At 50.6% G+C, this 143441-nt stretch overlaps 1 protein-coding gene across 1 annotated transcript; it reads right to left on the bottom strand.

Annotated features, from left to right (window-relative positions):
• Positions 1–47280: 47280 nt before the first annotated feature.
• Positions 47281–125270, bottom strand: LOC141978492 (vasoactive intestinal polypeptide receptor 1-like). The gene is made up of 13 exons (XM_074940640.1): positions 124929–125270; positions 110082–110205; positions 89365–89472; positions 87062–87162; positions 86120–86217; positions 69393–69525; positions 69108–69261; positions 67035–67095; positions 64890–64956; positions 64600–64691; positions 51025–51154; positions 50343–50384; positions 47281–49767 (listed from the first exon to the last, which is right to left on the bottom strand). Exons 1-13 carry the CDS (start codon positions 124998–125000, stop codon positions 49675–49677), a joined length of 1275 nt encoding a protein of 424 aa, XP_074796741.1. The 5' UTR covers positions 125001–125270; the 3' UTR covers positions 47281–49674.
• Between the last annotated feature and the right edge of the window lie 18171 nt (positions 125271–143441).

The following is a 143441-nucleotide window of genomic DNA, read 5'->3' as shown; positions in this document are numbered from 1 at the left end:
CCCTGCTTTTATCAATCCGACAGTGCTAGGGGGCTGCACTGGCAGAGCTGTCCCTGCAGCAGTACGTGCATCATGGAGATTAACCATCAGCAGGTCCAAGGCTGAAATTCACACACCTCCCAGGGGAGAACATGCCCTCCCCATGCACATGCTCAACATGTCCTGCACAGAGCAGATGGAGAGCACGCCCCCAATAAAGCGCTTGGTCAATGGATGAAGGAAAGCCAGGATAAGCCCCAGGGCAGGTGCAGAGGGGGGAAGGGTTGGCTTCTCCAGGCTGCTTTGCAGGTTCCTGCATCAGGAACGGTCCAAACAGCACCAGGGAATGAAACGGGACCCAAAGAGGCAGAGTCTCAGAATGCTAAATGCTCTTTGCTTGCCTGATGGATTCCTAAAGACTCAGTCACAGAACACACCTGCCTTGGACCCAGCTCGCACCCTGGCTGCTGAGGTGTGTGTGGCATATTTCCCCAGGGAAGCTCAGCCCAGAGAGAGCACCAGCTTTTCAGGGAGGCACACAGGGACTCACAGGCTGGCTCACACCAAGGACCATGGAGTCCAGCATCCCACCTCTGAGAGTAGGAGCCGTGTTAGTCTGTATTTGCAAAAAGAAAAGGAGTACTTGTGGCACCTTAGAGACTAACAAATTTATTTGCGCATAAGCTTTCGTGAGCTACAGCTCACTTCATCGGATGCATTCACTGAATGCATTCAGTGAATGCATCCGATGAAGTGAGCTGTAGCTCACGAAAGCTTATGCTCAAATAAATTTGTCCACCTCTGAGAGTGGCCAGCACCATATCCTGCAGAGGAAAGGTGGGATAACCTGCCCCCAGGAAAAGTAATTCTTAACCCCAGTAACTAAAGGTTGGCTCATGCCCATTTAGCTCCCTCACTCAGGTTCCTGCATCGTCTCCCTGACTGAGCGGCATGAGGGAACCGTGCAGTCTCATCGGGACTCAGAAGAGAGCCCAGACTCTCCGTGGCTACAGTAACCCCAAGGCTGCATGGCCTCCCCAGGAGAGAGGCCCTAGGAGCCAGTCAGAGGGATCATTTTCACTCTTCTTTTGCTTCATTATTGGCTGTGCCAGATTTCCTGGCAATCCTGATCCCCCTGGCAATCCTGATCCCCCAGCCCCAGAGTTCTGGCCTCCCGCCAGAAATGGGGAGTTCTGCTGGGGAGGAGGAAGCTGCTGTCCTTGAACAGATGCCTCAGTGACCAGGCATGGGCTTTGGCCATGACACAGACTTTGCCCTCAGGCTCAGAAATGGCCTCCATTTTGAGCAGCAACAGCAATTGCCCCCTCAGTGAAGGGCAGGTGCAGATGGTAGAGAACAGACCTCCAGCTACCTCTTGTGCCCGCTGAGCGGAGAGCCGGGCATTTAACAACGGTGCTAGTATCAGTGCCTGCAATGAGCGGCAGGGGCAGAAATTGCAGCTGCAAGAAGAGAGGCTGCTTGAGGCCTGGAGCCTGAAGCCTCTTCAAGTCGGCTGACATGCAGCTGGGGCATTTCCACAAGCTAAGCTAACCCGAGAGCGCCTCCCTCTGACAGCACCAGGCATTTCAGCACCGCATCTGCTCCCCAGGGGCAAGTCTGCAGCTGAGGCAGAACGGAGCTGCGCATCCCACACCCGGCTGCATCTCCCCCTTGCACTGCAGCCCACCGAGAACGGTGCCTGACAGGATGGCTCAGGCCAGGGTTCAAATCCGCTGGTCTAACTCCTCAGCAGTTCCAAGCAGCTCCTATCATTCTGTCCCAAGGACGGGCTGGACTTGGGGCCTTAGCTGAGGTCCGTTTGTCAGAAGGAGCACATGGCTGCCGGGTTAGGTTCCCTCCTGTGTCTCCAGCCCTGAGAGACAGCTTCTCCTCCTCCTCCCTTGGTACCTCTCTGAGCCCTTCCCTTACCAGCGTGCCTGCTCAGCGGGCGTCCAGGCCCTACCTTCTGCTGGGGGCAGGGTGGGGGAGAGAAATGGTTCCCCTGGCAATCACACAGCACAGAAAAGTTACCAACACATTCAATGGCTGGCCGAGGGAGCCACTCCCTGCCTTGCCCTGGCTTTCCTGCTGCTGGCCTGGCGGGCACGGAAGGGATATCCTGGAGACTAACCGCCTGCTGAGCTCCCTCTGAAATGTCTGCAGAGCCAGCAGCTCCCTGGCCTGCTACCCCACAGCCAGCCCCATGCCGCTCTGTCCTGCATGCTTGGGATGGCTCTGTTTCTTCCCCAAGAGCCTGCAGGTGGGAGCTGCCCCTGGGCACCGTGGTTGTGCCCCTGCCCCCAGGCAGAGCCTGGCTATGACTCCTGGGACGGGCTGTAATTTTAGAGAGGCGCTCTGATCCGCTTCCAGACAGAGTGCCCCCTGCCCCGCTGGAGATTGGCTGCTCCTCCAGCTGCTGCCAGGGATCACTGAAGGAGTCAGGTTTCGGCAGCGTGATGACTCGGCTCATTCCTTCCGAGGAAGGGACGAGAGCAAGAGGCATGAAGAGGAGACAGAACTCAGGGTGCCTCGCTACAGGGGGCTTCACCGTCCATACATACCACCGCCTCCTCCCTCCCCCTCCTACTGCTCCACGCAGGCAGAAATCGGCTCGCTTCCGCTCTCTAGGCAGAATCTATCGTGCCAGTTAATCTCTCGCCCCTTGGCTGGATTAGCTGCCAACAGATCGCTTCCCACTGACATCGGAAACCAGCCGGTGCTTTTCACACCCCGAGTCCCGGCGCCTCTCACTCAGATCTGTGCAGGCTCCAGATCCCATCGCTGCCGGCATGTGGGGGCTGGGCTCAGAGCCCCAGGAGCAGGGCAAAGAAAGAGAGGAACCTGCTAGTCAGCGCAGTAGCACTGCACCCCCTAAAAAGGGGGGTCCTCTGGTGGGCTGGGGGTGCCTGCTCTGCATGGTGGCCCAAGAAGGCAGCTGTGGGGGAGGGAGCGTTACCTCTGCAGCATGGGCCTGGTTCTGATCTCAGCTCCACTGGCGCGGATGGAATTACACCATTGGGCGTGAGAGCAGAATCAGGCCCAGAACCCAGATCTCTGCCCCACCCAGGAGCTTGCTGGCCTCCTGCGTGCCGCAGACCCCCAGAATCAGCAGGATTCCCAGATCGGATGGGAGCGGGTGGACACTTCTCTGCCTGGAGAGAAGGGCTGGTGAGCCTGCTGCCCACAGGGCTGGGGGCTTTGTGGCTGAATCCCTTCTCGCCTTGCCTGGCCAGGCATCCCGCTTGGCCCCAGGAGCAGCTCAGTGCCAAGCCCAGTGTCTCTGACAGCTCTGAGCAAAGTGCTCTCCAAGTGGAGGGGAGGAATTGCTGCCTCGGCATCACCACCCTCACCTCGCAGTGTAGCTGCTGCGGTGAGCCGGGACGTCACCGGCCTGTGGCTTGTCTCCCCCATGCTGTGCCATCTCCAAACAGGCTCTCCGCAAAACGTTACGTCGGGGGCTGCCAGCGAAGACGAACAAACAGCCTCTTGCCCCTAGTACAAGTTCAAAGCAGATGGCCCTCCACCTCTCCCCCTGGCAGATCCGAGCATGAAACCATCCCCTATAAATAACCCCCAGCACAAAGGGTTTGATCTGGGATAGGTGAGAGCAGTTAGGCTGTAGCAACAGGTGCAGCTGAAGTCACAAATGTGTCCTCTCCAGCTCTCCTCCGGTGCCACAGGGAAATCCGCAGCAGAGGAGCCCTGCCCTCCTCCGCATTCTGCCGCTGGCTGACCAGGCTCAGATCTCCCCTCGGGAGCCTGCTGGCTGTGCCACGGCTCCCTAGCCATGCTGTTCCCTCCTGGCCATCAGGCCCAGGGGCAGGGCCCCAGGAGCGATTCACGTGTTCTGGCACGGTGATGTTCTCTGCTGGGCAGGTACGTGGACTCCGGCCCAGCAGGGTCACTGGATTCAGAATTCCTTGTGGCCAGATTTCCACCCACAGTTGGAACCAGGAGCCCAAAGCACCCACCATGCAGAGCAGTGCTGTCATAAACATACAGTTAAGGGTAGCATAAAATCCCTCCTTTACTCGTAAAGGGTTAAAAAGCTCAAATAACCTGGTTGGCACCTGACCAAAAGGATCAATAAGGGAAGAAGATCCTTTCAAATCTGTGGTGGGAGGTTTTATTTGTGCTCTCTTTGTTGTGCTCTCTCGGGACAGAGAGAGGACCAGGCAGGAAAAAAACCTCTCCTAAACCCTACCTGAAATAAGCATCTAAGATTACAAAAATTGTAAGGAAAGCAAGGAAATGCATTAGATTATCTTTTGTTTTAGCTTGTACATTTTCCCTATGCTAAGAGGGAGGTTTATTCCTGTGTTTTGTAACTTTAAAGTTTTTCCAAGACGGGAATCCTCTGTGTTTTAAATCTTATTACCCTGTAAAATTACCTTCCATCCAGATTTTACAGAGGTAATTCTTTTACTTTTTTCTTTATAATAAAGTTCTGCTTTTAAGAACCTGATTGGATTTTAGGACACTAAAAACCCAAGGGTCTGTTCTGTGCTCACCTTGTTTAACTATTTGGTTGGTATATTATTCTCAAGCCTCCCCAGGAAAGGTGGTGAAGGGGTTTGGGGGGATATTTTGGGAAAACAGAAACTCCAAGTGGTCCTTTTCCTGAATCTTTGTCTAACTCACTTGGTGGTGGCAGCAGTACCATCCAAGGACAAGGAAGAATTTGTGCCTTGGGAAAGTTTTTAACCTAAGCAGGTAGAAATAAGCTTAGGGGGTCTTTCATGTGGGTCCCCACATCTGTACCCCAGAGTTCAGAGTGGGGAGGGAACCCTGACAAGCGCACTTGAGAAAAACTGGGCAACTGATTTGCTTGCCTAGGGTAACCGAGCTGATTTGAAAATGATGGGCTCCAGGTGTGCAGGACACCGGCCTAGTGTTTTTCTTCACAGGAGTATGGATCCACAGTTCACCCACCAACCTGCTAACTTAACCCTCAGGCAGTGTAATGAGTGCAGGTGGGCTCCAACTGAGCTGCTTGATCGGCCAACCTCCCCTCCCCTACTCCACACCCCATAGGCTGAGCGGGTCAGGAGTCCTGTGCTTTTAGACCAGCAGCAGGGGCTGGCTGGTCAGAGCATTTGCCTGTGGCTGTGATAGCGCCTGTGGGTGCTTGGCCCCGGTCCTGCCTCACTATATCTGACCCTTGGCTCTGATTCCTGAGTTTTGACCCTTGGCTCGGGCAGCTGGCCTGTGACGCTGCGTTTATACCACGATGAAAATCCCCACAGCAGAGTCTCAGGGCCCAGCTGATGGGGAGATCTAGGTTGAATATTAGGAAAAACTCTTTCCCTGTGAGGGTGGTGAAGCACTGGAATGGGTTACCTAAGGAAGTAGTGGAATCTCCCTCCTTATAGAGGTTTTTAAGCCCCAGCATAACCAAGCCCTGGCTGGGAGGATTTAGCTGGGGTTGGTCCTGCTTTGAGCAGGGGGTTGGACTAGATGACCTCTAGGGTGTCTTCCAACCCTAATCTTCTATGATTTCTATTTCCACAGTGCAGAGCTCTCCTTAGATTCTGGCCCCAAAGGATGGAAATCTGATGAGACTGGCTGGTCCCATGAAATCCTGCCATTGTAGGCCACATCCAGTTTTGGATTCTACTTGGACTCAAAAGTACAGGGGTCAATTTGGACGCAAGCCAGGGGAGCAAGGGCTGGATTTGAGTGTCCAGTTCAGCCCCTTTCTACTAAAAACATGGACCCTGAATGATGAAAAGCATGTCAGCCAGGAACTATGAACTCAAACTGCCCACACCTCAGGGGGCAGCATAGTAGGTCTGTATTTTTACAGACCTACCATGGGTTTTTATGGGGTTTTAATACAAGCAAGTCCTGTCTATACTACAACGTGTAACCACACTTGTAAGCAGCTAGTGCCTCAGTTGTCTCTAAATGTTACTGATTGTTTGAATTGTGGTAGCACTCGGGTTCCCCACTCATGACCCAGAAACCCTTGTGCTAGGCGCTGTACAAACAGAACAGAGACACAACCCCTGCCCCTAAGAGTTTACAATCTGCTCTATGGCAAATATTGGGTTGGTGATCATAGCAGCTAACAGTATCTTGCCCTCATCAGGACAGGTTTCAGAGTAACAGCCGTGTTCGTCTGTATTCGCAAAAAGAAAAGGAGTACCTGTGGCACCTTAGAGACTAACCTGGTGCCACAAGTACTCCTTTTCTTTTTGCCCTCACCAGGTGCTTAGGCTGGTACCTGATTGCCTGCCTGTAGAATCATAGAATCATAGAATATCAGGGTTGGAAGGGACCCCAGAAGGTCATCGAGTCCAACCCCCTGCTCGAAGCAGGACCAATTCCCAGTTAAATCATCCCAGCCAGGGCTTTGTCAAGCCTGACCTTAAAAACCTCTAAGGAAGGAGATTCTACCACCTCCCTAGGTAACGCATTCCAGTGTTTCACCACCCTCTTAGTGAAAAAGTTTTTCCTAATATCCAATCTAAACCTCCCCCATTGCAACTTGAGACCATTACTCCTCGTTCTGTCATCTGCTACCATTGAGAACAGTCTAGAGCCATCCTCTTTGGAACCCCCTTTCAGGTAGTTGAAAGCAGCTATCAAATCCCCCCGCATTCTTCTCTTCTGCAGACTAAACAATCCCAGCTCCCTCAGCCTCTCTTCATAAGTCATGTGCTCTAGACCCCTAATCATTTTTGTTGCCCTTCGCTGGACTCTCTCCAATTTATCCACATCCTTCTTGTAGTGTGGGGCCCAAAACTGGACACAGTACTCCAGATGAGGCCTCACCAGTGTCGAATAGAGGGGAACGATCACATCCCTCGATCTGCTCGCTATGCCCCTACTTATACATCCCAAAATGCCATTGGCCTTCTTGGCAACAAGGGCACACTGCTGACTCATATCCAGCTTCTCGTCCACTGTCACCCCTAGGTCCTTTTCCGCAGAACTGCTGCCTAGCCATTTGGTCCCTAGTCTGTAGCGGTGCATTGGATTCTTCCATCCTAAGTGCAGGACCCTGCACTTATCCTTATTGAACCTCATCAGATTTCTTTTGGCCCAATCCTCCAATTTGTCTAGGTCCTTCTGTATCCTATCCCTCCCCTCCAGCGTATCTACCACTCCTCCCAGTTTAGTATCATCCGCAAATTTGCTGAGAGTGCAATCCACACCATCCTCCAGATCATTTATGAAGATATTGAACAAACCGGCCCCAGGACCGACCCCTGGGGCACTCCACTTGACACCGGCTGCCAACTAGACATGGAGCCATTGATCACTACCCGTTGAGCCCGACAATCTAGCCAGCTTTCTACCCACCTTATAGTGCATTCATCCAGCCCATACTTCCTTAACTTGCTGACAAGAATACTGTGGGAGACCGTGTCAAAAGCTTTGCTAAAGTCAAGAAACAATACATCCACTGCTTTCCCTTCATCCACAGAACCAGTAATCTCATCATAAAAGGCGATTAGATTAGTCAGGCATGACCTTCCCTTGGTGAATCCATGCTGACTGTTCCTGATCACTTTCCTCTCATGTAAGTGCTTCAGGATTGATTCTTTGAGGACCTGCTCCATGATTTTTCCAGGGACTGAGGCGAGGCTGACTGGCCTGTAGTTCCCAGGATCCTCCTTCTTCCCTTTTTTAAAGATTGGCACTACATTAGCCTTTTTCCAGTCATCCGGGACTTCCCCCGTTCGCCACGAGTTTTCAAAGATAATGGCCAAGGGCTCTGCAATCACAGCCGCCAATTCCTTCAGCACTCTCGGATGTAACTCGTCCGGCCCCATGGACTTGTGCACGTCCAGCTTTTCTAAATAGTCCCTAACCACCTCTATCTCCACAGAGGGCTGGCCATCTCTTCCCCATTCTGTGATGCCCAGCGCAGCAGTCTGGGAGCTGACCTTGTTAGTGAAAACAGAGGCAAAAAAAGCATTGAGTACATTAGCTTTTTCCACATCCTCTGTCACTAGGTTGCCTCCCTCATTCAGTAAGGGGCCCACGCTTTCCTTGGCTTTCTTCTTGTTGCCAACATACCTGAAGAAACCCTTCTTGTTACTCTTGACATCTCTTGCTAGCTGCAGCTCCAGGTGCGATTTGGCCCTCCTGATATCTTTCCTACATGCCCGAGCAATATTTTTATACTCTTCCCTGGTCATATGTCCAACCTTCCACTTCTTGTAAGCTTCTTTTTTACGTTTAAGATCCGCTAGGATTTCACCATTAAGCCAAGCTGGTCGCCTGCCATATTTACTATTCTTTCGACTCATCGGAATGGTTTGTCCCTGTAACCTCAACAGGGATTCCTTGAAATACAGCCAGCTCTCCTGGACTCCCTTCCCCTTCATGTTAGTCCCCCAGGGGATCCTGGCCATCCGTTCCCTGAGGGAGTCGAAGTCTGCTTTCCTGAAGTCCAGGGTCCGTATCCTGCTGCTTACCTTTCTTCCCTGCGTCAGGATCCTGAACTCAACCAACTCATGGTCACTGCCTCCCAGATTCCCATCCACTTTTGCTTCCCCCACTAATTCTACCCGGTTTGTGAGCAGCAGGTCAAGAAAAGCGCCCCCCTTAGTTGGCTCCCCTAGCACTTGCGCCAGGAAATTGTCCCCTACGCTTTCCAAAAACTTCCTGGATTGTCTATGCACTGCTGTAGCTTGTCTCTAGGCCCACGTAACCATAGCGTATTGTATGATTATAACATGGCTTGGTCCATCTTCGCTCAGGCTAACCCAAACTGAGCTAACACGCTCAGAGCACTCTCATATTGTAATATAGACTCTGAGGCGTGCGGCCCATGCCCTGACAAGCATCAAGCCTTCTGCAGGGTTTTGTGCCACACAGTGTCACAGGGCGGGGGAACGTTCAGTGCCTGAGAAGCACAGCATTCCCGCGCCTGTGCTATGCGGAGAGTGGGCGCCAACCGCTGGCACACCACCACCATCATTAAAGTGCGGGTCCACTCACAAGTGGGACCTCACAGACAGCGACCGTCTCTCCAGGACTCCTGACCAAACCGGCGTGGAGGGGGCGCGGCTGTAACTATACCACATCACCCTAATGTATCCCACTGTGCTTTACCATCCTCAAGGCCAAACCCAGATTACCCCTGAGTCCAAGGTTCATCTGGAAACAGGGGCCTGACTGGGGGTGGGGGGAGAGAGAAGGAGGTGGGAGCTCTAACCCCTACCCACAAAATAAGCTCTACCCACATGCATTTGTCGAAACAAGACACGTTCATAGGCATTGAATGGATGTGATGGCGTGCACCGCTTGGCTGCATAGGGCTCCTTGCCCTGAACTCTCCTTCACTGTGGCTTGAACATGCCCATGGGCTCTGCCAGCCTCCTGGAGATTTACTTGTTTCCCTGGTCAGGAAGGAGCCAGTGGTGCTGTATACCAAATGCCACCCAGCTGTGGCACCAGAATGCGACATCACTGACAGTGCATGGTGCAGACCTGTGACCTGGCCCTCTCCCTTCTCACATGGGGGTGAAAGAATTAACAACATGTACCTCACCCTCACCTGAATGAACGGGGCCATTCACACCCCTCAGCTACTGTTCCAGGCTCTCTGGGCCTCCTCTCTGCATCACAGAACCACAGAAATGGAGGGGGCCTAAGGAGGTCAACTCGTGCATCCCCCCAATGCTGAGAACCATAGAGTTTCAGGCCAAAAGGGACCATCACATCATAAAGCCTGACCTCCTATCATTACAGGTCCTCAACACCACCCAGCATCTGAACACTACACCCCAAAATTAAACCAAAGTATCTCAGTCCCTAGGAGACTAGACTACTGTGTGCCACAGGCAGGTGATTGGAGGGACCGACGTGCGCCGGTGCCTGAGGCCTCCACAATGGCAGGGAATTGATTGAGATATACCCAGAGGCAGCATTAACTATACCTGTAACAGGGGCTTGGCTAACCTCTTCTTAAAAACCTCCAGTGATGGGGGTTCCACAACTTCCCTGGATAAGCTGATCCTGGGATTAACTATCTGTAGAGTTACAAGGTGAGGGAGGGAATATCTTTTATTGGACCAACTTCTGCTGGTGAGAGAACCAAGCTCAAGCCCCACTGAGCTCTCTTCAGGCCTGGGAAAAGTACTCCCAGCATCACAGCTAAATGCAAGGTGGAACAGATTGTTTAGCATAAGTAGTTAGCACATATTGTAAAAAGAAAAGGAGTACTTGTGGCACCTTAGAGACTAACCAATTTATTTGAGCATAAGCTTTCGTGAGGAAGCCGTTTTGGGGGGGGGGGGGGAGAGAAAACCTGGATTTGTGCTGGAAATGGCCCACCTTGATTATCATACACATTGTAAGGAGAGTGATCACTTTAGATAAGCTATTACTAGCAGGAGAGTAGGGTAGGGGGAGAGAAAACCTTTTGTAGTGATAAAAACCCATTTTTTCATGGTTTGTGTGTATAAAAACATCTTCTGTATTTTCCACAGTATGCATCCAACAAAGTGAGCTGTAGCTCACGAAAGCTCATGCTCAAATAAATGGGTTAGTCTCTAAGGTGCCACAAGTCCTCCTTTTCTTTTTGCGAATACAGACTAACACGGCTGTTACTCTGAAACCGGTCACATATGGTAAGGGATCATTCAAGGGAGAGTGGCCCATTAACACTGCTGCAGTCACAGGACAAAGAGGGGGTTAGCGGGTTGCGTTAGGGCTAGGGCAGTGCTTTAACGTGGCTTGTGTAGTTGCAGCAGAGTGCTGGGAGGGAGCTTTCCCAGTGCTCTAAACACACCACCTCCACAAGGGGCACGGCTCCCAGCGCTGGTGCACTGGCCACACTGGCGCTTTTCAGCGCTGAAACTTGCTGCGCTCGGGGGGTGTTTTTTCACACCCCTGAGTGAGACAGTTGCAGCGCTGTAAAGTGCCAGTGTAGACAAGCCCTTAGTGAGCTCTGTGTGGCTCAAAAGCTTGTCTCGCTCACCCTCAGAAGAGATATTACCTCACTCACCTCGTCTCTCCCATCTTGGGACCGTCATGGCTACAACTACACTGCACATTTATCCTTCGAGTTAAAAGTTTCTTAATATCACACCTAAAGCTCCCTTGCAGCAAACGAAACTTCTTCTACCTTCAGTGGACATGGAGAACAATCCTCTTTATAACAGCCCTGAACATACTGGAAGACTTATCAGGCCACCCCTCAGCCTTCTTTCCTCAAGACTACACATACCCAGGTTTTTGTCCCAAACTTTCCTCAGAGGTCAGGTTTTCTAAACCTCTGATCATTTCTGTTGCTCTCCTCTGGACTCTCTCCAGCTTATTCACATCTTTCTTCAAGTGCAGTGCCCAGAATTGGTGGGTTCTCACAGTTTTATGATTATGAATCCTGCTTGTGGCATTTTCCCTAATTAACGTCAGGTGACTTTCCTCCTCTCATTAAAAGTTTCATTTCTTTTCTACACTCCGACTCTGTGCTTGCGAGTGGGGGGAAGTATTGCCTCTTACAGGCACCCAGGGGTAGTGTGTAATTTTCCCAGGTTACTGTTGGGGCCTTGAGCCGGTTCTGTGTTGTACTGTTGAAAAGGAACCCCTAGATATTGAACCCAGGCCTCCCACAGTACCACCCTCCTTCCGTACCTCCTCCCCAACTGAGCTCTTCCAGATCTTTGCTGAAACCACCCAACTCCTTCCCAGGTGGGTCTGTTATTGACCAAAGCCAACTTCCCTTAAAGGGCCAGCCTGCCTATGCCACTCCCATTTTTTCCTGTGGGCCAGACTCCCTGATCAGACTATATATCCCATGATGCATCTGTAGCCATGTGACCCGCCCCCTTTGATCCTCCCCACCCACCCGCTCCTTGGGCAGAGGAGCATTGCATCATTCGTGGGAGATGCAGGGCAGACAAGCAACCCAGCCCACAAGGCAGGACACCATGAGAGGACAATGCAGCTTAATGCTGAATAGATGCCAAATGAAATACTTTGTTTTTCCTGACAGAAAACTGAAAAATTTTCAGCAGAAACTGCCTTATCTGTTAGAAAATTATTTCTATGGGAATTTCCTAGCCCTCTCTAGCTGTGAATGCTAATGAAATGGTGGCAAGTGACCGCTTTGCTGGTGTTGCTGTCATTTGAGTTACGCAATGACAGCAAGGGAGGGTTGCAGCAGGATCAGTTAAAGTGGCTTGAAAAGCTAATTGTAAAAATAGCACCTTTGTATGCCCCAGACCTGCCCTGGGGGATCCCTGAGTCTTCCCCACTCACCAAGAAACCTCTCCCCTGACAGAAGAGCTGGGTGGAATTTTTCAGTTGAAACTTTTTTTTTGCTGAAAAATGCAGACCTAGGTCAACCAAAACGCTTCATGAATTTGTGCTGAATTCACCAAGTTGGTTCAGTAGAAAGAAAAGCGCTTTAAAATTATTTTCTAAAAAAAAAAAAAAAATCAAAATTTTCATTTGGACACTTTTGAAATGTTTTGATTTTTCAGTTCAAAATGCCTTTTTATTTTGAAATTTACTTCAGTCTTATTTTAAAAAATATATTAACAAGGTTAAAAGACTTTGAAGATTGAACATATAGTTCAACTCCAAATGAATGTTTTTCTCAACTTTTGGTTAGCTGAAAAATGTTCATTTCAGGTCTACCCAAAATGAAACTGTTGTTCTCATTTTTTGGAATGGCCACCAAACCAGAACCACCCCCCTCCGTCCTTTGCACAGTTCTTCATACAAGACAAAAGAGGAACCTTTGCAGTGGCCTAGCACCTGCAGGCACAGACCAGACTGAGGGGAAATGATATACTAGAAAAGGAGTAAATCAGCAGAGCTTGACTGGAATTAATGTGGCGGGGCCAATGGATGCCAGATGGGACACAGCGAAGTATTTGAGCATAGGTGCAGCAGTGAATGCACAGTGAGCTCCCGTCAGTGGGAATGAATGCAGCCTCTGATCCTGCACACATACGCTGGTGTAAAGCGGAAATAACTCTATTGAAGTCAATGGAGTGACCCTGGTGTAAAGGAGCTCAGAATCTGGCCCATACGCTTCTTTCTACCCAAGTACTTTTGTACTGCCTGCACCATGATTCAATCTAAGCTAACTCAGCCCCACTAGTAACAGGGCTGCAGCTAACAGTGAGTGCCGGGTTAAAGCTCCTAAGGCTAATGTAGGTCCAGGCAGGGAGGCATGGTTCACATCATATCACGGTCTAGGCTGTTTCTTATTCTTCTATCAGCCACAGCCTGTAGCTGCGGTGTGAGCCCAGGCTGGATGGAGGAGACAGCAGCCCACAAACCAGCACAGCCAGGCCTGAAGTTGAATGTGTCACATTCCCTGCACATTGTATCGGCTGAGATACTGCTGGATTACTTACAGCTCCTCCGGGGTGAATTAGTGCCTCTCAGGGATATAATCAGAGGGCTAATTTGAAAGGCCAGGCACCCTAGAAACGGAGACATGGCAGCAGCTGGAGAAAAGGTCAGCAAAAGCCAATTGTGTGCAAAACAGAAACCCTGTTCTATCGTACACACATCCTACAGCCTGCCTGCACATCCTCCCAGATGCCCTGTGATGCACATACGCACGCTGCATCCTCTTTACATACCCACTACATGGCCCTACAACACCCACCGGGCTTCTCTATGATACACACAGTTACTGCACCTCCTCACGCACCTGCTGGGCTGCTCTGCACACTGCCTCTGCCCCAAGTGCCACCCCCGCAGCTCCCATTGGCTGGGAATCATGGCCAATGGGAGCTGCAGGGGCGGTGCCTGTGGACAGGGCAGTGCACAGAGCCACCTGGCCACACCTCCACGTAGGAGCTGGAAGGGGGACATGCCGCTGCTTCCGGGTAAGCACCACCCGGAGCCTTAGGCCCTGACCCCTTCCTGGGCCCTAACCCCCTGCCCCAGGCCTGATCCCCCCCACCCTCCAAACCCCTCAGTGCCAGCCCAGAGCATCCTGCTGCATCCCAAATCCCTCATCCCCAGACCCACACCACAGCCCACACCCTCAGCGAGAGTCCTCACCTCCCTGCACTCATCCCCTGCTTCAGCCCAGAGCCCCCTCCCATACTCCAAACCCCTCAGCTCCACCCCACAGCCCGGAGCTGCCTCCTGCACCCCAAACCCCTCATCCCTGGCCCCATCCCCAGTCAGAGCCCTCATCCCCTCTTGCATCCCAACCACCTCGCTCAGCCTAGAGCCCCCTCCCGCACTCTGAGCTCCTCATTTCTGGTCCCACCCCAACCCCGCACCCCTAGCCAGAGCCCTCACCTCCTCCCTCATCCCAGTCCCATGAGCCAGCCTGGTGAAAATGAGAGAGTGAGTGAGGATGGGGTAAGTGAGCAACAAGGGGAGGATGCAGTGAGTGGGGGTGCAGGGCATCAGAGAAGGGGTGGGGGAAGGATGTTCAATTTTGTGCAAGTACAATGTTGGTAACCCTAGAGCACACTCACCCCAGAATGGTACCATGCACTGCTCAATATAACGGCTAAACCCTGAGCCATGGGACAGAGATCAGCTCCTCCAACCAACAGCTAGAACAGGAACTAGCCCCAGTACCAAACTGGAAGCTGATGAGCTAAGCAAGGGCCAGGAATTATTCAGGACGTAGACTGTTATAGGCTCCAAGTAGGGTTACCATAGTTCAAGTTCCCAAATAGAAGACACGGTCAGGGGGTTGGGTGTGTGTGTGTGTTCTGGGAGGGGGTATGTGCGGGTACTGGAGGAGTGTGTTGGTACTGGGAGGGGGTACAGTTGTGGGGTGCAGGAGGAGGTACCTGTGGCCTCACAGTTGAGGTAGGGGACAGTGGCGCGCTCCTTGTCACGGTGGGTGGTGCAGTCCCAGGATGCACAGGCCCATCAGTTAATGCCTCCCAGGGAGCTCTCCACCCTCCAGGGTGGGGAGCTGAGGCCTGGCCCTGTCACCCCACCCTGCTGAGCTCTGAGACCCCACGGTGGGGCAGGTGTCCCAGCTGAGAGGTGCTTAGTGGCTCCGCTTACCTGGCGGGGTGGGCTGGATCTGGCATCTGCGGATGCAGGGGAGGGACCAGTCGGAGCTCGGAGACAGCTCTTTCCAATCTGCATCGTCTGCTCCACAAGGAAAAATCCCGGACATTTCGTTGTATTTGAAAAAATCCGCCCAGACAGAGATCAGCAGACCAAAAAAGAGGAAGTGTCTGGGAAACCCCAGATGTCTGGTACCCCTAGTTCCAACAGAGATCAGGGCCCCACTGTGCCAGGTGCAATAGCAAGAAAGAGCTGCTGCCCCAAAGAGCTAACTGTTAAATAGATAACACAAGCAAAGAGGAGGAGGGAAGACAACTTATAGAAGATCAGAGGCAGGATTAGAACCCGTGTCTCGTGTGCGGCAGTCTAGCACCCTGGTCGCTACACCCCACTACCGCTCCTGTGGAAGTAAAAGACAATCCTTTTAGAATTCTAATAGTGCCAAGCCAGCCAAGGTTGATGGGCGAGCAGGACCCTCATGTGGTCTCAGTGGTTCGTTTGCATTCTGTTTCCTACACCGACTGCCTTCTACCCATGTGTGAAATCTGTAGTGTTTCTGTCTGGCCAGGCCAGGTCCCCCGGGCTCTGTTTTTAGCCTTCACCATGCCTGTTGGGGCCCTGCAGATCACGCTTAGCATCTCTAACCTGATGCTGTGCAATATTGTGATACAATATCCTCTGCACAAACCCAGCACATGCAGCAATTTCAGCTCGACAACCGTGGTGTTTGGCCTCTTCCTAGGGCATTTTATCTCAAGCTGGTGTAAACACCCTGTTTCACGTTGGAGAGTGCCGTCAGATTTTGTTTCAGGAATGGTTAGTACTTGAACTGTGGTTTTGTCAAACTCCTCTTCCTGCTGGCCCGGCGCTTCGCTATTTATAGATACTCCTGACAGCTACCAGAAACTCCATGCTGGGCCTGCATTTCCCATTTAACAAGTACTTGTGCAATTTATAGATCATTCTCTGATGTCTGAGTGATGCTTTGCACAATGCTTCCTGTAACACAGCTTCCAATGGTTTATGGTCTGTCTCTGCCATATTGGCCAATATGCCCTGGGCATTACTAAAACATCACTGCGGTTGCTGCTGCTTGCACCAGGGCTAAAATTGGCCCCATAACTCTGGCCACATTCCAGCTGGCTAACAACACTAAATTCCCCCTACCATTTCAATTGGGTACAGTATTCTTCTTCACTTCCTGTCCTAAAATCTGTTCTAAGAACCTAAGATTCCTAGGATCACAAGAGGATGAGGAAGGAGATGACCTTATTGCTGGCCACTGGGAATTTTATCCTGGGAGATAAAAAAGGATCATATGTCTAGTGCTCATCCAGAACGCAGGGTAAAAGAGCACACAGGTGAAGGCAATCATTGCCCATGTCTCACACTTGTAGGACATAAAAAGAAAAGGAGGACTTGTGGCACCTTAGAGACTAACAAATTTATTTGAGCATAAGCTTTTGTGAGCTACAGCTCACTTCATCGGATGCATTCAGTGAATGCATTTCCACGACAAAGTGAGCTGTAGCTCACGAAAGCTTATGCTCTAATAAATTGGTTAGTCTCTAAGGTGCCACAAGTCCTCCTTTTCTTTTTATTGTAAGGAGAGTGATCACTTTAGATAAGCTATTACCAGCAGGAGAGTGGGGTGGGAGGAGGTATTTTTTCATGCTGTGTGTGTATATAATAAGATCTTCTACACTTTCCACAGTATGCATCCGATGAAGTGAGCTGTAGCTCACAAAAGCTTATGCTCAAATTTGTTAGTCTCTAAGGTGCCACAAGTCCTCCTTTTCTTTTTGCGGATACAGACTAACACGGCTGCTACTCTGAAACTTGTAGAACAAAAGCAGCACACAGTTCTGGGGACAGCAGGCTGGCAGAAGGAAACAGCACCAAAGCAACCATCTGCTGTTCTGGATTTCAGACTGTTACAGGCTGTGCTCACTCTGGCTCTGCCACTGTCCTGCTGCGTAACCTGGGGCAAGGCTCTGTGCCTCAGTTTCCCCACCTGCCCTTTGTCTGTGTCATCTGTTCAGACGGCAAGCTCTTTGAGGTCGGGGCTGCGGCCTGGGCTGCGGCCTGGGCTGCAATAGAAAATTAGGTCAGTTTAACTACATCACTGCAGGGTGTGAAAAATTCACATCGCTGAGCAACGCAGTTAAACTGACCTAATCCCCGGTGTAGACAAGTGCTAGGTCAAGGGAAGAATTCTTCTGTCATCCCAGCTACCACCTCTCAGGGAGGGGGATTACCTACAGCGACAGGAGAACCCCTGCCCTCAGCATAGGTAGTGTCTACACTGAAGCAATGCTGCGGCTGTGCCGCTGTAGTGTTTCGAGTGTAGACAAGTCCTGTGTTCCTTATTGTGTGTTCCTGCTGAGTCGAGTACAATGTGGCCCTGACCCCGGCTGAGGACTCCAGGAGCTATTGTTAACAGATAGGATGCTAATGATAAGAGTGCAGATCCTGACAACGTGTATCAGCATCCTGCAAACCCTTGTGGATGGTCAGGGAAAGAGGAGCAGATGCCATGCAGGCGGCCCTTCCTGCTACATCACATCTGAGACCTCTTCACCCTTCAAAGCAATGTCTCCTGATGCCCTCCCAACTGTCTGCATTGGCGTAACTCCAAACCCTTGGATTCATCACCAATGCATTCTGAAACTCCTACGCAAGCTAAAAGAGCCCCAAATGCTTTCAGTGTCTAGGTTGCAAATAGAAATAATTCTCATTTCAAAAGCCACAAAAGAAAGCTGATTAACATGGGACAAGATCAAAAATCACCATGAAACTAAAGTGACAGCAGCGTTGCCAACTCTCATGATTTTATAATTAGTCTTGTGATATTTGGGGTTTTACTTAAAGCCCCACCTCCTGGAGTCATGTGAATCTCAGCTTTCTCTTCTTTTTTTTTTTTTTTAAAAGTAAGTTTCTAGCTCTGGTGGCCATGTAGAAAAGCTTGAAATTGTGACCCCCGAATGACCTAGAGGCTCAGAGACCTGAAGTTAAAGGGAAAGAACTCAACATTTGTTATTATTTACCCTGCAATGACACTGAACGCAGAATTCAGATTCTGCCACCAGGATGATTTTTATCTTGTAGCTCCCATCGGAATATTTTGGTTCTTTGTGTGAAGGCTGGCTGAGACCAAGCTGCACAGTGAGGAACCTAGGGAGGTGGTGGAATCTCCTTCCTTAGAAGTTTTTAAGGTTAGGCTTGACAAAGCCCTGGCTGGGATGATTTAGTTGGGGATTGGTCCTGCTTTGAGCAGGGGGTTGGACTAGATGACCTCCTGAGGTCCCTTCCAACCCTGATATTCTATGGATGCAGGATGCTTCCAGGCAGCATCAGTCATGCTGTGGAGCTGAGTTAAACAATGTTGCATGCACTTTCCTGCTTCCCAGCAAAAGACCTAGTCTGCTTACTCTTGCCCTTGAGAGCCGTACTGGACAGAGCCTGTGCTTCTGAGCCAGCAAATACCTTTCCACGGCCAGAATAGATACAGACTCCGTTATGGGTTTACTCTCATCAGGTGTCATTATGGTATGGGGAAAAAATCCAGATTATATGGGGTCACTCTTATTAGGTGTCATCATGGCCAGGAGCATGACATTGTACATATTACAAGAGGCTTCATGTTCCCAAGGCAGGAAAACATTGACGTGCACACTTAACTTTACACATAAGTTAAGTGCTCGGTAGAATCTGAGCATCCCAGGTTACAGAAAACAGTGCAGTTCCTTTGCATTATGTTCTGGTGTGTTATTTGCCAAGAGGTCTGTCTCAGCATGCAGTGGTGTGTGATCATGTCAAGAAAGCCCTAATCGTGGTGTATACACATAAGGGGGCAGAGTTCTGGTTTTATGGGGCATGTAACTCTGAATTCCCTGACTGATGTTTGTAAAATCTTCAGCTCCTTTCTGTATTCGCTTAGCTCCTGCATTCCTTTTTAGAAAGGTAGCTTAAAGCCAGTTAAGCCAGCCCCTCTTCTCCTCTGAGGTCATTCATTGCCACCTTGATCTTCTGAGCAGATTCTAACTCTAAGCACCCAGTGCCTGCCAGCAAAGGGGACAGTTGTGATAGTGGACAGGTGACCCCAAATCCACCAAGATCTGTGTTGAGGCGTGGGTTAGCTTCTTAAAAAAGACTATTATTATTTATTTGTGTTGCCATAGCACCCAGGACCCCACTGTGCCACATAAACACAGACCAGAAAGATGGTCTCTGCCCCAATCCCCTTACAAACATAGAATTTAGCATGAGTTCTCATCAGAATTTCCCCTTCTCCTTTAAGTGGCCCAAAGCACCAATGTCACAGCCCCCAGGGGTCTTGACTGTAGCTAAAATAGCGGCTGGGTCCTACAGCAGGGCTGCAGGAGTCCCAGGGTGAGGTCCTTTAATCCGTGGTTCCCTATCACCCTACTTAGTCCAGAACGCCTTCCCAAGCAGCATAAGACAGTGTGTGCAGACAGGATTCCAGATGCAGCCAATTGTTGCCCACAACATGGCGCTGTTTGCTCCAGACTCAGTAACAGACAACTTGTATCTTGGACTCAGAAATGCACCAGCCCAAATCGGTCTGTTGATGGATAATCAACACAAGGCCTCCGTGGTTGGGCTGGGGGCTCCAGGAACAAGACCATTCGGCTTGTTTATTAGCTCAGACTTTGAAAAGAGCTCACTGCTGGGTGTGGGTCAGACCCTCTCTGTTAAAAGGACATTGCAGGCCTGATTTGAAGCTGTGCCCATTATCCACTGCGAGCAACTCCCTGGACTACTCTAAAGCATAGCAGCTGGCTACGGCCCCTATGTAGGGTTATCACCTTTGAAATGCAAAAAACCCAAGCAGCAGCCCCCCACCCCACAAGACAAGCCCGCTGCAACCCCAACCCCCAACAACAAGGCAATTCCGCAACCTCCCCCCAACAGTCACTTATAGTATCTAGAGATATAACACATATAGATAATATTGAGGACATCCCAGTCTCCTTACTCTTGTGTGACACAAACCCTGTCACACGCCCGCGCAGCGCGCTTGCATGTTGGTCGGCACACAGGTGCAGTATTTCAACAGTTTTGATCTGTTATCATGTAACCTGAGGAAGTGGGAACACTGAAGCATCTCTGGCTGGACACAGACACTTTGAACATTAGCTAGCCTAGTGCAGTGTGACAATAATTCAAATCTTTAGACCCACGTAAAAAAAAACCTGGCAGATTAAATTATTTGTCTGGCAACTACTCTTGAGTATCATAGAATTCTATGATACTCAAGATAGTTAAATCCAAAGCAGAATGCAAAAAGTTACAAAGGGATTTCACAAAACTGGGCAGCAAAATGGCACATGAAATTCAATGTTGATAAATGCAAAGTGATGCACATTGGAAAACAATCCTAACTATACATATACAATGATGGGTCTAAATTAGCTGTTACCACTCAAGAAAGAGACCTTGGCGTCATTGTGGAAAGTTCTCTGAAAACATCCACTCAATGCACAGTGGCCATCAAAAAAGCAACCAGAATGTTAAGAAAGGGAGAGATAAGAAGACAGAAAATATCATATTGCCACTATATAAATCCATGATACGCCCACACCTTGGATACTGTGTGCAGACGTGATCGCCCCATCTCCAAAAATTGGAATTGGAAAAGGTCCAGAAAAGGGCAACAAAAGTTATTAGGGGTATGGAACGGCTACCATAGGAGGAGAGATTAATAAAACTCATCTCTTTTCCAAGCTGAAGAGTCCCACTAAGGGGGGATATGATAGAAGTCTATAAAATCATGACTGGTGTGGAGAAAGTAAATAAGGAAGTGTTATTTACTCCTTCTCATAACAGAAGAACTAGGGGTCACCAAATGACATGTACAGGCAGCAGGTTTAAAACAAACAAAAGGAAGTATTTCTTCACATAATGCACAGTCAACCTGTGGAACTCCTTGCCAGAGGATGTTTTGAAGGCCAAGACTATAACAGGGTTGAAAAAAGAACTAGATAAGTTCATGGAGGATAGGTCCATCAATGGCTATTAGCCAGGATGGGAAGAGACCCTAGCCTGTGTTTGCCAGAAGCTGGGAATGGGTGACGGGATGGATCACTTGATGATTACCTGTTCTGTTCATTCTCTTTGGGGCACCTGGCATTGGCCACTGTCTGAAGACAGGATCCTGGGCTAGGTGGACCTTTGGTCTGACCCAGTATGGCCATTCTTATGTTCTTAACTGGCAAATCCATAAAAAACCTGGCCAGGCCGGTCAAATACAGCAAGGTGGTAACACTAACCCTATGGGACCATCTGCCAGCAGAGCCTACCTGGTGCACAGTAGTGCTCTGGCCATATCCTTTCTCCACCCCCAACATACCCCCTACACCAGCCAGACTCCTCAGGACAAAGGGAATGAGCTTTGGAGGGTGACTATATCTAGCTTGACTAAGGGGCTACTTGGATGGGGAGGAAAAGACCCCTGCTGGCACCCCCCTGTACTGGGCAGATGCTCGCCCCCAGGAGGTGAGGAATTACTTAGGATGCTGCAGGGGAAATATCTCAGACAAATGGGATGAGCCTGAAAAGGGAGGTGTCATGAAGTGACAACTTGCTGGTGTGGCGCCTCCTGCTGGTTGTCTCGGGAATTAGCTCTCCAGCATATGGAGCATCTCCTCCTGGCTGGTGTCTCGCCTGCCGCTGGCCCCCATGTCCCTCCTGGACTCTGGTGCCCCTTTACCTTGGGGTGCTTCCCACTCTGTGTCTCCCCTCCCAGGGGAACCCCCAACCCTCTATCCCCACCTTGCCTCACTGGGGCAGACTCCGGTCTGTAAATCACTCATCACTGCAAGGGAGGTTTGGACCTGCTGCCTTTGCCTATCTCCTGGCTGCACCTCTGTAGCCCCAGTACCTTTGTAGGCCTTCACCAAGGCCTGCAGCCTGGGGGTTTTCCAGGCTGGAGCTCCCTTTGCCCCAGCACTGCCCTACCCTTGGTACCTTGCTCCCAAGCAGCTGGCCCTTCCCACGCCAGGGCTAGAGTGAGACTCCTTCAGCTTCTGGCCCACAGCCCTCTTATCAGGGCCAGCTGGGCCCTAATTGAGCTGGCTCCAGTTGTGGCTGCTTCCCCAATCAGCCTAGGTTTCCTACTTTCACTCCCTTTCCCCAGCCACAGCCCTCTCAAAGGCTGATTTTATCCCGTTCTGCGGGCATGGGGCAGTTGCCCCACTACAGGAGGATTTAACCAGAAAAGCAGGAAAGGCTTCCTGGGAGCCAGCAGCCTGGTGTGGGGAGTGTCGTAGGAGTCCCAGGAGGTGAGGCGCTGAGTCTGACCAACCAATGCACTAGGAAACACGCTACAGAGGGATGGCCTACCAGGTGCTCGATGGTGATCAAGAGGCCTGACAGGTCTTTTCCTTCTTTCTTTTCCATGGGGCTCCCTCCAAGTCTGAGCTCTGAAGATTTGCCTTAGATAAAACCTCAATTTTTGTGCTGCAGCTCAAGCGCCTTCCTCACCAGTGCCAGACCCCTGCCCAGGTCACTGAATGGCAGGTCATAGGGACAGGATGAACTACCCTCCCGCACCCCAAAACTGCAGGGCTCCCCTTGGGCTGCTCCTCCATGTGCAGAGCCAGCTTCCCTCTGGGCAGCAATCGGGTGACTCCCCCTGCACCTCAGGGTCCCCTCTGGGCCGCTCAGTACTGCGGCCCCACATAAGAGGTGGGAAGCTGGGGGATGTAGGTGTGGAGTGCCCTCTGTTAAACTGCCTGCCTCCATGTCGGACCGACAGCAGAGAGATCTAGGGCTGACGGGGAGAGCAGCCTCGGGGGGGTTAGCCGGGCAGAGGACAGAGGTGGGGGCAGCCATTTTGCTGCTCTTCAGGGTTGGGTTACGCTCTCAGAGTTGCTGTTTGTTTGGTTTGGCAGGCCCATTTCTGAGTGCCGCTATTAGATACCGGCTCAGGATTATTTCTGGACTGCGCATTGAGCTGGGCTTTCAGACAGCTTTCAGTTTTCTTGCTTGTTTCTATAGAATCACAGAAGTGTCGGGCTGGAAGGGACCTCGGGAGGTCAGTGAGTCCAACCCCCTGCTCTGAGGCAGGGCCAAGTAAATCTAGACCATCCCTGACAGGTGTTTGTCCAACCTGTTCTTAAACGCCTCCAGGAGTGGGGATTGCACAGCCTCCCTTGGAAGTCTGTTCCCGAACTTAACTACCCTGAGAGTCACAAAGTTTCTCCTAATATCTAAATCTCCCTTGCCGCAGATTAGGCCCATTACTCCTTGTCCCACCTTCAGTGGCAATGCAGAACAATTGATCAATGTCATCTTTGTAACAACCCTTAACTGAGGACTGTTCTCAGGTCCCACTTTTGTTATCTTTTCTCAAGACTAAACATGCCCAGTTGTTTTAATATTTCCTCATAGGGCAGGTTTTCTAAACTGATGAAGTGGGTTCTAGCCCACCAAAGCTTATGCCCAAATAAATTTGTTAGTCTCTAAGGTGCCACAAGGACTCATTGTTTTTGCTGATACAGACTAACACGGTTACCCCTCTGACACCTTTAACATTTCTGTTGCTCTTCTCTGGACTCTCTCCAATTTGTCCACATCTTACCTAAAGTGTGGCACCCAGCACTGGATGCAGTATCCAGCTGAGGCCTCACCAGGGCTGAGTAAAGCAGAACAATTAGCTCCTGTGTCTTACATACAACATTCCTGTTAATACACCCCAGAATGATATTAGCCTTTTTTGCAACTGCATCACACTGTTGACTCATATTTACTCTGTGATCCACTATAACTCCCAGATCCTTTTCAATGGTACAACCACTTAGCCAGTTATTCCCCAGTTTGTAGTTGTGCATCTGATGTTTCCTTCCTAAGTGCAGTACTTTGCACTTCTCTTTATTGAATTTCATCTTCTTGATTTCAGACCAATTCTCCATTGTATCACAGTCGTCCTGAATTCTAATCCTGTCCTCCAAAGTGCTTGCAACCCTTTCCTTTTATAAGCATACTCTCCACTCCATTGTCCAAGTTATTAATGAAAATATTGAGCAGCACTGGACCCAGAACTGACCTCACTAGATACGCCCTCCCAGTTTGGCAGCAAACCACTGATAACTACTCTTTGAGTATGGTCTTTCAACCAGTTGTGCACCCACCTTATAGAAATTTCATCTAGATCACATCTCCCTGGTTTGCTTATGAGAATGTCATGTGGGATGGTGTCAAAAGTCTGACTAAAATCAAGGTATATCACGTCCAACACTTTATTCAGGTTTGATGGTTTCGTGCCCACCAGCAGATGAAGAGACACCCTCCACTCCATCCAAATGGGCACCAAGCTGCAATTGATCTAGGACAATTTTTGCCCCCCAGCTGTTGGGATGGAGAGAGCCAGCCCCGTTGTTCTTTGCAGGAGCTGGCACTTTTGGGGGAGGTTCCTGAAGGTTCTCTAACAATTTTGCCCCAAGCCAGGAAGCTCCAGAGATGAGATTCTGAGGGACCATGAAAGTATCCACCTCAAGGTGCACAGTAGAGCTCAGCATGTTGAGTCTCCCCCTGGGCACCAGAACGGCACCTACAGACCTCTGCACACCTTCCGTACCTCCTGAATCCTGGGTTACACTCAGGTACCTTTTCACTGTTCTGGCAATGGTGTAATTCCAGACCAAGCCTTGAGGGCATCTCAGCCTCCCTGACCTCATTAGCTCTTGTCACCAGCTCTCCAGATAGTGGCCACAGTTCTTTGTTTTTCAGCAGTAATGGTTCGTGTCTCTGGTTGGTTTTCATCCCAGTTGGGATCGGATTGGCTCAGACCGAGGTCATGTCTACACTACAAAATGAAGTCGACCTTATACTGGCATGCTGCTGCCGCAGTAATTACAACAGTTGTGCATGTCTACACTTTGCTTCTCGTGTCAGCAGTGTGGGTCCTCAGCAGGAGCCATTTTATCAATTGCACTGACAGCGTGGGCCATTGTGGGAAGGCTCATGGAAGCCAGTAACAGTCGACATAAGCAAGGCAGTGATTAAACTGACACTGTGTTGGCCTAACTACATCGACTGTGACTCTACACCACCCATGGAGGTGGAGTTATTAAGTTGGTGTTGCAGGGCAGTTATGTTGGTAGGATTGAAATCTAAATGCACACTTCCATAATTAGGATGACATAAGTGGCTGTGCATTGAAGGGGGAAGTCGTAATTCCATCAGCCTTTTGTTTCCCAGGCATCAGTTGCCTCTTTGCAGTGCTAATATTGCCCGGGGATCCAGCCCCTTCCATCCGCACGGTCCCCAAGTGCTTTGCAAACTTCATAGGCAGAAACCACTCCACCTGGAAATGCAGCCACCTTTGGGTGACCCAATGGCCTGGCAACGCTCTGAGAAAGCATCGAGTGCCACATCCAGCTGAAACTGCAGGAGGGAGGTGGAGGATGGTGTGCAATCACCAGCCGCACTGGGGTACGGCCCGCAGCCAGGGATGCTGTAACAGCAGAGACCAGGGGGCCTGGCCCATCCACTTTTTGCCACAGGATCCCGCTTCCTTCCCCTTCTCTTCCCCCCAAGATCCACCTTCCAGCCAGGCCAGCAGCTGGTGGAGCCCGGTCAGGGAGCCTGGGCAGTTGTGAGGAGCTGTGCGAACCCTTCAGCTGCCCAGGGTGCAGAGGGCCCGTGAGCAGCTCCCAGCCCATGTCCCAGCCTCCCCCACCCCCCAGGGCAGGTGGAGGGTCTGTGCCGGCTCCCCACAGCTGTCTGTGCGGCTCTTACCATGGCTGGGCTGCGGCTCCAAGGTGCTGCCCCCGGCTGGAGTCGCGTCAGGGTAAGAGCCGCACAGGCAGCTATGGGGAGCGTGGGTCCCTTCACCTGCCCTGGGTGGGAGATCCTGGGGACAGAGACACTGGCCGAGGGTGCTTTCAAACCCCCCCCCCCACTCCAGGTGGGGCGTGCAGGCTCCTCAGCTCTGCTCTGGCTTCTGGCTTCGCTGTGAGTGGGGCCTCTGGGGGAAGAGGAGGGGCCTCAGGGAAGGGGTGTGGTCTTGGGGAAAGGGGTGGGGCCTAGGGGAAAGAGGAGGGGTGGGGTGGGGCGCCAGCGGTGGGGGCCTGCCCTCCCACTTTTGGGAAGGCTCCGCCGCCCCTGCCTGCAGCGCCCTGCTTTTGCTAGCACACTCCCGGGATCTCCAGTGACCCGGGTTCAATGCTTATGTCAGGAAGTGCTCATCAGTTAATCTCCCATCACTTAAGGGGAGCCTGAGTCCCTCCACCTGGCCACTCTCTCCACCTAATTTTCAATGAGGCGCCACAGACCCACCCTGAAAAATGCTCTGCACACTGCCCTAGAGGCTGGGAAGCCACTGGCCAACTTGAGATGGGAGCCTATGCCCACAGCACCCTCCCCATCCACTGCACAGGGCATCGGTACCCCACACTGCCCCCATCTGTCTTCCAAATATTGCCCATGCAGCAGGCTGCCCCAGGCCCTGGCTAGACAACACATTGCTCCATGGCTGACCTGAGCTCAGCATCTGCCCAGCCCGCTAAACCCCCCACACTCTCACCAATGGGCTCGAGGTCCACTCTGTATTAGCTAGCTCAGAAGGGTGAGGGCAGGTAGGATCTTCCTACAACAAATCACCCGCTGTTCTGAGCTGCTCCTGCTGCAGTGCAACCCCTGGCATAAGGCAGAGCAGCCCCCTCAGCTGCTCTAACATACCGCAGCTGCCCCACATGGGCTGCAGGATAGCTTAGAACTGCCAAGGCATGGCATGCTCCAGCCTCTCTTCCTCGCACCCCCAATTCACACCTCGTATCCTCAGCCACATCCGCAGCACACCCCTTCCCCAGCACACCCCTTCCCCAGGGCTACCAGCCAGGGAGCAGTATAAAAGCTACTGCTCCTGCTCGGGGAATCCCCCCAGAGGCTGGTCCATGCCCTGCACAGTCCCAATGGGCCACCTGAGGCATCCAGTCCCAGATCCACACAAGTATTTAGACGCCTAACTCCTACTGGTTTCACTGCACCCTCTCCCCGGTCACAGTATACATCAGAGATGGAGAAGATCATAGAATCATAGAATATCAGGGTTGGAAGGGATCTCAGGAGGTCATCTAGTCCAACCCCCTGCTCAAAGCAGGACCAATCCCCAACTAAGATAATCCAGTTCATTCTCTGGGCATCAGTGCAGGGTTGTCCCCTCCAGGGATTTCTCCAGCCAGGTTTTAAACATCTTGTACACTGAGGGTCTGATCTATTCCTGAACTGACTCCATCTCCATCAGGGTCAGGCCAGGGCAAAGACAGGACTGCACTTCGTTCATGCATTTAGTGTATTTATTTGCAGACCTTTTTCTGGTCCTCAGCCCCACCGGGTGGGAGTTAAAACAACTGCCACTGGGGGAATTGACCGCAAGGCCACAACTGAAGTTAAAGGCTGGCTTCCAAAGGAGAGTGGAGAAAGGTCTTATGGAACAGGGCAACGGCATCCCAAAGGGATGCAGCAGGTTCCTGGCCCCTTGCATACACAGCAGGTACATGGCCCGTTGTGTATAAAGCCGGTGCATCACCACTTGCATATACAGCAGGTGCATGGCCTGTTGTGTATAAAGCCAGTGCATACCCCTTACATACACAGCAGGTGCATGGCCCCTTCTGCATAAAGCAGGTGCCCAGCCCTTTGCATGCACAACAGGCATTGGGCCTCTTATGTATACAACAGGTGCATCAAACCTTGCACCTGAGGCGGATTCATAGCCCCCTGCATATACAGTATGTGCATTACTGCTTGCGTAGTCGATAGCTGCATGGCCCCTTGTGTATGCAGCAGGCACATGAAAATTGTCATCAGGTGTGAGTGAGTCCTATGCAGAATCTACCCAATCTGTGGTTTGTTCCCGGTCCCCCTCCCCTCTGGGTTTCCCTCTTTCATCCCCTTCCATCTTGCCTTTCTCAGTCATCCTCTCTCTTTTTCCCCCTCCCCCTCCTCACTCCAGTTCTTCATTTCCCTTCTCCCCATCTCCTGCACCAGGACCACTATTCCCTCTAAGCTGTGCGCATGTGCGTGCGCACACAGATCCTAAACCCCACGCACACGGCAAAACACCACACGCACAAAAATTTGCACAGAAGCACAACAATTTGCACAGAAGAAATTTTTTGCACAGATGGCTTGTCAAAAATTAGAGGGAACATTGGCCAGGACCCATGGCCCAGGGAAGGATCAGCTGCCTGTGTACACACCACACAGTGCAGTCTCAGGGAATCTTTCGCTGGGAAATAGGAGAGGATTCGCAATGGCTTCAAATGGCGTCTTCTCCTTGCACGTCACCTTATGCCATTTCGTAACAGCGCAGAAATTGTTCCCTCCTCGCTACCTTCCCCGCAAGGGGCTCTTTGCACTTTTCCACGGGGCCCAACTTCAGCACAGAAGAGGGCCAAGGGATCTCTTCCACAAAAGGAGATGCAGCAAATGCTCTCTACCCAGGGCAGCCTGAAGACCTTTCATGCAACCTCCGGCTTGGACCGGCCAAAGTTTATATTTAGAACCTGAGGAGGAGAAGCCAGGAGCCAGGGGATTTCTGACTTTAAAGCTGTGTTTTGAGCTGTGTGCTTCAGCAGAAGGAAGATGGAATAGAAGTGTAATTTCTGCCCCCACCCGCAGTCTCCCCTGCCAGCAATACAGTTCCTTCATTGGAACAGCCAATTTGCAGCCACTAGGGTCTGTGTCCTACTGGGACAACTGGGATTGGTTAGTCCACGTAACTCTGTATTTACTTTCTGTTTATTGCCACTCTCCATGGGGACTTTCTCCCCTTTTCCTAACATGACTGACCAAGTCTGGAGTGAGAGTCACCTGACGTCAGGAAAAGCACAACCGAGCGGTCTTTCTTCAGACACTGTCGGCTCCTTACGAGACCCCGGGGACGTCGCAGTGCTAAGTTACCAAGAGCAGGGTAGCGAGAGCACTCAGGCTGCGCTGTCATTTAGGCAAAGCACAGGGAGAGTGGGGGCTTGTTAGTTTGTACCAAACACCGATCTGTGCTACTCTAGGGAGAAAAAGCTCCGAGACACTGACCGGCTGCCTGGCAGCAGCCCAGGTCTTAATCAGATACTTACTTTTTGATGGAAAAAGCAGTGTCCCAAGGAAAGAGCTTTTAGGGTCAGATTTTCACTCTCCTTCGACTCCGAGAGTGTGAGTGGCTTTGGCTCAGCTGGTGCTTGCTGGCAGGACAGCTGCTGCTGCTGTCAGATGGTCACGAGTGAAACCTGAGGACCTGAGGGGTTCTTCAGGTAACATCGGTCTCTCTCGGCTTCGGCATTCGTCCTCCGGGCAGCCAATCAAGTGGGAGGCAGTTCCTCTGGCTCTGCAGCCCCATCGCAGGGTGCTGGACAGCGGGGAGAGGCTCCCTGGGACACACACACACAATGGGGACCCCTTAGCCCAGCGGCTACCAAGTGATCCGTGGTGAGCAGAGTTGGGAAGCAGCTCACTAATTGTGTCCCAGCGAAAGGCTGATCCAGCCAGGCAGCTCCTGAGCTCAGGGCAGAACAAGGGGCAGGATCTGCTGGCCGGCGAGGGCGCTTCAGACTCGAGCTGGGCAGCAGCTGGTTTTTTGGTGCAGGAGCCGCCAAACCATAGAAAATAATCCGGTTCCAGCTGTGCCAAAATGACATTTTCTTTTCATTTTTCAGTTAAACGAAACAACAAAATTCACTTCAGCCCAAACCAAAAGGCTTGTTCTGAGTTTGAGTTTGATACCGTCTTCTTTTTAAAAATAAAATAAAATGGAAGTCAAATTTTGAAGCGAAGGGTAGTTTCAAATCAAAGACAAAAATGTTTCATTTTGATTGTTTCTTCTTTCTTTTTTGGGGGCAAAAAAATGAATGTGGCATAAACTATTACAGTTGACCTAAATATGTGCTTTTCAGGGGGAGAAAGTTTTTTTTCCCAAAAAGGGTGGCCTAGTTGCCCTCCTGACTGAGTCTGGCACATCAGGGATCCCACACATTGCTACCAAGCAGGAGTGGGGCAAACCAAGGCCATCACACGCCAGCTGTTCTAACCTGAAGAGAAATGACATGCAAACAGGCAGGGCAGTAAGACGAGACAACTGTTAGGCAGGGGGTGTTCTGAAACCACTGCCCTTTATGCCGACCAATACTGTCTCATTGCCTCCTTGTCCTGCCCCGTCTGTCCATGTGTGTCCGCCTGCCCTCTCTTGTTGTACACGCCAATTGTCAGCTCTTTGGGGCAGGAACCAACTTTTCGTTGTCTGTTTGGACAGCGCCTGGCACAATGTGGGGCTGGACCATGGGTTCCTAGCTGCTACCTGTATAGAAATAATACCTACTAGTGGCTGGAGGGTCAGGCTGTAGATTGAGAATGTACCAGCTCTGCTCGGATCCAGGTCTAGCACTGAATGGCTCCCAGGGGCCAATTCTCCTCTCATTGCTCCTGAAAGAAGCTGTCTGTTGTCAAGGACAATCATGCCGCAGCACCCAGCCCTCTGGGGAAACCAGGAAAGCACCAGCATCCTGGCCCAGAACAAACTCAGGTCCTATGTTGCAAGCCCCATAAATGGATGTGCCTCAGTAAGTGCTCCCGGAAGCAATGAAAACCCTACAGTGGAAGGGGAAGGCACCAAGAGCATTCTATAGAATAAAGAGGCTGCTCGTAATCCCGAGCTCTCATATAGAACTTGTCATGAGTTGATCTCAAAGCGCTTTACTGAGGAGGGGAGTCTCATTAGCTCCATTTTAGAGAAGGGAAAACTGAGGCACAGATCAGCAACATGACCTACCCCAGGCCACCCAGCAGGGGCAGACACAGAACCCAGATCTCCTGAGACCCAGTCCATTGCTATATTCACTAGGCCACACTGCTCTGAAGAGAAACTACAGTAGACACCTGCTTTATCCAGTCAGACTCCTGCTAAAACTGTTAAGATGGCAAAATCCAACCCGTCTGACTACACACTAGAGAAACCTGGACCCCAGTTCTGTGCGTCCCCCCAAACGGCCTCACCCCCTGCACTAGACTGCTGGAGAGCCGCACAAGCTGAACTCTGCCCAAAGCACAGACCTCCTCGCCTCCCAGCAGCCTCCAGCCACCCACAACCCCCCTGAACAAGAGCACAAGCAGCCCACCCCTCCCCCACCACAGGATGAAATCCTCTGAAGAACAAGTCACAAACCATGCCAGCCTGGATGGCTACAGGTCCCCAAGCAGAACTGTGGGCTGGGCAGTTACCCCTCCAGGGTTAAGTGTGCAAAGCAAGGGCAGAGCCTCGGAGTGCAAATGGAGAGGGATGGTCAGTGTATCCAATCCAGGGAGACAGAAACCCAGAGACGCTCTTGACTCTCCTGGCCAAGGGAGAAAGACACTGCCTCAGAATAGCAGAAATCATCAAAAGCCACAAATTAAAACTGGGTGTAAGCCCAGGGGAGGGACAGTGAAGACGGCAATGCCAGTCGAATGGCAAATGTGTGAGACAACCCCACACACTGGAAGGAAACCCCACCCCAGGCACCTGCTTGCAGATGTATCCACCTGGTATGGAGGCGCATAAAGCCAGAAGGGAGCACTGTGACCCCCTAGTCCGATCTCCTGTATAACACAGGTGGCTGAACACCCCCAAAGTGACTCCTGTTTGAATTGGAGCAGATCTTTTCAAAATTTGATTTAAAACTTGCCAGTGGGGCTCCAGCTTCCCACCCTTGATTTCCCTACAGAGACACCCATGTAGCTTGTTGGGGCAAAACAGATTTTGCCGCACACCAGAAAGAAAAAGAATACAAAGCTGAGCACCTCATCCACGTATCCCAGCTTTTCAAAGACACAAACCACCTTCTCTTATCTGTAGTTAGGGCAGGTGGCACCAGGCAGCACTGTTACACAGCTTTCTGCATATTCTTCTTCACATGTGAGCAAATATTAAGTCTTGGGAAGACATGCTGTGTTACCGTTAGCTTTGTTACATGAGGTTCGAGTATAGGGAGCTGTGGGAGCAGCCCTCTGCCTTGGTCTCTCACAAAGTCAATTCTTGATGCAGAGTGGCTCTCTGGGATCTAAGCACTGGTGCTGAGCTGAGTTCCACCAAGTGGGTATTGCCTGTGTGCTGTTTGTGACTGCCTCCATCCCAGGACTGGGATATCCATGTTCTGTTCATTCGCTCTGCAGCACCTGGCATTGGCCACTCTCGGAAGGCAGGATACTGAGCTAGATGGACCATTGGTCTGACCCAGTATGGCCGTTCCTATGTTCTAATTTTTTGCTAGAAATTTTAAAAATCAGGACTGTTTAGAGAGGCCTGGGTAGCAGTCCCTGCTCTTCCTGACTCAGAGGAATCTGGAATGAAACACTGTGGTTTGAATCAAGCTGGGCTAGGACCCGAACATGGTTCTCCCACAGTCCAGTGAGCTATCGCCAGACTGTGAACACACAGACTCCTCAAGCTCAGGGTTTGAGCTGAAAAGTAACATTCGGACACAATTTGGTTGTCACAGAAGGTTTGGGGCTTGTTCCACAGCAAACCAAAAACAAATGTCAGAACCTCAAAAGTTGCTGTGAAGTGGGACTGTCAGTCACTAGGCAGCTCTGCTCACCAGTGCCCGGCTCCTCCTCATGCTCACCACCAAGAGGTGCAGGCCACTAGCGTGCGCTGGATTGGAGAGAGGCCCATGCCACGACAGGACAAGCTCAGCACCACACAGGCTGAAATGTGAATGGGGAATACTGGGTTCCTCCTTCCCTCATGGCCTGCTTGCTTTCCTCCCCAAGAGCAGAGGGTGTCTCCAGGGTCCTCACTGGGGGCTCAGGATAGCTCTGCGTAGACCAAGGCTACTTTGGCTGGAATGGCCAATCTGAACCAGAGCAAAGGAAGCCACATGGATCTCACCTTTCAGTCTTTGAAGCGGTTTCCACTTCCCCACGGCACTTCCCCTGGCTCAGATTAGGGGCTGTGCTGAGCCCAGGTTTGATCCTTGCTGCCCCATGCTACACATGCGCATGTGTTACAGGCCTATGCAATCTGAGAGCAATCTGCTACTGTAACTCTGACGGACCCCGGTCTTTGGGATCAAACCTGGGTCCTCTGGAGCTTAGTGCATGTGCCTCTACCATATGAGCCTAAAGCCAACCAGCTGTTAGCTAAGGCTGTAGAGCAGACTCATTAATCTCTCTCTCTCTAAGTGGTCTTGGCATTACTAGGTGGGACACAACACCACGCCCAGAAGGTGTGTGGGTTACAGTACCAATTGCAGCTTTGTGACTGGTCTGGTGACAGCTCCTGTGACTCAGACTGGGATAGGAATACACAGCTTCCCAAGGCAAAGCAAGTTATTTAGTACAGCCCCCGGGGTCCCTTGGCACACAGTGAGCTCCACCTTAGCCCTGCACTCCCCTCCCCTCTGCCAGGCAGAGAATATTCCCATTGCAAAGGCCTGCACGCATCTCCTGAAACGTGAAGGGCTAAGATCTACTCTCAGTACAACGAGCAGGGATCCAGTTATATGGCTCCCATCCTTGTCAGTGGGGAAAGGCCCAGAGAACACAGGACTGGGAGCGAGGCCGGGCGGCCCTGACAGCTCCTCCCGGGGGCAGAGTCCCGATGGAGAACTGCAGCAGGATGAGTCTGCAGAAAGCCCGCAATCCACGCGCCCAGGTTTCCGGGGAGCAGCGCCGCCGCCTGCAGCTCTTGGGCTGGGTGCGGAGGGGCAGCCGCTGCAGTTCCAGGGACACGGGGGCTGAGCGGTGTTAAAGGCAGAAAGTTTGGGGCGTCCACGAGCCCCGTGGGCTGGGGGAATCTCCCGCCTTCACCGCGCCCCACGTCCAGGCACCCACCATCCGCCCCGACCCCCACCCCGAGCCGGCAGCCAGGGCCACCAGACGCCCCGCACTCACAGCGGGCTCCAGCCGATCGCCCTTTTTTGGGGGGGAGGGATAGCTCAGTGGTTTGAGCATTGGCCTGCTAAACCCAGGGTTGTGAGTTCAATCCTTGAGAGGGCCATTTAGGGATTGGGGCAAAAATTGGGGATTGGTCCTGCTTTGAGCTGGGGGTTGGACTAGATGACCTCCTGAGGTCCCTTCCAACCCTGATATTCTATGATTCTATGACTGGAAAACCTTCCCTGGATATGCTGGCGTGTCTAACTCTAACAGGATGCAGAGGGGACAGCAGGGCTCTCACTCAGGAGAAGGACAGACACTAGGTCACCCGGATCTTCCCGCAGCACAGGTGAGGTTCTTGTGGGGCGGCTGCTCCCAGTGCTGCCTGGCCTCCAGGTGTCTCTCTAGCTGCCCACGGAGCTGACTGCCTGTGGGGGTGAGGGCTGGCTCTAGGACTTGACTGGGATCCTGATTGGCTGCTGGCGAGAGCTGCTGTGAGTACGCTGCCCAACTAGCCACAATGAGAGGGGCCAATGGGAGGATACAGCAGGCCCAGGCTACAGGCTGTGAATACACCTGATAGGGGCTTCCCCAGGTACCTCAGTGTAACTTGACTTGCCCTTCCCTGAGCCTGGGGCCAGCCTGGCCTGACTGCTGAAGAGGCACACCTGAGAGGGGTCAGGTGCTTTCCCTACAAACAGCAAGAGGGGACTACGTGGAAGTGGGGATTGAGGGGGCCAGAGCAGAGTCAGCACATAAGCACCCGCAGAGAAACCTGCAAGGGGGCTATGAGACTCACTCCAGGCAGGAAACACCTGGTGGTGCTCTGATCAGAGGGTAACTGGTTGTATTGTGCTCAGGGAATTGCAGGTTTATTTTGAGTTTAGTTTCTGTCAATAAACCCAGACCCCAAGAAGGGGCCTTGGGAACAGCTGCCGAAAAGGCTGCGTGAAGATTATTTAAGAAGCTCCTTGAGGGGGAAACTGAGGCAGGCAGCCTATAGTGTGACCCCAGACCCTGAGATGGTATACAGGAGCTAGCCAGCCTGGTGACACTCAGCCATAATGAGGAGGGGAAAATGGCCAAAGGGAGGTGGCCCTCAGGCCAATGGAAAATCCTGCCATGCTGTCTCAGCTGCAACCAGCCTCACAAGGACTTTCATGGACTTCCCTGTGAACTGGGCTGCCTGGCAGCCATGCCCCCAGTGAGAGGGAACCAGGCGAGTATGGGACAAAGCAAGAGACCTTCTCCCTGGTCTGCCACAGGGAAGCCATGGGCAAAGGCGGGAGAAGGCGAAGGGGAGAACCTGCCCCAAAACGCTTGGCTCCAGTCATTGCCAGTGGTCATCCTGCTGCAGCCCATCGGAGAAGAATGTCTCCACCCCCGGAGCAGCAAAGCACAGAGTGCACACAGCACGATTGCAGCTGTCCCTGGTACATGGAGTGGCCTGTGTGTCTTTCCTCGTAACATCATGCAGCTGGCTCAGAGCACACTAATGTGGCTTGTTGGGTCTCATTGTGGGGTGAGAGTACCTGAGGGTGCCCATGAGCCCTGACTGAATCCTCCCATCTGGGCCCTGCTCTCCTGCAGAAGGTCCTGACTCAACAGCTACCCAGTCAGTTCAGTCAAGGCAGAGGGAGTCAATGCAGGTGTGGCCGGTCCCTGTTGGTCACCCCACGTCAGACACCAGCTCTCCGTGCCTATTGCTGGCTCTTCTGGCCTAGCAAGCCAGCTCCTAGCATGGCCCTGGGGCCCATCAGCAATGGTGCAGACGCGTCACTCTGATCCATTAGAGTAGTCATGTCCACTCCAGGCAATTCTTTGCCCCCAGGCCTGAGCACCATGCGGCAAGGAGGGCTCACGTCCCCACCAAGGCAGGTGGGGGTGCAGCCGAGGGACAGAGTGGGGTGGAGCAGAGAGGGAGAAGATAGGTCCCAAATACCCCTCAGAGGAGAACAGCCATCTTTCCCTTCCCATCTCCCAAGGGCAGTGAAACTTGTTTGCTCTCCTACTTCTCCCAAAGGCCCTGTCTTGTCCCTCAGAGCAGCACACGCTCCTCTCTGGAGCACCAGTCACTCACATTATAGCTGCATTGACCGAGGTGTTGAATTAAGAAGATTCCAGGGTGACAGATTTCAGGCTGTCTCCCCCAAACTGTGCCTTGCAGCTTACAGCTGGTCTGTACTGTCTTCCCAAAGAACCCCTAGAAGAGACTGGCCCTTATATATAATGGAGACGCAAAGCTCCTTGTCCTTTCCAAAGGCACCCTGTGCTACTGGTGTCTCGCCTCCCATTAGCCCCTGCCTGGGTATGTCTGGACTTGCTTCTTCCACCCTGCCTCACCCTGCTGGGAGCCTCCTTGCTGCAAAGAAATCCACAGCTTTGGCCTCACCCCGACCTGAGAATTGCCTGGCTTTCTAACCGTTATTTTGTTGATAATGTTTGTGGAAGGCTTTTCCCCTGTATACTTAGACTGTGGAACTCCCTGCCACAGGATGACAAAAACATCACAAGAGCCAAAGTGGGACTGGATCTTTATATGGCTCACAGGACTAGCCAGAGGGCAACGGTTGATGCTAACAAGGAGCATTGGAAAGGAGGGAAAACGCTGTGGTTCAGGCTTTAAATCAGTGTCTAACTATTAGGGACCAAGACGAGACTTATTCTGAGGGGCAGATTATCCCACATTGGCTACTGCAGGTTTCCTGCTTTGTCCTTGCAGCAGCTGGTGCTGGCCACTTCAGAGACAGGCCACTGGACTGGCTGGACCTTGGCGTTCCCGCCTATTCCCAGCCTTAACTTCGCCTTACCAACCTGCTTGGTCTAGAACTAGGAATGGAGGCCTGGCCGGGTTCCCTGAGTACACATGTCCTGCAGAGAGTATCAGCTGCACCACAGGGACATTGATGAGCCCTGGTGAAGAGTCTAGCAAAGGCTATTCAGAAGAGACCCCTCCTTTGTGCTCCAAATGCTGCCGTAGTCCTGCATGCATTGCTGTGAGCCAGGCTAGGACCCAGCGAAAGGAGGCTATGCTGAATGACGCTAGCCCTGCTGGATCCCACGGACACAGCGGGCAGGATCATCCCATGCCAGGATCTGGGAGCGAGGAGTTTGCACAACTCTCCCCAACTCCCGTGTCATTGCTCGTCGCGCGGCAGACTCTTAGCAGCTGGGCACACACAGCACCAGGCCCAGTGAGTGCCCTGCGCAGGCTCCGTAGCGGGACGTCTGGGCACGCAGAACAGACTTGCTGGCTCCCCGTGTCCCAGCTGTGAGCTCCACGGGGCAGCTGGGTGCTGAAATGGCTAGTGGCACATCACCAGTCAGCAGCAGGTGACTGGAGATGGGAGCAAACAAGGGGGAGGGGTGGAAGAAGCAGCAGGGAAAGCACTGGACTTTTCTAGCTCATATAAAAGCTGGCCTGTGAGCAGGACCTTTGGCTTATCCCCCATCCCAGTCTGCTCATTAACCCCCTAGCAGCCAGGTCTCTGGGGTGACAGGTGGGGAAACCCTGGCTCCCCGAGTTCTCCCTCAATGCCAGGTGGGCCCGGGTGCCAGGCGCTGCTGAGAGCAGCAGAGCCCTCCCCCCTTCCTCCACAGGTGCTCTCAAGTCCCCAGAAGAAACACTTATTGACTGCTCAGGACAGCAAGAAGAGGGCAGCAGCCAGCGCTACTGTGGGATCGGACAGGGCCCTCCACTTCAGCTGAGCCTGTCTCCAATGCCTGCTGCTCTGGGGCTGCTGCTCATTCCACAGCCCATGCCGCTGTATCCAGTGTCAGCGCTGGCTGGACTGCTACAGGCTCACAGTGCCACCCGCAGGCTCTCAGCAAAGCCCTGCGCCGCTCCCCGCACTAGAGACGCAGCCCAAGCAGTGGAAGGGCCTTGTGTAGCCAGGAGGCTACAGCACCTTACGAAGAGAGGGAAGAGCATCTTTGCGAGCAGGCTGGCTAACCTAGTGAGGAGGGCTTTAAACTAGGTTCACCGGGGGAAGGAGACCAAAGCCCTGAGGTAAGTGGGAAAGCGGGATACCGGGAGGAAACACAGACAGGAAAGTCTGTGAGGGGAGGGCTCCTGCCTCATACTGAGAATGAGCGGCGATCAGCAGGTTATCTCAAGTGCTTATATACGAATGCACAAAGCCTTGGAAACAAGCAGGGAGAACTGGAGGTCCTGGTGATGTCAAGGAATTATGACGTGATTGGAATAACAGAGACTTGGTGGGATAACTCACATGACTGGAGTACTGTCATGGATGGTTATAAACTGTTCAGGAAGGACAGGCAGGGCAGAAAAGGTGGGGGAGTAGCACTGTATGTAAGGGAGCAGTATGACTGCTCAGAGCTCCGGTACGAAACTGCAGAAAAACCTGAGTGTCTATGGATTAGGTTTAGAAGTGTGAGCAACAAGAGTGATGTAGTGGTGGGAGCCTGCTATAGACCACCGGACCAGGGGGATGAGGTGGATGAGGCTTTCTTCTGGCAACTCGCAGAAGCTACTAGAGCGCACGCCCTGGTTCTCATGGGTGACTTTAATTTTCCTGATATCTGCTGGGAGAGCAATACAGCGGTGCATAGACAATCCAGGAAGTTTTTGGAAAGCGTAGGGGACAATTTCCTGGTGCAAGTGCTAGAGGAGCCAACTAGGGGGAGAGCTTTTCTTGACCTGCTGCTCACAAACCGGGAAGAATTAGTGGGGGAAGCAAAAGTGGATGGGAATCTCGGAGGCAGTGACCATGAGTTGGTCGAGTTCAGGATCCTGACGCAGGGAAGAAAGGTTCGCGCCAGGATACGGACCCTGGACTTCAGGAAAGCAGACATCGACTCCCTCAGGGAACGGATGGGTAGGATCCCCTGGGGGACTAACATGAAGGGGAAAGGAGTCCAGGAGAGCTGGCTGTATTTCAAGGAATCCCTGTTGAGGTTACAGGGACAAACCATCCCGATGAGTCGAAAGAATAGTAAATATGGCAGGCGACCAGCTTGGCTTAACGGTGAAATCCTAGCGGATCTTAAACATAAAAAAGAAGCTTACAAGAAGTGGAAGGTTGGACATATGACCAGGGATGAGTATAAAAATATTGCTCGGGCATGTAGGAATGAAATCAGGAGGGCCAAATCGCACCTGGAGCTGCAGCTAGCAAGAGATGTCAAGAGTAACAAGAAGGGTTTCTTCAGGTATGTTGGCAACAAGAAGAAAGCCAAGGAAAGTGTGGGCCCCTTACTGAATGAGGGAGGCAACCTAGTGACAGAGGATGTGGAAAAAGCTAATGTACTCAATGCTTTTTTTGCCTCTGTCTTCACGAACAAGGTCAGCTCCCAGACTGCTGCGCTGGGCATCACAACATGGGGAGTAGATGGCCAGCCCTCAGTGGAGAAAGAGGTGGTTAGGGACTATTTAGAAAAGCTGGACGTGCACAAGTCCATGGGGCCGGACGAGTTGCATCCGAGAGTGCTAAAGGAATTGGCGGATGTGACTGCAGAGCCATTGGCCATTATCTTTGAAAACTCGTGGCGAACGGGGGAAGTCCTAGATGACTGGAAAAAGGCTAATGTAGTGCCAATCTTTAAAAAAGGGAAGAAGGAGGATCCTGGGAACTACAGGCCAGTCAGCCTCACCTCAGTCCCCGGAAAAATCATGGAGCAGGTCCTCAAGGAATCAATCCTGAAGCACTTACATGAGAGGAAAGTGATCAGGAACAGTCAGCATGGATTCACCAAGGGTAGGTCATGCCTGACTAATCTAATCGCCTTCTATGATGAGATTACTGATTCTGTGGATGAAGGGAAAGCAGTGGATGTATTGTTTCTTGACTTTAGCAAAGCTTTTGACACGGTCTCCCACAGTATTCTTGTCAGCAAGTTAAAGAAGTATGGGCTGGATGAATGCACTATAAGGTGGGTAGAAAGTTGGCTAGATTGTCGGGCTCAACGGGTAGTGATCAATGGCTCCATGTCTAGTTGGCAGCCGGTGTCAAGTGGAGTGCCCCAGGGGTCGGTCCTGGGGCCGGTTTTGTTCAATATCTTCATAAATGATCTGGAGGATGGTGTGGATTGCACTCTCAGCAAATTTGCGGATGATACTAAACTGGGAGGAGTGGTAGATACGCTGGAGGGCAGGGATAGGATACAGAGGGACCTAGACAAATTGGAGGATTGGGCCAAAAGAAACCTGATGAGGTTCAATAAGGATAAGTGCAGGGTCCTGCACTTAGGACGGAAGAACCCAATGCACCGCTACAGACTAGGGACCGAATGGCTAGGCAGCAGTTCTGCAGAAAAGGACCTAGGGGTGACAGTGGACGAGAAGCTGGATATGAGTCAGCAGTGTGCCCTTGTTGCCAAGAAGGCCAATGGCATTTTGGGATGTATAAGTAGGGGCATAGTGAGCAGATCGAGGGACGTGATCGTTCCCCTCTATTCGACATTGGTGAGGCCTCATCTGGAGTACTGTGTCCAGTTTTGGGCCCCACACTACAAGAAGGATGTGGATAAATTGGAGAGAGTCCAGCGAAGGGCAACAAAAATGATTAGGGGTCTGGAACACATGACTTATGAGGAGAGGCTGAGGGAACTGGGAATGTTTAGTCTACGGAAGAGAAGAATGAGGGGGGATTTGATAGCTGCTTTCAACTACCTGAGAGGTGGTTCCAGAGAGGATGGTTCTAGACTATTCTCAGTGGTAGAAGAGGACAGGACAAGGAGTAATGGGCTCAAGTTGCAGTGGGGGAGGTTTAGGGTGGATATTAGGAAAAACTTTTTCACCTGGTGAAACACTGGAATGCGTTACCTAGGGAGGTGGTAGAATCTCCTTCCTTGGAAGTTTTTAAGGTCAGGCTTGACAAAGCCCTGGCTGGGATGATTTGATTGGGGATTGGTCCTGCTTTGAGCAGGAGGTTGGACTAGATGACCTCCTGAGGTCCCTTCCAACCCTGATATTCTATGATTCTATGATTCTATATACTTGCCAATGAGGCAGCACCAGGAGGTGGCTCAGGTGCTTGTACCACCAAATCATCTAATGCTGATGCCTGAGCCTTGTCTGTACCAGGGCCTTGAACAACGCCACCCTGGGAGCTGCCCCCCCCCCCCCCCGCAGGGAGAACAGCCCAGAAGCAGCCTGGCGTAGGCGAGAACTCAGGGAGTCAGGCCAGACTGGTCAGGGCAAAGAGCTCCACAGAAGATTAACTGAGGCAGGACCATGGCCCAGACTCCTTCCCGTTCATCTGTGGATTGGGCCCAATGTGCATCAAGGAGAGGCCGGGCCACCCAAAGTAACCTGCAGGGCCCTGGGGCCCCAACCCTCTGTCGCTGCAAGAACCAGGACACCACTGGGACTAGAAGCACACAGCAGGCCAAGCAATGCGGAGTAAGGGTCTGTCTGCACTGGAGCGGGAGGGGTGGATGTACTCACGCTAGCTCCACGGGCGCTAGTCTGTGAAAAGTAGCAGTGTTGCCACCCCATGTACACTCCTTGGGTCTGCACCTGAGTGACTAGCCTGTCCCACTGCTTGTGTCTGAAAATTACCCTCCTTGCTCCAGTGCACACATTCCATTAGGGCCTCCCACAAGGGATTCACCACCCACTTGCCTGTGTGTGTTGTGTCCTTCCTCTGTGCCCAGGCCAAGGGGTCTAGGACTGTCCACAGCTCCTAGGAATGGCACTTAGCCCGTTAGCCAGACACATTAAGGCCAGAAAGGACTGTTAGGTCATCAAGTCTGAGTTCCTGTAAAGAGCACAGGCCAGAGACCCTTCCCTGATAGCTTCCTCATCAGTCCTTACCTTCCCTGTGAGCTGCAGAGTATCTCTAAGAACGACACCCCATCTTGACTTAAAGATGGCGAGAGATGGGGAGTGCACCCCATCCTTGGGCAGGTGCTGCTGTGGGTTAGCTCAAGCTGCAGAGGGCTGTGCTCTCAGTGTTGCAGAGCCTGGGGTTGGTCACCTGCCAAGAGCATGAGAACAGTTGCTGCCAGGCCCCTTTGCATCCTTGTGACGTGGTTCCATTGTCGGGGAAGGTAAGTTGACACCTGCAGACGTCTATGCAGTGTGGCCGAGTTAACACGGCTGCATGGAAGCCGACATTCCCGACACCCTGCCCCTAAATTCCCCGGCGTAGCACAGCACAGACGTAGGTCTTTTTATTGAAATCACTCCTATGTGCACAAATAATTACAGAAGGAGAAGAGCTTTTAGTCACCTGGGCTATGACCACGATTACAGAGTGTGGCAGTATTGCCTAGTGGGGAGAGCAGTGGGCTGAAGTACAGAGATCTGGGTTCTAATCCCAGCTCTGCCACTGGCCTGCTGAGTGGCTGGATCCCTAGAGCTATTGATCTGTGCACAGGAGTGCGCTAATCTGTCTAGGGAGGCAGTGTGGCCTAGTGTATAGCACACAGCACTGGGAGTCAGGACACCTGGGTCCTGTTCCTGGCTCTGCCATGGGCCTGTTGGGTGACCTTTAGCAAGACACTTCCCCTCTCTGTGCCTCAGTTTCCCTGGCTATAAACTTGGGATAATGAAACTGATATCTTCAGTAAAACACTTTGAGATCTATTGGTGGAAAGCTGATTGATCAGGGCTGGCCTAGCCCCAGGCCTTTAAAGGGGCAGGCTATGCCCTTACAAGGGGCCACAGGAGCTGGTTCTGATACTCTATCTATGCCCTGGTCTACACTAGGAGTTGAGGTCGAATTTACAGCATTAAATTGATTTAACCCTGCACCTGTCCACATGACGAAGCCTTTTTTTTCGACTTAAAGGGCTCTTAAAATTGATTTCCTTACTCCACCCCCGACAAGGGGATTAGCTCCGAAATCGGCCTTGCCCAGTCGAATTTGGGGTACTGTGGACGCAATTAGACGGTATTGGCCTTCGGGAGCTATCCCAGAGTGCTCCATTGTGACCGCTCTGGACAGCACTCTCAACTCAGATGCACTGGCCAGGTAGACAGGAAAAGGCCCGTGAACTTTTGAATTTCAATTTCCTGTTAGGCCAGTGTGGCAAGCTGTAGATGACCATGCAGAGCTCATCAGCAGAGGTGACCATGATGGAGTCCCAGAATTGCAAAAGAGCTCCAGCATGGACCGAATGGGAGGTACGGGATCTGATCGCTGTATGGGGAGAGGAATCCATGCTATCAGAACTACGTTCCAGTTTTCGAAATGCCAAAACATTTGTCAAAATCTCCCAGGGCATGAAGGACAGAGGCCATAACAGGGACCCGAAGCAGTGCCACGTGAAACTTAAGGAGCTGAGGCAAGCCTACCAGAAAACCAGAGAGGCGAACGGCCGCTCCGGGTCAGAGCCCCAAACATGCCGCTTCTATGATGAGCTGCATGCCATTTTAGGGGGTTCAGCCACCACTACCCCAGCTGTGTTGTTTGACTCCTTCAATGGAGATGGAGGCAACACGGAAGCAGGTTTTGGGGACGAAGAAGATGATGATGATGATGAGGTTGTAGATAGCTCACAGCAAGCAAGCGGAGAAACCGGTTTTCCCGACAGCCAGGAACTGTTTCTCACCCTGGACCTGGAGCCAGTATCCCCCGAACCCACCCAAGGCTGCCTCCTGGACCCAGCAGGTGGAGAAAGGACCTCCGGTGAGTGTACCTTTTAAAATACTATACATGGTTTAAAAGTAAGCATGTGAAAGGATTAATTTGTCCTGGCATTCGCAGCTCTCCTGGATGTACTCCCAAAGCCTTTGCAAAAGGTTTCTGGGGAGGGCAGCCTTAATCCATCCACCATGGTAGGACACTTTACCATTCCAGGCCAGTAGCACGTACTTGGGAATCATTGTAGAACAAAGCATTGCAGTGTATGTTTTCTGGCGTTCAAACAACATCCGTTCTTTATCTCTCTGTGTTATCCTCAGGAGACTGATATAATTTATGGTTGAAATAGGGTGCTTTTCTTAAGGGGACATTCAGAGGTGCCCTTTCCTGCTGGGCTGTTTGCCTGTGGCTGAACAGAAATGTTCCCCGCCGTTAGCCATGGGGAGTGGGGAGGGGCTAGCCAAGCACTGGGGGGAGGCAAAATGCAACCTTGGAACGAAAGACATGTGCTATGTATGTAATGTTAACAGCAAGCTCGTGAAAAGAGTGTACCCATTGTGTACCCACCATGTACCCACCGTGTGAGTGTACCCATTGTACCCACCGTGAAAGAGTGTACCCATTGTTCTATAAAATGTGTCTTTTTAAATACCACTGTCCCTTTTTTTTCCTCCACTAGCTGCATGTGTTTCAAGGATCACAGGATCTTCTCCTTCCCAGAGGCTAGCGAAGGTTAGAAGGCAAAAAAAAAGCACTCGCGATAAAATGTTCTCTGAGCTCATGCCGTCCTCCCACACTGACGAATGCGTGGAGGCAGACAATGTCAGAGTCCAGGAAAGCACAAAATGACCGGGAGGAGAGGTGGCAGGCTGAAGAGAGTAAGTGGCGGGCTGAAGAGAGGGCTGAAGCTGAAAGGTGGTGGCAGCGTGATGAGAGGAGGCAGGATTCAATGCTGAGGCTGCTGGAGGATCAAACTAATATGCTCCAGCGTATGGTTGAGCTGCAGGAAAGGCAGTAGGAGCACAGACCGCCACTACAGCCCCTGTGTAACCAACCGCCCTCCTCCCCAAGTTCCATAGCCTCCTCTCCCAGACGCCCAAGAACGCAGTGGGGGGACCTCTGGCCACCCAGCCACTCTACCCCAGAGGATTGCCCAAGCAACAGAAGGCTACCATTCAATAAGTTTTAAAGTTTTAAACTTTTAAAGTGCTGTGTGGCCTTGTCCTTCCCTCCTCCACCACCCCTCCTGGTGCTTCTCTCCTCCACCACCCCTCCTGGGCTACCTTGGTAGTTATCCCCCTATTTGTGTGATGAATTAATAAAGAATGCATGAATGTGAAGCAACAATGACTTTATTGCCTCTGCAAGCAGTGATCGAAGGGAGGAGGCGAGGGTGTTTAGCTTACAGGGAAGTAGAGTGAAACAAGGGGCGGGAGGTTTCATCAAGGAGAAACAAACAGAACTTTCACTCCATAGCCTGGCCAGTCATGAAACTGGTTTTCACAGCTTCTCTGATGCGCACCGTGCCCTCCTGTGCTCTTCTAACTGCCCTGGTGTCTGGCTATGCGTAACCAGCAGCCAGGCGATTTGCCTCAACTTCCCACCCCACCATAAATGTCTCCCCCTTACTCTCACAGATATTGTGGAGCGCACAGCAAGCAGTAATAACAGTGGGAATATTGGTTTCGCTGAGGTCTAACCGAGTCAGTAAACTGCGCCAGCGTGCTTTTAAACATCCAAATGCACATTCTGCACTTGCTCAGCCTGTAGTTGAACAGCTCCTGACTACTGTCCAGGCTGCCTGCGTACGGCTTCACGAGCCATGGCATTAAGGGGTAGGCTGGGTCCCCAAGGATAACTATAGGCATTTCAACATCCCCAACGGTTATTTTCTGGTCTGGGAATAAAGTCCCTTCCTGCAGCTTTTGAAACAGACCAGAGTTCCTGAAGATGCGAGTGTCATGTACCTTTCCCAGCCATCCCACGTTGATGTTGGTGAAACGTCCCTTGTGATCCACCAGTGCTTGCAGCACTATTGAAAAGTACCCCTTGCGGTTTATGTACTCGCCGGCTTGGTGCTCCGGTGCCAAGATAGGGATATGGGTTCCGTCTATGACCCCACCACAGTTAGGGAATCCCATTGCAGCAAAGCCATCCACTATGACCTGCACATTTCCCAGGGTCATTACCCTTGATATCAGCAGATATTTGATTGCGTTAGCTACTTGCATCACAGCAGCCCCCACAGTAGATTTGCCCACTCCAAATTGATTCCCGACTGACCGGTAGCTGTCTGGCGTTGCAAGCTTCCACACAGCTATTGCCACTTGCTTCTCAACTGTGAGGGCTGCTCTCATCTTGGTATTCTTGTGCCTCAGGGCAGGGGAAAGCAAGTCACAAAGTTCCATGAAAGTGCCCTTATGCATGCGAAAGTTTCGCAGCCACTGGGAATCGTCCCAGACCTGCAACACTATGTGGTCCCACCAGTCTGTGCTTGTTTCCCGGGCCCAGAATCAGCGTTCCACTGTATGAACCTGCCCCATTAGCACCATGATGCTCACATTGCCAGGGCCCATGCTTTGAGAGAAGTCTGTGTCCATGTCCTCATCACTCTCGTCACCGCACTGACGTCGCCTACTCGCCCGGTTTCGCTTTGCCAGGTTCTGGTGCTGCATATACTGCTGGATAATGCGTGCGGTGTTTAATGTGCTCCTAATTGCCAAAGTGATCTGAGCGGGCTCCATGCTTGCCGTGGTATGGCGTCTGCACAAGTAACTCAAGAAAAAAGGCGCAAAATGATTGTCTGCCCTTGCTTTCATGGAGGGAGGGAGGGAACGGGGGCCTGACGATATGTACCCAGAACCACCCGCGACAATGTTTTAGCTCCATCAGGCACTGGGATCTCAACCCACAATTCCAATGGGCAGCGGAGACTGTGGGAACTGTGGGATAGCTACCCACAGTGCAACACTCTGGAAGTCGACGGTTGCCTCAGTACTGTGGACCCACTCCGCCGACTACATGCACTTAGAGCATTTGTGTGGGGACACACAATCGACTGTATAAAAACGCTTTCTACAAAACCGACTTCTATAAATTCGACCTAATTTCATAGTGTAGACATACCCTATGTTAGATACTTACTTGCCCCTCTTCCATACCCCAGCAAGACAGGACAGGACTGTTATCCCCATTAAACAAATGTGAGGGGAGAGAGAGTGCATGTGTGTGTGGGGAGGATGCAATTCTCCAGCAGGCTGGGGACCCTTGGGAAATGGTATGTTGGCAAGCACTGATTTTATCGCAGTCTGGGCAGCAACAGGAAAAAAACCAGAGGAACTGAAAATCACTGGCCAGTGGCCACTTCACTGTGTTGCTCAAAGGCCAGACTTTGTTGTTGCTTTTGGCTCCCTCCAGGACTGCGCTCTGAATGCCTGGGCTGTGGGGGCTCTTCTGAGTGGGCCATAAAATTAAACAGTTTCATAACCCAGGAGAGAAGAAATCAGTAAACAGCTCAGGGATTAGGGAAGTCAGCGGAGTGGTCTCACAAAGGACAAGTCTTACTGGACAAACCTGACCGGGGCTTTGCAATGTTGTTGTAGCCATGTTGGTCCCAGGATATTAGAGAGCCAAAGTGAGAGACAGTCAGAGTGTTGGTAGGTGAAGGGCTCTGGATTTCAGTGCAGCCCTTGACACAGGACATATCTGGGACATCTTTTCAGAATGCCCAGTAGTCCAGGTTACCTAAGCAGGCATTTCTTTGGCACCCCTAGAGCAAGAGACAAGAGCGGCTAATGCTAGAGGCACACACCGTAACACAGTAATGTCTGAAGCAGCTTTATTACATTGGCATATAAAACGAGCTCAGAATAGGAACGACTGGCACAGTTTAACTCCTGCTTGATGCCCCTTGCAGCCAATGATTTTAGTTTATAATCCAGTTATTGGGTGATGTTATGATTGTCATGTTACATAGAAGCATTGTATGGTAAATTGAGTTAAGTTGTAGGGTGGTAGAAGTATAAGCTTGAACAGTAGTTAGAGGGAATCAGGGATTAGATAGCTAAGGAAGAAAGGCTGAAATGTAAGACCTGTAGGCTGAGGCCTGCAAGATTTTAGCTTAGCTATTTTAGGCCCTGGAGCTAAGAAATGCTGACAAAATTAAGTGACTGAAGAATAACCCTATGCACTGAGATGATGGGAAAAGAGGCACCAAGGGGTAACATTGCAAAAAATTAGCTGGAAGATTAATTTTAAATCATAAAAATGTGGTAGAGGCCCACATGTGTCTGCACCATGGGATACAGGTTGTGTGTCAATGCCAATGAGAATAAAGAGAACCTACATGACCTATAGAAATTGGGGTCCCGTCTGTTTCTAGAGAACATCAGACCAATAAGGAAAAAGAGGGGTGACACTTGCATGTACATGTGCAGAATGTAAGTATAGGGAGAATCACATAAAAAGGGGGTGCTCAGAGCAGGAAAATTGAGCTTCCTATGGGCAAACTCCAGCAGGAAGCATCCCTGTACTGATGATCAATCCATGAGAGACCCACCTGACCCTAATGCTGTCTAGGAGGATGCGAGTCTGGCTGCAGTTAGAACTGGTGCCTGGATAGATCTAGGCATTGTATATGCTGTGATACTCATAACTGTGTTGGTAACGTTAATAAAATGAATACAAGATAATAGACCTTCTTCTTGTGATTGTCTGTTACTTGCTTATGGCTTCATGTGTTTCTATGAGCTCTAGAGCTAAAACAGGCAGAGAGAGCTCTGCTGAACTGTAAAAACAACAAGGAGTCCTTGTGGCCCCTTAGAGGCCCCTTAGTGGCCCAAATTAGTCTCTAATTTGTTAGTCTGTTGAACTGTAGCCGCCAGAGCCAAGCCCTCGATGGTGTAATAGAACAGCTCTAAAGTTACCTTTAAAAAATAATAAAGGCTACCTACACCCCAATGGTGTAGGAAGACTGGTGATGATGATGGCTTGACACAGGGTCAGATTTTCTGAGGTGGGGAGAGCCCAGGTCAGTGTCTCACCAAATCCTGCTATAATGTGAAATTCACCCCGTGCACAGGGCCTGTATGAAGCCAAGACATCATTAAAAGCCTAAAAAAGTGGGACTGAAGCAGGACCTCGCCCTAATGCTGGCTTCTCACACAGGAGCGAACCCTGTCCACTCTGATTCCAACTGCTGGGTGTGGGTATCCTGTCCTGTGGGCGGGGACAGGGCTAAAAGAACCAAAGCCAAAGGGGGAAGTATCAAATGAAGTGTTGGCCAGGGGTAAACAGCAAGGCACGGAGCTGGGAATGTGTGTTGTGCAAGGACTGGCCTCATCGAACATCTTCATTACTGAGCTGGGCAGTGGGAGAAAGCCACATGCTGACGAACTCTGCAGATGGCACTAGGCCAGGAGGAGCTGTGAGCACCAGGGAGAGGAACAGGAATCACAGAAAATAAGATTCAGCTTGGAAACATGCAAAGCCACGCGAGAAAAAGCGTCTTGGGGGGAGGAGAAAAACCTGCCAGGTAACCAGGCTGAAATGCCCTGGGAGCGAGTGTAAAGAACAAACACACGATGGCAGCAAAAGAGAGGCCTTCAGGGCAGGTAGCACATCACGGTGCAGGAATACAATTGCCTTCTCTATATGGCCTGGGCAGGCCATGCCAGGCGATGCCGACATCTGGCCCTGGGCAGGCTGTGCCAGGTGACGCTGTATCCCATGCAGCTCAGGACCAGAAAGATGGAGAAAACCCCTAAGTATTTACAAGAAGGGCAACCCACCTGCTAAGGAGACTGGTGGATTGGATGTGTGTGGGGGACATGAGTCACAACAGCTGAGAGCAGGGTGGGGGCCCCTGGCAGGGAGGGAGAGGAGTGAGTTAGAGCAGTGCATGGCTTATAACTAGGAGGAAGGCAATGAATGGAGAATACAGCCTGAATCTCTGGAAACTTTTCCCAAGTGCAAAATCTTTGCCTGTGGGGTCATTTCCCCAAGGGAAGGGGAGGAAGGTCTGTTTCTTGGGACATTGAACACAAAGCTGCACAAGTCCTGAAGAATAGAATGCAGAGTACGACCCTGCAACAATCTCTGGGGAGGGGCTAGAGTCGATCTACAAGGTCTTTTCCCCCAGTCCCCACCTCTGTATGTTTGGCCAAGGAAGCAGAAACAAACTGGGCGGCAAAGTGGAATACAAGGCACTGCCCTACTTCCCGCTGGGGCTGCTGCTGCGGGGCGCGGAATAGCGGTCAGGCTTTGGGAAGCTGTTTATCACCAGCCCTTTCCCTTCTCAGGCTGTAAAGTCTTGGGTCACCAGGTTGAAGACGTTGCTCTCCATGGACGACTGCCATTTACCCCAGTTCCTCCGGATCTCAGCCTGCACCTGGAACAGCCCAGCAGAGAATCACCTTGGAACAGCGCTGGGAGAAGCTGGGCCTTCCCCACTTTGAGCTTCACTTCAACCCATAGGAAATGGAGACCAGCACCCAGACCCCTCCCCCGAGGACTCATTCAGGTTTGGCAAAGGGCTTTGAGAGCCTCACAGGGAAGGGTCCACAGGGATGCAGGGTCTCATATCTACAGGCCAATGAAAGGTGGCTTTTTACATCATCAGTTCAACTGATTTAGCCTCCCAGTGTCAGAAACCCCCTCCCTCAGCACTCAGGGAGCCCCCTTTAACAGATACAGATGGCACCAGCTGGTTGGGCTGGAGCCGAGGAGGGATGTGGTAATAAGGACACAATCCCTGTGCTAGACACCGCACTGGGGAGGTTAATTAGAAAAGGAACCCTGAGCCAATGCAGTGCGTGTGCACATCCTTGTGTGTATGTGTATACATGTGTGCACTGCATGTATCTGTGTGCACATGCATGTGTTCACAAGTGAATTTGTGTGCACACGTGCATGTGTTTGTGCATGCATGTGTGCACACATGTGTGCTGAAAGGAAATCACTCACCTCCCCATTCAGGAAGCAGTACAGCAGAGCCACCAGGAACCCCTGAAATACAACAGCAGGGGAAGAAGTTTCACAGAACAAACATGTTGCTGCATTTCTCCACCCTCCTGGAAAGCCCAAGGGCTAGACTCCTCCCATTTCATTTATGCTGTTACAAATACTCTGTGGATGTTCATCTAAAGAAGGTGGTTGCTGCTGTTGGGGCCTAGCTATTCATAGGAGCCACATGGAGTTTATCTGACTGGTTTGCAGCCCTCACAGCAATGATACATTCTGTTCCTTGGTAAGATAGGGACTGCGCCTGGGGATTCTGGGTAATTGCATCGGGGGAGGGAATCAGGGTAGTACTGAGCTGGTTACAATCACACCCTGGCTGTTAGTTTGACATGCAGCGAAAGGGTGACGCTCCGTTTGCGTTCATGGACAGTCAGACGTCTCCTTCGACTGTATTTCCCCCCCTTATTTTGTAGTTCTCTTTTTTAAAATAAAGAAATAAGAGCCCATTTTCTACCTCTGTCAGCCTGCGGCAACCCCCTCCATGCCCTGTTTTGATGTGTGGGCAGGGCACAGGGTGCAAGGGCTGCACGTGGGTGGTACAGGGAGAGAGAATCTGGGCCCAGGTTCACAGCTGGGGCTTCTGTTATTACTCCTCTCAGCGCCAGCTGCTCCCTCACTCTCATACCTGATAGGAGCCAAGAACCAGTTCGAAATAGAGTCTTGCTTCAACGCCAATATTCTCCGGGAAGAGGGCGAACACCACGTAGTGAACCCCAAAGAGGGGGATGAGAAGCAGTGTGGATTTTGCCAGTCTCCTGGGAAGAATCAAAGTGACAGGTTCTGGTTATACAAGAATCACTGGGTTCGCACTGTTAGTGAATTAAAAATGCTCTTCCCTCCCAGGAAATAGAGCTACTGGGAAAGTATTAAAATTGAATAGTGCATCTGGCCTTTCTACATCCGTTTAAATGACACCGCACTAGGTCTGTTGCAGAACAAGTGTCACTTGGGGAGGGGTCAGGAAAAGTGACCCACTAGTTGGAGCCATGTTGGTCCCAGGATATTAGAGAGACAAGGTGGGGGAGGTGATATCTTTTATTCCACCAACTTCAGTTGGCGAGAGAGACAAGCTTTCAAGCCAAACAGAGCTCTTCTTCAGGTCTGGAAAAGACCCTCCGAGTGTCACAGTTAAATACAAGGTGGAACAGATTGTTTAGCATAAGTAGTTAACACATTTCAAGGGCCCATTCAAGGTGAAGTGGCCTGTTAACACACCTCCAGTCATAGGGGGAAAAGGAGAGAGAAAAAATGAAATGTTGAGGGGAGGTCGTGTTAGTGGGTTAGTGTTGTTATAAGCCATAAATCCAGTGTCTCTATTTAGTCCATGATTTTTAGTGTCTAGCACAGTTATGAATTTAAGCTCCCACACTTGTCTTCTGAAGGTTGTGCAGGTCTCCTTTGAAGATGAGGCCTGAGAGGTCAAACACAAAGTGATTGCTTTCTGTGAAGTGCTCACCCACATGTGAAAGGATGTTTTTGTCTATTATTTTCCCGTGTGAGTTTGTTTGAGAGCGTAGTGATTGTCTGGTTTCACCACAGTGTTGTTGCTGGGACATTTAGTGCACTGGATGAGGTACACCACATGTGATAGGCATGTGTAGGACCCATGGATCTTGGAAGGTGTGTTTGGGGGAGGACTTTGATCATCGTCGTAGCCATGGGCGGCAGGTTTGTATAATTTCTGGTGATGCCCAAGCAGAGCCGTCCCATCCATAGGACGGATTGGGGCACTGCTTCGGGCCCTGCGTTTTGGGCGGCCCCACGCTTCAGGGGGACAGAGGGTCCAGGGTGGCCTGGGGTGCTAGCGGGGGGCCTGGTGCTGGCAGCAGCAAGCAATCCGGCCACACCATGCCCCACCTCTTCCCACCCCACCCCCACTCCATCTCATCCTCCAAGCCCCAGCCCCTGAGCAATGCCGGGAGCCGGCAGGGTGGAGCGGAGTGGGCTGGGGCTGGGTCACTCGCTGCTGCCAGTGCCAGGCCCCCCGCTAACCCCCCAGGCTGCCCTGGACCCCATATCCCCGTGAAGAACAGGGCACCACTGTTAGGATATAGATATTCAGGCCTGTTGGTAAAGGCCTGTACTCAAAGAATTTAGGTCTATTCTTATCACTTGGCTAGTTATAGAGGTATAAAAGAAAGAATCGAAATCACTGTCTGCCAGTGTAAGGGCCTTCTCTCACTGTGACAGTCTGAGGCCCTGTGCTTAGGCTAAGGCCTTTGGCTAAGCTGCAGAGGCAGCCATAAGCTGGAAAGTGACCGGTCACCTCCTCACATCCCAAACTAGTCACATTGAAATAAGGTGCTATTGGGCTGTTAGGAATACACTCCTGTCCTGATAATGCCTATCGCCTCCAGAGAAAGGGAAGTGCCTAGAAAATGTAAAAGGAAACTTAGTTTGATAGCATCCTGTCTGGCAAGAACTCACTTATCAATAGCTGGGATGTGAAAACCTCACTTCTGTACTGTTTTGTCATTATAGTTCCCACTTTGCTATTGTTTGTCTGTATAATCTCTGTCTGGTTCTGTGATTGTTCCTGTCTGCTGTATAATTAATTTTGCTGGGTGTAAACTAATTAAGGTGTTGGGATATAATTGGTTACATAATCATGTTACAATATGTTAGGATTGGTTAGTTAAATTTCAGAAAAATGATTGGTTAAGGTATAGCTAAGCAGAACTCAAGTTTTACTATATAGTCTGCAGTCAATCAGGAAGTGAGGGGGTGGGTGTGGGGAGGGGAAATGGGAACAGGGAATGGGGCTGGGGAAATTGGAATCATGTTTGGCTAAGGGCAGGAATGGGAACAGGGACACAGGTGAAAGGCTCTGTGGTGTCAGAGCTGGGAAGGGGGATACTAAGGAAGGAAACTGGAATCATGCTTGCTGGAAGTTCACCCCAATAAACATTGAATTGTTTGCACCTTTGGACTTCGGGTATTGTTGCTCTCTGTTCATGCGAGAAGGACCAGGGAAGTAAGTGGGTGAAGGAATAAGCCCCCTAACAACCACCATGTTGTGTGACAGACACTTAACAAAATTACCGGACTTAGTGATGGACATTGGTATGGGGTGGGGGAGGGAATTATGTTATTCAGTCATTCAATCCATAAAATAGCACACAATTTTTCACACTGAAACCTCCCCCAGTAACCTGGCTAATAATAACAATAATAATAATAATAATAAATTCAATTCATATAATTAATGAAAAATGTGTGTATATGAGATTATTATATGAGAAATGAAAATGAGCTTTGGGAAAAATTATAAATGGACTTCTTTATAAAGAAATTGTAAGTTTTCTTACAGGAAAAGCCACAAACTGTCTGGAACGGAAGAGTAGATTGAATTACTTGCTCAGTGAAATTAAATACCCAGAGAATTGCTGGGCCTGTGATGATGACGACCTACGATTGCTCACCTGTGGCTCGCCCTCCCGGTACTGTGGAGGCACCACCAGGCAGATCTGCATCTGCAAGCAGGCCCCCTGCCTCAAGTGTGGCTCCCATTGGCCGTGTTGGCCAACAGGCTGGGACCCTCCCGATCAATGGGCTGGGGGGGGGAGGAGGAAGGCAGAGAAGGAGATTGTAGGGAGCAGGGGAGGTAGGGGGAGGGGAGCTGTCTCTGGAGGCACAAAGCGGGGACTCTCTGGAGAGGGGTGACAGAGGCACAGGGGTCGGTGGGGATTTTTCAGGAGGGCAGAGGGTTGTGTGGGGCTGGGGGGGAATGATGGACGGAGCCAGCTGCAGCCTGGGTCTACTGCAGCAGGATACGGACCCTGGACTTCAGGAAAGCAGACTTCGACTCCCTCAGGGAACAGATGGCCAGGATCCCCTGGGGGACTAACATGAAGGGGAAGGGAGTCCAGGAGAGCTGGCTGTATTTCAAGGAATCCCTGTTGAGGTTACAGGGACAAACCATCCCGATGAGTCGAAAGAATAATAAACATGGCAAGCGACCAGCTTGGCTTAATGGTGAAATCCTAGCGGATCTTAAACATAAAAAAGAAGCTTACAAGAAGTGGAAGGTTGGACATATGACCAGGGAAGAGTATAAAAATATTGCTCGGGCATGTAGGAAAGATATAAGGAGGGCCAAATCGCACCTGGAGCTGCAGCTAGCAAGAGATGTCAAGAGTAACAAGAAGGGTTTCTTCAGGTATGTTGGCAACAAGAAGAAAGCCAAGGAAAGTGTGGGCCCCTTACTGAATGAGGGAGGCAACCTAGTGACAGAGGATGTGGAAAAAGCTAATGTACTCAATGCTTTTTTTGCCTCTGTTTTCACTAACAAGGTCAGCTCCCAGACTGCTGCGCTGGGCATCACAGAATGGGGAAGAGATGGCCAGCCCTCTGTGGAGATAGAGGTGGTTAGGGACTATTTAGAAAAGCTGGACGTGCACAAGTCCATGGGGCCGGACGAGTTACATCCGAGAGTGCTGAAGGAATTGGCAGCTGTGATTGCAGAGCCCTTGGCCATTATCTTTGAAACCTCGTGGCGAACGGGGGAAGTCCCGGATGACTGGAAAAAGGCTAATGTAGTGCCAATCTTTAAAAAAGGGAAGAAGGAGGATCCTGGGAACTACAGGCCAGTCAGCCTCACCTCAGTCCCTGGAAAAATCATGGAGCAGGTCCTCAAAGAATCAATCCTGAAGCACTTACATGAGAGGAAAGTGATCAGGAACAGTCAGCATGGATTCACCAAGGGAAGGTCATGCCTGACTAATCTAATCGCCTTTTATGATGAGATTACTGGTTCTGTGGATGAAGGGAAAGCAGTGGATGTATTGTTTCTTGACTTCAGCAAAGCTTTTGACACGGTCTCCCACAGTATTCTTGTCAGCAAGTTAAGGAAGTATGGGCTAGATGAATGCACTATAAGGTGGGTAGAAAGCTGGCTAGATTGTCGGGCTCAACGGGTAGTGATAAATGGCTCCATGTCTAGTTGGCAGCCGGTGTCAAGTGGAGTGCCCCAGGGGTCGGTCCTGGGGCCGGTTTTGTTCAATATCTTCATAAATGATCTGGAGGATGGTGTGGATTGCACTCTCAGCAAATTTGCAGATGATACTAAACTGGGAGGAGTGGTAGATACGCTGGAGGGGAGGGATAGGATACAGAAGGACCTAGACAAATTGGAGGATTGGGCCAAAAGAAATCTGATGAGGTTCAATAAGGATAAGTGCAGGGTCCTGCACTTAGGATGGAAGAATCCAATGCACCGCTACAGACTAGGGACCGAATGGCTAGGCAGCAGTTCTGCGGAAAAGGACCTAGGGGTGACAGTGGACGAGAAGCTGGATATGAGTCAACAGTGTGCCCTTGTTGCCAAGAAGGCCAATGGCATTTTGGGATGTATAAGTAGGGGCATAGCGAGCAGATCGAGGGATGTGATCGTTCCCCTCTATTCGACACTGGTGAGGCCTCATCTGGAGTACTGTGTCCAGTTTTGGGCCCCACACTACAAGAAGGATGTGGATAAATTGGAGAGAGTCCAGCGAAGGGCAACAAAAATGATTAGGGGTCTAGAGCACATGACTTATGAAGAGAGGCTGAGGGAGCTGGGATTGTTTAGTCTGCAGAAGAGAAGAATGAGGGGGGATTTGATAGCTGCTTTCAACTACCTGAAAGGGGGTTCCAAAGAGGATGGCTCTAGACTGTTCTCAATGGTAGCAGATGACAGAACGAGGAGTAATGGTCTCAAGTTGCAATGGGGGAGGTTTAGATTGGATATTAGGAAAAACTTTTTCACTAAGAGGGTGGTGAAACACTGGAATGCGTTACCTAGGGAGGTGGTAGAATCTCCTTCCTTAGAGGTTTTTAAGGTCAGGCTTGACAAAGCCCTGGATGGGATGATTTAACTGGGAATTGGTCCTGCTTCGAGCAGGGGGTTGGACTAGATGACCTTCTGGGGTCCCTTCCAACCCTGATATTCTATGATTCTATGATTCTATGATACTCTGCGGGGGGTGGGGGTGTTGCTATAGGCCCCTCAGAAAACCCCCTCTATACCGTCTATTTTATGCCAGCCCTGGGATGCCCATCGCTGCTCCTTTCCCCCACCCCCAGCTCCATCTGTCTGTCCTCACAACTCCCCAGCTGTGTCTGTGTGTCTCTGTCTGACAGTGACAGACTCCTGCTGCCCTGGCTTGTGGGGTGGTGGGGGAGCTTCCCCGAATGAGAGTGCCTCACGTTGCTGATCCATGCCACGGGGCCCCCCAAAACACGGGGCCTGGGGCCCAAACATTGGTAGAGCTGGGCCCACCTTCATGAATGTTGATGGAGAATGGGCACCACGGGCCCATATATCTCGTGGCCTATGGTTGTAGCAGTGGAGATACGGCCACAGGTTTTGCATCCATTGTTCTGGCTGGGTCTGGTGCTGCTTTGAGTTGGTGTGTCTTGGTCTGTGGGGAACACTAGCAGTGCTAGTGCCTGCCACCACCATGTTACCAGGCCCAGTAACTCATCATTATTGTTTCATTTATACAACACCCTAAAGGCACATGTTGCAGAACAGGCAAATCCACTGTGACAGTATCCCTGCCCAGGAAAGCTTGCAATCTAATGGCCTAATTGTGCCATGAGTGAAGTTGGCAGATCTAGGCCTTATATTAAAACACCTAACTTGCAGCCAATCAGATTTGTGAGGCAGGGTAGGAGGGTGGGGGTGGGGAAAGGAAGTGTGGGTTTTACGATAAAAGATTGCCACAGTCTTAGAGCATGACCTAATAAAGATTTTCAGATATGGGACCACCACCAGCTCATGCCATGCTGACTGTGGCAACCATTTTAAACAACATTGTCATAGTCATCAAATAACATTGGTCTACAGTTGGAAATTTAAGGGATGGCTTCTTGGTGTTGCCTCAGTGTAACTTTACAATTGGTGTAAGGACACATTTTGTACTAATTTTGATCATCAACATACTCTTGACAGAATTTAATCACATTTCTCTTTTTTCTTTCAGATGCCACATTGGTAGTATGAAAGCTGCTTGGTGATTGGCTAATATTAAGTGTACACAGTAGCAAAAAGTATTAAATTATTATTGGCTATTACTCGTGCTTCAAAACGTGTCAGAAAGATACGAGCTTGTTGGAGAGCCAGGTCCATCAACAGGGACGTCCCATTCCTCTAGCAAGTGTGTGCGTTGTCAGGAAGACACAGGTGCAGCATTGATTAAGTCAGCAGAACCACAAAGAGAGCATCTTGGATTTGGCTATCAAACTTTAGCAGAAAATAGCAGCTGTTTCCATAAACTGAATGCACTTCCCCAATCCACAGATGTATGTAGATTAGATGATGGTGGTATTGAAGTGACATTGAACAAGAACAATGGACATTGGCAGAAAACCTGCTACATCAAGTTTAACAGGACCAAACCACGAGGGCTGAGTTAAAAAACAAAAAAAGAACTGAGAAAGCTGTGAATCACCCTGACGAACTGCAGAAGAAATATGCATGTTCAAGTGACCAACACAAAGGACCTCCAGAAAAAGAAGCGTGCTTCGTTTGTCAAATAAACATACCATCAGAAGACCACCATGAAGCTTATACCTTTGGCACGGGTAGTCTGCAAGTGTGTACTTCAGCTGCAAAACCAGCGCTTGCGTGCAAAACTAAGTGCAGGGGACTTAGAGCCCCAAGAGGCAAAGTTCTGTGCAAAATGTTTGATGTCTCTCTATAATAAAGTCGGGGAGAAGAAAACTGAGCAAAGCAACACAGCGAAGATGTCACAGAGCTTTGCCTTTGCTGAACTGACAACACACATTGAAGAGGCAAGACTTGAATGAAGATGTGTCTCCAGTGTTTAAACAATTAGACCTCCCTAGGTGCTATAAAGCTAGACTAGAACACTGGCTGGGTGCATTCCCAGCGCTAAACCAAAATCCCACATCCCATCACATATTCCAGATCTCCAAGCACACAAAGGATGTGATGCACTCCTTGCCTTCAACTAGGATTATTGGACATGCCCTGCAAAAAGCATCTGAGGAAAACTGTGCCAAAGAAGCACTTCACCTGTCCCAAACAACAACAAACATTCAAAGGGACATGTTTGAAATGAAAAACACCGTTTACTGGATCATTTGATCCAGGATGCCAGGGAAAGTCTGTGCCTGGTCACTACTGGCTGCGATGTTCGTGATATTGGATGGTCCAAACATTAAAATTCAGTCCAAACAAGTTTCCATTCATCCAGCTCCCCCTACTTCAGCACAGCTGGTGCAGTGCAACAACAACATCTGTTGCCATGAAGGAACAGAAAGTTTGTACCACAACAAAGCTCAAGAAACACCTTTCCCAATCGACACTGGTTTGACACTTCATGCACAGACACAAAAAATAAGTGAGCTAGTAGATACCTTTTTATACTTGGATTGCCCATCTCCTAGGACAGAGCACTGGCTATCTCTACCAGCATGGCAAACCGTGCATGCCAGCACTTTGAAGAAGAGAATGTAGTCAGTCCTCTAAAGCTTTTGGTGATCTGTTCACTACTGTGGCAATGACAATTAGATGACAATCCCAGATAGATGACAATCCCAGCTCCACCACAGCAATCGACTCCTTCCACAGAACTGGGATATCACTTTTTCTGCATCCCAGTGCTCAGCTGCAGAGAGCTGTCTGGGGAATTCCCAAACCGGACTGTGAGACTGTAGCATCAGTGAAGAATCTTGAATCTCTCACACTTGTCCCTCCATTGATTGTGAAGAAAACCAGCGCCCCCACCTCTGCTGCAAATGGTGAAGTCAAGACTGAATGCCAACAGATTCTTCTTTGCCCCCTTCCAGCTGACTCCAAGTCTGTGGCAATGATCCGTCTTGCCATGGATGTGATAAGGAATGCTATACACCACCTAACCCACACCACATGCCAGTGTTCACTGTGGATCAGCCCCTTTTCACCATAACCAAAAAGATACTAAGCCTGGTCTGCTGGGTATAGAGAGGACAATTTTGTTATTAGGCTGAGTTGTCTTCACCTGGAAATGGCAAGTCTAAAGCTGACTGGAGACTGGCTAGAAGACAGCAGATGCACACAAGTCCTTGTTCAGGCCCCAGTGGCCTCTCTGGGAATGGTCAACTTCTTCCTGAAAATTGTCTCATGTCACACGTTACCAGGTGTGCCCACCAAGTAGCTACCAGCAATCTGTACTTGTTGCTCCAGAATGCATGCACACAGTACACAAGGTCTTGGGGAAGAGGAGTCCCCCTGGGAAATGATAAATGGTGTGACAAGTGAAAACGAGAAAACCCAGAGTTCTGCTTCTGGCATACCACACTTCATCTGGAGCTTCTGGTATCTATGTGAAGTCAATCCAACAGGCGAACTTTGCTCTATAGACTGAATGCTGGGAAAGCTCTCACCTTGGGTCTTTGCATTAGATCGTATTAATTATGCTCATTGGGCGCCTGTTCACCTCCGAGATAGGGACCCTTCACATATCCTGACACAGCTAAGAGGGAGCCTGTCAGGTTCCCAAGACACAGCATGTTTTCTCTGCAATCGCACTTGACCAGGCTCATGAGCAAATAATGCCACAATCAAAGAGGTTGATGGAGCTGTTGGTCTAACACAAAGTCCAGAAGCCCTTTGGTGCTGGACAATAGCAGGACCAGAGGTGGCCAGGTTGAGAGGAGAATTTGAAGCCACAGCGGAGAAAGGAGCCCCCTGAAAAAGTCTAACACAAAGCAGCATGAGCAGGTGAAAGGTGCCTCGGTTTCTCTTGCATGACATGTCAAGGCACTTGTTGAGGTCACAGAGGACATGGGCAACCCTTTCTCAGAAGAGAGTGTAGACTTAGTTAAACTGGCCACCAAAGATATTGCAGACCCTGTTGTGATTGTGTTATGGAGGTTGGAAAATCAGGCCACAGCGGAACACCATGTTTGTAACAGAGATCGCAAGACAAAACAAAGCCGTCATCAGAGGCTAGCAAGCGAAACAAACTGCCCTTGTTCGGCAGCCCCCAGCAAGGGAGACCTCAAGACCAAATTGCAGTTTTCCTCCTTGACAAATGACTGCTCCCCTTTTCTGACCTGTACATACCTTGCCAAACACATGATGGTCACTGGGATATTTCTCAGTGTGAGAATCAGGCATGCTCCCTTTCATTGTCTCAGATGGGCAAACTACACATTGGCAAGCAATCTGACCTGATGGCTATTCTGGAAGGGCTAAGTTCAGCTGCAAGGTACACCTCCGGCAGTAGATTCCATAGTTTTTGATGGGGCAGCTCTTGTGAAGATGTTGAAGCCCATTGCTAGCAACACATTTGATGACGATGCTATGAACATTTTTATTCCCTACTTCAAGACACAGCTGCAGTGTTGCAGGAGGGTGGGATGTTTGCATTCCACATAGTCTCAAGGCCCAGATCAGAAGCAAGATCAGAAGGGAGTCAAGAGGAGCACCAAGCCTTGCATCCCTCTACCACTAAAACTGGCAAGAGTTTCTGTGCATCGATGAAAATAAAAATGAATCTGCTGCTTCCTTGCATAGTCTATTACACAGTTAGCAGTAGAAGGTAAAGAGCTAATCGCCACGGATGGTCAAGATGTACACTGCAGCCCTGCCTGTGAAAAGACCAGCCTTTCCCCAGGCAACCACGAGGGAGCAAAAAGCAGAATGCTGCTCCTGTATTCAGTCAAAGAGGTACTCCAGTTCTCATATGCACAGTTGACACCGATGGCATAGTCCTTGCTGTCACATATGTGCAAAGACCTCAGATCCCTGCACTGTGGATTGGACTTGTACCTGCCCATGAGACAGCTTCTTCACTCGGCCTAAGCAAGTCAAAGGCATTCCCAGTGTTTCATGATGATACCGGTTGTGACACAGCATCTGCTTTTGCTGGAAGAGGAAAGAAATCTCCATAGGAACCCTGGCAGGCATCTGTCCCCTGCTTTCATGGGTTTGTCTGCTGCACAACAATCGACAGCGGACGGAACGATGTCTCTGCTGCAGTGCCCTGTGGTGCCTCTGCATGACAGGACAAGTGGCACAAACGCTGCTGAGACAAGGGCAGAGCTATGGAATCCCTCCACTGACCAAACCTGCTCCGGTTCAGCACAGTGAGCGAGCTGCATACCAAGCAGGACGCTGCTGGGGTCAGACTCCTGAGCTCCCCTCCCCCAAGGAATGGAGATGGCCTGGGGGCACTGAGGGATGGAGCCCACTGTGGACAACCCTCCCAGAAGCACATGATTATTGTCATGAACTCCTAAAATGGGGCTGCAAAATGGGGTGCCAGGCAAGGTGCAAGCATGGCAAGGCAGCACTGAGCTGGCTGCCCTGTGCCCTTGTGGTGGGGAATGCAATGTTTGAACATACGGAAGACTGTGAAAGAGACTTTCTTGTTTCTTATTTTGTTTTAGGCTGCCTGTTTACGTACACTGCCTTTTCAACCTTTGAGACACAGCAATATCCTGATATACCGAGATAAATAGAGAATATTGTTATTGGCAAGGAGAAATGTAACTTTCAGTTTGTGAACAGAAACTGTAAATGTTCTGTGTTATTTTTCTATATGATTAATATTTTAGTAAATATTCCCTGGTGACGTGCTACAGGGCATGTACTAAAATATCAAGAACTAATAATCTCAAGCCATTACAATTAATTGCTTTCATTTTCAGGACACCTAAGACAATAGGAGTATAAATGTCCAAAAATAAAACCCCACTGGAATGGTTTAATTTCATAAACGATCACTATCAGAAAGAAACAGCAGTAGGGAAAAAAATGAATTCTGAATTTAAAATGGCTGCCACAGCCAACATGGCATGGCATGAGTTGGTGATGACTTGCTATCTGGGAGGGATAGCTCAGTGGTTTGAGCTTTGGCCTGCTAAACCCAGGCTTGTGAGTTCAATCCTTGAGGGTGCTATTTATGAGGCAAAAATTGGGGATTGATCCTGCTTTGAGCAAGGGTTGGACTAGGTGACCTCCTGAGGTCTCTTCCAACCCTGATATTCTATGATCTTTATTAGGTCATGCCCTAAGGTTATGGCAAATTTCACGCTTTTATCAAAAACCCACAATTCTTTTACAAATCTGATTGGCTTTTGGGCCCCAATTCAGCAAGGCACTTAAGCCCATGCCCATGCCTGGGGTTGTTAGTAAATGGGAAAAGGTTCAAACAAAAGTTTCAAGGATGATTCTAGGCCTGGAAAAGACTGAAACACCCAGTCTGTTTCATTTACCCAAGAGAAGCTTAAGAGGTGACTTGATGATGGTCTATAGTGAGTTTCTGAAAGTCAAAAGTCCTTGAATCTAGGAGACAAAGGCAGAGCAAGCTCCAGGGGCTGGAAGCTGAAGCTAGACAATTTCAGACCAGACATATGGTGCAATTTTCTTAACAGGAGGATAATTAAACATTGGAACAACTTACCCACCCCCTCTCCCTAAGCTTCAGCGCCCAAGCTCCAGCTCCAGCCACAACTTCAAAGCATGTCTCTACAGCTGTTTTCAGAGTGCTAGTATGAGCCCCACTAGCCCAAGTCTCTTGACCCGGATCAGGAGGCTTACTCCAAAAGTCTGTGTAAATGGACCCATACGGACAGTAGGGTCTGAGGCTGAAGGAAGGGCGATAGTAACTGCCATCAGGGTGTGCACTTGCTTAACTTAGCTCATGGTGGTTCTGCATTTTCTAAATGGGTTTGACACCATTTATGTCAAGGGATGAGGAGGGTCAAATGGGTTCCCAAGGGAGGTGTTTTAAGGAGACACTTGGAGAAAGACAGTGAGGGGAAAATGTACCATACCGATATTCTAACTACAGCTTCTTGACACAGCTCCAGCAGAGAGCTCGAGCATGACACCTGGCATGGACATAAGCTATTTGCAGTCCTCCATGGGGCCTTTCCTTGTTTGGGTTTGATTTAGCAAAATTATAGCTTACAACTGCTGGGAAATTCTATATTGAATACAGTGTAAAAAATGTTACAGCTACAGTGCCACTTGGGGCCTACAACTCTCTCATGTGAGCAGTCTCATTTCACGTTTTACTTGCATGAGTAAAGGATGCAGGATTGGGCCCTTTCAGGCTGATTAGGCCTCAACTGGAGTGTTGTGTCTAGTTCTGGGCAACACATTTCAGGAAGGATGTGGACAAATTGGAGAGAGTCCAGAGAAGAGTGACTAAAATAATTAAAGGTCTAGAAAACATAGCCTTGCGCGCTATGCAGGAAGACTGGAAAAATTGGGTTTGTTTATTCTGGAAAAGAGAAGGTGGAGAGGGGACATGATAACCATTTTCAAGTACATAAAAGGTTGTTACAAGGAGGAGGAAGAAGAATTGTTCTTCTTAACCTCTGAGGATAGGACAAGAAGGAATGGGCTTAAATTGCAGCAAGGGAGGTTTAGGTTCGACATTAGGAAAAACTTCCTGACTGTCAGGGTGGTTAAGCACTGGAATAAATTGCCAAGGGAGGTTGTGGAATCTCCATCATTGGAGATTTTTAAGAGCAGGTTAGACAAACACCTGTCAGGGATGGTCTAGATAATCCTTAGCCCTGCCATGAGTGCAGGGGACTGGACTAGTTGACCTCTCGAGGTCACTTCCAGTCCTATAAGTCTATGAGAGTTGGTGATTTAACTATCTAACCTTCATGTGGCATTAGGGCAGGTTTTTTAAGACCTTGTGGCCCAAAGTTTCCATGTAGCACTGGGGATCTATGGGAGTCCTGACAAAGCACCTGGTTTTATGAGCTGATGACAGACCCCATCACAAAGCCTCCCTCTTTGGATAGCACCGCACTGGAGTTACTCTCACTTGGCATTTTCTATTCTGGTCCTGAATCCATCACAGTAAATGATTGGGGACAGATATATAAATTGGTGCATCTCCATTGCAGTCAATACTGATACAAGCTAGGGATCTGGCTCTACTCTGCAAGCTTAGGAAAGCTCTGATATGGGGTTGGGGTGTCATACAATCACACCCCATATGACACCCCAACCCCATATCAATCACACCCTGTATGGCACCCAAGCATAACAGCCACTGGCCTGGTGAAATGTGAATCCTTGGGAAGGACCCTGGCTGGCCACGCCAGGCCTAAGCGCTATGCAGGAGAAGGGATCAAATTTCCTGGGACCAGATCATTGACATGGTCACTGAGCCAAGTGGTTTATCTGGCCTGGGAAAGGGGCCCAGAGTACTGGAGCAGAGCGTGTTAACACTTTGCTTACATATACTGCTGCTTGTAGTTTTTGCCAACGTCAGGGGATCGAATCTTCTGCACTAACATTCGGATCACATTCAGGAATATGAGGAAGTTCATCTTGCAAAAGGAAGAGAAGGTTTGTCTCAGCCTCGAAATAGAACTGGCCACCCGACAACATTCCCAAAACCCGCAGGCTGGACTCCTCCATCTCCCTGCAGGTATCCCAGCCTCCCAGGCAGGCTGCCCATCCCTTCTCACGCCACTCGCCTGGCAACCCGCGCGTTTACAAAGCGAAACACGCTGCGGCATACTCACGAAGATGGCAAAGAGAATGGGGGCCTTGATCACCCACCAGTACAGACTGGCATAGTCATCCCAACACCTAGGAGAGAGCAGGGAAAGCACAGAAGCATTACCAACTCATTGTGCTTTTGCTCCCTGCGGCAGGGGTTCCCACGAACAGCTCCAGCCTCCGTGTGATTTTGGAGCTAATATTGACACTCACGCTGTTCTGGATGCCTCGGGGTGCTGCTAACGAGCTACAGAGCCTTTCAGCTGTCAGTCACCAGCCCAAATCCAGTCCAGCTCAGTAACGGTTAGCAGCCGTTCCCAGCTAATGGCTGTTTGGTGGCCCCTGTATGAATCTGACAACTCTCAGCCTTATCCATCATGCTGCAAAGTCGCCACCATGTTTTGCACAAGTCTGTAAGCTCTTCAGGGCAGGGACTGTCTGTGTCTGTGTGTGCGCATGTGCCTGCACAATGAGATCTGTGTTGGGTCCTACAGTGAGACCTCCTGCAGTGGGAGCCACAATTGCCTTGCGCGCTATCCATTTGTGAGTTGGTGGTGGAGTAACTGTCACACACACGGGAGGGGAGGGGGGAGTTCAAAACTCAGACAGAACAAAACACACAAGTGAATCTTTTTTAAAAACCTCACTATTTTTTAGCCAATTTCATGATTTGGCGGAGGTGGGAGGAGGAAGAGAGGGCTCCACTCATGATGACACTGTCAACACTTGGGAAAGTCCCTCCGAGCCCAACCCAGGACAACTAGGAATGTTAGAGAGGCAAAAAAAATGAAACACGGTGAGATGAGCTGTCACAAGGTGGTAGAAAGGGAGGGGCGGGGTCTGAAATGAGTGGGGGAAGGGTCAGGGAGGTAGACGTGGCCACCACTGGCAATGGGCTGAGGGGTGGGCATGACCATCTAGCTAAACTGCCGGGAGAGTCACGTCATTTTCACGTTGCCAATTTTTTCACCACAAAACCAAAGGTTCAGGTGTGAAAAGGCAGCCCAGCCCACTGAGAAAGCATCATGGGGCCAGTCCATTAGCAGTACTGCTTAGGACTTGTCTACACAGGGAAACTGACGGGCAGTGCTATAGCGGAATAGCTATTAGTCCATCTCAAGCTCCCTTCTTCTCAAAAGTCATTAGTGGATCCCCACAACCACCCCGCGAGGTAGGCCAGCGTTATCCCTGCTGTACAGGCCAGGGTCTTCTTTTCAGGGAAGCCCCTTGACACTGCGCTGGTACTTTAATTCATTCTCACATGGCCAGCACGGCATAAAGGGGCTGAGATTACATGAAAAACCAGCCCAGCAAGTTTAAATGAGTGCCCATGTTCTAACCACAAAGCTTTGCAACTCTTCGAGGCTGGGACGCTGTCCCTAGTATGTGTGTGTGTACAGTGCGCATCATGATGGGGCCTGATCCTGACTGGGGCCTGTGGGCACCACCAGAACAGAAAATAGAGAATAATAAAGCGTTGTCCCTCTCTCCTCCCTTCCTTCATTCTGCTGGTCAGTTTGGGCAGCCCCCAGGATCCATGGTCGCGCTGGGGTGGCAGGAGCCCAGGGTGAAATGCTGGCCCCATTGAAGTCTGTTAACAAAGCCCTCATTGGCTTCAGTGGTCTACAATGCACCTAGCAGCAAGCCTCCCAGCCCGGGCCCACAGGTTCGTATTAGTGCTCTAAAAACAGTTGTCTAGCTGCTGTGGCTCAGGCTCCAAAGCCTTGGAGGTGCGGGGAGGTGTCGGAGCCCAAGCTCTAGCCTGAGCTATGTCCAAGCAATGCCTACATTAGAGCACTTGAACTAGCCCCAGATCTTGGATCTAGGCTGGGAGGTTGCCCAGCGAGACCAGGATCTCATGCACAGGACTTAGAAGCCTTGGCATGGTCTCTGAAATGCTGGATCAGGCTGGGGGGGAGGGTCTTGGGGGACATTCCCCTTGACAACGGAAATCAGTTTTTAGCTGTCGGAGCAGGAAACCCCCCTGGATTAGCTGTTGGAGCAGCACACCCCCACCCCTGGGGTGTGTAATGGCTGCTCTCTAGACCTGGAGGCTCCATGTCGCTCATCTGGCTCCAGTCATGCCCCATGGGACCTGAGCTCATTTGGGACGCACAGGTTTCAATGATGCTCCTACATAAAGGGGCTGGGCGCTGGGCGGTTCTTACCCATGGTTGTCGTATTGTAGCCGGGCGAAGATCCACAAGCTCACAATGAGCAGAGGTACGCCTGCAAGGAAAGAGGCCAGTTGTTCTCCCACAGGTGGCGGAGTCCTCCATGACTGAGCAGGGAGCTGCCATGCCACATGCCCCCCAACCCAGCACGGATAACAGATCCTGACAAATCCACAGCACTGCCATCTCCATTGGGAGAGAGGCTCTCCCGCCGCCCTATGCCCACCGCAGACCTGGTGTCAGGGAACTTGTTGCTCACGGGATGCTTCCCACTCTGCTCAAAGCTTGAGCCTCTTGGTGTGGAGGCATGGGACACGGTGGGGCATGCGTGGGCAGGATGACGTGGAGGTACACTCTTCCTGCTGATGGCTGTGCCGACCGCTGGGGAGCTGGCAGAAGAGGTTCACGATGCCAGGCAGCCACCACCCAATCAAAAAAGGCAGCGATACATGAAAGGACTCAGACATGACAGCATGGTCCAGTGGTTAGAGCAAGAAGCTGGGACTTAGGAGGGGAGGGGTTGTCCCACTGACTTGTCCTGTGACTCATTGCTGAACCATTCTGTGCTTGTCCTTCCACCTGATCCAGTATGAGGCACCTAACCCTGGCCCTGCACACAGCTCCTGGCTCTGATCCCAGCAGCTGCATCTTCTCCTGTTAGCAGTTGCATGCTCCTCTGTCCATGATGCTGAAAATGGGATCCATCTACCTATCCCCATACGCTCGCCTGCCCCATCCATCCCCATACACTCCCATCCATCTACTCTGATCTTCCTTTGTGAAGCATTTGAGATCTTCAGATGGTTGGTGGCTGAAAATCTGCAGTATTTCATCTGTCCTGACCCCCACTGTGACCCTGCCCTATACACAGGCCCTTGATGTACTACATCCCCTACAGCAGCACCTGGGTCCTTTGTTGTGCTGGGTCAGGAGTGGGGCTTGAAGTTTTTAGAACAAAAGGTTCTTTCATTGAAAAAACAACCTTTTACCAAATTCTTTGTGATAGATTGTCACCATTAGCAATGCTGTCTGGTTTGCACGACAATTTTAGTGACTTCTTTGTCTAAGCTTTTTTCAAAATCATCATGGACATTTTTCATTTATCAATTCTTTAACAAACGAAATATTTCAATAACAATTTCTAACAAAATGTCAATACAAAAATGTCATGAAAAACAAAAAGTGGGCCCATTTTAGACTCCCTGCAGCAAAACCAACTTCAGCATTTCAAATATTTTTGTGAAACTGTTTCCCCCCACCATTTTCCCCACCAGCTCCAGCCAGTGGGGTTGGCCCACACCTAGCCCACCCTGTGAAAAAACAGTCAACCTAAAGAAAGGTGGGCTGTCTCCAGAAGAGAACTCATACATTATGGCAGCATCCAGGGGTCCCAGTTGCTAGACGGTTTACAAACATCTTTGCTCCAAAGATCCAGGGCGAAACCCTGGCTCGATGGAAACCAATGACATAACACCAGTTGTTCTATTTAGATAATTACATGCCCCCCTAATTAATAGAGTTTTTATACATACACCTCACAAGTCCCCTATGAGGCAAGGCTATTATCCTTATACACAGGTGGGGAACTAAGACCCAAAGAGACCACACAATGCAGAGACAGAGCAAGGAGTTGAACCCAGCTCTCTGGAGTCTCAGACTAGCCCCCTAGTCACTGGCCCATCCCTTGCTCTGCTTCCTTCAGTGGAACCAGTCTAACAAGGCATGTGACAAAGATTCAGTGGCGGGGGCCACCTTTGGTAGAGAAACAGGCAAACAACAGATTTTTTTTGGCTCATGAGAAATTTAAAAAAAAAGTCAGGGAAAAAATTTCAGGCTGAACCAAAAATGACTCAAATTCACAAGATGTTTCGGCATTGCCAAATCTGCATTTTTTTCTCCCCACTGAAGAAAAGTTTTGTACAAAAAAGTTTCAGCTCTGCTTTGGTGTACAATTGTCAGCTAATGGGCTGCTCTGGGAAGATTCCTAGAACCTTTGGTCCTTCTTTAGTGGTCCTCGCTATGGACATCCCAGGTTTAGTGCATTTCATGAGCATTCGCTTTACTCACCCCAGCCAATGAGGGTGTACCACCAGAAATACCTCTTGTCAGAGGTGAAGGTGAACAGCAGCAGTGTTTGCAGGTACATCCCCTCCACGAGGAGCCAGTAGAAGTTGGCCAGCACTGAGTACTGGAAGAAGGCAATGGCCGCTTTGCAGTTCACCTAGCGAGGGAGAGAGGAAAAGGTTCACATGGGCTCTTCTCTGAGCCTGTTCACCAGCAGGTTGATGTGGGAGCACCATGCCAGCTCTGGCCCTGGAAGTAGCCAACCCCATCTGCTGAACACCCTCTTACCGTTGACATGGTGCAGTGATTGATGGAGTCATCCGCGAAGAGCACGGAGTCTTTGATGAACACGGCAGCTCCCCGCATTATGAAGGAGGTGAAGAAGTGGATGTGGATGGAATTCCTGGTGCAGTGAAGCTTCCTACAGAAAGAAGAGGATCCCAGTGATTTGGGGCAGGCTCTGCATTCTTTGTGGCAAACTGGTGGCAGGCTTGCCACGGCCTTCAACCCTAAGGGCCCAATTCAGCACAGCCCACAGGAGCTTGTGGAGCTGCCCCAGGGATGAATTTGACATGAAATGTGATTGAGATGGATACAACACCGAGGGCCATTACTTCATAGAGTTTAAGGCCAGAGGGGACCATTAGATCATCCAGTGCGACCCCCTGCATAGCACAGGCCATTACATTTCACTTTGTTCCCCATGTTCTGAGCTCAATGACGTTAGCTAGACTAAAGCATTTCAGTCCTCACAACAGTGAGCAGTTATGCAGCACCAGCAGAGACCTGGGAATGGACTAGGTGAGATATATCTGATGATCCCTGCAGTCAATCCATGCCCCAGGCTCCAGAGGAAGGTACCCTTCTCCCTCTCTCCCCGAATATCCCTCCATTCTGCTCTGGGGAAAATTCCTCCTGACCTCAGATCTAGCAGCTCAGTTTGCCCCTGATCATGTGAGCACAACCCAGCCAGGCATCTAGGCAAAGGATTTTCTGAACCATCTCAGAGTACTGGCCCACCCCGTCTGGTGTCCTGTTGCCAGCTGTGGCCAATCCCCAATTCTTCAGAGGAAGGCCAAAAGAACCCAAACGTATCTGGCCCATTGTGCATGGGATGGGGAGGGAGGAATCCTTCCTGATCCCTGCAGGTGCCCAGCTGAAGCCTGCAGACCTTGTCTAAGCAAGTGCATCTCTACTGACTGCAAAAGGTGTCGCCCCACTTACCGCAGGGTGGAATTGGATCCAGCGAGAGCAAAGGAGATGGTTGTTATTGCTGAGCCCGGGGCACAGTGAACAATCTCTGTTCCACTCCCTGAGGCAAATTAGACCCAATCAGCTCCTCAGTGCACACAACAGAGCTCTGTGCCATGCTCTTCCCAGGCCGAGCAGTGCTGGGCTACAACCAGGCTCAAGTGGCTGGTGGCGGAGTACCCAGCCAATACAGTGGAACCAAGTGATGGTCCATAGGAATGTCACCATTGGAGCATCGACTGCATGCCGGCCCCTGGTTCTTGGCACCATGATGCTGCCTGGGGCTGTTTCGCGTGATACTCCATCTTGGTCCTGTGCTCTGATGGCCATACCCTATCTCCACTCACTTCCCCTGCAGCCCTGCTCTTGGTGTCCTGTGCATGTGGAGCGCATAGTTTGGGGATGGCGGGGGGACAGAGCACAAGTGCGTCTTCTGAGGACAAGAGCTTTAGTAGGGTTCCAAGAGCACTGGACAGTCAGAGATAGGGAGAACTCCCACCGCTCTGTCAGCGAGGATGGAACAGCTAGAAGCTTGGGGAGGGATGTAAACCTTCCTTCTCCAGAGCACTGTCCAGCCTCTGACTGAAGGGACGTCAGAGCTGGGTCATAGGCGGCCAGCCTAGTAGCTAGAGCCAGGGCCAGACTTCAGGAATTGGAGTAGTGGTCAATCTGAGGTTAGGAACCAGTGGCCAGTCTCAGGAACCAAGGCCAAGTCAGGAGTCGAGAGTCGGGGCTGGGAGATAAGGCTGAGGTCACAGTCAGAAGCAGGAGACAAAGCTGGGTCAGAAAGCAGGCGGCAGAGCCAGGAGGGAAAAGGCAAGGTCAGGAACCAGAAGCAGTGCAAGGAAGCAGGGTCTGTACCAGCAGCTAGTTGGGGAACCATGTTTCCACAGCTATTTGCACAGACAAATTTCCTGTAGCCACCCCAGGCTTAAGTAGTATGTATGGGCCAATCAGGAATGGCCTGTCAGTTAGGCCCACCATGGGTGGCACGTCCTAGGGTGTGGGCCACTAAGGCTCATGACCTGCCAAGTGCTTCCACTACCACAGCTGTTGATGCTAGCATGGAAGTGGTTGTTCCCTGGAGAATCTGCAGACCCAGGTTCTAGACCTGCTGCTCCTTACATCATGGCCACCCTGGGGAATTGCTGGACTTTTGTGAAATGCTTCTATGACAGGTACATGTTGGGCCAGTTCCCAGGACTGCTCCTCAGGACTGTACCCATCTCAGTCCACAAGATACCATGATTTACCCCACTTCATCTTGGAGCATTGAATGACCCAGGCTAGGTATTCCTTATGGCCCAGGGAGAGGGGGGATGTGTTTGGCTGGGAAGCAGGTTTCTGTTGAATGGTTTCAAAAGGGAGATATGGAAAACAGGGTGTATTTTGAGCAGACTCAACAAGCAGAGTTTAACAGTGATGGAGTAAATTAGTTGGCAAATCTGAAACAGTCTGAGATATCAGTGATCTCCTTTATGAAATGGTTGGTGTGAAGATGTTTGGTGGATAATCAAATCTCCTGGCCTACCTTGAGTTCTGTGTCTGCCTGTCTCTGGTGATCTTCCTATCACTTGTAGGCTTCCTTTGCCTCTGCCAGGTATTCCTTGAGTTCTTCCTGGAGACGGTGGATTTGCTGAACCATATCACAGGCTGCTGAGGTGTGGGAGGCAGTTGGGAGTATGGGATGAAATCCCTAACTGGTGAAAAAGGGGCTTTGACTTGTGGAAACATGGTCAGTATTGTTATATGCGAACTTGGCATTCGGGAAGATAGTGGATTGAAACAACACTCCAGCACTCGGTTTACTCTGTTTGGCTGGGTGTGGTACACAGATGACATGCAGATACGGATGTTTAATAGTTGGAGAATCTCACACCAAAACCTGGAGATGAACTGGGAACCTCTGTCAGATGTTATGTGGTCAGGGATGAAAGACATGTGCAAACAAAAGCTGAGCTGTGGCTCTGGGCAGTTGGGTGCAAGGGATGAAGTGTCAACAGGTCTACTACCATGAGCATAGTGATATATCCATTCAATTCAGGGAGTTCTTTGATAAAGTCCATGGTGGTTGTTCTCTAGGGTTGAAAGGGGGGTTTCTAGGAGCATAAGGGTGCTGAAAGGTTTTATGCACAGAACTTTGGCATGAACATGTATATCGCAGGAGTTGACATTGGTCCAAATATTCGTCTACCTCCTGGGCCAGCAAAAGAGGTGAGAGGTTAGACATAAGGTTTTAGAGAGACTGGAATGGCACACTGGGGGCATCATGGCATATCTGGAACTCTTCTAACCAGGGGCACCTTTACAGGATGTAGATGCAGCCGCTAACATATCTTATTCCATCTATCATGGTATGCAGTCTCTTGGTATTACTTCCGGGTTGCTCTGGGGATGCTGTAACCTTCTGAGCCAGCAGGTCACTTTGAGAAGCCACCCAGATCAGAGTAAGGAGATGCTGTTGCATTGCAGCACTGAAGAAGTTACGGGGTTTCAGGAGGAGGGACTTTTCCCCAGGTAGGGGTTTCTTCCTCCTTGCAGTACTCCCCCTTGCGCAATAGGACGCCCACTTTGCCATTCTTGGTTTCTAATTGATACGTGGTGGTGAAATCAAAATGGGAAAAGAATAGTGCCCAACAGAGCTGTCTTTGGTTCAGGGCTTTGGTCTTGTATAAATATTCAAGGTTCTTGTGGTCTGTGTATACCTGTATTGGATACTGCCCCCCGCTCCCATCCCCCTCAAGGTAGTGGCACCATTCCTCAAACCTGAACTTGATTGTGAGTAGTTCTTTGTTGAGAATCTTGTATTTTTTTCCGGGAGGACAGCTTCATTATCTTTGAAAACTCATGGCGATCGGGGGAAGTCCCAGACGACTGGAAAAAGGCTAATGTAGTGCCCATCTTTAAAAAAGGGAAGAAGGAGGATCCTGGGAACTACAGGCCACTCAGCCTCAGCTCAGTCCCTGGAAAAATCATGGAGCAGGTCCTCAAGGAATCAATTCTGAATCACTTAGAGGAAAAGAAAGTGATCAGGAACAGTCAGCATGGATTCACCAAGGGCAAGTCATGCCTGACTAATCTAATTGCCTTCTATGACGAGATAACTGGTTCTGTGGATGAGGGAAAAGCAGTGGACATGTTGTTCCTTGACTTTAGCAAAGCTTTTGACACGGTCTCCCACAGTATTCTTGCCAGCAAGTTAAAGAAGTATGGGCTGGATGAATGGACTATAAGGTGGATAGAAAGCTGGCTAGATTGTCAGGCTCAACAGGTAGTGATCAATGGCTCCATGTCTAGTTGGCAGCCGGTATCAAGTGGAGTGCCCCAAGGGTCGGTCCTGGGGCCAGTTTTGTTCAATATCTTCATAAATGATCTGGAGACTGGTGTTGATTGCACCCTCAGCAAGTTTGTAGATGACACTAAACTGGGAGGAGAGGTAGGGATAGGATACAGAGGGCCCTAGACAAATTGGAGGATTGGGCCAAAAGAAATCTGATGAGGTTCAACAAGGACAAGTGCAGAGTCCCGCATTTAGGACGGAAGAATCCAATGCACCGCTACAGACTAGGGACCGAATGGCTAGGCAGCAGTTCTGCAGAAAAGGACCTAGGGGTTACACTGGACGAGAAGCTGGATATGAGTCAACAGTGTGCCCTCGTTGCCAAGAAGGCCAATGGCATTTTGGGATGTATAAGTAGGGGTATTGCCAGCAGATCGAGGGATGTGATCGTTCCCCTCTATTCGACACTGGTGAGGCCTCATCTGGAGTCCTGTGTCCAGTTTTGGGCCCCACACTACAAGAAGGATGTGGAAAAATTGGAAAGAGTCCAGCGGAGGGCAACAAAAATGATTAGGGGACTGGAACACATGAGTTATGAGGAGAGGCTGAGGGAACTGGGGATGTTTAGTCTGAGGAAGAGAAGAATGAGGGAGCATTTGATAGCTGCTTTCAACTACCTGAAAGGGGGTTCCAAAGAGAATGGATTTAGACTGTTCTCAGTGGTAGCAGATGACAGAATGAGGAGTAATGGTCTCAAGTTGCAGTGGGGAAGGTTTGGGGTGGATATTAGGAAAAACTTTTTCACTAGGAGGGTGGTGAAACACTGGAATGTGTTACCTAGGGAGGTGGTGGAATCTCCTTCCTTTGAAGTTTTTAAGGTCAGGCTTGACAAAGCCCTGGCTGGGATGATTTAATTGGGGATCGGTCCTGCTTTGAGCAGGGGGTTGGACTAGATGACCTCCTGTGGTCCCTTCCAACCCTGATATTCTATGATTCTATGATTCAGAGAATAGTAGGCAAATGGATGCAGTAGGTGTTGAGGCCTGTGGCTCTGGGAGAGTGCTGCCTCAAAAGCCACATTGGATGCATCAGCTTCTACTACAAATGAGCAGGGTGGTTCTAGGTTTACCACTGTGGGACCCTCAATGAAAGGAGCTTTGAATCATTAGAAAGAGAGCTGAGCCTCAGATGTCAAGGTGAACTTGGTGGGCATTTAGAAGAGAGCTATAAGGGGTGGTATGTGCCTCAAGAAGTCTGAGAAAGCACCGATAGAAGGTTGTGAAGCCTGTGAATCATCATACCTCTGACACTCCATGGGGGCACCCAGTCATGGATAATCTCTCTCTTTTGGGGATCTATTGGATACCCTCTGTGGAGAGGATGTACCTAGGAACACCAGGGAGGTCTAGTCAAATCATAGAATCATAGAATATCAGGGTTAGAAGGGACCTCAGAAGGTCATCTAGTCCAACCCCCTGCTCAAAGCAGGACCAATCCCCAACTAAATCATCCCAGCCAGGGCTTTGTCAAGCCTGATCTTAAAGACCTCAAAGGAAGGAGATTCCACCACCTCCCTAGGTAACCCATTCCAGTGTTTCACCACCCTCCTAGTGAAAAAGTTTTTCTTAATATCCAACCCAAACCTTCCCCACTGCAACTTGAGACCATTACTCCTCATTCTGTCATCTGCTACCACTGAGAACAGTCTAGATCCATTCTCTTTGGAACCCCCTTTCAGGTAGTTGAAAGCAGCTATCAAATCCCCCCTCATTCTTCTCTTCCGCAGACTAAACATCCCCAGTTCCCTCAGCCTCTCCTCATAACTCATGTGTTCCACTCCCCTAATCATTTTTGTTGCCCTCCGTCGGACTCTTTCCAATTTTTCCACATCCTTCTTGTAGTGTGGGGCCCAAAACTGGACACAGGACTCCAGATGAGGCCTCACCAATGTCGAATAGAGGGGAATGATCACGTCCCTTAATCTGCTGGCAATGCCCCTACTTATACATCCCAAAATGCCATTGGCCTTCTTGGCAACAAGGGCACACTGTTGACTCATATCCAGCTTCTCGTCCAGTGTAACCCCTAGGTCCTTTTCTGCAGAACTGCTGCCTAGCCATTCGGTCCCTAGTCTGTAGCGGTGCATGGGATTCTTCCGTCTTAAGTGCAGGACTCTGCACTTGTCCTTGCTGAACCTCATCAGATGATTTCTTTTGGCCCAATCCTCTAATTTGTCTAGGGCCCTCTGTATCCTATCCCTACCCTCCAGCGTATCTACCTCTCCTCCCAGTTTAGTGTCCTCTGCAAACTTGCTGAGAGTGCAATCCACACCATCCTCCAGATGATTAATGAAGTTATTGAACAAAACCGGCCTGAGGACCGACCCTTGGGGTACTCCAATTGATACCGGCTGCCAACTAGACATGGAGCCATTGATCACTACCCGTTGAGCCTGACAATCTAGCCAACTTTCTATCCACCTTATCGTCCATTCATCCGATCCATACTTCTTTAACTTACTGGCAAGAATACTGTGGGAGACAGTGTCAAAAGCTTTGCTAAAGTCAAGGAACAGCATGTCCACTGATTTCCCCTCATCCACAGAGCCAGTTATCTCGTCATAGAAGGCAATTAGATTAGTCAGGCATGACTTGCCCTTGGTGAATCCATGCTGACTGTTCCTGATCACTTTCCTCTCCTCTAAGTGCTTCAGAATTGATTCTTTGAGGACCTGCTCCATGCTTTTTAAGTACATCTCAGCTTTGGTGTACAGGACATGTTGCTGGAGCCTCTCTGGTAAGGCCCAGATCATAGAATCCTAGAATAATAGAATATTAGGGTTAGAAGGGGCCTCAGGAGGTCATCTAGTCCAATCCCCTGCTCAAAGCAGGACCAACACCAACAAAATCATCCCAGCCAGGCTTTATCAAGCCAGGCCTTAAAAACCTCTAAGGATGGAGATTCCACAACCTCCCTAGGTAGCCCATTCCAGTGCTTCACCACCCTCCTAGTGAAATAGTTTCCTAATATCCAACCGAGACTTCCCCCACTGTAACTTAAGACCATTCTTATTCTTGTTCTGTTATCTGCCACCACTGAGAACAGCCGAGCTCCATCCTCTTTGGAACCGCCCCTTTAGGTAGTTGAAGGCTGCTATCAAATCCCCCCTCACTCTTCTCTTCTGCAACCTAAATAACCCCAGGTCCCTCAGCCTCTCCTCTTAAGTCATGTTCCCCAGCCCCCTGATCATTTTTGTTGCCCTCCGCTGGACTCTCTCCAATTTGTCCACATCCCTTCTGTAGTGGGGGGGACCAAAACTGGACACAATACTCCAGGTGTGGCCTCACCAGTGCCAAATAGAGGGGAATAATCACTTCCCTCGATCTGCTGACAATGCTCCTACTAATACAGCCTAATATGCCGTTAGCCTTCTTGGCAAGAAGGGCACACTCCTGACTCATATCCAGCTTCTCATCCACTGTAATCACCAGGTCCTTTTCTGTGAACTGCTGCTTAGCCAGTCAGTCCCCAGCCTGTAGCGGTGCATGGGATTGATTCTTCCATCCTAAGTGCAGGACTCTGCACTTGTCCTTGTTGAACCTCGTCAGATTTCTTTTGGCCCAATCCTCCAATTTGTCTAGGTCACTCTGGACCCTATCCCTACCCTCCAGCATATCTACCTCTCCCACCAACTTAGTGTCAACTGCGAACTTGCTGAGGGTGGAATTCATCCCATCATCCAGATCATTGATAAAGAAGTTGACCAAACCGTCCCCAGGACCAACCCCTGGGGCACTCTGCTTGATACTGGCTGCCAACTAGACATTAAGCCATTGATCACTAACCATTAAGTCTGACAATCTAGCCAGCTTTCTATCCACCTTATAGTCCAGGGGTCAGCAACCTATGGCACGCGTGCCAAAGGTGGCATGTGAGCTGATTTTCAGTGGCACTCACACTGCCCTGGTCCTGGCCGCCAGCCTCAGGGCTCTGCTGCTGGCCTGGGGCACTGGCCACCAGCCCCCTGCCAGCCGGGGTTCCATCCGCCGACCCCGCTTAGCCCGCTGCCGGTCCCAGCCACTGGTCCCAGGGGCTCCACTGCCGGCCTAGGGTCCCAGTCGCTGGCTCGGGGCTCTGCTCCTGGTCTCGGCCTGGCACTCTGCAGCTGCCCCCAGCTGTGGCCCACTGGCCCCGGTCTGGGGCAGTGAGGGGTGCAGACAGGGGCAAGAGGGGGTGCAGCTCAGCAACACCCCCCCCTTAAAAATTGTTCCAGCGCCACTAGGATATTTTTAAATCCTGATTTGATGCTTATATCAGGCCACGTGGAACAGCGCACTGCTTTTGACCTTGTGCGTGCCCTCTGTTGCCCTTTTTTTCCCTATTGAGAGTTGAGGGAAACAATTGACAAAATCTCAGTTCCTAAGAAAGCAAAGTTAGATGTCCGTTCATTTCAGCCTTCTTGGACAGACACATTTGGATTTATTCAAGAGAAGGACCGTGCTGTTTGTGCTTTCTGTTGTGAAAGTGTTGTTTGTTGCACATCAAGTGTTCGACAACATTTTCAAACGAAGCATGAGAAAACCTTTCTTGATGAAGCAGACAAGACTGAATCGATCAAAAAGGCAGTAGCAGGATATGAGAAGCAAAGCAGTGTTTTTAAATGCTTAAGTGTAAGTAAAAATCAAGCTACAGAAGGAAGTTGCAAGATTGCACAGTGCATTGCAAAAAACAGAAAGCAGTTTACAGATGGGGAATATATAAAAGAAATTTTTCTCAGCAGTTTGGAGGTTTTGTTCAATGATTTACCAAATAAAGATACGATCATATCTAGAATAAAAGAACTTCCTGTCTCTGCCAGAAGAGTTGAGAGACGCATAAGCGAAATGGCAGAAAACATTAACGAAAAGCAGACGACTGCATTCAAAGATACAGCAGTGTTTAGCATTGCAGTTTATGAGAGCATGGATATAAACGACGTTCCATGTTTGGCAGTTGATGAAAGATATTGTGCTTCCGATGAAATCTAAGAGGAACTTTGTTGCCTAAAACCCGTGCATGGCACAACAAAGGGGGAAGATATAGCGGAAACTTTTGTAAACCATTTTGAAGAACAAGGAGTTGACATCAGAAAAATATTTTGTGTTCCATGGCTGGAAAACAGAAGGGATTTGTAAAGTTACTTGAAGATCAAATTGGCTGCCTGATGGTCAAATTTCACTGTATCATCCATCAAGAAAACCTGTGTGCTAAAATTTCTAATTCAGAGCTTAATAATGTGATGAATACAGTGGTGTGAATTGTGAATTTCCTTGTTGCTCAGTCTGCTTTGACTCAGACAGTTTCAAGCACAGCTAGAAGAGATGGACAGTGCTTATAACAACAAGGAGTCTGGTGGCACCTTAAAGACTAACAGATTTGTCTGGGCGTAAGCTCTCATGGGTAAAAAACTCACTTCATTCCACTTCACAGCAACATTCGGTGGCTAAGTCGTGGCAAGGTTTTGATGCGCTTTGTAAACTGTTTTGATACAATCAAGGCCTTTTTGTTGGAAAAAGGACAAAACTACCCCGAACTGGATGATGACAAATGGCTGTGTAAGCCCATTTTTCTAACCGACATCACCACTCACCTAACCGAACTCAACCTCTGTCTCCAGGGTGCAGGGCAAACGGTTCTGGATCTTTATGAAGCCTGGAAGGCATTTGTTGTTTAGCAGTTTTTTCTCGGGATATTCGAACTTCGACTTTCCACTACATCCAACACATAAAAGAGCTATCAACACGTTGCACTGTCAGTGTCAATGAGATTGGAATGTACACGCAAGAACTGGAATCAGAATTTTCTGACAGATTTCAAGATTTCCAGCGATTTGGCCCAGTGCTTTCTTTTCTAATTAAACCTGAAAAGTTCAACAAAAGCGACTTGGATTTGTCTGTATATCAGTGGATGGGTGTTGAAGATTTCGAAATGCAGCTCATTCAGTTAAAAAGCTCAGAATTGTGGGCATCAAAGTTTGGAGATCTGTGGAGTGCACTTGAACCTACCGAGAGAGATCATGAGGCCTCTATTCTGACCTGCTGGACGTCCCTGCCAGTGAAATTTAACTGTTTGAAGAAAATTGGTTTGAAATGCTTTCAGCATTTGGATCCACATACCGTATTTTCACACATGAAATCTGTCCTCCATCCCTCTCAGAGCCAGTTAACAATTGATCACTCAGAAGCCTGTGTGCAGCTTAAAGTATCCAAATACGTGCCAGACATTGGAAAACTCAGCAAGGAAAAGCAAGGGCAAGGATCACATTAAACTGATAAGATCTGCATTTTAATTTAATTTTAAATGAAGCTTCTTAAATATTTTAAAAAGCTTATTTACTTTACATATATCAATAGTTTAGTTATATACTATAGAGAGAGACCTCCTAAAAATGTTAAAATGTATTACTGGCAAGCGAAACCTTAAATTAGGATGAATAAGTGAAGACTTGGTACACCACTTCTAAAAGGTTGCCGACCCCAGTTATAGTCCATTCATCTGATCCATACTTCTTTAACTTTCTGGCAGGAATACTGTGGAAGACCGTATCAAAAGCTTTGCTAAAGTCAAGATATATCACATCCACTGCTTTCCCCATATCCACAAAGCCACAGATGTGCTGGTCAGTCTGTTTTAGTCCTCTGAGAAGATGAGGGTATCATCCAGGTAGGCTACCACTAGGCTCTTGGTCTAGAACAGGGGTGGGCAAACTTTTTGGCCTGAGGACCAAATCGGGTTTCCAATATTGTTGAGGGCCAGGTAGGGGAGTCTGTGCCTCCCCAAATAACCAGGCATGGCCCGGCCCCCGCCCCCTATCCGACCCCCCCTGCTTCTTGCCCCCTGACAGCCCCCCCGGGACCCCTGACCTATCCATCCCTCCCTGTCCCCAGACAGCCCCTAGACCCCCCACCCCTGTCTGCCCGCCGCAACCCCATCCAACCCCTCCTCTCACTCCTGACTGCCCCCCTGGGACCCTTGCCCCATCCAACCATCCCTTCTCCCTGACCGCCCCCAGAACCCCTGCCCCTGATTGCCCCATCCAACCCCCCCTCCTTCCTGACTGTTCCCCGCCCTCTGACCGGCCCAACCCCTATCCACACCCCTGACCACCCCCCGAACTCCCCTGCCCTCTATCCAACTCCCCCTGCTCCCTGCCCCCTCACCGTGCTGCCTGGAGCACCGGTGGCTGGCAGCGCTACAGCCGCACCGCCCAGAGCACCAGGACAGGCCGCCGTGCCACCCAGCTGGAGCCAGCCACGCCACCGCGCAGCACAGAGCACCGGGTCGGGCAGCACAGCTGCAGAGCCGCAGCCTGGCAAGAGCTCGCAGCCCCGCCACCAGAGCATTGTGCCGGCGGTGCCGTGAGCTGAGGCTGCAGTGGAGGGGGGACAGCGGGGGACGGGACGGGGGCGAGCCTCCCAGGCCAGGAGCTCCGGGGCTGGGCAGAAGGGTCCCACGGGCCGGATGTGGCCCGCGGGCCATAGTTTGTCTACCTCTGGTCTAGAATATCCTTGAATACATTGTTAATGAAGTGCTGAAATGTAGCTGGGGCATTAGGGAGGCCAAATGGCACGACTGAATATTCAAAGTGTCCATGGCATGTTTGGAAGGTTGTCTTCCACTTGTCACTTGCTTGGATGTGTACTAAATTGTAGGCCCCTCAAAAATTCTGCTTGGTGAACACCTGAGCAGATCACACATGGTCCAACAGTTCCAGGATTAGTGGCAGAGGTTATCAGTCCCAAACCATCACTTGGTTTAGCGCTTGGTAGTCTAAACAGAGACTCATAGACCTTAAGGTCAGAAGAGATGATCATGATTATGTAGTCTGACCTCCTGCACTTTACAGGCCAAAGAACCTCACCTACCCACTGCTGTAATAGACCCCTAACCTCTGGATGAGTTACCAAAGTCCTCAAATCATAGTTTAAAGACTACAAGTTACAGAGAATCCACCATTTACACTAGTTTAAACCTGCAAGTGACCCGTGCCCCATTTTGTGGAGGAAAGTGAAAAACCCTCAGGCTCTCTGCCAATCTGACCCAGGGAAAAATTCCTTCCTGATCCCAAATACAGCAATCAGTTAGACCTTAAGCATGTGGGCAAGACCTACGAGCCAGATACCTGGGAAAGGGACCCATCTCTCTTCTTTACAGAAAGAACAGGAGCTCTGGCAGGAGATGTTGAGTGACAGTTGAATCCCTTAACAAGGTTCTCCTGGATATACCAACAGAGGACTATGAGTTCCAGCTCTGACATTGCATAGATCCAGCCATATGGAACTTTGGCTCTGGGCTGCAAGTCTATAGGACAGTTACAGTCTCAATATGGGGGCTGTGCATCTGCATTTCTTTTTTCAAAGATGTTGGCATAGTCTTGATATTTTTTGGGAACATGGAGGGTCATCTCTGAGGAGCATATACTCTGGCTGATGGCTGTGGCATGGGGTCCAGACAATGCTTGGGTTGCTGTTGTCTGGCAATGAGACCCAGGGTCCAGGGATTTGTGGTCCACAGTGCACAGACAGACCTGCCTGCAGTATGTGGAAGAGAAGATCACCTTTTGGTCTCACCAACGGATGCGTGGATTGTGACATGCCAGCCAGGTTATGCCAAAGATCAAAGGGAAATGCGGGGAATGAATTATACTGAACTGCAATACTTCTTGGTTCCTCTGTATCACAGCCTCTAGTCACAGTGACATGATCTCCTGAGTCACTGGTCCTGAGGACAGGAGGGTCCCATCTATTGTCACCGCAAAACCAGGTGTGGTTTCTGTTGGGACAAGAATTCACAGAGTCCAGGCCATTTCTGCATTCATGAAGCTGTCAGGAGCACCGAAGTCAATGATGGCCCACTGTGGGAGAATTCTCTGGGCCTTGTCTGGCATGTACAGCTGAACTGGCAGCTAGTGGTGTGGTGAGAGTCTTAGTAACCTGGGACAGGTCCCAGACAGGGTTTGGGAGGTATTCCAAGGGGTAGCTCTGAGGTTTTGCCTAGGTCTAGCCCGCCTACGGGGCCTAGGCTCATTTGTTCCTGACCCCTGCTGAGTAAGGGTTCTTAAGGGACTTGAAGCAAGTGTGCAGCGCACCTTACCATAGTAAGAGAATAGATTGTTGAGAACGGTTCCAATGTGACAGTCAGCCACCTTTGGGTCAGGTCCACTTGCGTAGCCTCAGGATTCTGGTCTGGAGGTGTTGGAGTGGGACCGCTCTTCTCTCTTCACTCATGCAGACAGTTATCAATGTGAAGAGTCAAGTCCGTGAACGCAGTTAAGTCCGTGGCAGCCTTCACCTGAGCCAACACGTGTTTGATCTCTTCGCTCAGCCCTGCCCTGAACTGGCACAGCTGGGCTGCCTCATACGACTCTGTACATTCAGTAAGCTGAGGGAACCAAATGGCATATGTGGCAGCTGGCCCTGACCCTTGCTGGAGTTTCTGAATGGCAGCTGCAGCCGAGTGGGTGAGATGGACGTTGTTAAAGATGGTAGAGAAGGCTCTTAGGAAGACATTTGCTTTGCTGCCCTGCTCCAGTAAGGGAGAGGCCCAGTCTAAGGCCTATCCCAACAGCAGCCTTACCACCATTCCCACCTTGGCCTGTTCAGCGGGGAAGGCCTGAGGGCAAAAGATGAAGAGGAAGCGGCACTGGTTCATGACACCTCTGAACTTCCGCTGGTCCCTGTCAAACCGTTCAGGCAAAGGCATGGTGGGGCCTTGTTCCGGGAACAGGCTCGTGCCCCAAGTTTGGAATGAAGCATTTCCCACCTGCACATAGGTTACCTGGTCACGCCAGATTTGATTTTCTGACAACATCTGCGTCACTCGAGCACGTGGAGCCTGATTTTCTGCCTATATTTCAACAATCCACTCCGGCATATCCAGAGGCCCTTCGGCTCATCTGGGCACCGAAACGCCTTCTTCCCTCACCAGGGCATTGCATGGGCTGCGTTTAGATGGTCTGTGCAAGCTGTCAGAGCCAGGTCATGGGCTGCCGGCCTCACAGCGAGAGCCAGAGTCAGACATCAGGAATCAGAGTTGTGGGTCTCTGTGGGATCAGGAACAGAATCTGGAGTTGAGGCCAAGTCAGGAGCCAAGAGTCAGGGCCAGGAGGTAAAGGCGAGGTCACAAACCAGAAGTCAGAAGCAGGAGACAAAGCCGAATCAGAAACCAGGTATCAGAGCCAGGAGAGAAAAGCCAGGGTCAGGAACCAGAGTGAGGAAGCTAGGTCTGTAGCAGCAACTACCTGGGGATCCACCTAGTTGCACAGACAAACTTCCTGTACCCTCCCCAGGCTTAAATAGTATATCCAGGCCAATCAGCAACCAGGAATGTCATGTTAGTCAGCCCACTGTGGCTGGTACTGCCTATGGTGTGGGGGCTCATGAGCCTCAGGGCCCTGCCAAGGCTCATGCCCTGCCAAGTGCGTCCACTGCCACAGCTGTTAGGTGCTGGCGTGGAGGTGGCTGCTGCCAAGGACTCTGCAATCCCATTTTCTTGACCTGCTGCTCCTTACAAGGGGTGAGGAGGAGACTTTTCCTAGGGGCAGGTTATCCCACCTTGCACCTTCCTCTCAAGCAGCCGCTTCTAGCCCTGTTGAAGACAGGACCTTGGCCTAGATGGACACTGGTCTGATTCAACCTGCCACACCCCAGATTCCTAAGCAGTCCCTCAAACTGTATCCTGTTTCCCTGGCTTGCCCTTGTCTGTCAAGGTTGTTTGACAGAAATCACCCAGCCTTCTTCTCCCTTAGCTTTTTCACCTGGGGAATACTTGGGGCATAAGTGCTAGATGCCATTAATGATTCCACCGTATAAGCAAGTTGGGAGGGGGAAAATTGCTAAGTTAATTTTTAGATCTATACCCAGGGGGCTTGAACTCTCAGCCGTTATAGCAAGAGGGCAGCTGTATCCGCACAAGGCCCCAACACTGAATAGCTCTGGTTGCTAATTAGCTACAAGAATCATGTCTGTTAGCCCACAACTACAACAGACAGAGCACTATGAGGACAGAATCATTCAAACATTTGGTGGGGGGAGGGATAGCTCAGTAGTTTGAGCATTGGCCTGCTAAACCCAGAGTTGTGAGTTCAATCCTTGAGGGGGCCATTTAGGGATCTGGGGCAAAAATTGGGGACTGGTCCTGCTTTGAGCAGTGGGTTGGACTAGATGACCTCCTGAGGTCCCTTCCAACCCCTATAGTCTATGATTCTATGAAAGATTGCAGAGTTCAGGTCACACCTGTTCCCCTGGAGGCCATTTTGCAGAGGGGGTTCACTTCTTCAGCTAGAACTGAGAAGAATAACATGAATTTCTTTCATCTCTGACGTGATGTGAGTGACTGACGCTTGGCAGTGTCGGGGTAACATCAGCTGGGTTTGCAGGAGGTGGCAACAGGAGCTACTCACATGACTCTGAAGAAGAAACAAATGTTCCAGATTCCACTTCTGTAGACTGGCCCGTCTAAGCTGGGCAGTGTTATTTATTATTTATTTATTATTGTTCAAATAGCATTTAAGTGAAATGTATCCCTGTCCACCCTACCTGTACCTCCTGCCATCATGGAGACAAGTGAGAAACGCTGCCAGATCAGAACACTGGAGTTCACCTTCACTTCGCACTGGGCTGAATGACAGCTCCAAGGGCAGGTCAGTGGAGAATGGGGCCCTTTGTAGCAAATGCATCTTGGAATTTGTGTAGAGAGGAAGGGCTGATCATACCTAGGGCTTGGAGGAGCATGGACTGGAGCAGTTAGCCCAGGGCATTGTTTGCACCGCCGTGGCCATGCTGCTATTTGTAGCACGCTAACTCAGTCAAAGCTAGGAAGTGTATGTCTCCCCAAGGTGGAGATTATCCCCACAGCTCCAGTGTAGATGGACCCTGAGCCTGCAGCAGACGGGAGCAACCAGGGCGTCGGAACAGGGCGGGGGCAGGAGGCCATGGCCCCACCACTTTTAAAACCTTTTTTTACCGGCCGTAAGGGGGCAGAGAGGAGTGAGCAGGGAGGAAGGGGCAGTGCAGGGATGGGGCCACAGTTCAGGCAACAGTAGCCCCCCACACTTTTAGGAAGCTTCCCCTGCTACTGGGAGCAACCTATGACTGCAACCAAGCCACGGACACCTGGAATCAGCAGCCTGCAGACTCAATGTCCCCACTCTGTATCTGTGTGTTGGTGGGTCGAATGGGGGGCAGATTCCACTTTGCCTGTAAGCACTCCTGTTTCCTCCCATTAGTAAGGGTCTCCTCCACCCCCCACATTCTCCCCACGCTCCCACTGGCTCAAATTCGCCTGCTGTAGCCCGCTCTAGTTGGCTTCTGTCACTTCATGGCAAACCCCTGGACCCCAGTGGCTGTGAGCAATTGGGACCTAGATCTGGCCTGGCAGCAGGCAAGGGGCTCAGCTACCTCCTGCCCTCCCGCAGTGCACGGAGCTGTTGGGGCCATAGCCCTACCTGAAGCAGGAGAAGATGCCGATGGCCAGGAGCAGAGCAGCCAGGGAGGCGGAGTAGCCGCAGGTATAAAGCACCTTTACAGTGGCAAAGTAGGCCCCCTGGAAGAGAAAGGCACAGCTGAGTTAGCAGGTCAGCGCGGCAGTGCCAGGCAGCTGTGCAGGCACTAGAGCATGGCCGCGCAGCTGGGAGCACCACTGATCCTCTGGACATGCCGCTCCCTGATGCGCAGTGGGGTGGAAATGTGGGGTGGGGGAGGACATGCTGCTGACAGACTTGGGGTCCTGCGGTGTTCATGCCACCATCCATGAGGGCCCCAAGGGACCGACCTGTCCCCTAGACACCTCGGCATACTGCCCACCAGCCCTAGGGGACCAGGCCTGCCCCCTAGAGCCCCCAGAAACCGCCCATGAGCCCCAGGGGACCCAGCCTGCTCCCTAGAGCCCCCGACAACCTGCCCACCAGCCCCAGGGGACCCGGCCTGCTCCAGAGAGACCCCAGCTAACCACCCACCAGCCCCAGGGGACCCAGCCTGCTCCCTAGAGCCCCCAACAACCTGCCCACCAGCCCCAGGGGACCCAGCCTGCCCCAGTTAGTGGAGTTCAGTTTGGTGCAGATGTGGGCCCTCATCAGTGTTTAATTAAATCTAGGCTGGTTCATTTTTAAACAACTCTTCCATTAAGTCGCAAACCCCCGAGTCCCCTGCGCAGCCTTGCAATGGGGATACCAGTCCCCACCCAACTCCCCAGCAGTGCCTTGAAATGGGGATACCAGCCCCCGTCCCACTCTCAAGCAGTGCCTTGCAATGGGGATACCAGCCCCCGTTCCACTCCCCAGCAGAGGCTTGCAATGGGGATACCAGCTCCCGCCCCACTCCCCAGCAGAGCCTTGCAATGGGGATACCAGCCCCTGCCCCATTCCCTGGCACAGTCTTGCTGCACTTGCCTTGGCTTCTGTGTCCTTATTGCTGCCATCCAGCTCACAGGCGTAGTACGGAGGGCTGGGGCTGCTCCAGCCAGACTCTGTGCAGTTCTTGCGTATCAACACTGCATCGACAAAGTGAAGCTCTTACAAGGACCTCAACCCCCAACCTCCTTGCCAGCACCCCAGATCCTGCCCCAGCCCCCAACCCTCTGCCCCAGCTCCCAGGCTGCACTGTAGTGTTTCTGTTCTAAGGGGCTCCGATGTCAGTTTCTGGTTCTCAGCCATGCCCTGAGGCTTGAAGCTGGGGGCCCCATCCTGGATGCCTGGCGCTGACAACCCTGCTGTAACTGGAGAAGAGGGATTTGGAGGGGACTCGAAGCCACTCATGCCATGTCCCAGACCACTCAGCACTGGCCTAACCCTGCTCCAGCTGGTGGCACTGGGAGCAGTAAAGCCAGTGCCGAGAGCTTTTGGGAATCCCAACCAGCACAGAAGAACTAGATTGGAGGTCATCACACAGCCCTCTGTGTAATGTCTATGGATTAGCCCCAACATACATCATATCACATATATACATCCCAAAGATCATTTCATCACAGCCTCAGTTGCTGGTAAGATTCTCAGCAAGTCTCTGTCTCTGCTGACCTGTCCCAAGCCTACACTATGACCCAAGGCAAGTGTTTATCAAAGCCCCAGAGCATTAGTAAATTATACTTATTTGCCCCTGTGGCCAGTCAGTTTTCTTTGTGCTCTGACAGTGCTGAAATGGGTGCACTCAGAACCTAGCTTGGCTGCAGTCAAAGCCCAATAAGGGACTCCTGCTTTGCTACCAGGAAAGAACAGCTTCAAAATAATAATAATATCCGGTTCATATCTAGCACTTGTCAGCAGTAGATCTCACAGCACTTTGCCAAGGAGGTCACCATCATTATCCTCATTTTACAGATGGGGAAACTGAGGCACAGAGCAGGGAAGTGATTCACCTAGCAGCAGAGCCAGGAATAGAACTCAAGCTTGCTGTGTCCCAGGCCAACATTCCCTCCACTAGGCCCCACTGCTGCCTACAGGTAACTATTTTAAGGTGCATGCCCAGGGCACTACTGCCCATCAGTGCAGCTGCCCAGAGCCAGAAAGCCACTGCACATGTCAGGAGATATGTGCATTGCACCAGGCTGAGAGCATTGCACTGCTCTCTGGTGGCCTTTACATCAGACCTTCCTGCCCCCAACTCACTGTGATGATGGTATTTGGAATGACCTCCTTCTGCCCTGGCCCCTGCCCCTTTAAGGCGGGCTGGAATTTGAGAGGGCTGCCCAGAAAGGTGCGGGGAACTAGGCTGGCACTGCCAGGGCCCAGCGCAACTGGCAGCCTCTCCATTGTCCACTGCAAGTGTCCGGCTACTAACGGTGCACAGCACCCTAGAGTGCTCAGGGCTAGAGTGTGCACGAATTTACTCCAAGGGGTGACTCAATCCCATGACAGCCTCTTCTGACCCTGTTATAAGCCTGGTGCCCTCTCTCTCTCTCTGACTCTGCCCAGAAGGGTCACTCCACCTGCAGGCAGACAGAGGGACTACCCATGGGAGAAGCCCTCTCCTTCTCTAGGGCAGCCCCTGTGAATGGGCTGCTGGGTGGCTAGACAACCCCTTTCCAGGTATCAGCAGTGGGAAAGGCCTGGCTAGTTAGGGGGCTGGCAGGATTAGAGATCCTACTTCTTCCAGCCCAGGAGAAGAGGGGTGCCGGGGAGAAAGACAGGGGTGCATGTGCAGCTGCAGAGGCTCAGGTCTGGGGGACTGGTGCAAGAAGCAGCCTGTGGGCCTGCTCTACATGGCACCGCAAGCCAGAATCAGCCAGAGCCTAAAGGGGAGGAGGCACCTGACAGTTGGATGGGGGACAGATGCTGAAGGGGCACTCAGGCTGTGTCTCTGCTGAATAAGGGTGGGGTGATTCCTGAGTCCCTGCCCTCCCCAAGGGCCATAGCAGCAGCCTCCGCTAGAACTGAGCAAATCACTGATTGAAATGTTTCATTCAATCAGAAACGGAAACAGCCAAAGCGAAGCTTTTCGGCTTTTCAAAAATATTCTTCCTTTTTTTTTCTATTCACTGAATTCCTCCCGAATTTGGGAAAAGTTTCAGAGTCCCGTGAAATGCATTTTTGTGCAAATTTACTATTTGCTGAAAACAATTCACTCCCCAGCTCTAGTCTCCATTCCCAGCAAGAGATGGGAGTGAGGAACCAGCTACCCGAGCACAGAGCCCCCAGCATGGTGGCTTTGAGGGATACCGGCCCCTTTACTAGAGGGCTGTGGGGTGCCAGCACTGCACCTTGAGATTTCTTGAATACTTGAAGGATCTCTTGACAGGTCACTGCTTGGGACTGGCCAACTGACACCGCCGGCCAGCAGCTGACGCCATCCCACTCCCTCAGGCAGCCTGGGAGAACCAAGAACAACGTTAGCATTGGGGGTGGAAATGAGCAAGTTGCCATGTGGCATCTGGAGAGTGTAGCCATCATTTGGTGGGCACCAGGGCAAGTCACCCCCAAAAGAGAAAGGGGTCTCCTCATCAGCTGACACCCCATGGCCTTCCTCATCAGAACTCAGCACCCCCACCTGCAGAGAGGTTACCCAACCACACCTCCCTTCTCCCCAGTCCTGGGTCGACTCACTGCAGTCAGTAAAGGAGAAATTTCACACCAGATCCTCAGTTAGGTGTTAGAAATAAAAACATTACTGCGTCAACATGCTGTCGTTCAAAGTGAAAGCCAAAGGCAGGTGAGGCTGCAGCAGCCTCAGAATCTGGATGGTGCCTGCCCATCTCTGCGAGCGGGGGTGCAGTCTCTATAAGAAGAGAGCAGCTGCACTGAAGCAAGCTAGTCTTTAAAGATTTGATCCCCCTGGCTCCTTCCTCATCTGTGCAACCCCCCTGTGGGAATTAGGATGCATGCAGCGCAGGGGGTGTGCAGCAGACTGGGTCGTTCACCTATGCAATGAGGATTACTAGCTCCATAGGAAGCCGGACAAAATACAGATCCCCTAAAGCCAATGTGAATACATTCTGCTCAAAGGATCAGTCATTTCTTTTCTTGAAGTCTGACAACAGCTGGATCGGCTAAGTCAGGGTCATGCAGCCCTTGACAATCACCCAATAGCCCACCCAGTGCAATAGGCAAGTATTGTTATCCCCCATCATACCGATGGAGGCACTGAGACCCAGCAGTTAAGTGACTGTCCCAACACCACACAACAACTCAGTGGCAGAGCCAGGACTAGAACTGAGGAGTTTGTACCTGCCACTGTTACGTGTATTCTGCTAGACCATAGCTCTGGAGTGGAAAACAGCTTCCTGTTTGCAAAGGGAAGGCAAGTCATACAGTCAAATAGGGTTCCCTCCCAACAGCTAAGCTACAAGATTCCTCCAAGATCACATTCACTTTCCTCTAGGTCCTCTGTGTTGGTTGGGTTTGGTCCCATTTGATTGGCACTAAGAATAATTCTGTCCTACTTGTTTGATACCATGGTTCCCACTGACAATGTGTTGTGTCTCATGCTCTTTACACCAGATAAATAATGCGAAGAAACCACAGTGTACAGCTGGGTTCCACATAACCATATGTACCAGAGCTCTGTGAAAAGCAAAGTCTCTGTCCTGGGAGAAATTCTGATATTTAAACAGTTTTTTGGTTCCAGATCAGGGCAAAAATGAAACAGTAAAACTTTCCATGGAACAAATTGCTCAGAAAAATTTAAATTCATAAATGACAAAAAAATTGTTGTACGCAGTATAGTTGTAGTTGTGTCAGTCCCCAGATATTAGGGAGATATAAGGTGGGTGAGGTCACATCTTTTATTGGACCAACTTCTGTTGGTGAGAGGGACAAGCTTTCAGCCACGCAGAGCTCTTCTTGGGGTTTGGGACTGGAAAAGCATTACAGCATCCCAGCATTACAGTTTATGGCTTATTACAACAATCTGTAACCCACTAACCCCCTCTTTTTGTCCTAGGTCTGCAGAGGTGTTAATGGACCACTCTACCTTGAATGGGCCCTTACAATGTCTGCTAACTACTTATGCTAAACAATCTGTTCCACCTTGCATTTAGCTGTAACACTCTGAGTACCTTTCCCAGACCTGAAGAAGGACTCTGTGTGGCTCAAAAGTTTGTCTCTCTCACCAACTGGTTGGTCCAATACAAGATACTACCTCACCCACCTTGTCTGTCTAAAATTTTTTGTTACAAGTCAGTTCAACATTAAACTGCATCTGTTTGATATATTGCAGTTAGTCAGATGGGCCCCGCTCCCTGGCCAGACTACATCCCCCATAATGCACCAAAGTTATGGGACTCCCATGATGCACTTCTGTCACTTTATCAGAGGGGAGACTTTGGTGCATCATGGGAGATGTAGTCCAGACAGGAAGCCCAAACTACAACTCCCATGAGGTACCGTGACAGCTCATGCAGACAGATTAATATCAAACTGGCTCGAAACTAAATGGTTTGATTTAGTTCAACAAATTGAAATGTTTCAATTTGGGCCAACCTAAAACAAAATGGTATATTTGGATTTTGCCAAAGGAAAATCAAAAAAGTTCAGCAAAACTGAAATTTTTCTGCAGAAAATTTTGATTGTGTGAAAACTGTATTTTCCATCAAAATGATGAAAATTTCTGACCAGGTCTAATCATAACAATAATAATAATACCTAGCACTTATCTAGCACGTTTCATTAGTAGCCCTCAAAGTGCTTCATAAAGGAGGTATCATTATCCTAAGCCAACTCTCGTTTTTACTAACCCTACGCAAACATGGCAGGCCTAGCTGCCTAGAGCAGCAGGATGCAACTGGTTTCCAGAGGCTTCTAAAATCCACAGAACACTGTGAGCACCACAAGAGGGCTCACAACCTATTTAAAGTGATATTACCCTATTCCTATACATGTGTGGTGCCCAACCTTATTACACAGGAAACCCTCATAAATCTAAGCATAACCTTGTGTTATGCATACATGTAGCAAACAGATTCTACATACTTTAATATTTAAAGTCACCTGTATTGATATAAGAAAAGGAGGACTTGTGGCACCTTAGAGACTAACCAATTTATTTGAGCATGAGCTTTCGTGAGCTACAGCTCACTTCATCGGATGCATACTGTGGAAATTGCAGAAGACATTATATACATAGACACCATGAAACAATACCTCCTCCCACCCCACTCTCCTGCTGGTAATAGCTTATCTAAAGTGATCATCAAGTTGGGCCATTTCCAGCACAAATCCAGGTTTTCTCACCCTCCGCCCCCCCACAGACAAACTCACTCTCTTGCTGGTAATAGCCCATCCAAAGTGACCACTCTCTTCACAATGTGTATGATAATCAAGGTGGGCCATTTCCTGCAGAAATCCAGGTTCTCTCACCCCCTCACCCCCCTCCAAAAACCACACACACAAACTCACTCTCCTGCTGGTAATAGCCTATCCAAAGTGACCACTCTCCTTACAACCTGCATGAAAATCAAGGTGGGCCATTTCCAGCACAAATACAGGTTTTCTCACTCCCCCATCCCCATACACACACAAACTCACTCTCCTGCTGGTAATAGCTCATCCAAAGTGACCACTCTCCCTACAATGTGCATGATAATCAAGGTGGGCCATTTCCAGCACAAATCCAGGTTTTCTCACTCCCCCATCCCCATACACACACAAACTCACTCTCCTGCTGGTAATAGCTCATCCAAAGTGACCACTCTCCCTACAATGTGCATGATAATCAAGGTGGGCCATTTCCAGCACAAATCCAGGTTTTCTCACCCCCGCCCCCCCCCACACACACACACAAACCCACTCTCCTGCTGGTAATAGCTTATCTAAAGTGACTACTCTCCTTACAATGTGTATGATAATCAAGGTGGGCCATTTCCAGCATAAATCCAAGTTTAACCAGAACGTCTGGGGGGGGGGGGAAACAAGGGGAAATAGGCTACCTTGCATAATGACTTAGCCACTCCCAGTCTCTATTTAAGCCTAAATTAATAGTATCCAATTTGCAAATGAATTCCAATTCAGCAGTTTCTCGCTGGACTCTGGATTTGAAGTTTTTCTGTTGTAAGATAGCGACCTTCATGTCTCTGATTGCGTGACCAGAGAGATTGAAGTGTTCTCCGACTGGTTTATGAATGTTATAATTCTTGACATCTGATTTGTGTCCATTTATTCTTTTACGTAGAGACTGTCCAGTTTGACCAATGTACATGGCAGAGGGGCATTGCTGGCACATGATGGCATATATCACATTGCTGGATGTGCAGGTGAACGAGCCTCTGATAGTGTGGCTGATGTTATTAGGCCCTGTGATGGTGTCCCCTGAATAGATATGTGGGCACAGTTGGCAACGGGCTTTGTTGCAAGGATAGGTTCCTGGGTTAGTGGTTCTGTTGTGTGGTATGTGGTTGTTGGTGAGTATTCGCTTCAGGTTGGGGGGTTTTCTGTAGGCAAGGACTGGCCTGTCTCCCAAGATTTGTGAGAGTGTTGGGTCATCCTTCAGGATAGGTTGTAGATCCTTAATAATGCGTTGGAGGGGTTTTAGTTGGGGGCTGAAGGTGACGGCTAGTGGCGTTCTGTTATTTTCTTTGTTAGGCCTGTCCTGTAGTAGGTGACTTCTGGGAACTCTTCTGGCTCTATCAATCTGTTTCTTCACTTCCGCAGGCAGGTATTGTAGTTGTAAGAATGCTTGATAGAGATCTTGTAGGTGTTTGTCTCTGTCTGAGGGGTTGGAGCAAATGCGGTTGTATCACAGAGCTTGGCTGTAGACGATGGATCGTGTGGTGTGGTCAGGGTGAAAGCTGGAGGCATGTAGGTAGGAATAGCGGTCAGTAGGTTTCCGGTATAGGGTGGTGTTTATGTGACCATTGTTTATTAGCACTGTAGTGTCCAGGAAGTGGATCTCTTGTGTGGACTGGACCAGGCTGAGGTTGATGGTGGGATGGAAATTGTTGAAATCATGGTGGAATTCCTCAAGGGCTTCTTTTCCATGGGTCCAGATGATGAAGATGTCATCAATATAGCGCAAGTAGAGTAGGGGCATTAGGGGACGAGAGCTGAGGAAGCGTTGTTCTAAATCAGCCATAAAAATGTTGGCATACTGTGGGGCCATGCGGGTACCCATAGCAGTGCCGCTGATCTGAAGGTATACATTGTCCCCAAATGTAAAATAGTTATGGGTAAGGACAAAGTCACAAAGTTCAGCCACCAGGTTAGCCGTGACATTATCGGGGATAGTGTTCTTGACGGCTTGTAGTCCATCTTTGTGTGGAATGTTGGTGTAGAGGGCTTCTACATCCATAGTGACCAGGATGGTGTTATCAGGAAGATAACCGATGGATTGTAGTTTCCTCAGGAAGTCAGTGGTATCTCGAAGGTAGCTGGGAGTGCTGGTAGCGTAGGGCCTGAGGAGGGAGTCTACATAGCCAGACAATCCTGCTGTCAGGGTGCCAATGCCTGAGATGATGGGGCGCCCAGGATTTCCAGGTTTATGGATCTTGGGTAGTAGATAGAATATCCCAGGTCGGGATTCCAGGGGTGTGTCTGTGCGGATTTGATCTTGTGCTTTTTCGGGAAGTTTCTTGAGCAAATGCTGTAGTTGCTTTTGGTAACTCTCAGTGGGATCATAGGGTAATGGCTTGTAGAAAGTGGTGTTGGAGAGCTGCCGAGCAGCCTCTTGTTCATATTCCGACCTATTCATGATGACAACAGCACCTCCTTTGTCAGCCTTTTTGATTATGATGTCAGAGTTGTTTCTGAGGCTATGGATGGCATTGTGTTCCGCACGGCTGAGGTTATGGGGCAAGTGATGCTGCTTTTCCACAATTTCAGCCCGTGCACGTCGGCAGAAGCACTCTATGTAGAAGTCCAGTCTGCTGTTTCGACCTTCAGGAGGAGTCCACCTAGAATCCTTCTTTTTGTAATGTTGGTCGGGAGGCCTCTGTGGATTAGTATGTTGTTCAGAGGTATTTTGGAAATATTCCTTGAGTCGGAGACGTCAAACATATGATTCTAGGTCACCACAGAACTGTATCATGTTCGTGGGGGTGGAGGGGCAGAAGGAGAGGCCCCGAGATAGGACAGCTGCTTCTCCTGGGCTGAGAGTATAGTTGGATAGGTTAACAATATTGCTGGGTGGGTTGAGGGAACCATTGTTGTGGCCCCTTGTATCATGTAGTAGTTTAGAAAGTTTAGTGTCCTTTTTCTTTTGTAGAGAAGCAAAGTGTGCGTTGTAAATGGCTTGTCTAGTATTCATAAACCAGTCGGAGAACACTTCAATCTCTCTGGTCACGCAATCAGAGACATGAAGGTCGCTATCTTACAACAAAAAAACTTCAAATCCAGAGTCCAGCGAGAAACTGCTGAATTGGAATTCATTTGCAAATTGGATACTATTAATTTAGGCTTAAATAGAGACTGGGAGTGGCTAAGTCATTATGCAAGGTAGCCTATTTCCCCTTGTTTTTTCCTCCCCCCCCCCCCAAACGTTCTGGTTAAACTTGGATTTATGCTGGAAATGGCCCACCTTGATTGTCATGCACATTGTGGGGAGAGTGGTCACTTTGGATGAGCTATTGCCAGCAGGAGAGTGAGTTTGTGTGTGTGTGTTGGGGGGGGTGTGAGAAAACCTGTATTTGTGCTGGAAATGGCCCACCTTGATTTTCATGCAGGTTGTAAGGAGAGTGGTCACTTTGGATAGGCTATTACCAGCAGGAGAGTGAGTTTGTGTGTGTGGTTTTTGGAGGGGGGTGAGGGGGTGAGAGAACCTGGATTTCTGCAGGAAATGGCCCACCTTGATTATCATACACATTGTGAAGAGAGTGGTCACTTTGGATGGGCTATTACCAGCAAGAGAGTGAGTTTGTCTGTGGGGGGGCGGAGGGTGAGAAAACCTGGATTTGTGCTGGAAATGGCCCAACTTGATGATCACTTTAGATAAGCTATTACCAGCAGGAGAGTGGGGTGGGAGGAGGTATTGTTTCATGGTGTCTATGTATATAATGTCTTCTGCAATTTCCACAGTATGCATCCGATGAAGTGAGCTGTAGCTCACGAAAGCTCATGCTCAAATAAATTGGTTAGTCTCTAAGGTGCCACAAGTCCTCCTTTTCTTTTTGCGAATACAGACTAACACGGCTGTTACTCTGAAACCTGTATTGATATATATTTTAAGTTCAGCTTATTTCATCTGTATTTAGATAGACAATACTGTACAGAGAAACAACCTATTTACACACTTCTGTAAACTAAAATGTAAACACGATGAAAAAATGCTAATGAATCAGCTGTCAGTATATTGTGTTGAAGCAGGCTGTGAGCCTTATGAAATGCTTTGGTAGGCCATGTAGGCCTTGTAAGGTCTCTTGTAAGGTATCATTACAAAACTTATAATCTACTGAATATATTCATCCTATTTGTATGAATGTATCATTCTTGTATCTGAAACTAGAAATATAAAGTATAACTCTGAAGTCCTATTGTAATTATGCAAAGTGTGGACCATTAACGGTGGTGTAGAATCTTGATGACTCCCATTGACTAGGACAATTGACTGTAAATGGCTGTTTACCTGAATGAGGTCTTACAGTGACATGTGACCATGTCACCTGGTACTGGAATCCATCTTAAATCTGGTGTTTTTTCATTTAGAAGGGGGGGGACGGGACCCAGAGAGAGACACAAAGGATTCCTGCCTTGTGCCAAAGCTATAAAAGGTGATGGAACAAAACAAAGAAGGCCCAGTCATGTGGAATCCCTTGCTTTTCACCTAAGATGCCTGCTGGAACTAACAAGGATTGTACCAGGGGAAAGGATTGGGCCCAGACTAGCAAGGAGTCTAGTCTGTGAAAGAAGCTTATTGGAACATTTCTGAGGGTGATATTTACCTGTATTCAGTTTCTTAATGTATTAGGCTTAGATTTGTGTGTTTTGTTTTATTTTGCTTGGTGACTTACTTTGTTCTGTCTGTTATTACTTCGAACTACTTAAATCCTACTTTTTATACTTAATAAAAATCACTTTTGTTTATCAATTATCCCAAAGTAAGTGATTAATACCTGGGGAGCAAACAGCTGTGAAACTCTCTCTATCAGTGTTAGTGTTATGTGGCTGGCCACCTGGTGCTGGCTACTCCTTGTTTCCAGCTGCAAAACAGTGCAAGTACATGGCATCCTCACTTGAGACTGTTGGTTCATGGCAGCATGTTATGGGAAAGGGGATGGGGCCACATGACAGTAAGCAAGTGGGGCGAGGAGACCTCCATGATTTTGAATGCACAGTGTGCACGATACCATCTCTCGACTATGACATGGCCTTGATTATGAGAGTCCCTGCCACAGACATGCTTTCACCTCCTACCCTCGCTGGAGTGCTTCCCACCAGCTCTGCCCTGCCTGCACTCCCCCATTACACCTGTTCCAGGCAGCTGGCAAGGGCCATTCCTAGCCCCTTGCTCACCTGGCTCAGGGCTAAACTGGCTGTGTTCCTGACCCCCTTCCCCACCAGGCCAGCCTGAGCTGTTTTGTTGGGATGCTTTTCCCTTCTTAATCAGTCAGATCCGCCCCCCGTCTGACTCCTCCAGTGAGTTCATGGTTCAGCACATGCCATGAAATCTCTGGGATTTGGGAGTGGAGAGACAGGCACAGTTAAATCAACCTAAAGGGGCATCCAGAGGTGACCTGCTGCTGTATTGTCAGCAGCCCACCCCCTCAGGCCAGGATTTAGGGAGACCCAGTGTTGTGAGACTGGGAAGTGCAGGCTGTCAGTCCACCTAGGGGCTAGAGAGAGCCACGGTGTCTCTCTGCGTCCAGCAGCCTCAACAAAGGCCCCCTTTGCACAGAGCTCTTCCTAACACACTGGGACCCTGGCAAGCAGGAGGAGGTTGGTAACATCTCTTTAAGGTGCTTCATTTTCGGTTTTTACCGATTTTTACCGAAAAAGTCCCAGGTTTTACAAAAGCCATTATTCATTCAATTTTCACCCAAATGTTCGATGTGCCAGAACTCCCCGGACCCAGCTCCCAGCTCTGGAAGGAGAGATGGCAGCTCAGGAACCTCTCCTTCCAGAGCAGAGATTCAAGTCAGACATACTGGAATGACTCGAGGCTGGTGTATGTACAGTTGTCAATCCATGCCCACCACATACTGGCTCTAGAGAGCACGGATGGTTATCTGCAGTTAAGCAAATAAAAGTCAGTGAACTGATTTTCATGCTAACATGGGTCAAAAACGAAAATGTGGATCTGACTATATTTCAGAATATAAGTGGGTTTTTTTAAGTTTGGGAAAAAGCGAATGCTATTTACCCAGAAAACTGCTCAGTTAATTGTTTGCGCCAATTTTCACCTGCATTTTAATTCTTGTAGTAAACACTGATAAATTCCCAGGAAATTTTAAAGAAAATAAAAAGTGAAAACGAAGGGCCGGCCATGTGTTGTACACTGAGCTCTGCAGCATGGATCAGCAGCTTGTTAATGGCAGGCAGAGGGTTTGCACCAGAAATTTGCTACAAGGGTTACCCTCCCATCAAAATCCTTCCTCGGCCTGTGATGGTGGGAGGTGACTTGCCATGCAGCAGCAGGGAATGGGGAGGAACAGGGCAATCTGTGCATTCCTTTCCCTATTCCAACCAGTGTCTGCATAACCCCAGAAGGAGGCAGCACAGCTTGGCAAAGAGACTCCCCAGCTGGCAGTGGCCACGCTTTGAGCTGTGTGTGGAGAGCAGAGCATCATGGGTGCCCCATGGCATTTGGAGAGGGGGAAAGAGTCTGCTCACCCAGGGCCATTTGGTCTTTGCACCCTCCTCTGTTGTACCCAGTGTGACACTCTACATCCCAGGGAAGCTCCCTTTGACCCCCATCTTCATCATTTGGATATGATTGTGATATTGCATACAAAGCATGCCTTGTAAGGTATCACGGAACAGGTTATGATCTGCTGAAACCCACTGTTCCATCTAAGTATGTGTATCATTCATGCATATGAAGTTATGAGATTGTGTTATATGGTTGTCACTAAAATATGCTGTGGGTTTGGGAAGCACCCAGATACTAGCTCCCCAAAGACAATAGCCAGGGGAATAACCAACGTCCAGGCAGGTGTCAAACAACCATTAACAGCCATTGTCCAGCAAGGGAGCTACAATTCAATGACTCACCTGCATAGGGTCACACCCAGGGAATTGCTCAACCTTGCCTGGGGACTCAGCAATGCCCACCAGACATGCCTAGATTTGTGTTCTCCAAGCACATGGAATAAAGGTATATATTTTACTTTATTTTATTTTGGTAACCATTCTGACTTTTTGCCTATCACTTATAATCACTTAAAATCTATCTTTTGTAGTCAATAAATTTGTTTAACTGTTTATCTTTACCAGTGAGTTTGCCTGAAGTGTGTGGTAAATCTGCTCAGGTTTGCAAAGGCTGGTGTATATCCACTTTCCTTTGATGAAGTGATGAACCAATTAATAAATCTGCATTGCTTATCTTGAGCAGTGCAAGATGGTGTATTCCTGAGGTACAGTGCTGGGAGCTGCGGGGATTTGGCTGGTGCCTTTCTCTGTGTGATTCATGAGTGGCTCTGGGAGCATTCATGTAATGTAGCTGGGTGTGGGGCTCCACATGCAGATGTGCTGACTGATCACAGTGCCTGGAGGGGTTTGCTGCTGGTCACTAGCAAGGCACTGTGAGAGAGAGCCCAGGCTGGAGAGTTTAGGGGGCACAACAGTCCCACCATCCTAGGCTGCACCCTGGGGATCCCGTCACATCCAGCTGTGGCCGCTGTTGGGCACAGGAGCCTGAGTGGCTGGGCCTTGGCTCTGGCCAGGGATGGCGATTTCTGAGTTCCTGCCATTGGATGCAATCCGGTCTGTGCCAAAGGCAGACACACTGCTTCTCGGAAGGGTCATAAGCCCTGCAACTGGCAATCTGGGCAGGGAGGGTTCAGCAGGATCCGGTGGGGACGGGGGGCAGCTCTGACAGAGCCCAGGAATTCCCCTCCATCTGTCTAGGACCCTTCTCCATGACATCACTGCCCTTCAAGCGGCTGCGGCACTTCCTTCGGCCACCAAGAGCCTGCACAGCTGGGAGGGGAGAGCACCAGGGAGCAATGAGGGCAGTGGGCAAGTAAGCGAAGGCTGACAGGTTTGTTGCCGTAATAAGCCTGGTCTTTGTTCTGTGAGTGATGGGAGGATGGTTAAGGAAGGAGAGGAGACAATGAACTCAGACAAACACTGTGTGTCTGTGTCTGTGTGTCATGTGTGCATGCACTTATGTTCACGTGTTTCTGTATGTGCATGCGTGTGCACTTGTGTGTAAGCATACATTCATGCATGTGTGAGCATGTGTCATTCAGTGATACTAGACTCGGGGAAGGGTGGGCCCTTTGCCCAGTTAGCCCTCTCCACTCTGGGGGCCCCTCACTAATGCCCACTCCATTAGCAGGGGTCAGAAATCACTAAGATCCCAGTGCCTGCGTCAGCACCACACGCTCCCACCCAGCCGGCCCCATTACATAGACAGATTGTGTCCGCGAGGCAAGGCACAGTGCTGAGCACGGAGCTTGTGGGTGAGCTGCATAGGCCAGCCATGGCAGGCACCCAGACACTGCTGAGCAGAGCCTGGCAATACTCCCCCAAGGCACTGCCCTCGTCTGTCAGCCTGGTGAGGCGATCGGGGGATGGACCCCTCACTGAGCCAAACGGGATTGGCCGCGGCAGTGCCAAGCATCCATGACAGAGGAACTAACCCAGGACACAGCACCCCTGGAGCTTTGTTAGGGAGTGGAGCCCCCCAAGGAAGCCACCCCCAGCTGGGCTATTCTCCCCTTTCCATCCAGGGTGATCCCAGGGTGAGCTCTCGGGGGTGCAGTGGGGGAGAGGACTAGCATGAGCTATTTATACTAGGCACTCTTTGTGTTTCTAGATTCCCCCTCTTTGCCATTTGCAGAGCAGACTCTGGGAGCCCCCTCTCCCTCGACACAAAAACAGGCCCCGGAGCATCAATTACAGCAGGCTTATCCGAGTGGAGTTAACTCGGCTTCACTCACCTAGTGACAAACAAAGGCACCCTGTCTCCCCACACGCTGCCTGCACAGCTGCTGCTGCTCTCCACCCACGGCTGCCCTGCAGCCCCCTTCCGCCAGGGCCAAGGGGACACAAAGCAGCCACTCAGCCCCCCAGTAAATGCCCCTCCAGCTCTGTGCAGGCCCTGCAGAAACCCCACACACAAAGGGGGCATCCTGGGGCAGATGGCAGCTTGGCCAGAGGAGGGCGGGGGCAGCTTGGAGGCAGGAGGAGGCATGGCTGGGGCAACTCTGCACCTCAGCTATTTCCTGGCTGCAGCAAGGCCCCGAGACCATGGCATCTGGGTCACAGGCCTGAGGCTACACTGGTCTGTGCTGGGGGGTCAAAGCTAGAACCAAGGAGGCAACCCCCCTAAGCCCCTGCAGCAGGCCTAGCAGCGTACATGGACAGGCTGAGCTGGGCGCCACTAGTCCCTGTGAACCATTCAAGCCTCTGGGTGATGTTGAACCAGGAACAGAGAGCTGCCCAGCACCATCTCCTGAGCCCAGGATGAAGGGCAGGTGTCTCCTCTCTTTCCTGAATGTTCCTGCGGCTCGATCTCAATGGTTCTCATCTCTGACATCTGGAATTAGCTCTAGAGTTGCCAACTTTCTACTCACACAAAACTGAACACCCTTGCCACACCCCTCATCCAAGGCCCGGCCCCTGCCCTGCCCCTTATCTGAGGCCCCACCCCCTGCTTACTCCTCTCCCCACCTCTCTGTCACTCGCTCTCTCCATCCTCACTCACTTGCTCATTTTCACTGGGCTGGCTCAGGGGGTTTGGGTATGGGAGGGAGTGAGGACGCTGGCTGGGGGTGTGGGCTCTGGGGTGGGGCTGGGGATGAGGGTTTTGGGGTGCTGAAGGGTGGGATTGAGGGATTCAGAGGGTGGGAGGGGGATCAGGGCTTGGGCAGGGGGCTGGGGCACGGGAGGGGGTGAGGGGTGCAGGCTCCAGGTGGCGCTTACCTCAAGCAGCTCCTGGAAGCAGAAGCATGTCCCTCCTCTGGCTCCTATGCGAGGCGCAGCCAGGTGGTTCTGCACACTGCCCTGTCCATAGGCACCACCCCTGCAGCTCCCATTAGCCATGGTGCAGAGCCCCCTGGCTGCCCCTTCAGAGTGCAAGGGAACATGCCGCTGCTTCTAGGAGCTGTGTGGAGTCACGGCAGGCAGGGAGCCTGCCTTAGCCCTGCTGCGCCACTGACCGGACTTTTAATGGCATGGTCAGCAGTGCTGAGCAGAGCTGCCAGGGTCCCTTTTCAACCAGGCATTCTGGTCGAAAACCGGACCCTGGCAACCTTAGATAGCTCTGTATGAGGGGAAGCATCATCCACCATCTCTCACCAGTATGCAGCTCAGGACAGTGCCCTGGTCTCACTGCTTTCAGGGAAGTGCCCTTTGGAGGCAACATTCCCTCTTTGGTCAGCTTGTGGGATGTGGCATGGGGCTGTGTCGGCCTGCGGGACATGGCGTCAGGCTGTGTCGGCCTGCAGGATGTGGCGTAGGGCTGTGGCAGGCTGCGGGACATGGTGTAAGGCTGTGTCAGGCTGCAGGATGTGTCGTAGGGCTGAGTCGGACTGCAGGATGTGGCGTAGGGCTGTGTCGGACTGCAGGATGTGGCGTAGGGCTGTGTCAGGCTGCAGGATGTGGCGTAGGGCTGAGTTGGCCTGCAGGACGTGTCGTAGGGCTGAGTTGGCCTGCAGGACGTGGCATAGGGCTGAGTTGGCCTGCAGGACGTGGCGTAGGGCTGTGTCAGGCTGCAGGACGTGTCGTAGGGCTGAGTCAGACTGCAGGACGTGGCGTAGGGCTGTGTCAGGCTGCGGGACGTGGCGTAGGGCTGTGTCAGGCTGCGGGACATGGTGTAAGGCTGTGTCAGGCTGCGGGACGTGTCGTAGGGCTGTGTCGGCCTGCAGGACATGTCGTAGGGCTGAGTTGGCCCACAGGACGTGGCATAGGGCTGAGTTGGCCTGCAGGACGTGGCGTAGGGCTGTGGCAGGCTACGGGACATGGTGTAAGGCTGTGTCAGGCTGCAGGACGTGGCGTAGGGCTGTGTCAGGCTGCAGGACGTGGCGTAGGGCTGAGTTGGCCCGCAGGACGTGGCGTAGGGCTGTGTCGGCCTGCAGGACGTGTTGTAGGGCTGAGTTGGCCCGCAGGACATGGCGTAGGGCTGCGTCAGGCTGCAGGACGTGTCGTAGGGCTGAGTCAGACTGCAGGACATGGCGTAGGGCTGCGTCAGGCTGCAGGACGTGTCGTAGGGCTGAGTCAGACTGCAGGACATGGCGTAGGGCTGTGTCAGGCTGCAGGACGTGGCGTAGGGCTGAGTTGGCCCGCAGGACGTGGCGTAGGCTGTGTCGGCCCGTGGGACATGGCGTAAGGCTGTGTCGGCCTGCAGGACGTGTCGTAGGGCTGAGTTGGCCCGCAGGACATGGCGTAGGGCTGTGTCAGGCAGCAGGACATGGCGTAGGGCTGTGTCGGCCTGCAGGATGTGGCGTAGGGCTGTGGCAGGCTGCGGGACATGGTGTAGGGCTGTGTCAGGCTGCGGGACATGGCGTAGGGCTGTGTCAGGCTGCAGGACGTGGTGTAGGGCTGAGTTGGCCCACAGGACGTGGCGTAGGCTGTGTCGGCCCGTGGGACATGGCGTAAGGCTGTGTCGGCCTGCAGGACGTGGCGTAGGGCTGTGTCAGGCTGCGGGACATGGTGTAAGGCTGTGTCAGGCTGCAGGACGTGTTTTAGGGCTGTGTCGGCCTGCAGGACGTGTTGTAGGGCTGAGTTGGCCCGCAGGACATGGCGTATGGCTGTGTCAGGCTGCAGGACGTGGCGTAGGGCTGTGTCAGGCTGCGGGACATGGTGTAGGGCTGAGTTGGCCCGCAGAACGTGGCGTAGGCTGTGTTGGCCCGTGGGACATGGCGTAAGGCTGTGTCGGCCTGCAGGACGTGTCGTAGGGCTGAGTCGGACTGCAGGACATGGCGTAGGGCTGTGTCAGGCTGCAGGACATGGCGTAGGGCTGTGTCAGGCTGCAGGACGTGTCGTAGGGCTGTGTCGGCCTGCAGGACGTGGCGTAGGGCTGAGTTGGCCCGCAGGACATGGCGTAGGGCTGTGTCAGGCTGCAGGACGTGGTGTAGGGCTGTGTCGGCCTGCAGGATGTGGCGTAGGGCTGTGGCAGGCTGCGGGACATGGTGTAGGGCTGTGTCAGGCTGCGGGACATGGTGTAGGGCTGTGTCAGGCTGCAGGACATGGCGTAGGGCTGAGTTGGCCCGCAGGACGTGGCGTAGGCTGTGTCGGTCCGTGGGACATGGCGTAAGGCTGTGTCGGCCTGCAGGACGTGTCGTAGGGCTGAGTCGGACTGCAGGATGTGGCGTAGGGCTATGTCAGGCTGCGGGACATGGTACAGGGTTGTGTCAGCCTGTGGGACATGGCGTAGGGCTGTGTCGGCCTGCGGGATGTGACATAAGGCTCAGTCAGTCAGCAGCACATGGTGTCGATCGGTGTCAGGCTGCGGGACGTGGTGCAGGGTTGTGTTAGCCTGCGGGACGTGACGTAGGGCTGTGGTTACCTGCGGGATGTGGCGTCGGTCAGTCAGTGTCAGCCTGAGGGACATGGCATAGGGCTGGGTCAGGCTTTGGGACGTGGCGTAAGGCTGAGTAGGCCTCTGGGACACGGCATAAGGCTGAGTCGGACTGCAGGACTTGGCATCGGTCGGTGTCAGACTGCATAGCGTGGCGTAGGGCTGTGTCAGGCTGCGGGACGTGGTTTAGGGCTGTTTCAGGCTTTGGGACATGGCATGAGGCTGTGTTGACCTGCGGGATGTGGCGTAAGGCTCAGTCAGCCAGCAGGACGTGGCGTCGATCGATGTCAGGCTGCGGGATGTGGTGTAGGGCTGTGCCAGGCTGCAGGACATGGTTTTAATTATGACCCACAGGGAAGCGCTTGTGGTCTGAGCTAGGAATCTGTGTCCTCAGCTGTCTCCCTGCAATGAGCTATGCTGGAGTACACGGCCCCAGGAGGTCATTCACAGGCCACAGCGCTCCTGACAGGTTAGGAATAAATCTGCCTAAACAGTGGATCATATTTTGGATTCTTGTCAGCTCCAGATGGATTCAGGAGGCTGCATTTCCTTTTGGCCTTTCACCTTCTTCGCTCTAGGCATAGGCTGGGCTCACTCAGAGAGGCCCCAAGCAGCCTGGCTGTTTCTGGCTCAGCAGGCAGCTTTCTGACATTCACACCAGACCATGATTTTCCTCTTCTGTACACCCATTGTACAAGGCCGTCATCCGCGTGACTCTCCCTCCCTGAGGGGCAGGAACTGGAGGAGCTCAACCACCCCACTGATGGCAAAGGAAGGCAGGGGAGGTCGGAGCCAAACGAGGCTCTGTCTGGGGGTAGAGAATCCGCCATCTGGAAATCCAGAGGAAAAAGGCCAGAGCTCTTGCTGACACTGAGGAATGTATCTCATTTTTATCCAGCTCATAATGGAGGAACTTCAGGGCCCTTTCTGGAGAAGCCAATGAGGTCATTTTAGGAATTTCTCTTTCAGATCTCACCCTGATTCTCTGTGCAACCCCAGGACAGACCCCCCCTCCCCATTTCTGAGCCTAAAATGTTCTGCAGCCTTTGGCCTGGGTTAGTTTGCAGGGCTGGGGCTTCTGCCGGTTGAGTTCACACTGCTCGCTAGAGGCCGCGTGATCTGGTGCATGGGGCAGTATTGCAGAGACCCGCGTTCTCAGCCTGGCTTTGCTGCTGGGTGACCTGGTGCAAGTTGCTTTGTCTCTGGCTCTCCTCCCGCTCTTTGTTGGTTCAGACCGTGAGCTCGCCGAAGCAGGGCCTGCGTCTCATCCCATGCAGCGCCTGGCACAACAGGGCCCTGGGCTCAGCTGCAGCTGTTGTAATACTAGTAACAGAGCAGATTGTGAGGCTCTTGCCCACATCGGCTTGTTCACAGTTCAATGTTCCTCTTGATTGTCCTCCTCCCGAATGTATTTTCTCCCCCTTGGCCCCCATGCCATCCTCCAGCTAGCACAGAGTCCTGCAGTGCATCTCCTCAGCCACATGGGCTATCTCAATCCTGAGCTTCTTACATCAGCTTCCCACAGAACAGCAAGTCAAGTTCAAGGTCTCAGTCCCTACCTTCAAGGCGCTACAGGGCCTGGGACCAGCGTATCGACAAGAGCTGAGAGCTCTGGGATGAAGACAGCGCAGGATGGCTCTGCTACTTTGGTCCCACAGAACTTTCTGCCCCAAGGGGGAAGCTTGAATGCTCTCGGGGGCCAGCCCAAGACTCTGAAATGAACTCCCAGAGGAGAGAAACCTCCCCACCTCCTGATCTGAACACCAGATACACCTCTCTGACCGGCCTTCTCTGACACACGTACAGCAGCATGGACACATTGAAACAAAGGCCTACCAGAATGACCCACTCCACCTCCCCCCTGCTATCCACATGGGGAGGGGACGAACTACATGGGACAGAGGTTAGTCATGTCACGTAGTGCACAACTGGAAGGCGCTCGGATACCACAGGGATGGGGTGGGATGAGAATATGCCTTGACGTGAGTAAAATCCCCTCTGGCTTAGCACCACCCTGAGACACTGTCACCATGACTAGTGCCCCAGGCCAAGAAAGTGTGAGCATCCCTGCTCCAGTGCGAGGAAAGATTGGTGAGAAGGTTCTGCAGACATGCCAGATCTTGTCCCCAGAGCAAGGAACAGAGCTGGGGTCCGGGGCATGGGCGGTGGGTATATTAGGCCAGGAGGGGCTAAGCCTCCCCTGGTGCAGCCACCACTGACCCTGCCGCCAGACCCCTGGGCCATGGTGGCCCCGCCTCTTCCCCTCCCTCCTGGGAGTGGGCTTCAGCCGGAAGATTTTGCTTATTTATCATGCGCCATGCAGGTTCCCATGCTGCTGAAGAGGCGGTATCTGCTACTCAGCTTCCCGGGTTCCTTGGATTCCCCAGAGAGATTGCTGATGATCCTGGAAAGCTGAGTAGCAGACACCACCTCCTCAGCCGCCCTGGAACCGGTATGGCGCATATAAAAGCTCAGCGTTCTCAGCCCGCCACTGCCTGGCTGCTCCTCTCCAGCACTCCACCCCCATAAAAACCACATTGGAGGGAGCAGTCACAGAGAAAATCCTTACTCCAATCTACACATCCACTGAGGGGCTGGGATAGAGCCCTCTCTGAACAGACACACTGATGGGGGGATGGCCAGGGACAGAGCCCCCTACACAAAAACAGTGGGGGGGCAGCTAGAGTGACAGGTTAGGAGCAGAGCACACCCCACAGACCAGAGGGGAACCAAAGCTCCCCCAAACACCCAGCAGGAGGAGACACAGCCCCCCACTCTCACACACATGGAGTGGACAGATCCCTGCGTGGTACTATCCCTAACCCCCCATAATGGCTCTGGACACCCCCGCCCCAGGGTCAATACATGCCCCGGCCCTGGGCCCCACTCACCTCCCATCTGCCCCAAGGCAGCAGCTCCCTTCCGGGAAGGGCTCGCCCGAGGCAACGGCGAGTGTGAGCACTGAAGGGGCAGGTAGTGCGTGCATGCAGGCATCCAGCCAGAGCGCAGGTTGGGACTGTTGTGTTTGGGTTGCCTGGGTGAGCGGGGCGGGGAGGGAGTGGGGGCCCCGCTGCCCTGAGGGTCACTGGCCTGGCTGCCCATTGGGGATGAAGGTGAACGTAGTAGCACACACCAGGCAGGTTTGCAATGCACACATTACCATTACTTTGCAAACTGGACACCATTAACTTAGGCTTGAATAGAGACTGGGAGTGGATAGGTCATTACACAAAGTAAAACTATTTCCCCATGTTTATTCCCCCCCTCCTACTGTTCCTCACACATTCTTGTCAACTGCTGGAAATGGCCCACCTTGATTATCACACCAAAAGGTGTTGGTTTTTTTCTCTCCTGCTGGTAATAGCTCACCTTACCTGTTTCAGAGTAGCAGCCGTGTTAGTCTGTATTCGCAAAAAGAAAAGGAGTACTGGTGGCACCTTAGAGACTAACCAGTTTATATGAGCATAAGCTTTCGTGAGCTACAGCTCACTTCATCCAATGAAACTGTAGCTCACGAAAGCTTATGCTCAAATAAATTGGTTAGTCTCTAAGGTGCCACTAGTACTCCTTTTCTTTTCACCTTACCTGATCACTCTCGTTACAGTGTGTATGGTAACACCCATTGTTTCATGTTCTCTGTGTATATAAAATCTCCCCCCTGTATTTTCCACGGCATGCATCCGATGAAGTGAGCTGTAGCTCACGAAAGCTTATGCTCAAATAAATTTGTTAGTCTCTAAGGTGCCATAAGTACTCCTTTTCTTTTTGAGGATACAGACTAACACGGCTGCTACTCTGAAAACTATAAATAATGTAACCAGCCCAATATACTAGTACAGCTGTTCATGTTTTAATCCTTGCTAGCAAACAAATGCTGGAACAATCAGCCCTGGGAGGAGAGGAGGGACGCACACAGTGAGCGGGGAGGGGGCCAAGTGGGGAAAGGCCTGGCTGGGGATTGGTCCTGCTTTTAGCAGGGGGTTGGACTAGATGACCTCCTGAGGTCCCTTCCAACCCTGATATTCTATGATTCTATGATTCTAAAGGGGTGGAGCCTGGGGTGGGGCGGGGCCATGGGTGGAAGAGGTGGGATGGGAAGCTAGCCTCCCGGTGTGGAAGCTTCACCAGCCGCCCATGGTCTGGAGGTTAAAGGGCACCTGTCTATGCACCCTACCCTCTCTGCAGTAGACAGACAGATGCTTTTACTGCCTCCTACCCCCTGGTTTGCAGTGTTTATTTAAAAAGCAGAACATGAACCCTTGAACCCAAATCCAAGAGCAAATAAATGCTTTCTTTCTCCTAAAAATCATAGAATCATAGAATATCAGGGTTGGAAGGGACCTCAGGAGGTCATCTAGTCCAACCCCCTGCTCAAAGCAGGACTGATCGCCAATTAAATCATCCCAGCGAGGGCTTTGTCAAGACCTTAAAAACTTCAAAGGAAGGAGATTCCACCACCTCCCTAGGTAACGCATTCCAGTGTTTCACCACCCTCCTAGTGAAAAAGTTTTTCCTAATATCCAACCTAAATCTCCCCCACTGCAACTTGAGACCATTAGTCCTTGTTCTGTCATCTGCTACCACTGAGAACAGTCTAGAGCCATCCTTTTTGGAACCCCCTTTCGGGTAGTTGAAAGCAGCTATCAAATCCCCCCTCATTCTTCTCTTCTGAAGACTAAACATCCCCAGTTCCCTCAGCCTCTCCTCATAAGTCATGTGTTCCAGTCCCCTAATCATTTTTGTTGCCCTCCGCTGGACTCTTTCCAATTTTTCCACATCCTTCTTGTAGTGTGGGGCCCAAAACTGGACCCAGGACTCCAGATGAGGCCTCACCAATGTGGGGAATAGAGGAAAACGATCACGTCCCTCGATCTGCTGGCAATGCCCCTACTTATACATCCCAAAATGCCATTGGCCTTCTTGGCAACAAGGGCACACTGTTGACTCATATCCAGCTTCTCGTCCACTGTAACCCCTAGGTCCTTTTCTGCAGAACTGCTGCCTAGCCATTCGGTCCCTAGTCTGTAGCGGTGCAGGGGATTCTTCCGTCCTAAGTGCAGGACTCTGCACTTGTCCTTGTTGAAGTTTAAGGAGTTAAAAATCAGCACTATAAGATCCTTGGTTCTTTTACTTTAAAATATCTGGAATGTCAAGTCTGATTCACCCTGCTTTTCTGGAGGCCTTGTTGGAGTTTCCAACGTATACTGCAAATCTTCACCCAGGGGCCAGTGTTGGTGAAACTTTCACCGAGGCTTTCTTTTCCCCAAGCATTTGTTAAGCATTGGATTCAAGTCCCTCCCTTCTCCACTAGAGACCTCGCCCCTGTCAGAGAGGCTTCAGGAATGCCCAGTGATGCTGGAACTCACTCACCTTTCCAGCTGGAAGGCTCTGGAGACGCGTTGCTTTGGTTTTCACTCCTGATTGTTTCCAGACACTCAGCCTCTCGTTCCTGTAAATGCAGAATGATGGAGCACTCCGGGTGGGTCGTCTGCACCTTCAAGAGGAAATGGACAGACACGAGAACACAGGGTGTTAAAGGGCTTTCACTCTTAACACACCTGTGCCTTCTGTTCAAGGACAAAATATTCCTGTGTGTCATATTTCCGCTAGCCCCAGCCCCAGGCAGTCCTCGCGGTGCACCCGTTAGCCCTGATTTTGTCATATTTCCTTTGCTTTACGGTTTTTGCCTGGTGAACATTGTTAACAAACATGGCAATCATCATTTACAATCCTCTCTGACAGGTTTCAGAGTGGTAGCCACGTTAGTCTGTATCAGCAAAAAGAACGAGGAGTCCTTGTGGCACCTTGAGACTAACAAATTTATTTGAGCATAAGCTTTCGTGGGCTAAAACCCACTTCATTGGATGCATGCAGTGGAAAATACAGTAGGAAGATATATATATACACAGAGAACATGAAAAAATGGGTGTTGCCATGTACACTATAACGAGAGTGATCAATTAAGGTGAGCTATTATCAGCACTGTGTTTAAGAGGTCTCCTCTGAGAGCCATGGTGCCATACAGAAGAACTGTGTTTTCAATATGGAGCCATTTGAGCCCCTTACCGGGGGGACGGGGGTGGGGGGGATGGACAGACAGCAAAGTATTTGAAACAGAACAAGAGAACAAAATATATTAGAGACAGAAAAAACTATTAGGACATGTCTCTTGCACTCCTCTGTCAGCCAGGCACTCCTGCAATAGATTTCCTAGTTCTTGGTCCTGTCCATTTTAACAGGTTTGAAGAGGAGACACCTGCGTGGTTGTAGGAAGGCAAAACCTTTCTCTTATTCCAAGACAAACCAGTGGGAAAGTGTCTCTGCAGTGCAGGCACAGGGGGTTCATTAAAGTTTCAGGCTCTGTCATCTGGACAAGTGCTGAATGTACAGGATAGCGAGACATCTGGGACAGAACTCTCAGACACATTTGGATTTCAGGATCATTCCAGGAAAGTCCATTGCTGGCACATTTTTTTAAAGGACAGGAAGGTTATAAACCTTTAATGAGATTGGACAGTTACATAGCCTCCCACATCTCTAAGCCTCCCAAAGCAATTCACAAACTCTGCTCTGCGCCAAAGGAGAGAACAGTAGGCAGGTTGCGAAGTCAAGCACGCAGAACATAGGAAATGCCCATTCAACCTCCTTGGGCACTTGCATCACGACACCATCTTTATTAATATGATTGTCCTGATTTTTCCCCATCTATTTTTACAGTGGGACAACTGAGGTTCAAAAAGAGTAAGGCCAATGTTTGAAAAATGTCCAAGAATTCTGCCCCCCCAACCAAGACACCTCAGGCCCAGTGTTTCAGAGGCACTAAAGCATCCACAGCTCCCATGATGTCAGAGAGGCCAGGGTTCAGTGCTTCGGAAATCAGTCCTTAGGTGTCTGAAACTGAGTGCCCAGATTAGCCCTGCCATGCCTCAAATTGAGGGTCAATATGGTACAGAGCATGAGGCACTCAGATACTATGGTAACAGTAATAATAGAAGTACTTGAGATAGATAGATAGATAGATAGATAGATAGATAGATAGATAGATAGATAGATAGATAGATAGATAGATAGATAGATAGATAGATAGATGTGCATGGGGATAGATAGCTAGGTAGTGAATTAGCCCTTGCACTCAGCAGAAACTGAAAGGAAGATGGTCTAAGGCCATATGGGCATCTGCTAATTGGTTCTGCAGTGTCACCATTTGACCCTCTCCTGTTCTGTTTCTATAGCTAGTGTCAGGTTTCAGAGTAGCAGCCGTGTTAGTCTGTATTCGCAAAAAGAAAAGGAGGACTTGTGGCACCTTAGAGACTAACCAATTTATTTGAGCATAAGCTTTCGTGAGCTACAGCTCACTTCATCGGATGCATACTGTGGAAAGTGTAGAAGATCTTTTTATATACAGACAAAGCATGAAAAAATACCTCCTCCCACCCCACTCTCCTGCTGGTAATAGCTTATCTAAAGTGATCACTCTCCTTACAATGTGTATGATAATCAAGTTGGGCCATTTCCAGCACAAATCCAGGTTTTCTCACTCCCGCCCCCCCCCACACACACACACAAACCCACTCTCCTGCTGGTAATAGCTTATCTAAAGTGACTACTCTCCTTACAATGTGTATGATAATCAAGGTGGGCCATTTCCAGCACAAATCCAGGGTTTAACAAGAATGTCTGGGGGGGGTGGGGGTAGGAAAAAACAAGGGGAAATAGGTTACTTTGCATAATGACTTAGCCACTCCCAGTCTCTATTCAAGCCTAAGTTAATTGTATCCAATTTGCAAATGAATTCCAATTCAACAGTTTCTCGCTGGAGTCTGGATTTGAAGTTTTTTTGTTGTAATATAGCAACTTTCATGTCTGTAATTGCGTGACCAGAGAGATTGAAGTGTTCTCCGACTGGTTTATGAATGTTATAATTCTTGACATCTGATTTGTGTCCATTTATTCTTTTACGTAGAGACTGTCCAGTTTGACCAATGTACATGGCAGAGGGGCATTGCTGGCACATGATGGCATATATCACATTGCTGGATGTGCAGGTGAACAAGCCTCTGATACTGTGGCTGATGTTATTAGGCCCTGTGATGGTGTCCCCTGAATAGATATGTGGGCACAGCTGGCAACGGGCTTTGTTGCAAGGATAGGTTCCTGGGTTAGTGGTTCTGTTGTGTGGTATGTGGTTGCTGGTGAGTATTTGCTTCAGGTTGGGGGGCTGTCTGTAGGCAAGGACTGGCCTGTCTCCCAAGATTTGTGAGAGTGTTGGGTCATCCTTCAGGATAGGTTGTAGATCCTTAATAATGCGTTGGAGGGGTTTTAGTTGGGGGCTGAAGGTGACGGCTAGTGGCGTTCTGTTATTTTCTTTGTTAGGCCTGTCCTGTAGTAGGTGACTTCTGGGAACTCTTCTGGCTCTATCAATCTGTTTCTTCACTTCCGCAGGTGGGTATTGTAGTTGTAAGAATGCTTGATAGAGCTCTTGTAGATGTTTGTCTCTGTCTGAGGGGTTGGAGCAAATGCGGTTGTATCGCAGAGCTTGGCTGTAGACGATGGATCGTGTGGTGTGGTCAGGGTGAAAGCTGGAGGCATGTAGGTAGGAATAGCGGTCAGTAGGTTTCCGGTATAGGGTGGTGTTTATGTGACCATCGTTTATTAGCACTGTAGTGTCCAGGAAGTGGATCTCTTGTGTGGACTGGTCCAGTCTGAGGTTGATGGTGGGATGGAAATTGTTGAAATCATGGTGGAATTCCTCAAGGGCTTCTTTTCCATGAGTCCGGATGATGAAGATGTCATCAATATAGAGCAAGTAGAGTAGGGGCGTTAGGGGACAAGAGCTGAGGAAGCGTTGTTCTAAGTCAGCCATAAAAATGTTGGCATACTGTGGGGCCATGCGGGTACCCATAGCAGTGCCGCTGATCTGAAGGTATACATTGTCCCCAAATGTAAAATAGTTATGGGTGAGGACAAAGTCACAAAGTTCAGCCACCAGGTTAGCCATGACATTATCGGGGATAGTGTTCTTGATGGCTTGTAGTCCATCTTTGTGTGGAATGTTGGTGTAGAGGGCTTCTACATCCATAGTGGCCAGGATGGTGTTATCAGGAAGATCACCAATGGATTGTAGTTTCCTCAGGAAGTCAGTGGTGTCTCGAAGGTAGCTGGGTGTGCTGGTAGCGTAGGGCCTGAGGAGGGAGTCTACATAGCCAGACAATCCTGCTGTCAGGGTGCTGATGCCTGAGATGATGGGGCGCCCAGGATTTCCAGGTTTATGGATCTTGGGTAGTAGATAGAATATCCCAGGTCGGGATTCCAGGGGTGTGTCTGTGCGGATTTGATCTTGTGCTTTTTCAGGGAGTTTCTTGAGCAAAAGCTGTAGTTTCTTTTGGTAACTCCTAGTGGGATCATAGGGTAATGGCTTGTAGAAAGTGGTGTTGGAGAGCTGCCAAGCAGCCTCTTGTTCATATTCCGACCTATTCATGATGACAACAGCACCTCCTTTGTCAGCCTTTTTGATTATGATGTCAGAGTTGTTTCTGTGGCTGTGGATGGCATTGTGTTCCGCACGGCTTAGGTTATGGGGCAAGTGATGCTGCTTTTCCACAATTTCAGCCCGTGCATGTCGGCGGAAGCACTCTATGTAGAAGTCCAGTCTGCTGTTTCGACCTTCAGGAGGAGTCCACCTAGAATCCTTCTTTTTGTAGTGTTGGTCGGGAGGTCTCTGTGGACTAGTATGTTGTTCAGAGGTATGTTGGAAATATTCCTTGAGTCGGAGACGTCGAAAATAGGATTCTAGGTCACCACAGAACTGTATCATGTTCGTGGGGGTGGAGGCGCAGAAGGAGAGGCCCCAAGATAGGACAGCTGCTTCTGCTGGGCTGAGAGTATAGTCGGATAGGTTAACAATATTGCTGGGTGGGTTGAGGGCACCATTGCTGTGGCCCCTTCTGGCATGTAGTAGTTTAGAAAGTTTAGTGTCCTTTTTCTTTTGTAGAGAAGCAAAGTGTGCGTTGTAAATGGCTTGTCTAGTTTTAGTAAGGTCCAGCCACGAGGAAGTTTGTGTGGAAGGTTGGTTTTTTATGAGAGTATCCATTTTTGAGAGCTCATTCTTAATCTTTCCCTGTTTGCTGTAGAGGATGTTGATCAGTAAATGGACACAAATCAGATGTCAAGAATTATAACATTCATAAACCAGTCGGAGAACACTTCAATCTCTCTGGTCACGCAATTACAGACATGAAAGTTGCTATATTACAACAAAAAAACTTCAAATCCAGACTCCAGTGAGAAACTGTTGAATTGGAATTCATTTGCAAATTGGATACAATTAACTTAGGCTTGAATAGAGACTGGGAGTGGCTAAGTCATTATGCAAAGTAACCTATTTCCCCTTGTTTTTTCCTACCCCCCCCCCCCCCCAGACGTTCTTGTTAAACCCTGGATTTGTGCTGGAAATGGCCCACCTTGATTATCATACACATTGTAAGGAGAGTGATCACTTTAGATAAGCTATTACCAGCAGGAGAGTGGGGTGGAAGGAGGTATTTTTTCATGCTTTGTGTATATATAAAAAGATCTTCTACACTTTTCACAGTATGCATCCGATGAAGTGACCTGTAGCTCACGAAAGCTTATGCTCAAATAAATTGGTTAGTCTCTAAGGTGCCACAAGTACTCCTTTTCTTATAGCTAGTGTGTTGGCCTAGCCATTAGCCACTCACACAGCAGCACAGGCGGTCAGTAAGGTCAGTTATTTCACCTCTTCAAGTAGTATTCATTTCTTTTGGGTTTTACACAGGAACATGTGCATTGCAAGACTGGATCTGAGCCGAGGTCCACCCAGTCCAGTATGCTGTCTCTTGACAGCACCAGCAGTAGATACTTCAGAGAAAGGCGTTGGAGATCCCTCCCTAGCACATGTGGGATAATCTGCCCCCAGGAAGATCTCATCATAATCCCTAACAATTAGAAACAATTAGAAATTTCATTAATGACTTTTAAAATGAAAAAGGAAACTGTGCAAAAAGTGGAAACATGGCCAAATTGATAAGGAGGGGTATAAAAGAACAGCACCAGTATGTAGGGACAAAATCAGACAGGCTAAGGCACAAAATGAGTTACACCCAGCCAGGGACATAAAAGACAACAAAAAGAGGTTCTTTAAATACATTAGGAGCAAGAGAAAGACAAAGGAAAATGTAGGTCCTCTACTTAGGAAAACTAATAATTGACATCAAGAAGGCTGAGGTGCTTAATGCCTATTCTGCTTCAGGCTTCACTAAAAAGTTAATTGTGACCAGATACTCAACACAATTAATATTGACAGGTTTCAGAGTAGCAGCTGTGTTAGTCTGTATCCGCAAAAAGAACAGGAGTATTTGTGGCACCTTAGAGACTTACAAATTTATTTATTAACAATTAATATTGACAACCAAGGGGAAGGAATGCAAGCCAAAATACGTAAAGAACAGGTTAAAGAATATTTGGATAAGTGGGATGTATTCAAGTCAGCAGGACCTGATGAAATTAATCCTAGGTTACTTCAGAAACTAGCCAAAGCAAATCTCAGAGCCTTTAGCAATTATCTTTGAGAACTCCTGGAGGATGGGAGAGGTCTCAGAAGACTGGAGAAGCGCAAACATGGAGCAAATTATTAAACAATCAATTTGTAAGAACCTGGAGGATAATTATACAGTTATAAGGAACACCCAGCACAGATTTGTCAAACCAACTTAATTTCCTTCTTTGATAAGATCAATGACCTAGTGTGCGGGGGGGAAGCAGTAGCCGTGATATACCTTGATTTTAGTGCCACTTTTGACACAGTTCCGCATGACGGTCTCATAAGTAAACTAGGGAGATGTGGTCTCGATGAAATTACTATAAGGTGGGTGCCCAACTGGTTCAAAGAACATACTCAAAGAGTAGTTATCAATGGTTTGCTGTCAAATTGGGAGGGTGTATCTAATGGGGTCCCGGGGGGGAGGGGGGTGTCAGTCCCTGGCAGGTCAGTCCGGTACTATTTAATATTTTCATTAATGACTTGGATAACGGAGTGGAGAATACGCTTATAAAATCTGCAGATGACACCAAGCTGGGAGGGGTCGCAAGCACTTTGGAGGACAGGTTTAGAATTCAAAATGACCTTGACAAATTGGAGAATTGGTCTGAATTCAGCAAGATGAAATTCAATAAAGACAAGGGGAAAGTACTTGACTTAGTAAGGAAAAACCACATGCACAACAGCAAACTGGGGAATAACTGAGTAGGTAGTAGTACTGCTGGAGAGGGTCAGGGGCCTGTGGTGGACCACAAACTGAATGCAAGTCGTCAATGTGATACAGCTGCAAAAAAGACGAATACAATTCTGAGCTGTATTAACAGGAGTGTTGTATGTGAGACACAGAAGGTAATTCTGCCACTCTACTTGGCACTGGTGAGGCCCCAGCTGGAGTACTGCATCCAGTTCTGGGCACTACGCTTTAGGAAAGATGTGGACAAATTGGAGAGAGTTCAGAGGAGAGCAACAAAAATGATCAAAGGTTTAGCAAACCTGATCTCTGAGGAAAGGTTGAGAAAACTGGGCATGTTTTGTCCTGAGAAAAGAAGACTGAGGAGGGACCTGATAACAGTCTGCCAATGTGTTAAGGGCTGTTATAAGTAGGATGGTGATCAATTGTTCTCCATCTCCACTGAAGGTAGGACAAGACATAATGCAGAAAGGGAGGTGTAGGTTAGCTATTAGGGAAAACGTTGTAACTAGGACCACCAAGGGAGGTCGTGTACTCCCAACTATTGGAAGCAAGCTGGGCAAATCCCTGTCAGGGATGGTTGAGGTTTAGCTGGTCCTGCCACAGCACTGGGGGCTGGACTTGACCTCTCAAAGTGCCTTCCAGCCTGACATTTCTATGATTCTATGAGACCCTAGAGCAGGAGTCTTTAGCTCCCTGCGGATGCTCTGTGCTAGCACTAACTGCGATAACACAGGAGAGCTCAGGGATCCATAGACATGTCCAATCCCTCTTTGAATCCTGCTAAGCAGGTTTTCGTACAGCGTTTCAGACATTCCAAACGTTTCCCAGCAGGGGGTACCCAGGGACACTGAATCACTATCTCAGCATTCCAGGAGCTGGGAGCTGAGGTCATTGGGACAAGGGGGCTGCTGAACTGGGGGCTTGGACAGAGCCAGAGACAGTGAAGTTCTGATGTGGAGGCACTTTTGACCACATGGAATGGCTAAGGTCCATCACAAGGTAAACCTGCTCTGGGGACTTTAGAAAGCCGGGCTGCACAGGGCTCCCTCCCATAGACCTTCGCAAAGGGAGGAGAATGGAGTGTACAGCTATGGTGGGCTGCAGCCAGTGAAAAAGGAGACTGGCTGGGGACTGGAGGCAGACAGAGCTAAGGAGCCAGGGCTGGAGACTGAGGAGCTGAGGAGTTGGTTAAACCAATGGTTCTCAACCAGGGGTGTGGGGCCCCCTAGGAGGCTGTGAGCAGATTTCAGGGGGTCCACCAAGCATGGCCAGTGTTAGACTCATTAGGGCCCAGGGCAGGAAGCTGAAGTCCAGCTACATGGGACTGCTGCCTGGGGCACCAAGCCCCACCACCCGGGGCTGAAGTCAAAGCCTGAGCAACTTAGTTTCACAGTGCCCCCTGTGGCATGAGGCCCTGGGCAATTGCCCTGCTTGCTACCCCCTAATGCCATCCCTGGCTTTCATATGCAGAGAAACAGTTGTTATGGCACAGCTGGGCCGTGGAGTTTTTATAGCATGGTTGGGAGGTGGGGGTGGCTCAGAAAGAAAAGGCTTGGGAACCCCTGGGTTAAACCATCATAGCTGCTCTAGGAAAACCTCTGCACCCCGACGCAGAAAGCATTAGCCAGTGCTCAAGCTTCCTGCAGACATACACACTCAAAACCAGAGGCACCTGGCATGCTACTTTACAAACAACAAAGGCAATTCCCATGCAAAAACTTAGCTACAGTTATGGTTGCTATGTGCAGTTCTGGAGCAGACATATGGGACCACTGAGCACAGCCATGAACTCCCTCAAACATTAAAGACTAAGGATATCATAAGGTTCCATCAACAGTTTTGACACCAGTCTTAGCCTCCAGTTCACACAGAGACACCATCTCTCTGAGCAGCGTCCAAACAACCTTAACTCTGCCCTTGCTCTAGTATTTTATGGGCAGATCCAGCTTCCACTTAAATCAATAATAAGCCTCTTTCTGCTAACTTTAATGGGAGTTGGACCAGGCATTTATACTGTGTGCCTTTTTAGCATGGCAAATACGGATAGCTGACTACATGATTAGTTGTATCACCATGGACTAGGATGCCATTGTGTGAGGTGCTGTCCAAATACAAACCAAGAGACATTCCCTCCGCATAGAGCTTACAGTCTGAGTACAGGTTTCAGAGTAACAGCCGTGTTAGTCTGTATTCGCAAAAAGAAAAGGAGTACTTGTGGCACCTTAGAGACTAACCAATTTATTTGAGCATAAGCTTTCGTGAGCTACAGCTCACTTCATCGGATGCATACTGCATCCGATGAAGTGAGCTGTAGCTCACGAAAGCTTATGCTCAAATAAATTGGTTAGTCTCTAAGGTGCCACAAGTACTCCTTTTCTTTTAGTCTGAGTACATTATTTGTTCTGTGGCATCCAGTTGCCTCGTTCATTATGGCACATACAATTCCTGCTTTTATAGAAAAGCTGTCATTTTATGATCTGGTGTGAGAGGTCTGTTTAAGTCAATGTTCATTATATTTGTCTAATTATCAGTGCCTGGAATTATTTTGCTCAGTAGGAAAATACTGTAGTTTGGACATGTTTCTATGGTACAAAGCTGGGCACTCTCAGGAACTCTAATGTACTCCCTTGGTGGCTTCTGGGAGCACACAGTCTCCCTAGGACTCAAGGATGAGGAGTTCAAACCCACTAGGCAGGTGCTGCATATTCTGGGTGCAGCTGTGCTCTCAACCTGCCTTTCTGTTTGCCCGCTGGAAGCAGTGGGTAGTGTCGTGCTTTGTGTGCATGTCAGGGCAGATTCCGAGTCTCTTGCTAGATCCCAGTAGTCTGGAAGGAACTGGTGAATTTTGTGCACAGTTGTGTGAAAAACCAGATTCTCACAACTCCGCGTGACTGAGAGGCTGGCATAAAGTGCTTGCGCATGGTTCTGAGAGGAAGCTACAGTTTAGTCACAGTGGATAGCTATCTTTTGGTCACAGGGTGTTTGCATGCTAGCGGGTGAATGCTCTGGTTCAGTGGTCTGCATGTGTGAACGGGAGGCTGGACTGGTTCATGGAACCTCAACCATGGTTTAATGTTTGGGGGGCAGGGGAAATGGCTGAGTTCAATGATCCTCTGAATCATGCTGAACCACCTGAACCACACCTTGCAATGTGTCCTTTGGGATTAGACTACAGTGATCAGGAAGGTAACCCAGCCTTGCTTATAAAGAAGTAAGTTAAGCCCTGTGGACTTCTGGGAGGTTTGCACAGGTGAAATTGTTTGCTCCCAGACATCATGGTGATGGGTGTGTTCAAAATATGTGGCTGGATCCTTCATCAGCTCAGCATTTTCCATCTCTGTTCATGGGGATGGAAGTTGTCTCCAGAGCTTCAGAGCCTGCTCAGAACCCTGTGTCAGCACGTTGAGCAGACAGCCGACAGGCTCTCACAACGTGACCTATGGGGCTAGGGCTGAGCTGTCACTCTGATCTCATCTCAACCCAGCTGTGCAGAGACTCCAGCGAGGGGTTTCAGAGTAACAGCCATGTTAGTCTGTATTCGCAAAAAGAAAAGCAGTACTTGTGCCACCATAGAGACTAACCAATTTATTTGAGCATAAGCTTTCGTGAGCTACAGCTCACTTCATCCGATGAAGTGAGCTGTAGCTCACGAAAGCTTATGCTCAAATAAATTGGTTAGTCTCTAAGGTGCCACAAGTACTCCTTTTCTTTTTCCAGAGAGGGGGAAAGTCAGGTGGGGGTCTTCCTTATCGTTGGCCTGATCCTGCACAGTGCTGAGCTCCCGCAGTTTGCACCTAAACCAATGGGAGCTGAGACTTCTCAGCACCGCCAGGGGCTGCTGAGCACCCCGTGGGATCCAGCTCTAGAAGGATTCCCCACATTGTACAGCACCATGGCATCTGCTTGACCCTACATGCACACGTCCTGCTGCGACTGCTCCAAGTCTTGGAGGCAGCGAGCACCCAGTGGCCTTGCTTTGGAAGCTAGTTCTCTCTTTCTATTAGCAATTGCTCTCAACTGTCATTTCCAGGAAGGAGCTGCTGCTGAGTTTGCCCTGGGGTAATTCAGCAAGTGTCCCTTTGCAGGGGTGGGGGAGTCGCTAACTAATTCCATTCTCTGTCTCTAATGCTGGGATTGTCGGGTGCAGGAACCAAGCTGGAATTTGCAAATGCAATACAAGTGCCCTCCCTCCAGGAATCTGTTAGTGCTCTCCGTGTTCAGCTGCGCAGTCTAGATGGGCGGCTGTTGCAAGCACACATTTCTCAGGGCTGGCAGCAACCGCTGTTGTGATTGCTCCTGGGGTTCCTCATCCCGACAGCGATAGTTTGGCCTAGGGGCTGAATTCTCTCTCGCCAAAGGAGAGTAGGGGAATCACTCTAAGAAAGGTGATACCAGCTCTCAGCATCAGCCATGCATAACTGTGAGTCACCTCTGCAGCTCTGTTACTAAAACTTAAAGGTCAGGGTGAGGATGGCAGCAGAGTTATTGGCTGGAGGCAAAGTTAAGGTTACTGTGAAAGTTCGGGTTCGGGTCATTTTAAAGTAACTCCAGCTGGATTAGTGTTGGAGTCAAAGAGACCTTAGGTTTCAGGGTTAGGGTTAAGGGGACCTGACAGCACTTCACATTGGACTTCCCTGAACTCAGAGGCTGCTTTCAGGTCTAGTGGCCTTGGGTACCCAAGAGCTAGCTTGGGCCTTTAGTCACAGCCCTGAGCAAAGCATGATGGGTAAGACACTGCGCCTCAGAGACAGGCCTCCGTGGCATGGCTCCCTCCCTGTGCCTTCCTCCTGGTGTTAGCTGGGTGCTGGGGACATAGAGTTGCAGCGAAGCAGAACACCACAGCTGTGCTGACTGGCATAGCTGGGGGGGAGCCACGATTCCGCCCCCCCCACCCCTCCCCACCTGCTCTAAAGGGGCACAGCAGGCACACGGGGTTGCCACGGAGCACCTCTGCAGCGGCACATGGGACAGCCCCATCAGGCTGTTTGGTCTCCTAGTTGCTGCGCCAGGCACCCAGATGGGACACCTGAGCCCCACATTCAGACACTGACCCCACTGCAGAATCTGCCCCATTTGGAGACAGCAGGCTCCATTCAGTGCTCTCCTCTCCCCCTCTTCCATTCCACTCCAGGCCCCCCTTGGCAGTGCCTGTATCTCTAGGCAAGGGGCGGGGGTGCAGTCTGCCCCTGGAGCCCATCTGCACCCCACAGACAGCTTCACTACAGTGTGGTGGGCAGGGTCTGTTCCCTGGGGGGATGAATGTGCAGGCGAAACACCAGTGAATTGGGGGCAGGGAAGTCCCTGGTTGCCAGGGGCACTGGGTTCAGGGTTAGGGTTCAGACGTTCAACACACCACCTGACTGTGTTCCCAGCCTGGGACCCTGCCCTCCCTTATGGGCTCCAGGATGGGGACACCGTGAGAGTTGGGGTCAGCGCTGAGGAATGGAGCAGCAGCAATAGCCAGGCAGAGCCGGGAGCCGAGAAAGGCCCTTCCTGCTCCACACGTTGGCCCCTGTAACAGAGATTCCAGGTGGCCCATGGTCTCCAGACCTGGCCCTGCAGGTAACAACCCTGCCCATTAGCACTGGCTGGGCTGGGCTACAGCATGGTTCGGCTCAGCAGGGTTAACGTGAGGCTGTTCCTAAAGCAGGCAGCTGTGGCGCTGACACACGCAGAGGCCCCAGTTCACAGGGCGTCTGGGGAGGAGGCTAAGGGGGCACCTTCATGCCGCCCCTTTGGGGTCTAATGCGGGCTCCGGTGCCATTAGAGCATGTCAGGGCAGCTCTCGCTGATGTGCTGCTTCCCAGGGCCCCAATGGACGCTGAGGAGCAGAGACTCTCCGGATCGCAGTGTGTCCCCCCACGCCCTCTTCCTACCCTGCTCCATCCACTCTGACAGCCCCCTGCGCTGGGGCCTGGGAGTAGGTGGGGACAGGAAGGTGGGGGAGCCCCCTCGCCCAGGGGCGTTCCTCTCTCCACCACCACAGCAGCTTGCAGGGGCTTTAGGCCAAGGGGGACTTGGCCCCAGGAGCAGGGGGACCATGTGAAAAGTAAAGCAGGTCCTGGCTCCCAGGGGAGTCTGCCCAAGGCCTGAGGAGCCCAAACCAAGCTGAGAATAGAGAGCTGGTCATGCCCATTGCTGCAGCATCCCCCTCCCCTGGCCAGCCCTGGAATTGTAGTGTCCTTTGCGCTGGACCTGGGCGGATGCTGCCAGCAGGATGGGGGTCCATGGTGCTTCCCCATCCTGTGCCCCTATGGGGGGGGTGGCAGGTGCTGCCTGGGGGCCATCCCAAAGGGCGAAGTGGGGAGGTTTGGCAGGCAGAGCTGGGCTGATGTGGAGCTGGTCATCCAGCACCCCTCTGGTGTGCAGGATGCCTGTGCTGAACCTTCCCCTCCCCGTTTGCTCCCCCTCCAGGCAGGGCTATGGAGGTTGATGGGGTGGGGGGGTGACACAGGAGAGGCTGTCCTTTGCTCAGGTGAACTCAAGTACCTCTGCCTGGGAGGGAGGCAGGGACAGACAGGACAGAAGAAGCTGGGATTTCGCTGCTAGCCTAGGGCTCAGGAGACCCGTGTTCAGTTTCCCACTCTGCAACAGACTCCCTGCATGACCTTGGCCAAGTCACTCTGGCCCAGAGCCAAAGGTAATTAGGTGCCTAATTAGGCAGGAGTTCAGAGCCTACCTGCTTTGGTGTCTCTGGGCCTCAGCTCCCATCTATGCAATGGGGAGAACACCCTTGCTGGCCCCCGGGGTGGGGGGTGGGAGGGTGAGGCTAAATACATTACAGTCTGCGAGATGCCCAGGTACTTCCAGGATGGGGATCAGATGAGAGATGAGGTCAAAGGAGTCTCAAGTTATGACTCCCGAAGTCCCTGGGGAGGGTCAGGAGTAATTCAGGCAGGAGCAGAGGGCTTGCCTCCAGAGAGGGCAGAAGCAGCTGCCAGTACAGGCTTTCTGTAGGAGCCTGGCAGTGCCAGCTGCTACCCACTGCCCCACTCCTTCCACCCCCTCCCTTGGGCCCAGGGGCTAGTGGCTCCAGAGCTCACTGGGACGTTGCTGGCAGCCCCTGCCTGAGACCTTAGCGGCAGGTTTGTTTCCATCCAGTGAATTCCGCCTCACTTCACCATCATCACATTAGCCAGCGCACAAAGGGGCAGCCTTGGCTCAGAGCCCCCGGCGCACACCTAGCCCTGGCAAGCCCAGCTCCGGGCTCATCACCCGGGCGGGGGAGGGGGGAGTCTTTTGTTCCTTGAAAGAGAAGACTCTCTGCGCACTGCAGGGCGAAACTGAAAGTGTCTCTTTGCCTGTCCGGCTCCAACCCTGCTGCTGAGCTGGTATTTCAGAGACTTCCCAGCTAGCCCATCACTGCAACCTGCTCCAGAATGCCCAGGGAGGGGACGGTGGGCAACTGAATCAGAGAGCGGGGTAGGCCCCGCCTGGCAGAGGGCTCTTGGGGAGCTGCCCCAGGGCATGCAGACCTCTCCCATCCCACTGGGGAGCCCCAAGGCGAGCCCTGCTCTCCTTGCTCATCCACTTTTAAGTGCTGCTCTGGGGAGGAAACAGCCTGAAGAACCCCTGTGGCAGAGGGACTGAAAGAGGTGCCAGGGCTCTGAACTGCCAGGCCCGGAGGTGCTGGGGATCTGAACTGCCAAACCCAGAAGTGCCAAGGCTATGAACTGCCAGGCCCAGAGGTGCTGGTGCTATGAACTGCCAGGCCCTGGCACAAATTAAGCCCTGGGGACTGGTAGGCACAGAAATGGAAGCCAATCTGGCACTGGCTGCCCTGTGGCACCACACCACTCAGTGCTGAGAGTGGGTGGCTAACGCAACTCCGTCTGCCAGCGTAGGTGCTGCCCCTCCCACCCATCACAGGCCCTCCCCTGCCCCCTGCGGCCAGGATCCTCGGCCCGGAGCACTGGCCTGGGGTGGGAGCAGGGAGGAGATTTTGCGGCCTTGGCACTGCACTTACCGGTGTGAGTGGGATCGCTACCAGCAGGAGCAGCAGCCGCCACACCCCAAAGGGCTGCCATGTTCTCCGCATCTCTGGAGCAGGGAGCTGCTTCTCCCCCTGCTTCTGGGGGTCAGCACCGAGGACAGGGGATCAGTCCAGCTCCTCTTTCATGTCCCTGCCTCTGCAGGGGCAGTGCTGTCCCCTGTTCCTTTTCTGATGGGATCCACCAAGTGTAATCAGGGCACCTGGCCTCAGTGATGGCCCTGGCACGCAGATCCCTCTGCACGCTCAGCTCCCTCTGCGCTCCCAGCTCTCCCTACATGCCCAGCTCCCTGCGCACTCAGCTCCCCCTGCACACCCAGCTCCCCCTGCGCCCTCCCTGTGCACCAGATCAGCCTAGTCCCTCAGGTCCTGCTGAGCCCTGGTACTGTCTCCCACTTCCGCCCTTCTCGCCCCACAGTCTTCTGCCAGTTCCTTCCTCTGTACTCTGCTCCAGCCGAGCCCACGTGCCTGCCCCACACACCTAGCTCCGGCTGTTTACCCAGCTCCCACCTGCCCCTTTGCGCCTTCCCTGGGCCCTGGCCCCGGCTCCCCTTCCCTGCCCAGCTCCAGCCGGTCTCCGTCTCTCCCAGAAACTGCATGTGACAGCTCCTGTATCTGGTAGAATGACAGGCTCCACCCTCCTCTCCCTCCTCCCCACGCAGGAGGCTAGATGGAAAGTGCAGGGATTGGGGGATTCCCAAACTGGGCGCTACCGAGTGCAATCCAGGGCCTGCCCCCACTGCTGCCCCCCACAAGGGGTGAGTCCTTCCCCAGCACTCTAAGCTTTCCCTGGTGATCTAGGGGTTCCAAGCTGAGCTACCCCAGGCCCACACAGGGACGAGGAGCCCCTCTACATCACCAGGCGTGGGGCTTTCTTGTGCGCCTCATTGGTCAGAAGCCATACGGAGGGGGACCCCAGCCGGCCGCTAGTGCAGCCTGGAAACCGTACAGCCCTGGTGAGGGGGCTGCCTGGGGCACCGAGGAACATACAGCATTGCCAGCCTCAAATGAGCAAAAATCATGAATCAGAGCAAAAGAATCAGGAGATTGGCAAAAAACATCATGAGACTGAGGGGCGGAGGGGTAAGACTGTCTCATGGGGTTTTGTGTGTCTTTTGCTCACTGAACACCCTGGCCCGATGATCAGTGCTGCCCTTGTTCCCAAACATACTGGGTGGGGGGATTATGGCCCCTGCTGCAGGAGCTCTCACCCCCACACACACATCTGCCTGGCCCCTGCCCAGCAATTAACCCTGCCTCCACCCAGCCCCCACCCCAATCAGCTCACTGCCCCCAGCCCCAACTCTGCTCCTCCAGGGGCTCTTCACCCCCCACTCCCAGACCTGAAGGGATGCAGCAGGGTCCCCTTTGCCCCCTCCAGGCAAGGGGGGCCAGCTACACAGGCTCTTCACCCTCCCCTCCAGCCAAGCTGTTGCAGGGCGGGGGGGGGGGGGGAGCAAAGGAGCCATCCTCAGCACACAGGAGGGGAGGAGGGGGCCGGGTTGCCCTGAGTTACCAGGCTCTTTCTGCTCCTCCTCCCCTCCTGTAAGGATGGGCTGGATTGCTGATGGGAGGGGGAGGAGAAGAGCACTTAGGGTGACCACCCGTCCCTTATGTCAAGGTGCATTGAAATGGATTACAACTGATACTAAATGCTCGTTTAAAGATTACATTGAAGCTCATGGTAATTGCATTGTATGGCAGAGGGCAGGAGAACCCCAGGCTAGAGAGTCAAATGCTATGGGAAAGGGAGTTTCCCTTCAAATAAAAGCTTTGTCTCTTCTGTTTTGTGTGCTTTTCCCTTGTTTCCATCTAACAGCCGTGGTCACCCTAAGAGCACTGCATCTGCAGCCTCACCACTCTGGTGCATGTGTGTCTCTCTGAGCTGCAGTCGCACCCCTGAGGGCAGGAGAGATACACCCTTAGTCCGTTAAGGAATTCATGCTTCAGAGTGCATCTCAATAACACCAGGGGCAAATGCAGGGCCAGATTCCACTGCTTTACCCTTGGAGAACCTCACCTGTTTCCCTGCACTGACACTGGCCCAGAACTGGAATAACACAGGGGAGGAACACTGGGGTGTGATCATTATTAATTGTATTGCAATAGCTCCCCTCAAGATCGACCCCCCACCCCATTATGCCAGGTGCTGTACACACATTCAGGAGTTGACCTGTAGGGGGAGCAGGCGGACTCTTCCAAGCCCCACCCACAAACCAACAGCTGTTTGGCAGACCAGGACATACCACTTCCAGGTCCGTTAATGCTTATCCATCCCCAGGCTTTCAAGGGGGCAGGGGTTGCATTGTAAGTGCTTTGGGACAGGGGCAGTTTCCTGGTTATATGTAGTGAAAAGACCATCCCTGCCCCCAAGGAGTTCCCATCTGATCCCACTATGCCTGGAAGCCAGGAGAAAAGACAAGCTGGACATGTAAAGTGCAGATCCCTTCAACAACCTTAACACTGCCTCGCACCCCAGTGCCCTGTGTATCACATGTCAGATCTGGGGTACCAGCCTGTTTTTCTCAAATCCTGACTATGCCCAAAAGACGTGGCTGACGGAATCTCTTAGCTGTGGTGGCGTCCTTTTGATATTTCACCTGCAACAGCCATCATCTTCCCCATGCAAGAGGACCAATTCTGCTCCTGCTGCTGCTGCTCTGCCTGTCCTTTTTCAACTGCCTCTCCTACATCAGGGGGCAGCTCCAGGGGAACCTCTTCACCCCCTTCCCAGGCAGCAGTGGATTTAGAGTTAGTGGGGCCCTGCGCTCAGCTTCATTCCCCCCCCCACCCCCGCCCCGGGACCCAGCCAAGAAAAAGAACACTCTCTCTTATCTCCCCCACCCCCTGTTTTTCATTCTTTTTTTCTTCATCCTCCTCCTATTTTATAAGTAATGAAAATAAAGTGAATAAATAAATAAATAAAGTGAATAAATAAACCTTGATTGTTTTTGTAGTCTAACTTTTTTTTCACAGACCACTTGAAAAGTGCTGAGGATCTTGGCAGACCACTTAATGATCTTTCCAAATATTGTTTGTACCGTTAGCTAACTATTGTAAAGATAAGAGCGCTTTATAAAAAAAACATCATGACTTTTCCACGGTCCACCTGAATGGAGTTCTCAGACCACAGTTTAAGAACTTCTGGTCTAGATTAAAGCTTGTATTTGCATTATGCTAACATGAAAAATGTGAAAAAATAAAAAGTATAGATGATGCATGAATGGAAAAATAAAAGTTAACTTCCTCTGAAGAAACTTATTCAATTTGAAAAAAAAAATATTTCTATACTTTTTCTTACAAAAATCATCAGTTAAGTCATCATAAGTAATATTTTGAAAAGAGGCACTTTCAATTGTATCTAGCGAATCCACAGCTTATGTAGTCCTGGCAGAGCGCTGGGAGAGCTCCCAGTGCACTAAAAAAACCACCTTCACGAGGGGCGTAGCTACCAGTGCTGGTGCGCTCTCTACACTGGCACTTTACAGCGCTGAAACTTGCTGTGCTCGGGGGAGGGGGAGTTTCACACCCTGAGCGAGAAAGTTGCAGCGCTGTAAAGTGCCCGTGTAGACAAGCACTAAGAGAATCAGTTTACTCACAGGAAGGATGCTCTCTGTTCTCTGGAGAAACTCCACGTAGGTCAGGCTGTGGGGCCAGCAGCCCCTGTTCTGCACTGCTAAGCATGGAACCAATTACTTTTGTTGTGTCCTTTCCACAGTAGGTATTTTCTTACGTTCAGACATTTGACTGCATGAAGAATTGCATTCTGCTCTCTTGGGCTGCACTGGCGGGGGTGTATGAGAACAGTACTGAACACCCACCTGAAGGTGAGAGGCGGGCACGGTTCTTAGCGCCCTGCTGCCTCTGTGTGCTCATCTCTGCTCACCTCCCCTGGCTAGCCCCTCCGCCTGCGGACTTTGCGCAGGCTCCTGCGGCCAATCCCATCCCCCAGCTGGCCCCCCCGCCCGCTGGCCCCACCATGGGCTGTGCCCAGCCACCGCACAAAGGTTTCCCCTTCAAAGCACTGCTTCTCTCCAGCCGGCTGTGCAGCCACCCTGTGTGCCTCCTGCATCTTCTGGCCCGCATTCACAGCACTCGCCGCCACCCATACCTCCCGCCTACTCCCCTGAGGCTGCAAGTGAGCCTCCCTCCCTGCTCTCCTGCCCCCCACAGCTTCTGCCCCCCAATCCGCCCCTGCAGAGCGGACTGCCCGAGTGCCCGGCCTTGGGGCCCCCTGTCGTTGGGGGGCCCCATGCCAGGACACGGTATGTTTTGCAGTAAATCTTCCCCTCTCCCAGGCTGGGGCGGTGGGAGGTGGTCAGTGCTGGGGTTTTTCACCACCCCAAGGCCTAGAGGCAGAAGGAGTCAGAGAGAGATGGGGACCTGCAGAGCCACTGAGAGGTGCAGTTTCCCAGCCAGAATCCAAGGGCTAATGGCTTCGATAGCACTAGACCTGGCTGGAAAATGAAAATCTTTTTCTGCAAAACTTTTTCTTCTTTTTTTAAAAAATTTTTGAGATCCAAATCCAGGATGAAACTTCAGAAGTGCCACATGTTTTATGGAAAGGGATTCAAGAGAAGTTCCCATTGCAGGGGACTCAAAAGAGAATTTTTCAATTTCCCAGTCGCCCACCACAAGAGTCTTCCAGCCCAGCTACCAGAGATGCAGAGACTCCAGCCACTCTGCCTCCCCCAAAGGTCTGGAAGGTGTGTGTGTTTGTCGGTGGGTGATGAGGCAGAACACTGGGGCACTCTGAGTATGTTTACATCATCAGTGATCTACAACCCATCCTGGACAATGATTCCTCACTTTCACAGGCCTTGGGAGGCAGGCCAGTCCTCACCCACAGACAATTCGCCAGCCTGAAACATATTCTCACCAGCAACGACACACTGCACCATAGTAACTCTAACTCAGGAATCAATCCATGCAACAAACCACGATGCCAACTCTGCCCATATATCTACACAAGCAACACCATCACAGGACCTAACCAGATCAGCCACACCATCACCGGTTCATTCACCTGCACGTCCACCAATGTGATATATGCCATCATGTGCCAGCAATGCCCCTCTGCTATGTACATCGGCCAAACTGGACAGTCCCTACGTAAAAGGATAAATGGACACAAATCAGATATTAGGAATGGCAATATGCAAAAACCTATAGGAGAACACTTCAACCTCGCTGGACACACAATAGCAGATTTAAAGGTAGCCATCCTGCTGCAAAAAAACTTCAGGGCCAGACTTCAAAGAGAAACTGTTGAGCTTCAGTTCATTTGCAAATTTGACCCCATCAGCTCAGTGTAAGGGGACTGTTGCCCCCTTACTAACATTCGGGGAGGTGTTTTAGTTGCTAGCTCCCAGTACTAAAATGGGGAAGGGTTGATGGGGAATCAGGACCCTGAGACTGACAGTCCCCAGGAACAATGGGGAGAGGCCAACGCTCCAGGTCAGCCTGAATGACAGGGCGGACAGGCTAATCAGGGAGTCAGGAGGCCAGGGAGGTCCTGTCCTCCGTGTGAGCTGGTTTTGCCTGGGTCAGACAGAGTGGGGCCGAGCTAAGGAGAAAGCAGGGGCCCGAGCTGAGCTGGGGAGCAGAGCTGCGCCAGATCCCGAGGGACCAGAAAAGCAGCCCAGAGAGAACAGACCCTGTCCTGGGAGCAGAGCTGCAGCCCCAAAGCCAGAGGCACAGCCCAGAGAGAGCAGACTTGTCCTGGAAGCAGAGCTGCAGCAACCAGAGCCAGAGGGGCCAGAGAAGCAGCCCAGGGAGCAGGTCAGTGCTGGGAGCAGAGTCACAGAAGCAGCCTGCAGAGCAGACCTGTCCTGGGAGCAGAGCTGCAGCGACCAGAGCCAGAGGGACCAAAGACGCAGCCCAGGGAGCTGGAGGCAGAGCAGCAGCAGCGCTGAGACAGAGTGGTGGAGCCGGAGCAGTCCGGAGCTGGGTGCGGTGAGCAGCTGGGGAGAGCGAGGGGGACCCTGGGGGCCGGCCCAGCACAGGGAGATGCCTCAGCCAAGAGGCTCTGCAGGCCAGGCTTGGATCATAACCCCGACAGGGCGGGGGCGACACTGGGAAGAAGGGTCCTACCACTTAGAGCCTGAGAGCTTGTGGCCACCACCAGAGCAAGTGTCCGACCCACAGCATCCCTGCAGCACAGCCAGGGCCTGAGAAGGGGCCTGGGACTTACAAGGAACAGACTGTGAACTGCCCTGACATTCCAGAGACGCTGTTTGTGATGTTCCCTGCCACAGAGCGGGTTGATGTGTTTCCTTTAACCTTTCCCATTTCCCCTTATTCTTTTTAAAATTAATTGTTGATTAAATAACTTGCATTTGCTTTAACTTGTATGTAATGGTCATGGGGTCAGAGAAGTGCCCAGGGCAGAGAGAGTACCCCGTAGTGGGGACACCCGAGCCCCTGTCCTAGGTGACCACAGCAGGGTTGGAGGTCGAGCCCCCCAGGAATCCTGGGCCCAGCCTTGTTGGGGTTACGAGAATTCTGCCAGACAGGAGAGTGGAAGGGGAGTCCTCAAGGACAGGGAGGCCACTGGGTAAAGGAAGTGGGAGCGAGGACTCAGATCCTTTCGCTAGCCCACTTCTCCGGGGTAGTGCAGAAGCCAGGAAAGTTCCCCACAATAGCGGGACTATTCCCCCACTTACATCAGGATTAAACAAAGACTGTGAATGGCTAGCCCACTACAAAAGCAGTTTCTCCTCCCTTGATGTTCACACCTCAACTGCTAGAACAGGGCCTCATCCTCCCTGATTGAGCTAACCTCCTGTTTGTCCTAGCCTGATTCTTGCTTGCATATTTATACCTGCCTCTGGAAATTTCCACTACATGCATCTGACGAAGTGGGTATTCACCCACGAAAGCTTATGCTCCAATACGTCTGTTAGTCTATAAGGTGCCACAGGACTCTTTGCCGCTTTTATGTCTACACTGCAGCTGGGAGCATGCCTCCCAGCCTGGGTAGAAAGATACACACATGGGCGGCACCGAAACCACCTAGCCCCCTGCCCTGCCTCTAGCCCACCCCTTCCACACACACCCTCATCTCCTGGAGCCAGAGGAGCCCCAAGCCCCCCACTGCAGTTAGGGCAGCATGGCCAGGGCTCCTCCGAGTCCTGGGTCACACACACACACACACACACCCCTGAGACACCCCAAGTCCTGGCCTGGCAGCCGGCCCAAGCCCCAGCCCACCAGTTGGCCTGAGCATCGGCCTGCCCACCCGCCCCAGCATCTCCAAATCCCAGTCCGCCGGCTGCCACCACCCTGCTGGCTAGCCCAAGCCCCGAGCCCCTGCTGGCTTCAGGGGAGAGGCGGAGCAAGGGTGGGAAGAGCAGGATGCGGGAGCAGGGCCTCGGGGCGGAGCCTGGGCAAGGCCATGGCCTGGCTGTTTGGGGAGGCTTAGCCTCCCCTGGCCTATTATACCCGCTGCCCATGGACACACACTTGCTTCGCTCAAGCCAGCCTGCTAAAAATAACAGTGTGGATGGTGCAGCAGGGATGGTGGCTTGGGCTAGCCAGTCAAGGTCTGACCAGAGTGTCAGGTGGGCTCGGACTTGCAGGACTAGCCTGAGCTGCCACCTGTGCCCTAACATCCACCGCGGAACTAGAGCGAGTCTATCTACCCGAGCTCACTGAGCCAGCTAAAAAAGGAGCTGGAGGATTCGGAGGTATGGAGACCTTGTCAGAACAGCTGTTAATGAAGGGCAGGGAACCTCTGGGCATAGGTGAATCAGCCGCAGGCTAATTGACACACATACCATTATTAGCTGGCACCAAGAGAACCTGATGCAGATCAAGGCCCATTGTGCTGAATACTGCAGAGGTTCAGTCCCTGCCCCACAGAGCTTCCAGTCTAAACAGACGCAAGTCAAAGGGAAAACAAACACCCAGAGGCAAAGTGACTTGCCCACAGCCAGGACTAGAACCTGAATCCTAGACCAGGTCATTAGCCACTGGATCCCCTCAGTGTATTGGAGCCTATTAAAGGGATTAAACAATTGATTTACTGACTTTCTGACTGGTTTCTGAAAAGTCTTGTAGAAGTGGGGATGTGTTAGAAGCGTGGAAAGAAGCAGAAAGGGAGCTGCTCCTCAAGAAGAGAACACATGGTGATCCTAGCAATCACTTAAGGCAAATTTCTATCCCTAGTAAAATAGTGGGACAAACAGTAAAAATCAAATCACTAAAACTCTCCAAGATGATGGAACCATGGACATTAGACAGCCAGCTCTTTGACCAGAGCTGTGTCTCTGCAGTGCCCCACAATACACAGCGTAAGGATATCTTACACCCACAAAACATGTGTGAAAAGAACCTTAAGTCTGCAAAGTCCAGCACTTAAGGTTAGGAACAGTTAGGAAATGCCAGAATTAAGGTTGCCCATGCAGACCCCTCCTGCCAAATTTCAAGTTCTTACTCCAAAACATGGAGGCACTAGAGCTTCTCGATAAAACAGTTGTGAGTATTTTTTTTACCATGGGCAAAATAATGTGTTCTTTCCCTAACCTCATGTTTGGAAATGGCTAAACCACTTGAGCTGAAACTTTCCAGAAACATTCAGCTGAAGACTGACACCTGGTATGGACAATTTCAGCCCAAATGGTTACAATTTGGTAGTTATAAGTGACTGAAAACAGGGTCCTATTATGCAAAGTGTCAGGCAACCTTATCCAAATGTGGAGCAATAAAGAACACATTCTGCCAAATGGATTTGATTGCACAGAGCTGAAAATTCAATGGAGGAAATGCTGGAGAGGTAATCTATTTGGATTACCGCAAAGCATGGGAAACAGTTTCACATGAAATCTTACTCACAAAAATAATTCAGTTTGGCTTGGCAAAGAGGATATGGAGGATAAAGAGGATTGTTCAAAAACCATTTGAACGAGCGCAAACAAAGGGTTCTGATGTATGTCCATGTCTAGATGTAGTGGGAGGGCTTTGTAGGGACCGGTGTTCTGTTCAGTCTTATTTAGCATCTACATAAATGATGTGGAAAAGAAAATAAATAGCACATTAATGAATTTCATAGACAATACTAAATTGGGAGGTGTTGAGAATGCCAGCGAGTCCAGAGAAATAATGCACAGGGCTCTGGAGAGGCGATATCAAATCTGGAGGAAGATGAGCTAATGCACTTGGAATGAAATGATCCAATCCTCCAAGAGCAGCACCAGCAAATGTCCTCCAGGGCCAGTTCTGCCCAGGCCCAGTGGGGAGTGAGATGAGCTAACAGATCTTTAAGTCTCTGATTCTGTGAAATGACCAAGGCTGAGTGAGCCTGAGGCTATGGGCAGCTGATACAGCTGTGCGCTTTGATGCAGATGCTCTAAGCTGACGGGAGAGAGCTCTCCCATCGGCTTAGTTACTCCACCTCCATGAGAGGCTGTGGCTATATTGGTTGGAGAAACTCTCCCTCCAACATGGCGCTGTCTACTCAGGGGGGTAAGCTCGGTATAGCTAGGTCACTCAGCAGGGTGGATTTTTCACACCCCTGAGCGGCATAGTTATATCAAAGTGTAGACCTGGCCTGTGTCTACACTAGAAATGCTACAGCAGCACAGCTGCAGCACTAGTGTAGACACTACCATGACGGAAGTGGTTCTTCCATCGGCAGAGTAAATCCACCTCTCTGAGAGGGGATAGCTAGGATGACAGACTTCTTCTACCAACACTAGCTGCATCTACACTAGGGCTTAGGTTGGTTTAACTACATTGCACAGGACTTGAAATGTTTCACATCCCTGCACCATGTACTTAAGCCAACCTAACTGTGTAGTACAGATCGGCCTGTAACTGGCAGAACTATTCATGGGAACCAGCTGGCATCAAATGGCAGTGGCTCTTCAACCTGAAGTCTGTCTCACATAATGGGTGACAGGGCAATGCTTAGATAAGCAGGTGGAAATGTGGATCTCTCTTCTACTACTACTCGCAGTCTGGACTCACTTCTTAGAAATCCCTGTATGGATCAGGTCTTCAGACACCATGTTTGAACTGTGCTTCTCGCCCAGTGGTTTTCAGCCTTGTCAAGGGGGCGACCCCTTACTAGAAGTCTTAGATTTTCACAACTCCCTTACATTTACTATAAAAGTGAGACTAAAAAAAAAATCTATCAATGCTAAGCCAATCAGATAGATTATGGGTGTCTTTTGAGAGGTTAGCAAAGAACACTTGGCCCTGGTCTACACTACAGAATTATTTCAGTATAAGTATGTCACTCAGGGAAATCCACACCCACAAGCAACGCAGTTCTACCGACCTAAGCGCCAATGTAAACAGCCCTGTGTCAATGGGAGGGCTTCTTCCACCAACAGAGTTACTGCCTCTCGGGCAGGTAGATTAACTACACTGACAGGAAAGCTCTCTCTTCCTTTGCTTGAGATTGCAATAACATTTTATTATCATTGTTAGATCAAGGGGGTTGGATTCTAGAAGGGTTTTGCACCAGGATTAGCAGAAGAACCACTTCTGTTCTCCTAAAAGTATATAGGCTGGCTACTAAATGAGAGCATATTGTAAAGCTGTCTTTGGTAGCTGGTTCTATAGATCTATCCAAGGCCTTGTCTACACTATAGTCTATGTCAGAGTGTGCAAACCATCCCGATGTGCAGAAAGAATAGCAAATGTGGCAGGCGACCAGGTTGGCTTAACAGTGAAATCTTCGGTGAGCTTAAACACAAAAAGGAAGCTTACAAGAAGTGGAAACTTGGACAGATGACTAGGGAGGAGTATAAATATATTGCTCGAGCATGGAGGGGTATAATCAGGAAGGCCAAAGCACAACTGGAGTTGCAGCTAGCACGGGATGTGAAGGGTAACAAGAAGGATTTTTACAGGTATGTTAGCAAAAAGAAGAAGGTCAGGGAAAGTGTGGGACCCTTACTGAATGGGGGAGGCAACCTAGTGACAGATGATGTGGAAGAAGTTGAAGTACTCAATGCTTTTTTTCCCTCGGTCTTCACAGACAAGGTCAGCTTCCAGACTGCTGCACTGGGCAGCACAGTATGGGGAGGAGGTGAGCAGCCCATAGCGGTGAAAGAACAGGTTAAGGACTATTTAGAAAAACTGGACATGCACAAGTCCATGCATCCGAGGGTGCTGAGGGAGAAGGCTAATGGCATATTGGGCTGCATTAGTAGGACCACTGCCAGAAGTTTGAGAGAAGTGATTATTTCCCTCTATTTGGCACTGGTGAGGACATATTGTGACAGATTTCTGTTACTAATCTGCCTGAGGCGTCAGGTGATCAGGCTGAGGCCACAGGATTGTTGGTGGAGGAGATGACAGAACATACCAAGTGTCTAAGTTTTAAAGCTTTATTAATAAAATAATAAAATAACAGTGGAGAGTGCTGGTGGGGGCATTCCCCACGTCACTCAGAGCAAGGAAGAAAGTGTGAGTGCCTCAAGCCCTAACCCACTTTCATACTCACACCCGCACTACCCGAGGCTGGCCAGGCTTGGGTGTAATGTAAGAAGAAGAGGGGGAGGAGTGGATGGGAGTTCTGTTCTGTGCGCACAGGTCGTCCAGGGTCTGCTGTTGATCTCCGATTTGCCTTGGCTCTTAGAAGAGTTTTTAAGTCCTGGATTCTTTTGGGGGTGTTTTGTTCAGCAACCTCTGTTCCCCGTGCTCTTTGTACCAGTCCAAACTGGGTCTCTGTGGCCTCCTCAGCTTTCCCAAAACACATTGGCTCCAGGAAAGTGAAACTTTGTTTCCCCCTAACCCCTTCTACTGGCCTTCACCATCTTGTTCATTTTTGTAATTTTTGCAGTCCTGCTCATCTTAGTTCTCCTTTTCTTACGGCTGGCTGGGGTTGGCTAAGATATGAATACAGAGGCAGACTTTTCGTTGGGCTCCATGACCTAGAACTGGGGCCAGCATCTTATCTTTGGACTGAGCCTGCTAGCTGCAGTGTTGAGTTAACCCATTCTCTGCTCTCTTCCTCCTTCCCCCTTTAGCCTCTCACAGCCTGCAAAGGAATCTTTCACTCCACACTCACACCTTTGACCCTTCCCAAAATGCCTTGCAAAGCTTGCAACAGCATTAGCAATATACAATGCTGATCTGCCTCTCCCAGGGGACCCGTGACAATATCTGGAGTACTGTGTCCAGTTTTGGGCCCCCCACTACAGAAAGGATATGGACAAATTGGAGAGTCCAGCAGAGGGCAACGAAAATGATCAGGCGGCTGGGGCACATGACTTATGAGGAGAGGCTGAGGGAACTGGGCTTATTTAGTCTGCAGAAGAGAAGAGTGAGGGAGGGATTTGATAGCAGCCTTCAACTACCTGAAGGGGGGTTCCAAAGAGGATGGAGCTAGGCTGTTCTCAGTGGTGGCAGATGACAGTGGGGGAGGTCTAGGTTGGATATTAGGAAAAACTATTTCACTGGGAGGGTGGTGAAGCACTGGAATGGGTTAACTAGGGAGGTGGTGGAATCTCCATTCTTAGAGGTTTTTAAGGCCCAGCTTGAGAAAGCCCTGTCCGGGATGATTTAGTTGGGGTTGGTCTTGCTTTGAGCAGGGGGTTGGACTAGATGACTTCTTGAGGTCTCTTTCAACCCTTATCTTCTATGATGTCGGCAAAACGTATGTCACCCCAGGGTATAAATATTCCACACGCACCCCTGAGTGACATAAGTTACACCGACATAAGCGTTCGTGTGCACAGCGCTATGTCGGCAGGAGAGCTTCTCCCGCCAACATAGCCTCTGTCACTCATAGAGGTGGGGTTTTTTATGCTGGGAGAGCTCTCTCCCATCACATAGAGTGTCTTCACCCCACGCACTGCAATGCTGTACGTACAGACATGGCTTAAAAATAAATAATGTCTCCAAGCCATTAATCTGACTAATTACAATTTCTTAATAAAGTAGCAAATGATGTCCGTTTCTTCGGAACAGTGATTAAATTTAATCCTGGTGATTAAATAGTAAGTCAATGAATCACTTAACATTACTTTTACTTTGTAATTCAGCTACTTCAGTACAAAATTACTATGTAAATCAATCACTCAAATACAAAATGGTTTCCTAGCATTTCATATGACATTATTACAAATCTCTGATATCCTTTTAATATGCCTAAATATTCAAAATACTGATCCTGCACTTATATTTACACCCGGGAGTTCTTTGGCCCAGGCAGAAACCCACTGACTTTCAGAGTCTTCCTACACAAATGCAAGTACAGCATCAGGGTCTTCAATCTTTTCATTTCCCAAAAATACTGATCGGTAGTGTATAGTATCGGACACTGTTCAAAAAACCAATCGATACACAAATATCTGCCAGAGATGGATAGGTTTACATAGGCCTGCCTCAATGCGGCCGGGGGGCTGGACTTGATGACTTCTTGAAGTCACTTCCAGCCTGACATTTCTATGATTCTACGATACTCTGTTAATAATACCTGTTACGCTGGCAGACCAGGGGCCGGCTCACACCAAGGTCCCCATTTCCCAACTGAACACTACCCGGTATGTAGCTGGAATCAGTCTGGCTCACTTGTGGGTTAATATTGACAAACCAGGTATTAGAAAGGTTTAGTGTTTAGCCTTTATTGTGCCTGGGAGTTGCTACCTGCAACTCCCAGGAGTTAATCTCACTTCTAATACCTGGGTTCCATGTTGTGCTGTAATATTTGACTGGTTATATTGTGAGCCTCTGGGACGAAAGGAATCGCCATACAGGAGAGGGACATTAACTAGTGTGAGGAGCTGCTCTTTTACAGAAATTGTTATGCCCCTCCCGAAAAAGGAGACCCGTTCATACCAGACGGGTGCTGGGTGGATCTTACAACTGGAAACTCCCCACATCTGGATTGAGAAACTGCCAACGAGAGGACTAAAGACTCTTATTGTTCTGCTCTCCTCCCCATGAAGAGGAACCATGCCAATGGACTCTGTCCATCAGCTGAGTTTGCAGTTCAAAGAACCTGACAGGATAAAACCTCCAAACCAAAGGAACTGGGTATCTCTATGCTGCTTGGGATCTGGGGGGAGGGGAGGGCAGTGGGGAGGAGTTGTTTCTAGGTATAAGCAAGAGATTCCCCACTGCTTAGCCCTAAAGGTCAAATAGAGTTTGCTGATTATAGAACCTGTATTACCTTTTGAAACCTGAGACTGTAACTCATTCATGGGTCTATGTTTGCTTTAACCTTGTAAATAACTCTCTAATTTTCTTTTCCTATTTAATAAATCTTCATATAATTTATTATAGGATTGGCTAAAAGTGTTGTGTCTGCTGTGAGACCTAAAGCACAGTTGACCTGGGGTAAGTGACTGGTCCTTTAGGATCAGGAGTAACCTGAATATTGCTGTGACTCTTGTTGTAAGCACCCATCTATCGCAGAGTTACACTCATCTGGGTGGCCAGAGAGTCCCAAGTGCCCAAGGGGACTGTCTGTGACTCCGTTTTAAGGCGGTTATAGTGCCTGAGGAGTTGGCACTTGGGGCAGTTGGTTGGTGAAATCGAAGTTAAAACTCACAACCAGTGAGCGGTTTGTACCTTGGTTTTTAGCAGTCTGCCCTGAGGTTGGCACTCACACTTTTGTGTCACCATTGAGTAGCATTACTATAACCAGCAGAATATAGACCTTAGCCTTGTTAAACAACAACCACTTCAGACCTACCTACATTACAACACACCTGGATTAAATTAGACTCTCAGTAGCTCAGTGATCCCTTAAAGCGCCTATGACCACAATTATGGTGAATCACTTGTAGTTCAGTTCTCCCTCTTCCGACCCCTCCCCATCCCGAGGTGGTGCAGAAAAAAATCTAGAGCCCCCCATATTGGGAATGTAACCATAGTAACATGTTCAAAGCAATATGTACTCCTGGGAAATTCTGTACCACTGCACTTGTGCAGAATTCATGTGTGGTGCAGAGAAGTGCTTCAGTTATGCCTTTCTCCCACCAAGGGCCGCTGTGGTGCCAGAACAGAGAAGCTGTGGACAGCACCCTGCCCGTAGGGTCAGGTCAGGAGAATCATAGAATATCAGGGTTAGAAGGGACCTCAGGAGGTCATCTTGTCCAACCCCCTGCTCAAAGCAGGACCAATCCCCAACTAAATCATCCCAGCCAGGGCTTTGTCAAGCCTGACCTTAAAAACCTCAAAGGAAGGAGATTCCACCACCTCCCTAGGTAACGCATTCTAGTGCTTCACCACCCTTCTAGTGAAAAAGTTTTTCCTAATATCCAACCTAAACCTCCCCCACTGCAACTTGAGACCATTACTCCTTGTTCTGTCATCTGCTACCACTGAGAACAGTCTAAATCCATTCTTTGGACCCCCCCTTTCAGGTAGTTGAAAGCAGCTATCAAATCGCACCTCAGTCTTCTCTTCCGCAGACTAAACAATCCCATTTCCCTCAGCCTCTCCTCATAAGTCATGTGTTCCACTCCCCTAATCATTTTTGTTGCCCTCCGCTGGACGTTATCCAATTTTTCCACATCCTTCTTGTAGTGGGCCCAAAACTGGACACAGTATTCCAGATGAGGCCTCACCAATGTCGAATAGAGGGGAACGATCACGTCCCTCGATCTGTTGGCAATGCCCCTACTTATACAGCCCAAAATGCCATTAGCCTTCTTGGCAACAAGGGCACACTGTTGACTCATATCCAGCTTCTCATCCACTGTAACCCCTCGGTCCTTTTCTGCAGAACTGCTGCCTAGCCATTCTGTCCCTAGTCTGTAGCGGTGCAGGGGATTCTTCCGTCTTAAGTGCAGGACTCTGCACTTGTCATTGATGAACCGCATCAGATTTCTTTTGGCCCTCTAATTTGTCTAGGTCCCTCTGTATCCTATCCCTACCCTCCAGCGTATCTACCATTCCTCCCAGTTTAGTGTCATCTGCAAACTTTCTGAGGGTGCAGTCCACGCCATCCTCCAGATCATTAATGAAGATATTGAACAAAACCAGCCCCAGGACCGACCCTTGGGGCACTCCGCTTGATACTGGCTGCCAACTAGACATGGAGCCATTGATCACTACCCATTGAGCCCGACGATCTAGCCAGCTTTTTATCCACCTTATAGTCCATTCATCCAGCCCATACTTCTTTAACTTGCTGGCAAGAATACTGTGGGAGACCGTGTCAAAAGCTTTGCTAAAGTCAAGGAATAACACATCCACAGAGCCAGTTATCTCATCATAGAAGGCAATTAGATTAGTCAGGCATGACTTGTTCTTGATGAATCCATGCTGACTGTTCCTGATCACTTTCCTCTCCTCTAAGTGCTTCAGAATTGATTCCTTGAGGACCTGCTCCATGATTTTTCCAGGGACTGAGGTGAGGCTGACTGGCTTGTAGTTCCCCAGATCCTCCTTTTTCCCTTTATTAAAGATGGGCACTACCAATGGTGAGCTGGAGCCGGTTGTTAAATTTAGAACTAAAAGGGCTTCTAAATTTAACAACTGGCCAAAAGTGCCGCCTTAGGCACCGACTCCGTGGGTGCTCTGGGGCTGGAGCACCCATGGGGAAAATTTGGTGGGTGCAGAGCACCCACTGGCAGCTCCCCGCCGCATACCCAGCCCCAGCTCACCTCCGCTCCACCTCCACCTTCTCCCCTGAATGCGCCACCCCGCTCTGCTTCCCTGCCCCCTGGTTTCCCGCAAATCAGCTGTTCGCGCAGGAAGCCTGGGAGGGCTGAGAAGCAAGCAATAGCTTTGCGCTCAGGCCCAAGGAGTCGGAGGCGGAGCGGAGGTGAGCTGGGGTGGGGGCGGGGGGGCATGAGGAGGGCCGCATGCGCTGCAGCAGGTAACGGCGGAGGGTGCAGGGGAACCGCTCCCCGCCCCAGCTCACCTCCGCCTCCCTGGGCCTAAACGCGAAGCCGCCGCCTGCTTCTCAGCCCTCCCCGGCTTCCCGTGCAAACAGCTGATTCGCGGGAAGCGGGGTGGGGGGGGGAGAAGCAGAGCGGGGCGGCACGTTCAGGGGAGGAGGCGGAGGCGGAGCAGAGGTGAGCTGGGGCCAGGTGGGGATCTGTCGGTGGGTGCTCTGCACCCACCAAATTTTCCCTGTGGGTGCTCCAGCCCTGGAGCACCCATGGAGTCGGTGCCTAAGGCATGACTTTTGATGTGATCAGTGGGGGGAGCAGCTGCTCCCCCCCTAGCTATGCTACCCCGCCCCTGGGAGCCAGAGGGACCTGCCGGATGCTTCCTGGGAGCTGCCCCAGGTAAGCACAGCTGGGACTCCCCACCTCGCCCCCCAGCAGGTCCCTCTGGCTCTTAGGGGCAGGGTGGGTACCCACTACAGTGGTCCATGAGACCCTCCTGCCCGGTTCTGGGGGAGGGGGTGGATGGGGCAGGGGTCCCGGCGGGGCATCAAGAAACGCTGGGGGTTGGATAGGGCAGGAGTCCCAGGGGCAGGGGTGGGCCACGACCCCCTCGTGGGGTGAGGAGGGAACCGGTTGTTAAGATTTTGGCAGCTCATCACTAGGCACTACATTAGCCTTTTTCCAATCATCCAGGACCTCCCCCAGTCGCCATGAGTTTTCAAAGATAATGGCCAATGGCTCTGCAATCACATCTGCCAACTCCTTTAGCACTCTCGGATGCAGCACATCTGGCCCCATGGACTTGTGCTCGTACAGATTTTCTAAATAGTCCTGAACCACTTCTTTCTCCACAGAGGGCTGGTCACCTCCTCCCCATGCTGTGCTGCCCAGTGCAGTAGTCTGGGAACTGACCTTGTTCATGAAGACAGAGGCAAAAAAAGCACTGAGTACATTAGCTTTTTCCACATCCTCTGTCACTAGGTTGCCTCCCTCATTCAGTAAGGGGCCCACACTTTCCTTGACTTTCTTCTTGTTGCTAAAAGAAAAGGAGTACTTGTGGCACCTTAGAGACTAACCAATTTATTTGAGCATAAGCTTTCGTGAGCTACAGCTCACTTCATCGGATGCATTATGCTGAAATAAATTGGTTAGTCTCTAAGGTGCCACAAGTACTCCTTTTCTTTTTGCAATACAGTCTAACACGGCTGCTACTCTGAAACCTTCTTGTTGCTAAAATACCTGAAGAAACCCTTCTTGTTACTCTTAACATCTCTTGCTAGCTGCAACTCCAAGTGTGATTTGGCCTTCCTGATTTCACTCCTGCATTCCTGAGCAATATTTTTATACTCCTCCCTGGTCATTTGTCCAATCTTCCACTTCTTGTAAGCTTCTTTTTTGTGTTTAAGATCAGCAAGGATTTCACTTTTAAGCCAAGCTGGTCGCCTGCCATATTTACTATTCTTTCTCCACATCGGGATGGTTTGTTCCTGTAATCTCAATAAGGATTCTTTAAAATACAGCCAGCTCTCCTGGACTCCTTTCCCCCTCATGTTAGTCTCCCAAGAGATTGTGATCATCAGTTCCCTGAAGGAGTCAAAGTCTGCTTTTCTGAAGTCCAGGGTCTGTATTCTGCTGCTCTCCTTTCTTCCTTGTGTCAGGATCCTGAACTCGACCATCTCTTGGAGGC

This window comes from Natator depressus, chromosome 27, assembly GCF_965152275.1.
Source record: "Natator depressus isolate rNatDep1 chromosome 27, rNatDep2.hap1, whole genome shotgun sequence".
In the NCBI taxonomy this organism is placed as follows: Eukaryota; Metazoa; Chordata; order Testudines; family Cheloniidae; genus Natator; species Natator depressus.
This window is presented reverse-complemented; position numbering and strand designations above follow the sequence as displayed.

Excerpts from the sequence above, each read along its gene's own strand:
- LOC141978492 (XM_074940640.1), bottom strand. The coding sequence starts at position 125,000 with ATGCGGAGAACATGGCAGCCCTTTGGGGTGTGGCGGCTGCTGCTCCTG. Across the intron at positions 89,473-110,081 it reads AGAGCCTTCCAGCTGGAAAG|GCTGCCTGAGGGAGTGGGAT; the intron begins GTGAGTGAGTTC and ends TGGTTCTCCCAG. Across the intron at positions 69,526-86,119 it reads GGCATCTTCTCCTGCTTCAG|GAAGCTTCACTGCACCAGGA; the intron begins GTAGGGCTATGG and ends TTCTTTCTGTAG.